This window comes from Sturnira hondurensis, unplaced genomic scaffold (assembly GCF_014824575.4).
Source record: "Sturnira hondurensis isolate 20B ecotype Veracruz unplaced genomic scaffold, ASM1482457v3 Scaffold0019433, whole genome shotgun sequence".
In the NCBI taxonomy this organism is placed as follows: Eukaryota; Metazoa; Chordata; class Mammalia; order Chiroptera; family Phyllostomidae; genus Sturnira; species Sturnira hondurensis.
The window spans coordinates 1470972-1592867 of NW_028092064.1; the positions used below are offsets into that span (position 1 = coordinate 1470972).

The window sequence follows — 121896 nt, forward strand, 5'->3', positions numbered from 1 at the left end:
GCCTGAAAGCACCAACTGGAAAGACTTTCTCGGGGTCCAGGGGCTGGAAGAGGCTCCCAGGCCCACAGACAGTTCATTGGAGAGACCCACAGGGTCCTGGAGAGTACACGGGCCCACACACCCAGGAACCAGCACCAGAGGGGCCCAATTTGCTTGTAGGAAGCCGCAGAGGGGACAGAAATCTGAGAGAGAGTGGAGCGAAGCAAAGCGCCATTTTTCCCCTCTCTGACCCCGCCCCCACATACATCGTCACAACCTAGCAACTGGTCCCCCTGCCCTGGTGAACACCTAAGGCTCTGCCCATCAAACATAACAGGTGCAAACAGACCAAACATTATGACTCAAGAACAGCTCAAAGCCCCAGAGCTTATAATTCTAAGTGACCAAGAAATAGCCAGCCTCTCAGATGTACAGTTTAAAACACTGGTGATCAGGATGCTCACAGAATTGGTTGATTTTAGCCACAAATTAGAGGAACATATGAAGGCTAAACTAATTGAAATGAAGGGAAATGCATAGGAAATCAATAGTGATGGAAAGGAAACTGGGACTCAAATCAAGGGAGTGGACCAGAAGGAAGAAAGAAACAACCAAACAGAAAAGAAGGAAGAAACAAGAATTCAAAAAAATGAGAGGCTTAGGAACCTCCAGGACATTTTTAAACATCCCAACATCCAAATTATAGGGGTACCAGAAGGGGAAGAGGAACAGCCAAAAGTGGAAAATTTATTTGAACAAATAATAAAGAAGTTCCCCAGTCTGGCAAAAGAAATAGACTTCCAGGAAGTCTAGGAAGCTCAGAGAGTCCCAAAGAAGTTGGACCCAAGAAGAAACTCACCAAGGCACATCATCATTACATTAGCCACGATTAAAATGAAGAAGAGAATTCTAGAAGCAGCAAGAGATAAGGGGACAGTCACCTCCAAAGGAGTTCCCATCAGACTGTCAGCAGATTTCTCAAAAGAGACTTTACAGGCAAGAAGGGGCTGGAAAGAAGTATTCCAAATCATGAAATCCAAAGACCTACAGCCAACATTGCTCTATACAGCAAAGCTTTCATTTAGAATGGAAGGGCAGATAAAGTGCTTTTCAGATAAGGTCAAATTCAAGGAATTCATCATCACCAAGCCCTTATTATATGAAATGTTAAAGGGACTTATCTAAGAAAAAGAAGATAAAAATATGAACAGTGAAAGGACAGCAAACTCACAGTTATTAACAACCACACCTAAAACAAAAGCAAACCAAGAGGACAGCTAGATCAGGAGCGGAAACATAGAAATGGAGATCACATGGAAGGTTAGCAACAGGGGAGTGGGAGGAGGAGAAGGGGGGAGAATAAGTAGCATAGACGGTAGGTAGAAAATAGACAGAGGGAAGGGCAGGAATACTATGGGAAATACAGAATCTAAAGAACTTGTGACACATGGACATGAACGAAAGGGGGGGAATGGTGGGGGAGGGGGGTGCAGGGTGGAGGGGAGTGAAGGGGGAGTGGGACAACTGTAATGGCAGAATCAATAAAATATATTTTAAAAAAAAAACCCACAATGAGATATCCCCTCACACCTGTCAGAATGGCTACCATCAATAAGTCAACAAATAACAAGTGTTGGCGAGGATGTGGAGAAACGGGAACCTTTTTGCACTGTTGGTGGGAATGCAGACTGGTGCAGCCACTGTGGAAAGCAGTATGGAGTTTACTCAAAAAATTAAAAATGAATCTGTGTTCTGACCCAGCGATCCCACTTCTGGGAATATACCCGAAGGAACCCAAAGCATAATTCGAAAGAACATAAGCACGCCTACGTTCATTGCAGCATTGTTTACAGTCGCCACGATACGGAGGCAGCCCACGTGTCCATCAGTAGATGAGCGGATAAAACAACTACGGGACAGTCACCTAATGGTATTCAACTTGGCTGTAAAAAAGAAGAAAATTTTACCCTTTGAGACAATATGGATGGGAGAGCACTGTGCTAAGTGAAATAAGCCAGTCAGAAAAAGTAAAATACCATGTGATTTTATTCATATGTGGAACCTAATGGACAAACTGGACGAACAAGGAAAACAGAGACAGACGCAGAGACGGAGAGGAGATGACAGCTAAGGTGGGGGAGGTTAGGGAGCGGAGGGATTAAGCCAAGAGGAAAAAGGACTCATGGACATGGACAATGATGTGGGGATTATAGGGGGACCATGGGTGAAAAACACAAAAGAGAAAGACTGGCACAGCCTGTGTGAGTGGTGGGTGGGGGAAGGTAGGCAGCACAGGGGAACTCTGTACTGTCTGTTCAATTATCTGTAAATGTAAAACTGTTCTCCAAATGAATTCCAGCAATTTTTTTTTAAAGACGCAGATACTGAGATCGTAATAAAATCTGCATTGCTGTGTGGTTCTAATTGCTGGCCCCCGGGTCGTGGCTGAAAGAGTTTGAACGTGATAATGAAGAACTCCAGGAAGAAGGTGAAGTCGAGCAGGAGGCCTGGCACGCCCGGGAGTGACCCTTCTTTGATGTGACCCCCGCACGCTGCCAGGACGGGCGCAGACGGCAGGCGCTGCTTGTGAGGGGTATAGAGTGTCTGTTCACGGAAGATCACGCACTTGGCCAATCAATGGGAACAACTGGTTAGAGAGAAAGAATTTTAATCACTGGGTTTAAAAACTTACATAACCGCGTGGAACACAATATATGCAACACCAAATCCTGGGTAATACATGGGCCATTTTCCGTATGTGGGAACACCTGGCCCTGAGCAAGCCCGGGACCCCACCGTCTGACTGGCCCTGCTCCACTAGGCAGGTCTGACACAGACGTTCTGAACACAGCACACCGCCAGAATATGTTTGAAACAGAATGTGATCTTTTAAAATTGATTTGCACATAATTTTAGAGAGAATATCTATTGGCTAATATGAGGTATATCTGTGCTATGTAGTTCCATAAGCACATATTCAACTTCTGACAAAGGTTTTTAATTCATTATCACGGAACTCCATTTTGTGAAAAATAATTTAATGCCCAAGGCATGAGTCTTGAAAGTTTGCACACAGTGGGCGCGCACAGTGGTGGGTCGGTGCACAGGAACACACCACACAGCGCACCACGATGAGAGTGCCTACCGGCCACAACACTCCCCTCATCACAAGATGTGTCCAACCCAAAACGTGCCGAGGCAGCACCGGGGGCGTGGGCGAGGCGCCTACGGGTACGTGCACACGTGCAAGGACGGGTACACCACCATCGTGGCGCGGCCTCTCTTTGTGGCAAGAAACCTGTCCCGGAGCCACTTCGACGTTGCATCTGGGGCGGGCTCTCGGCTGTTGTTTGTGCTTCTCTTCGGAGAGCATGACACTGTATGTCCTGGATTTTCTCTCTGTGCAAACGAGATATAAAGTTGAGCTCACTTTGCGTTGCCATTTGTAAAGTCGGAGTAAGGGTTCGGGTGGTTTTACAAGGACTCAGTGAGAAGTTGTTGCTTCCTGCAAAACCAGAGCCATCGCTGGAGGCCGGGGGAAACCAAACGCGTGCCCAGTCCCTCGGAGCGCCAGTGGTCTGTGGGCACCGTTTCGACTGCTCTGAGAAGTTCGGGGACTGCACTTAGTAAGCTCTCTGGAAGTCAAAGGCCTACATCTCTGTTAGAGAAATGCGGGTTTGGATGTAATCGACCCTGTACACTGGGCTTAACTGGACCCCTAGTTACACATCACAGCTTAAGCTTTAACTAGCATGTTTCGGTTATGGGATATGGTTTTAGCCCCCAAAGACTTCTTGTAATGTGGGTTGAATAAGGAAAAAGGACAAGTTCATCACTTTTTGGTCTGCCAGGAGAGAAGCCCTCTCTGATTTGACTTTATTTGAACCTCTCTTTTCATTGCTCTTCAGCTTCTGCTCCACCAGGTGGTTGAACTACCAGCCACCCCTTTGCAGAGGATCATTGCCTGAGGGAGCACAGGTCTTACTGTTCTCGAAGGGCCCCGCACCTGGCGGGCTCTCCCTAAGATACTGCTGGGTGAATGAGCATCAGCCTGACAATTTTCAAGCAACAAGTTGCAGAAGACAGAGCATCAGCCTGACAATTTTCAAGCAACAAGTTGCAGAAGATAGCAGGGACCACACCTCGGGAGAACTGTGGGTCCCAGTACACAGCTAGCACACCTGCATGGCCCGGGGGTGTCCAGTCTCTGCCTACACACAGGTGCGCAGCATTCCTACCCCCCACAGAGGCACCGGCGCCACCTGAAAGGACAGCTCCCTCACTGAGTGTCCACCTCCATTTCTTCCCTTTAAGGAAAGAACACGCAAGTCCCAGTGAGCAGGAGCCATGTTGTAGGGGTAAAGATGAACTCCTGCTCACTCACTCTCCTGAAAAAGCAAACCACACACCGAGCTCAGTAGGGAACAGTCGCTGTGCCAGGCCACACTCGAGCCGCCCCCCAGCTGACTGAGGGGCCCCAGCTGTCGTTAAAGTCTGGGCGGGCGGGCTTTTGCCTCTTTCAGCACCTGTGCCTTGGGTGGTGTGCAGCCTGAGGCTGCAAATTACTTTGGGTGTTCACCAGAGGAGAACAAACCCGAGACGGTGAAACTGTGGACTGTGAAGCACCACCTTCCACAAGACAGAATACATTTCAAAACCAGAAAAAGTGCGTGCTCACTGTGCCTGCGCTCCTCTCTCGGGCGTGTACTGGAAAAAAGAAAAAACTCTGGGGGCCCCCATGGGACGGGCACCGGAGGGACAGTGGCAGCAGGACTCTGGCACGTGTCTCCCAGGCCCCTCTCCTCTGACTTCCCAGTGAGCTGACGGCAGCCCCCCTGGGCCCCCTTCGTCCCCTTGACGTCTGTCCGGAGTCGAAGCAGCCCTGCCCCGGCTTTCCTTCTGCTGCTTCTCTCCGAGCCTGTCCTCGTTTCTCTATCCCGGCTTTCACAAATGTATTCTCAAAACAACAACAAAAAACCCCAAGTAAGGTAAATCACTGGCATAGGTGTGTGAGTACATGTATTACGTGAAATACCTGCATTCTTTCTTTATTCTTAGTCAGAACCAGGGCTGTTGTTTCTGATGGGTCCAGGGAGAGGCCTTGGTCTCTTCCATTGAACTGTGACTAAAACACATAGACGCATCCTCATTAACATTTCCACTCGGACAAGTGTGACTATGTAAAACATACATCGTCGGAACGTTTCTATTCATCGTGATACTCTGACACCAAGAGAGAGGCAGGGCACAAATAGGTCAAAGAAAAGAAGGAAACTAATATTTATTGAATGCCTACCATACGCTAGGCACTTTACACACAGTTCCATATCTAATTTTCTCAGCCAACCTTGTGATGTAGATATCATTTCCCAATATTTTAGATGTGAAAACGGGTCCCAAGGTGGCTAAGTAGCTCATGGAAGATTAATAGTAGGGGTGGCATTAAAAAAATATTTTATAGTCGCAGTTCGATTCCCAGTCTTGGCACATGCCTGGGTTGCAGGCCAGTTCCCTGCAGGCCAACTCCCAGCAGGGGATGCACGAAAGGCAACCATACATTGATGTTTCTCTCCCTCTCTCCTTCCCCTCTAAAGACAAATAAATAAATAAAATCTAAAAAGTAAAGAGAAACAGGTGAAATTTATATAAATAAATAAATACATACATATTTTATTTATTCATTTTTAGAAAGTGGGGAAGGCAGGGAGAAAGAGAGGGAAAGAAACATCGATGTGTGGTTGCCTCTTGTGCACCTGCTACTGGGGCCTGGCCAGCAACCCAGGCATGTGCCCCGACTGGGAGTCGAACCTGCAACCCTTTGGTTCGCAGGCTGGTGCTCAGTCCACTGAGCCACACCAGCCCGGGAAGGAGTGTCATTTTAATTCAAGACAGACCTCAGAGCACATGGCCTTTACAGTAGACCCCGATGTTCCTCAACACTGAACAAAGATGGCTGTGCCCTGTGAGGATTCCTCGGCTAATGTGGTGGGACCTCGTTGCGTCACTGTCATTCACAGGGCAGCCTTTCGCCTGAGGAGGGCCAATTGTGCACCCTATTGGTGGAGAATTAGCTATGTACCCAGACCTATTTTCACACATAAAAGAATCAAGGATTTCATAGCCACAAAGCTCCAGAGCACTAATGGTTGGTGAGGTGCTCTCCTCTGCGTTTCCTGCACCCTGTTCTGCTATGTCGCTGGCTGTTGAACTCGCCAGCCCAGCCTCTAAGGTCCCTGAGGCAGGGTCAGCGTTTTGCTCCACATCGTAGTCCCAACACCCAGTGGAGGGCCCAGCACACGGCGGCGAGCTGCACAATCCGTTGAATGAATGGTGGGTGGAGAGGGAAGCAGCCCGTCCTTACGTCTGGGTACAGAATCACGAATGGCCAATATGTGACATCAGACTTCAGTGGTGTCGAACCCAAGACAGAGCCAGTCTCCCCACCCACTTAATGCAGCCCAGCGGCGCTGACAGGGTGACACGGAGGGCTCTCGTGTCCTTCGCTCTGTGGGGAGACGTGCCAATTGGAAAATCAGGGTCTGTGTGACGGGGGGTCACGGGTGGAACAGAATCTAGGGCCCATAGGAAACTCATGCACAAATGGTCATTTAATTTCCAACAAAGGAGCCAAGAATATACAATGAGGGAAAGCCCGTTTCTTCAATAAATGATATTGGAAAACTACGCACCCACGTGCAGAAGAACAAAACCACACCCTCTCCTGCACCATTCACAGTGTTCAACTGAAATGGACGGAAACCTAAGTTTAAGACCCGAGGCTGTAAAACTCCTAGAAGAAAATGCAGGAAGTAGGCTCCTCGACATAAGTCTTGGCAATGATTGTTTGATTTGACACAAAATGCAAAGACAGCAAAAGAGAACATAAACAAGCGGACCACATCAAACTGAAATGCTTCTGCACAGCGAAGAAAATCAACGGCGAAATGAAAAGGCAGCCCACTGGATGGGAGAAGATGTCTGCAAACAGTAAGTTATTTAGCCAGAAGAAAGAAGGAAATTCTGCTGTCCATGACAGCACGGGTGAACTTGGAGGACGTCACACAAAGGAAATAAGCCAGACACAGAAAGACAAATACTATGTGGTGCCACCTATATCGTGGAACCTAGAAATGTCAAACTTGCCTAAGCAGAGAGCAGAGTGGTGGCTTGCCGGGGCTGGGAGGTGGGGCACAGGGGGAGGATGGTGACAGAGCACAAACCGTCTGCGACACGCCAAGGCCTGAGGTTCTAATGGACACCATGGTGACTGCAGTTAGTGACCCTGGGCTGCGTAGTTGACATTTGTTAAGAGTAGGTCTGAACATGTTCTCACCCAAAGAAAAAAGAAGGTAAATATGTGAGGTGAGGGGTGTGATAATTAACTCAATGGTGGGAATCCTTCCATAATGATACACGTATCACATCATCACACTGTACACTTTAAATATATTTCCAAAAAGTTTTAACAAGTTTCCCACGAGTGTGTTTAAAAAGTCCAGCGAATGTATTACCTCACTCAGCCTTGGTTTTTCACTTTGGATTGTTGAAGAGCTGGCATGCCCTGAGTCTTTGGGAAGGGTAGACCGCTTCTGCACTGCAGACGCAAATCCTGCCCTCTCCTAGAAGGATGGAGCGCAGAGAGAATGCTTTTCAACTGACCCATCGCAATTACTCCACTCAGAACTGACCCGATTCACCCCACAGTAAAACTGCCACCTCTGGAAGCAATTCCGGAGTTCGAAAGCAGAGGGTACGATGTGGGTGCAGCAGCTGGGAGACAGCCTAGAAAGGAGCTACCCAGGGGTCTTGACCCTGGACCAGGCCTGACCCCTCAGCATCCAGCAACCCTGGACCAGCTCCAGCCACTGCTTATCCAGCCCGTTCCACCTCTTCCTTCTGGAAACCCAGACTCGGTCGAAACCCAGGCTGGCTGTTCCAGAGCACAGAAGATTGGTGGGCCAAGGCCAAAAGCCCTGGAAAGAGACGTCCACAGGGCCGGGGAAGAGCTCTGAACTCAAGACCGAAAGACCCACCCCCACAAGTTCCCTTTCTGGCTTGGAGTGAACCTAACGCCCAGCCACGGGAGGCCCTTTCACCAGGCGGCAGATGTAGGCAGCACAGCTTTCTTACCAGGGCATCTTCCGTGGACTTTAACTCCCGTATCAAATTATTTTTGTGATACTGTTCATTTCGCTGTTTCCTTGTCTGAGGTGGCTTCTTTTTTTTCTTCTTATCCATCCTCTTCTTCTGATTCAACTATTCCAGAAAGCACAGAGAACCAGTCACTGAGGATCCCAGAGGACTCTGCACACAACACTCAGGACACAACGGCTAACCCAGGGCGTGGCCCTCACAGCATTAAACTGTTGTTGGCTTGAAGAAGGGACGGCCCGGTCGCCTCCCTGCCGGAGGCTGTGCCCCACGCAACACCTCCCAAATCCCACCCCGTACATTTGCTGCCACAGGGGCTCCCGTGCCCATAACCAAGCACCCGTGCTTCGTAACGTGCAACCCGACTCCTCACGGCAATAATGTCAGGTACAGACAATACTGATCATCAGTCACGTGGTTAAAGATTCAACTTGGTTGTTACTGCAAGGCGGCTTTAGTAATTGAGCAAATGAAGCTCAGGACTAATTTCCTAGGCACCTCTGGGGTAGTGAAGCTTAATCTGATGTTGCAGTAAACCCAGATGAAGACACTGCAGGGTCCCGTCTGTTTGGCTGGCTGCTCCCGACCCGTCATCTCACCCTACCGCTGAGACATGTCTTAATGCAAGTGGGAAGGCATGCGCACAATAAGCTACAAGGAATATCTTGTTTCTAAATATCACCTTACACATTATCTATGTAAGAGAAAGTCTGCGAACAGATGAAGCAACAAAGTTGCTTACATGAAAGCATAAAAAACTACCTAAGACTACACGAATAAAGAAACAGTTTCTTTAAAAAATATGGATCATTTTTTTTAAATAAAAAAACTTTAACTACGGTTTACACACAATATTATTTTGTGTTGTTTTCAGGTGTATGGCATCGTAGTTAGACAACCATATGCTTTACAAAGGGCTCCTCTAACATTCCCAGCGCCCACCTGGCACCACACATAGTTGTTACAACGTCACTGACTGTGTTTCCTATGCGGCACCTTCCATCCCTGTGACTCTTCAGCAACCACCCACCTGTGCTTCTCCAGCCCTTCACCCTTTTCACCCAGCCCGCTAATTACCCTCCCCTCTGGCAAACAAGCATGGCTCATTTTTAACAACCTCTATCTTTTACTATGGTTTTCACTTTTAGTTAAACTTTTTTTTTGTTTTTTATTTAACTTTGGAATAAATACGAGTCTTCACATTTTCCCCCCTAGATTTTTAAAACAAAAGTTATAAAAGACCAAGCAAAAGCTTCCATAACCAGTTAAAATACTATTGCTCTATTTTCTGCAGATCTTAGGATAGTTGGAAAACCCCAGCAAATTGCCCAGCGGTGTCATGGTGTTTTAAGGCTGCTACTGCCCGGGTACAAGCTTCTGTCTACTCTCACCTCGTCTGCTATGTTCAGGAGGTGAACAGGGAGGCCGTCTGAGAGGGAACTGTCAGAACCACTGGTGCTGTTTTCAAAAGGAGAGAAGAAAGGGAAACGCCTGTTACTGGTGCCGGAGCAGGCCATTTACCAGACCGGGTGCACGGGGCTGAGACATCCAGTCTGCTACTTGCCCGCACTGTCTGTGTTTCCATGACCAAGAATCCTTGGCAAGCATATTCATTCATTCATTCATTCATTCATTCATTCTGAATGCCTACTGTGTGCCAGGTAGTGCATTAAGCACAGGAAACAGATGGACACAGCAGAGTCCCTGCCCCAAAGAGTTTGCATTCCGTGTGGCAAAAAACAAACAAAAAACCAAACCATCAAACCGAAAAAACCAACCAACCAGCCAGGTGGGCAAAGCTGCCCGTGGCAGCAACAGTGAGAGGCTGCAGGCCTGTTGATGGGTGGCCTTGGAGAACACCAGGGGCCGTGATCTGTTTGAAAGCGGGGGCTCTGTCGCAGTTGTTCCTGTCCGGCTAGTATCCGTTCAGAGCAAGGACCCTACCAGGTCCTCTTTAAAATAATGTGCTCAATATACAAATACATACATTTAATACAAAGAATCTACAGGTCAGAGACAAGAAATACTACTTTTATTAACCCAGAATCTCCCTTCAAAAGTTTTGGACGGGCCGCCCTGCCCGTGGTGGAATAGTTGCTTCCACCCCGCCCTGCTCTCTGTTTCGCTGCTTCATGAATAAAGTCCCTTTCACTTTAAACTCTAAAAAAAGTTTTGGCTACACTGTAGACTGATCTAAAGTCTTCTCCCACCAACCGTGCCCACCCCCTTTTCTTCAAGGGCCAGGATACAAGAGGTCTCAGATAACCGGTTCTTTCTTCCCCGGGATCTCACCCCGTCTTAAAGTTTAAATGTCCATCCAGCGATGACGATGACGCCGTTAGACCTGTCCACTGAACTCCAGACTCGTCAGCCAACTGCCTACTCACCACCTCTGTTTATACGTCTCACAGACATCTCAAGCTGAACATGCCCAGCGCCAGGTTCCTGGTCTCCACCACCCCACTGACCTCCTCTGTCCCAGTTAGAGGCAACCCCACCCAGCCAACCGTGGAGTCATTCTCTCTTTCTCTTCTGCCTCATACCCAATCCGTAAGCAAATCCTGTTTGAAACTCCAAAATATACCTCAAACCTCCCAACCCACACACCACCAACCACTACCCCTCTGGTCTAAGCCACCTTCACCTTGCACTTGTATCACTGAAAGAGCCTCCCAGAGAGCGTCCCTGCTCAGACAGGTCCTCTTCACCACCCACGTCCACACAGCGGCCAGAGTACCGCTGCCGGAGCTAAAACCTGGGCAGATCAGGGCACTTCTCTACTTAAAATCTTCCAAAGGCCTTCCATCCCGCATGGGATAAAACACAAAAGCACTTACAACTGCCTACAAGGCTCCGTACCGACCGCCTCCCGCCTCACCAACCCCTTCTAGTGCCTGTAATGGGGTCAATGAACAGGCAACCGACACAGAGTTGTCAAAGGAGCGAAGTGCACTCCTATGTGCCATGATTTACTCAGTCTTTTGCATCTGAGGTTCTAAACCAACAAAACAACAAACAAACACATTAAAAAAAAATAGAACTTGGCCCTGGCTGGTGGAGCTCAGTGGATTGAGCGCGGGCCTGCGAACCAGAGGATCGCGGTTCGATTCCCAGTCAGGGCACATGTCTGGGTTGCAGGCTGGTTCCTTGCAGGCCAACTACCAGCAGGGGACGCATGAAAGGCAACCATACATTGATGTTTCTCTCCCTCTCTCCTTCCCCTCTAAATATAAATAAGTAAATAAAATCTTTAAAAAAAAAAAAGAACTTCTCTGGTTCTTCTTTGAAGTGAAGTTTGTTACCTGGATTCAATGTCAGACAAAGAGATGTCATTCCAACTTTCTCCTAAATCCACATCTTGTCCAAGTTCATTGAATTTCTTATGGATTTCCTGTTGTAAGAGCTCCTTCAGCTCTGCTAGACACTGCATGAACTGTGGAAATAAAACAAGAACTGTTCTGATTATTCATTTACTTATACCAAATACTAAGTATATGCTAAAAGGCACTTTACTGCCAAGGACTCGGGGAGAGGAAGCTGTAATGTCTGCCACTAAGGACATGTTACCAGATAAACTACGTGAGCTGTGGGAACACACAGAAGTGTTTTTAGGCCAGAATGCCCACAATCACTGCTTTAGCCACGTTTCCTTGGCTGTAGCCAGTAATACACTTCTTGGCTATAAATGCAAAGGTCTGGTCTCTTTGTTTGTTTGTTTGTTTTGGAATAATAAGGAAGGAAAAGTTAGAACAGTATTACTCAGATTTTGGCCTATGGCAAATACGATTTAACGGGCTATGCTGTGGCCAAATTCTCCCTTAAACACTTTTTATCACACAGCTGCACCCAGGGGGCGTGCCCATCACATGTTCCCAGGGCTGACATTTCAGAGGGGCTCTGAGAGATGAGTTGGAGACCCTGAGTACAGACTCCTTTTTTAAGAAGCTGAGCGATGCAGGAAAACAAATAAACCACAGAGGAAATGAGGCTGTGACTTGGGATTGAAGCAACTTGAGAACATTTGCAGTTGAAGAGGAAAACACCGAGGACACGGAAAAAAGGGGAGGTTATTAATGAGCCACGATCTCAGGGGGCCGTAGGGGAGGCTCGCAAGTGCACTAAATTCGGAGTTCGTTTTGGAGAAGACAAGTGACAGCTGGTTGTCCGAAACAGGAGAAAGGGAAGTAAGAACGGGAGCTGCCGCGGGTGCAGAGGCGAGGGAGAGGTGCGCCGGAGGGGCTGGCGGGACGGCTTCCATCCGCCTGGGGAATGGGAGTCTTCCCATTTGCTGAGAGAGGACAGGCTGGGCCTTTCTCTTTCCCTTTCATTATAAAGATTTCAGAAAGGTGTTAAGAAGAAATAAAGGTCACCTGAAAGCCCACTGAGCGGAACTGGGACCCATGTGAACCTGATCACAGTAGCTGCATCAGCACATTTTCTTGCTTTCTTTCCTTTTCGCTTTTTGACCTGATCAGAAATCAAACCCCTGTGGGTCCACGGCACGACGCTCCAACCAACTGGGCTGCACCGGCCAGGGCCCTGCATTGGCGGAAACTCCAGTTTACCTTGGCTCGGTCAGGGTCACAGAGATCCAGGAGGGTGTCACAGACGAGGTGGCCCAGGGACTTCAGATCCTCAGTGGTAAAATGAGTGTCCCTTTTATCGCCTGGAACAAAATCCATAAGCATTTCTTATTAAATCTTAACGAGCAATCATAAATCTAATTTACAAGTATCTCCTTAAAAATATCAGCTCTGATTCTAGTTTTAGTTTGATTCCGAAGAATCTTTAACAATGGGAAAGTTTACAGTCAGGAAGGCTAGAATGATGAAGTTATAATAACCATGATGATAAAGTTTTATCTCGTGGTAGGCACTATGCCAAGTGCTTTGCACACACTATCTCATTCAGTAGCACCTATAACGCAGGTGCTCTGCTGACAGTTAAAGAAAAACGAGGTTCAAAGAGTTACGTCACTCACCCGGGTAATGCGACTTGGAAGCCAAGCTCAAATTCAAACCCAGATCTGCCTGACTCTACGTCCTCAGCAACCACTATGCTATAGGCTCCACCAAATATTCTGTTTCACTCTCGTGTTTTGGATACTCGAATTTGGCATGAGGCACAGACAAGAAAATTCTTTAGATCAATTCTCCCCCCAACATTTAAAGGGAACGACTCTCCCCAGGGCTCTGCAGAGCTCCCCTGGCCACGCTGGCCCAGGGCGCACAGAAGGGGGCTCACCCAGGGTGGACCCGCCAAAGGTAGACTCCAGGGTGTAGCTGTTCAGGATTCCCATCCGCCACATCACAACGCGTCCTGTTCCTTCTTTGCACTTTTGGACCTTAAAGTTACAACTATGAAAAGAGAACTAAACAGAAATCCAAGTCCTCTGTTAATCGTAAGCTGGCAAATGATTAAGCCGATTCATTAATATGACACAGGAATGGTTACCTTGGGATTTGTGTGTTGTTTCTTAAAGTATGTTCCATAAAATACTAATTCGAAGGGATGTTAATAGCTATTACGGAGGAAAGCATGAGTTCTGTGGTCATGTTCCTCAGGGAGAGAAAGGGTTAACACACCGAACAGGTTTCCTCCGCAGCACCTCTCAGAATAGCTAAGGTTACTGTGGACTGTGATCCTCCAAAGGGGAGGGAGTGTATCGTTTCGGATTGGCCATGAACCCTTCCTTCCCGTCCCTACCTTCCTCAGGGACATTTTGCAGGACTAGGGTTCCTTGAATGCCTGTTTGGGAACACTGGCCAAATTTGGCATTCAAGGCAATGGGCAGCCTTTGTAAGACTTTTCTTTTTTAAAAAGTATTTTATTTAAAAATCCACTGAGCCACACCTGGTTGGTGTGGCTCAGTGGATTGAACGCCAGCCTGCGAACCAAAAGGTCACTGGTTCGATTCCCAGTCAGGGCACACACCTGGGTTTCGGGCCAGGTCCCCAGTTGGGGGCGTGTGAGAGGCAGTGGGTATCACTCGCATACGATGTATCTCTCCCTCTTCCCCCCTCCCTTCCGAAAGGGAGGGAGAGAAACATCAATGTGTGAGAAAAACACACCCCAACCAGGGACCGCCCCCTCTAGCACTCCCCAGTTAGAGCCCTCGGATCCAGCTGGGTTTATCCTCTATACATGGTTTGTGTCTGCCTCAGCCTGACAGTCTCTGCCTTCAACTCTCTTGCTCCCTTTTGCCAGTGTTCTCTGCTCAGAGTTCAATGTCCTCCAATGTCTTTCGTGACTACCCCAACGCTCTCTCCTCTCTCGGAAGCTGTAACGTACCCTTGGCACCTACCCCAACCTACCCTAGCCATCCTGCTGAAGATGCTTTACATCTGGGAGACCCCTCACTACCTGGTGGTCTCTAGTCTGTGCTCTCTAGAGGCCAGGGGCTCTGCTGAGGAGCCTGGGGGCCCTGCTGCCCAAGGGCTGGAGGGCGAGGCAGAAGGGCGCGGTCTGAAGCCTTCTGCCCCTCTTCACCCATGCAGCTCTGCTTTTCACTGTTTTAGATATTGGGTTCTGGGAGTGATTTCACTGGAAGAAAGAGACCCCTGGCAAAAATGGGCAAGGATATTAACAAAGAAAAAAGAAAGGAATGAAGGATGGGAGGAAGGGAAGAAGAAAGGAAGAAAAGCTTCCTTTTTTCTTTTTTACAATAAGAGCAGCAGACACAACATATTTGTCTTAAACACCTTATATGAGAAAATTTGTCCTATCATTCAAACACTTCCCTAAATCCAACCTAATTTCTTCTAATGCCAGTTACACCGTGTGGGTGTGTTTACGGTGCCGGACCAACTGTCCCAGAGCCGGTGTGCAGCCCACTATTAGACTCCTGTTGTTTGCGCTAGCTCCTTAGCATCTTCGTTATCTGTGATCTTGTATCACAGGAACTTTTCTGTGGAGGCTCATGTGACGTTCACATTTTGTGTGCCCTTCAGTCCCTGCTTCCACTGCAAATCACAGGATTCAAGATGATCGATAACTCCATTCATAAGAGTTTGAACTGTGCCCAGGCAAAGCAGCCAGAGCAATTCTTAAAAATCACCTTTATTGAGATAGAAGTCACATACCATAAAATCCACACATTTCAAGTACACGGTTCAATGGTTTAAGTGTATTGCCAGGGATGCAATATAAGTCTGGAACGTTTTCAAAACCCCCAAAGAAACCCAGGGCCCTTGAGCAGGCACTGCCCACGCCACCCTGCCTGCAGCCCTGGGCCACCGCTGAACTGCTTTCTGACTCTACAGCATTTCATAGAATGGAACCATGCAACGTGGCCTTTCTGTCTTGTTTTTCACTTAGCATCATGCTTTCAAGTTCCTTCCATGTCCCAGCTCATCAGTAGTTAAGGCTTTTTGCTGCCAAACAACATCCCATTGTGTGGATGTGCTGTCTTTTACTTAGCTGTTCACCCGCCGATGGACACAGAATAAATTCGTGAAGTCAGGCCTCTGGGATTTACCCAAGATGATAAAGAGATACAAAGTGCCAACTCAAACACTACATATAAGAAGCAGAGAGCTCCCTTCTCCCTTAGTCGATGGACAGAAAATGACCTCACAAGCTTACCTTTTCTGGTGCGTTTTTGCTTAACATTAAAGGGAAGACTCGCTCATGAAGCCAGTACTTGCGATCACTGTTGTTACAGCCATACAGGAAGATATTGTTCTTACGGCTGTGGCCGTGGAAATCACAGTACAAGAGAACCTCCCTTTCTTCAAGAAGTCTATTGAGGGGGGCAAACAAAGGACTCAGTGGACGCCCAAGTGCACGCAGATAACCAAGGATTATCTGGAGTCTCTTCTTTAAGTGTGTCTGTTGACACCTTCTCTTCTAAGAACATTTCAGCTCCTGATGGCCTTCAAAGGACCTACCTCCATCCTCAGCCACTCCTGATGGGGAAAGGGGTAGGGGGTGGGCCTTGTGTAAGTTGACAAGGAAGTGGAGAAAATCTGTGGAAACCCCACCCTGGTGTAGGCCAGTGGAATGTGGGGAGAGGCAGAGAGGCTGTGATTGCAGGGATAAAAAGAACCAAAGAAAGCCTTGGTTCCTCACTTTCTGGGGCCGGTTGTGATAAGTAAGGCTCAGATCTTCTTGGTTTCCTACTCCATCTTCCAAACAAGGTCCCCTTCCCCATAATGAGAGGATGAAGAGTATGATAACACGCCACCCACTAACAATGTGCTGGGTACCATGCTAAACAGATTGCACAGGTCACTTCATGCAGTCCTCCCGGTAACCACCCAAGGCAGGTGTGATTATCCCCATTGTACAGACGAGAGAGCTGAGGTGGAGAGCTGAAGTGGCTTCCAAGGTCACAGGACCAGCTATAATGAAGCCAGGTCTCAGAAACAGGCTTGTCTGACTCCCTAACACAGGCCCATCGCCACTTTGCTACCAGCCCCGCACTACTCCAGCCTTTCACACAGGTAGGGTTAGAAGGTCTGTGCATTGACAGATTCTCACACTGGAGTTTCATTTCCAATGAAATGGAAGCTCGTTTAAGCTAGGTGCTATTATATCATAGCCTTCAACGGCTTTTATACAGGCTTGAAAAATGTTAACTGATTTATTATTCCTTCTTCTATGACAGGCAATATAAGATCGTAATAAGAAACTCAGACTCCAGTCCTGGCCAGGTAGCTCAGTTGGTTAGAGCATCATCCCAATACAGCAAGTTTGTGGGTTTGATCCCCGGTCAGGGCACACACGAGGATCAACCAATGAATGCTTAAATAAGTGGAACAGAAATTGATGTTTCTCTACTCTCCCTCTCAAATCAATCCAAAGGGGGAAAAAAAGCACAGACTCTGGAATCGGAGAGCCTGTGTTTAAATATCTACTCAGTCACTTATTATGCTAGGCCTTGGGCAAGTTACTTAGCCTTTCTGGGCCTCAATTTCCTCACCATATAAAAAAGGGGGGATACTGACTGTGCTTACCCCAGGGCATTAGTGTGAAGATTAAATGGGTCGAAGATTAAATGGGTCGTAAGTATAAAGCACTGTTAATACTGCCTGTCACCTCATACGAAGGTACTATTGTTATCTACTATTTCACACAACTCTCACCATGAAGACCTGTGAATTCCTCTGACATCTGACCTTTTCCAATCATTTCACTTCTAAGTGAAATATCTCTGGCTAAAATGTTGCACATTCAGTTTTCACGCAAAGATAAGACCTGTTTTAAAAGTTGGAAAATGAACAAACCCATGTGACTACAAAGAGAATGGCAAAGACTGTCTACAAAGCCATTTCCACTTCTGACATTAGAAGAGACCTCACCCCTCCCAGCCCCCACCATTAGGCAGTAATCAGAGGAGGTGCAACAGAGAGGGACTCTCACCTCTTGACCATGTTCCTGGTGTACCAGATGCACGGGAAAGACTCCTTCAGAACGGTTTTATAGTGCCTGTTCAGGTCCCTTCCAGCCAGCGAACACCGGTAATTCCCCACAATCACCCCATCTGGGTTTAACATGGGGACCACCTTGAAGACAAAGATATCTCTGAGGAGCTCAGCATCTGGGGAGTTGCCAAGAATGAAGTCCAAAAACCCTTTCATGACCCAGGAGCCGTTGCTCTCCCCAGGGTGGGCCCGGGCGCTCAAGACCACGCCTTTCTTTGCAGCAGCCTCTTGAGGGGTCCGGGATGGGTTGGTGATGGTGAGCAGGTAGACGGCATTTCCTGCTAGACTCCTGCATAAAGTCCGAAGTTTGCAGAACCGAGACTGGAGGGGGTTGTTTGCCACCGACAGGAGGTAGTACTGCAAATCAGTGTATGTATATGGGTAGAAGTGTGCAAAGAAGCAAGTGTCCTGGTCGTGCGGAAACTGAACGGTCCACGTCAGACAGTAGAAGGGCTGCTGCCCATCATCCATGTTGTTCTTGTAGTACCTGATCTCGCTTCCTTCTCTCCTCCAGCCAATGTTGCGGGTACTGGCATCCAACTGGGAGTACACGAGCGGCTTCATCCCCACTGTGTACAGGCTCTTGGGTTTCAGCAGGTTGACAATGGTGAAGCGATAGGTGGCATCTTTCCTGGTGTTCTGAACTCGAAAATAAAACCACTGAGTGTGTTTGTTCGTGTAGAGGTCAGTTCGCAAGGTCAGCTCATACTCGTAGGTGTCTCTGTAACGAAGAATACAGAATATCTCTGTAACACGTCCCTCAAAACACTGCTATTCCTTGGTAGAAACAGACCTTGTTCCAACAGAATGCCTGCTGCATCAAACATTTATTTTCTCATTTACCCAGTTCTCCAGCTCATGTATTGGGCTGACAGAAACTTGGGGAAAGAAAGGGGATTTGGGGTGGGACGGAAGAGTCTCAAAATTCACACTGTTGCACAGGATTCTGGGCAGCTCTGAGCTTCTTGGTGTCTGTCTAGAACAGCCAGTAGCAGTTTCTAAGCACTGCAATCCATTGCTCTGAAACACACTGAAAAGCAATGAAGCTGGAGTCCTTGGTGTTGGCTGCCAGCTACATCCTGGACATCGCCAGTACGGACCAGATCCTTAAGCTTTCTGTGCTATTTTTATCTCTGATCACCAATTGTTTGAAGATAAAGGAGCTTTGCTGGAATGCATGCACCTTGTTTAAAAGAAACAGGACTAGCTTGCAGAAGAGGAAATACAAATGCCAAAAACATGTGAAGATACTCATCCACATGCATCATTAAAGACATACAGACTAAAACGGGATGTTTTCTCCACCCTCTCATCAACGTTTCAACGTTGGGAAACAGGTACTCTCACACTGCTGATGGGAACCGAAATCACACCGGAGGGCGATGTGGCCAAAACTCGCAATACTCGCACTCTTTGACCCACCAAGTTTATGTCAGAATTTACTCCATAAAAATACATGCACAAGGGTGCTATTACGTTCATTTGTTTAACAAAAAGTTGTAAATATCTTAATTTCTCATCAGTCAGGAATAGGGTAAATAATGTATGGAATATCCGTAAAATAGAATAATATAAACCATTAAAAGTGAGGAGATTTAACTATGGTATTGCCATAGAAAAACACCTATAATGTATCGAGTGGAAAAAACAATTTGCAAAACTGTATGCACACCATTATCCTATTTTTAAAAATACATAAAATATGTGAGCATTACACATACAGAGAGAAAAAATTAATGCATATGAGTATACATCAAACTGTTATCAATTGTTGCACCTGGGAGGCATGATTATAGGACTCAAAAAATTTTTTAAAACTTTTAAAAGATTTAAGCATGGGCCTGCGAACCACAAGATCACGGTTCGATTCCCAGTCAGGGCACATGCCTGGGTTGCAGGCCAGTTCCCAGCAGGGGACTCACGAGAGGCAACCATACATTGATATTTCTCTCCTTCTCTTCCTCTCTAAAAATAAATAAATAAAATATTAAAAAAAAAGATATACTTAATTATAGAGAGGGGAAAGGAAGGAGAAAGAGAGGGAGAGAAACACGATGTGTGAGAGAAACAGTGATCCGTTGCCTCTCTCAGGCTCCCTACCGGGGACCTGGCCCACAACCCAGGAAATTGAACTGGCAACCATTAGGTCCGCACGCCAGCGCCCAATCCACTGAGCTACACCAGCCAGGGCAAAATTTTATGTTATGTATTTTTATTAATACAAATTTCAAATGAACACTAATTTCTTTTATAAGCAGAAAAAGCAATTTAGATAAATGTTTCTTCTGGGAAAAAATAGGAGGCACAATCTTTCCATTTTTTATCATCCTCATAACCATTTCCCATCACCTCTACTTTTCAGAAACATTCCTGACTCCTAAGGCGATTCTCAGGACTCTCTCAGTCACGTCAGGCACCCTCCCTTCGGGCAAACCCTCTTTGTTACTCACACTCTGACAGCTTTTTGCAGATTCCCACTCTCGAACCTGGATTCAAACAGGAGAGTGTTATCTTCCGGTCCCTGCAACGTGACAGCGGGTTCCTTGATAGTTCCTCGCTTGCCTCCCACTCTGGAACTGGTGAAACAGGAACCTTTGGTGGGCACTGTAGATGGGACAGACACATTCCTCTCAGGATCCATCCACCCAGCAATATTCACTGTGCCCTCGAATGTGTTCAGCAGTGCTGTTCTAGGTTAACAACAATGAATATTCAAATTTTCAACTGTCCTTGCTGAGACTTTTAATTTGAAAGTGTATTTCTTTGAAGGCTGTTTAGAGCACTTCCTTTTGCTACAGGCTGCCCCTGTCATCAGAGATACTGCTTGTGCCCAGTTAAGCCCTAATTTAAAAGGATGCTGGCAAAAGATAATGTTCTAAATGGGGCATCTGAAAACACTTGCAATCTTATTTAAAAACACACAACAAATAGCACCTATTTATTCATTTTAAAAATATGAAGGGAAAAACAAAAAAAGAGAACATAGTACACTCCATCAAATTTTTTGTTATATCCTTCTAGATTTAAATATAACAAAAATAGAAATTTGAGAATTGGCATGAGTGAATTTCCCTAAGAAACCAAACTATCATAGTTATTAGTAAAAAGTTTACAATTAAAATAATTTTAACTTTGTAATTTGATTTTTTTATTATGGTTCAGTTACAGTTGTCCCAATTTTCCTTCCATTGCGCTCTCCTGCCCTGCCCACATAAAATTTTAACTTTAAAATGAAGTTAAAACAAAAAAGTGATGAACCTTATCTTACTTAACAAAATTAGATTGTAATAATAATCTTTAATACTTGGAATCATAATCAATTGTTAATTTTTATTTTATTCTATTTTTTTTGTTAATTTTTATTTTAAAGTGGGGCTGCAACTTTTCAGACAAATTCAGTAAGAATGCCATATAACATCTTTGGTTTTTGCAAAACTTTTTCTCAGGCTTCAGTTTTCCCAAGGACTTTTGTTTGTACCACAATATTCTCATCATTGTGTCTGGAAGAACCTATTTTAGTCATCGTTTGTTGATTTTCTGTTTAATTGTTAACTGATAAAAAATTTCTAGGTTTTCATTTGTCATTTGTCTTATTTTGGAAATGAGTCAAGCAATTCTGTAACATTACCAACATAAAATCCTGCACCTCTTGTTAAGAACCATCATTTCATTTTGCACTTATTTATTCTATGTGCATCATATTATCAGATGTTAACAACATCCACCAATCAGCAAGCGATGGACACCAGCAAAGATGCTGACTATGGAGCACTGACCAAACAGTAGTGTGCAAGGGGCCTGATTATACGAGTAGCCAGTCCACTAGGAAATAGAGTAATACTCTAACTTTTGCTCCTATGCAACTACGTGTCAGTACGGAGGCTTTATAATAAGCACTTGGGTAATAGATGAGAGCAAAGGACAAACTGATCATGTAAAGAAGTGAGTGAAAGAAGAAACTGAGCAGAGGAAGGAGCCGAAGCAGCAGCCAAATCACATGTAATCCAAGTACAAGCTGGGGACCCACGTGGTTGTCTCTCCATGAAACTAGTCAGAGTACAACCAGCAACCAGATGCCACTAATAAAGAAATTTCAGTATTTTGTTGAGCCTCTTAGGTAACATTAAAGATCTAATTCATAGCCCAGAGTAATATTTCTCAAAGAAATATCAAACCAATTTTCTCCCCTCCCCCCACCCCCGATATTATCAGATGTAGTTGCTGCGGGGCCCCCAAACCGATGAACTCCCAGGTTCCCTCTGCAGCCCCATCTTCCCAGTTTTCCGTTTCTTTATTCCTCCAGTAGATGGGCTCAACTCTCCTTGATGGATCTAAAAGAGGAGATCAAGGCAGCTGCCACAACTGTGTGTTTACGGGACAGCAAGGATGATGCGGCACCGAGGCTGCCGGATCAGGAGAAAGCGCTCCCTGCCTCAGGGTTCCCTCCGGGGTAGGACGCGCAGAAGCATCTGACCGGAACAGAGGAGAAGCGGTGAGGATTCGTGGGCATCTGGTTTACTGGAAATGACTCCAACCCTGTAAAATAGGCTTATAATCCTAAGAGTTGCTTAAGGTTGTAGAAAAACTACATCCCCTGTTATTCGAAACCCAAGTCTACCCACTTACATCTGCCTTTTCAGCGCCGCCCAAACCCCTCCTCAGACATTCCACGAGGTGGAGCCCAGCAGCCGTGAGTGGTTCCACCTGTCACTTCATCGCTCAGACCTTACTTCTGCCATGTAGAATGTGCACCTACATTCGTTCTTTCCCCCAACCTTTGGGAAAAAACCTTTCATTTTATCTTTTTAACTCGATTTTTATTTATTTAGATACTTGTTTTTTGTATCAAATGGAATTTTAGCATTTATGTTTTAACGTATTATGGTACAAGAAATTTTATGTAACAAATAATTACAAAACACAAGAACAGATACAGGCGTTTCCGGTACTACCCCTATATAATGTGCATCCTTATCCTTCCCTCAAAAATCTGGGCAAAAAGTATGCATCATACATGGCAAGGTACAGTAGCTTTTCTCACCGAATTACTGTTACCACGAGGAGAGCCCATAATTGAGGCACCAGGGGCAGAGCAATTACATCAGAGCTGAGCCCTCTGGTGTGACCGCAGCTCTGCCAGTTGCAGGGACGTAAACCCAGCGTGGACCCTCCCTCCTTTTTCTGGTTGTTTCTCCAAAAGCCTCCCCTCACGTCATGTCCTTAACACATTCTACTTCTCCTAACTACACTCAGTACATGTTCCTCTTCCAACAAAACAGATTTCCTTTCTGATAATTATCTAGCAGGGGTGATTTCTTGAATACAGCATTTCCCCAACTGCAGAGAATTCCTTGTAAGAAGTTCTAACGGGCTCTGGTAGCTGTGTGTGCAGTGAGCTTCAGAGGGGTTTTTGCTGATGACAGAGGATCCCTTACCTCACGTCCCTCCCTATTACTAAGTTGGCAGCCTGACATTACGAATTCAACACTTAACTCCCTTTGTCTTCTGTCGTAAATGTTAGTATTACCGTCTGCTCCACACCCTCCCCAGCACTGTCCGTGTTTTTATTATAGCTACTCTAGTGGGTGTGAAGTCGTTCATTTTTCCCATAAATACCCTTTATTGAGTTGAGAGAATTCTCTTCAATTTCTAGTTTCCTGAATCTTATCATGAAAAGCTGGATTTTGTCAAATACTTTTTCTGTACTTAGATGGTTGTTTTCTTCACCCACTTTGTTCTACTAATGGGGCTCCACTGTCTTTCTTATGGTGAACGACCCTTGCACTCCTGGGAGAGACGCCTCGGTCCTGGTGTATAGTCCTTTAACATGCAGGTGTTCTGTTGAAAGTTTTCGCACTTACATTCATGAGGAATATTGATCTGTAGTTTTCTGGTGATGTCTTTGTCTGGCTTTAGTATCAGGACAATACTGGTTAATGTTCCCTCCATTTCCTCTGTTTTCAGAGTTTATAAGGAATTAGTGCTATTTCATGGTTAAATGTTTCATATGGTTCAAACAAACCCTGTCGAGCCATCTGGGCCAGGGATGTCTTTGTAGGAAGACTTTAAATTACTAATTCAATTTCTTTGTGGTAATCTATTCACTTTTAATTTCTTCCTGGGTCAGCTTTGGTCATTTGTCTTTCTAGCCACTGGTCCTGTTCATCCGTGTTCTCCCATCTGTTGGCACGTTGTTGCTAGCATGACCTTGAAATCCTTTTGATTTCTGAAGAGCTGATGTTTGTTTCCCTTCATTGCTGATTTCGATAATTTGTGTCTCTCCTTTTTTTCTTGGTTCGGTTAGTCAAGGTTTGTCAATTTTGTTTATTTTCCCAAAGATCCCACTTTTGGTTTGCTTTTCCCTACTACTTTTCTGATTTCTGTTTTACTGATTTCATTATCATCTCTGATTTCCTTCCTTCTGCTTGCTTTGGATTTATTTTGCCCTGATTTTTCGAACTTATTAAGGTGGAAGCTTAGGTAATTGATTGAGATCTTTCTTATGCTCCCCCCGCACATTTTGACTGTCTTAAATTGTTCACTAGGTAAGAATTTTACAAACATTACTTATATTAGCGCTAGTGGTGGAGCTGGGAGTACTGCACCCTCTCCAAGCTGCACGGTGAGAACCACCGATAGTGTGGGGGGACTGTGACTCTCCCCGACACCAGGCTCTTGCTGCCGGCAGGCGTCACACCTCCCTGTGCTTATGGGCTGGTGTGGTGATCCGGTCCACACTGGGTGTCAGGATTCCTTCTGATGGCCTTATGGAATGGATCAATGAGGAAAACCCCAAAGAATTTGTATGTGGAACTGTCACCAACCCAGTTAAGAATTCAGGACTCTCTTGAGCCCCAGTCACATCCAGCTCACCCTTTGGCAACAGACTGAAGGCTTTGAGCAAACATGTGCTGGTTACCACCACGACGGACAGGCTCGCCGTAGGTTACACTCTTAGAAACTGGGCCTTTGTGGCCCCATGGTGCACATGAATCCGATACACGGGTGTGATACAACCTTGCCTGACCCTGTATCACAGTCTGCTGTACTTTACTGGGCCTGTGGAACACAGGGAGGAGGCGGTACTGCCCGCAGGGCGCCCTGAGAAGGAAGCACACTGTGTCCAACTGCTCTGTCCTCCACAGATCCTGGATGCACCTCTAAGCGCACCTGATGGTGTCTGCCAGACGGAAAGGAAGAGACTTTCCCCCACAATCCTTTCTGGGCTCTTCCTCTTCCTTTCCAATACATGCATTTAAAGCCATCAATTTACCTTGCAGTGCTTTCAGCTGCACACAAACTCTGATTTTTTTTATAGTATGTTTTTTAAGATTTTATTTATTTATCTTTAGAGGGGAAGGGAAGGAGAGAAGGAGAGGAATATCAATGTATGGTTGCCTCTCAAGCATCCCCCACTGGGAACTGGCCTGCAACCCAGGCATGTGCCCTGACTGGGAATCGAACTGCGATTGTGTGGTTCGCAGGCCCGTGCTCAATCCACTGAGATACACCAGCCAGGGCTGATGTTTTATTTTCACTCCAAAATATTTTTTAACTCTCCTTGGGATATCTTTAATGTGTTGCTCAATTTCCAAATATTTACAGATTTCCCAAATGTCATTTGGTTGTTGATTTCTAATTTCATTTTGTTGTGGCCACAAATACCATTTCAATTCTTTCAAATAATAGGTATTAAGACTTGCTTTACAACTTAGCATATGGTGCATTCTGGGGAATCTACTGTGCGCCTTTGAAAAGAAAGTGTATTTTGTTGCTCTTGTTGGGTGCAATGTTCTGCGCACTTTAATAATAAAGACCTGGAGTCTTCCCCTAGGAAGCCTGCAATTTCATGCAGGAAGCCACACAGTAAATGACAGTCATATACACATACTATAGAAGTACTCCCCAAAGTATATATAGGAGGTGGAGAAAAGAAGAGCAAGTTCCCCAAAGATCCAACATCTGAATTTCAGGAAGAGGAATAACAAGGGAGAAGCTATAAAAATGAACTTGGAACTATTAAGAAAAAGGTACTATCATTAAGAAAAAAAAAGATTGCAATTTTAAAGCTGACTGGTCAGGATTAGCCAGCCTCCCATTCTGGTTGGTTCGGAAAAGCCAATTCATCACTGAAGTATACATTTTTAAAAATCACGATTACAGAAAATATTTATAACCCTGTCGTGATTACTCACTGTTCAGTGTAATGACAGTACCTGAATCTAACTGGTAGACGACTGTGCCTTTGTCCTCGCCTACGACTTCTGGCGCCTTTTCGTGTCCTGTAGGTTGATAAAAATACTCCGGTTGAGGTGGAACTCTCTCTGAAAGAAGACATTTAAAAAATGCAAAATGAGAAAAGATATAAAAAAGCACTTTAGCAGAACCTAAATTTCTAGTGTGTTTATAAGTTGTCTTGCTTCTTCCCATTAGACTATGAGGAGACTTTCAGTAAAAAACATAAGGTATAAATAGAAGATTTAAAAGTAAGCCAGAAAGGTCAACACAGTTGCTGCAATAACTCTCCAAAATTTGGTCCCGGGCTTCCTTTTACAATCAGGAAAATAGGATCAACTACATACATTTTATTACCACATAGGAACAAGCATATCGATTGTTTCAGAGAAAACAAGGCTTTTTCATTAACACTCAGTTCTAAGAGATTTCTTGCATGCAACTTGGGCAAATTTTCAATATCATTTTAAGTACTGAATCCATTGATGAAAGCCTCTATTTTGCTTCATCTCTCATCTTTCATCCTCAATGCTCCACAGTTGCCCAAACTCGACATGCTCTTTCTCCATTTCCTCTAACTGCGATACTTTTCCTGGACTCAATCGGATCAGGTCTGGCGGCTCCTTCAGACCTCACCTTAGGTTTCAACTCCCCTTGGAAACCCTCACCGATCTTCCAGGCTGGGGTTAAGTGTTCCCAAAGGCACCGAGCTCTATGCAATTGCCTGGTTGTATCTCTTAACTCCCCCACCGGTGTGAGAGCTCTGGGTGTCTCCACCTTGTTCATGACTGACTCTCTAACACTAAGCACTGTACTTAGCGTACGGTAGATGCTTGCTTAATATTTACTGAATGCATATTATATGAGGAAAGTGAGAAAATAAGAAACATCCCGTTGTTTATTTAGCAGTCTAAAGTGGAGACAAGATGTCTGCTAGACATAAGTGTCCTGGCAATTAGAAAAGTCCCCACTTTTCAATGTAACGCACTTCAGGAAATGCTTCATCAGCGGAGTGCTGAAGCTTTCGGCATAGATTATATTTGTACCAAGAGCTCAAAGATATGACCAGCAATGCCATAAAAAAATGCCTCCACCACTTCCATAAAAACCCCAATAAAAAATACAATGGAAAATAGTAAAATCGATGCTCTGGCATTCCTCTAAACTCAGAAACACTCCAGTCTACAGACTGGTGTGACCTTTGTGTTTGGCGAGTGTGTATCAGTTTCCCAGAGCTTAATCATTTCAGGGTGAGACGATAGGTGTTGAACCGGTCCTGCCCCGCACTTCAGGACCCAGGACTTAAAACCGGGAGGCCTCGGAATCGAGTCTGTTGGCACGGCAAGACCATGACGTGGAAGCCACATTACCAATGTGATGGATGTTCTCCTTGATGACCTCACACTCTACTGGCCATCTGGGGGCCTGCAGTGGCTCGCTGCCAGAGAAAAAGGCAAAGAGATCTCGGGGCTCTCGAAGACGCGGGTTTGCTTCACCAAACTCCTCGCGAAGCAGCTGTCTCCTCTTGAGAAGCGGGGAACTCAGCACAGAAGAATCTGCCAAAGGACAAGGGGATGAGTGAGCGGGTTCCTCTTCCTCCAGGGAACTTCACTACTCAACTGTAACAACTAAGCAACTGAGCGCACTGTATTAAAATATGGGCACAGATGTATAATCTTATGACATATTTCTCCTTCAAGAAGATGTATTCGGGGATGACAGCACTGAAATGAAAAATCAAATTAAAATTCTTCACAGTCTATTAAATATTTCAGAGTAAGTTAGAAGAAGCTTTTTTAAAAAATCAGAGCTAATGAGTCTAAGACCTTTTAACAGTGGGTTGCAAATGAGTAAAAAGTTACTCGATGTGTTTTGTTACTTTTGTTTAGAATGAGGCAAGAGAGGGACCTTTCATGTCATCCATTAGCATTTTAGAAAAGTGTACCTAAAACTTTATTTAAAACAATCTGCAAATTAAATTTCTACTTCATCATGTAACCATTCAAAGCACAGAGAGACTTCTCAAACACAGAATGATAAGGGAGTGGCAAAGTACTGCGCATGGTCAGGAGGGACAGAAAAAAGAGCTCTTGGGAAACAGAGAATGAGAAAAAAGGGAGGAAAAGAAAGACTTTCAGGGAGAAAGAGAAAGAAAGGAAAGGAGAGGAAACAGGAACAGAAAGAAACTGCCAGGGGAAGTCAGGAGGCCCCCGGGTGTGGCAGCTCCCGGCTCCGGTGGTGAGAGCAGCGTGGGGAGGCCTGTTCCCACCGAGGGATCTGAGTTGTGCGGTTGGAGGGGCATGAAGTACCTCTGCTCACAGCTTCTGTCTGTCTGTGCACAGCTGAGGAAGAGAGACAGGGAGGCCCTAGAAAGAGGAGGGAGAAGGCGGCCTTGTCTCAGGGATCTTTGTCTTTCTTCTCTCTGCCCCCGTTCCCCAGTCCCTTTCCATTCCCCACACCCACTTTGGGACCCAGTATTTCTACCTCTAAATCTTTTCCCTAATGTTTAATTGGGGGTGGGGGGGAGGAACAATAAACATTTTAAAATATGGTAAAGCCTGGCTGGTGTGGTTAAAGTGGACTGAGCGCCGGCCTGTGAACCAAAGTCACCAGTTCGAATCCCAGTCAGGGCATGTACCTGGGTTGCTGGCCAGGTTCCCCGGAGTGGGGTGTGTGAGAGGCAACCACGCATTGATGTTTCTCTCCCCCTCTTTCTCCCTCCATTCCCTTCTCTCTAAAAAGATAAATAAGTACAGTCTTAAAAAAAGAAAATAAAATATAGACACACGAGGATTTTTTCCCCAAAAAAGAATGGTCACAGCAGTGCCTACACTGGGGGGTTGTTGAGTAAGGAGGGATTTTAGTTCCTTTTGTGCTTTTTTTTTACTGCTTACATGTAACTTTCCTTTTTACCTTTGTACTCTTTTGGTTAAAAAAAAAAGATGATAAATGCTTTGCTATAAAGAAAGAAGAAAAAAAATATCTTCCTTGCTCCAACAATCAAAGCAGGGAAAAAGGCATCAGGCCATTGATTCCACTCGGAACTGAAACCCACTGTCCTGTTACTTCTACCAGCTGATTTCGGCACTTTGTCTTTTTGCCCAAATCTCGTATTTAAAAAATGGCACTTTGATATTTTGGTTTGTATCTTAATTAAAGATAAAATTGGTAAAATTGAGCATCTTTTCATAAAGCTTATGACCATCTGTGTTCATTTTTCTAGAAACTATGTGCCCAGTTTTCTATTTGGTTATCTTTTATATACTGATTTATAAGAGCTGTTTTGTTAAAAAAAATTAATCCGGACTTCCAGCCAAAATGGAGGCATACATAGACACACTGTGCCTCCTTATACAACCAAAAGAAGGACAACAACAAATTTAAAGACTAAAAACAACCAGACTGACAGAAAATCAAACTATATGGAAGTCTGACAACCGTGGAGTTAAAGAAGACACATCCATCCAGACCAGTAGGAGGGGTGGAATCAGGCAGCTGAGGTAGAGCGGACTTGGGCAAGGCAGAAGCTGGCGGACCCTGTGGGTGGCGGATGGCAGACTGGGTGGTTCCACACTCGAGTGCAGATAAACCAGGAGGAACAACTAGGGAGCAAGACAGACCATGCAACCCAGAGTTCCAGTGCAGGGAAATAAAGCCTCAAACCTCTGATTGAAAACACCTGTGGGGGTTGAGGCAGCAGCAGGAGAAACCCCCAGCCTCACATAAGAGTTTGTTGGAAAGACCCACAGGGTCCTAGAATGTACACAAGCCCACCCACCCGGGGAATCAGCACCACAAGGGCCCAATTTGCTTGTGGGAAGCAGGGGAAGTGACTGCAATCTGGCAGAGAACAGAGCAACAGCCATTGTTCCCTCTTAGACCCCTCCCCACATAAAGCGTCACAACCCAGCCACCTGGGTTGCCCCGCCCTGGTTAACACCTAAGGCTCTGCCTCTTACTACATAACAGGTGTGCCAAGACAAAAAAAAAATGGCCCAAATGAAAGAACAGATCAAAGCTCCAGAAAAAAATACAACTAAGTGATGAAGAAATAGCCAACCTATCATATGCACAGTTCAAAACATTAGGATCCTTGTAGAATTGGTTGAATTTGGTTGCAAATTAAAGGAAAAATGAAGGCTATGCTAAGTGAAATTAAGGAAAATTTACAGGGAACCAACAATGATGGGTAGAAAACCAGGTCTCAGATCAACAGTGTGGACCAGAAGAAAGAAAGAAACATTCAACCAGAACAGAATGAAGAAACAAGAACTCAGAAAAATGAGGAGAGGCTTAGGAACCTCCAAAACACCTTTAAACATTCCCACATCCAAATTATAGGGGTGCCAGAAGGAGTAGGGGAAGAGCAACAAATTGGAAACTTATCTGAACAAATAATGAAGAACTTCCCCAATCTGGCAAAGGAAATAGACTTCCAGGAAGTCCAGGAAGCTCAGCGAGTCCCAAAGAAGTTGGACCCAAGGAGGAATACACCAAGGCACATCGTAAGGCACACCAAGGCACATTCCATTAGCCAAGATTAAAGATAAGGAGAGAATCTTAAAAGCAGCAAGAGAAAAGGAGACCATTACCTACAAAAGAGTTCCCATCAGACTGTCAACTGATTTCTCAAAGAGACCTTACAAGCAAGAAGGGGCTGGAAGGGAGTATTCAAAGTCATGAAAGGCAAGAACCTCCATCCAAGATTGCTCTAACCAGCAAAGCTATCATTTGGAATGGAAGGGCAGATCAAGTGCTTCCCAGATAAGGTCAAGTTAAATGAGTTCATCATCACCAAGCCCTTGTTATATGAAATGTTAAAGGAACTTATCTAGGAAAAAGAAGATCCAAAATATGAGCAGTAAAATGACAACAAACTCATAGTTATTAAAAACCAAACCTAAAACAAAAGCCAAAACAAACTAAGCAAACAACTAGCACAAGAACAGAATCACAGACATGGGAAGCACATGGAGGGTTATCAGTGGGGCAGAGAGTGGGAAAAGGTACAGAGAATTAGTGGCATAAATGGTAGGTAGAAGATAGACAGGGGGAGGTTAAGAACAGTATAAAAAATGTAGAATCCAAAGGACTTATATGTACGCCCCATGGACATGAACCAAAAGGAGGGAGTGCAGGTAGGAGGGGGTGTGCAGGGTGGAGGGGAGTAAAGGGGGGAAGTGGGACAACGGTTGTATCGAAACCAATAACACATATTTTAAAAATTAATCTCTTAATGTGTTTGTCACAAATATATATTTCTTTCATTTTCTGACTTTCCTTTATTGGTGGTACTTCTTTCAATACAGAAGTTTAACTTTCTGTAAAAGTTATCAATGTTTTAGTTTATGGCTTTGGGTCTTGAGTCACTCAAAGGTTTTAACTAGAAAAGGGGCCTGATGGAACAGGAGAAGCCAGGGGACCAATTAGGAAGCTTTTCAACAGTGAGAAATGATGGTGGCTTGGGCTGGGGACAGGGAGGGTACCGAGTACAGAGAAGTGAACTGATGTTTGGGTGAATACGTATGGGGTAGAAATTCAGCTGAATTCCTGCCTTGGATTCTGGAATAAACCTGTAGAATACCTGCAGAAAATTATTTTTTGCTTAAGCTAGCTGGAAGTAGTTTCCACCACTCTTATGCAAAGAGCCTTCACAAATATATCCAACAAAACTGTGTGAAAGGTCAATGTTTTAGTGCTGACCAGTGTGGCTCAGTTGGTTGGGTCCCTTCCGCAAAGCAAAAGTTTGCTGGTTCAATTCCTGGTCAGGGCACATGCCTGTGTTGCTCTCACAAAGATGTTTCTTTCCCTTCCCTTCTTTCTCTCTCTAAAAATGAATAAATAAAACCTTAAGAAAAAAAAAGTGAATGTTTTACTCTTGAACAAAGAGCCTTAACCAATCTGCCAACAATTGAGGAAGACAACCCAGAATGTACAGTGTTTTAATTTAAACCTACTATCCAAAGTAGATCTAGAGAGAACTTAAAAAAAAACCACCTCATCTGAGGATATTTCTTCACTGCTTTTAGAAAGAGATGAAGGGAGAGAAAGAAAGAGGGAGGGAGGGAGGGAGGGAGAGAACCATCCACGAGAGAGATACGCATCGACTGGTTGCCTCCTGTAGGCTCCCAGCCTGGGGACTGAACCTAGGTATGTGCTTTGACTGGGAATCAAAACTGAAACTTTTTGGTTATAGGATGATGCTCCAATCAACTGAGCCACACTAGCCAGGGCTAGAGAGAACATTTTTGAGTGATGTCAGAACAGTGGCCAAGTCTGCTTCTCTGGCTTCTCCTACACTGGGCCATGTACTCCCGAATACCCAGAGCAGTCGCTCCAGGCAGTGAGGGTTCCGGGATGCCGCACACTGATCATTACTCACACAGACGCTTCTCCTTGTGCAGGGGTCTGGTATCAAGTCATCTCTTTCCCTAAAGGAGCCACCCAAGACGAATCTAATTGGGGACTATTTTTCCAAACACGCTGGTGTCGGGCAGAGTCTGGTAAACTCCCTTTCTGAACTAAGAAAAGAGGGTTTAATGAAAGGTGCTGGAAGACTGGTTCGGCACCTCCAACACCGAGGTCCGTGCCAAAACCACCACTACCAAACCCCGCGGCCACAGGCCTTTACAACGAATACATCTCATTTCCCAAAGAGCTTCCACATCCCAATTTACTCGAGTTAAACATCATTCCCCCCATTTCACAGTAAGCAGAAGACCTGAGAAGCAGCATGGACAGTGGCCGCTCTAAGAGTGGCCGAGAGCCGCCGCCGCTGCCGCCAAGTGAGGGCTGGTACTCAGAGTGGGGGCGGGGCCCTGTCGCCAGAGCCGCTTTTTCCCGAGGGCTCTGCTGAATCTGGCAAACTGGATATGCGGTTTTCAACAAATCAGTCGTCAGTTTAAAAGTGAAATAGCTACTAAGAAAGTTTAACAAGGTTGAAAGCAATAAAGTTAATATAAAAACTTTATTTCTAAATAACAGGAATAAAGTTAGAAAACCAGAATTAAAAAGATATAATTTACAACAGCATAAAATATGAAGTTTTATGAAAAAAGTTATAAAACTTAATAGGGAAAGATTAAGGAAGACCTAAGTAAATGGGGAATTAGACTACATTCATAGATTGGAGAACCCGGTATCAGCAAATTCTCAGTTCTTGTGAAATTAGAGTCTATAGATTCAGTGCAATCCCAATATATTTTTTTAAATATCACAAGTCAATTCTAAAATTATATAAAAAGGCAAGAATAACCAAGACACTTTTGAAGATCTGGAAGATGTACCTTTCCAGATATTAAGACTGTATTAACAAAAGTTAATAATAATGTCTCATGTCACAATCCAGCATATTGAAGTTTTTTTTTTAATAAAGATTTTATTTATTTACCTTTAGAGGGGAAGGAGAGAGGGAGAGAAACATCAATGTATGGTTGCCTTTTGTGCGTCCCCTGCTGGGAGTTGGCCTGCAGGGAACCGGCCTGCAACCCAGGCATGTGCCCTGACTGGGAATAGAACCACGATTGTGTGGTTCGCAGGCCTGTGCTCAATCCACTGAGCTACACCAGCCAGGGCATGAAGTTTTAAGGCAAAAAAAAAAAAAAGACTTTCAATGTCACATAGTGTAATTAACAAAGGGTGTTAGTGTAAGGGAAGACAAACAGACAATGGGGACATGGTACTTGAAAAATTCATCATTAGTTGACCCAAGCATAACTCTCTCAGTTAATGAAACATTTTCGGGAAAGGTAATGCTAGACGGGAACAAGATACTGAAGCAGGATGGTAAGAATCCAGGAAATTTCCTGGGCTAGCAGAATGGGAAAACTGATACCAGATAATTAAACCAGGCCACACAATTTGAACAGCTTCCAGCCAGATAGTGAATCGTGGGACCCTGGTTAGGGGACACCTGAGAGCAAATGGTTTCACTGCTCCTCACTAACCAGAGAATAAATACATAGTTTATGTCACCCTGGTCAGGGACATAAGGAGACAGGGACCTGATTAATGCTATTTATGCCAGCTAAACCCAAGTAAGAATGAAGTTGGGGGAACAAATAATAACACAAACTCAATTAGAGTGTGACAGAGTCTGACAGAGGAGGTAGATTTTGGAATATGGTAAGACAATGGAGACATCAACATAGTGGCTCTGGCTACACCAACGGACAGATCAACGAGTAATCCCAGACTCCCCTGTACGCTCATTTGGATGCATCATCATATGAAAAACACATCTAGAAAGCTAAGGAACATCCTGCTGAAACCCTCCCCTCGGATTCTCCTCACAACCTCCAAGAAAGAAAAAAACCCTTAAGACAAAGACCCAGTGCGGCTTGCTCTAGAGCCACGCCCCATCTCCAACTCCAACGTGAACTTTTTCCTTCCTCCTAAACTCCAGGGGTCCCTAACAGACTTGCAACCAGGGGTGCACTGAGCACCAGCAGCTCGTTCCAGGCTAACCCCCTGATCCTGTCTTCAAGGCCCCTTGGATCTTTCCTGTTGCTTCTTCTACCCTAAGCCCTTCCTTTGTTTCACTGTCGCAGCTTTTAATAAACGTACTCTCAAATTCACCTGGACTCTTGTGGTGAACTCTGTCCTGCATGAAGTCAAGAACCCACACACTACCGACTCTGGGCCGGGGCCCCATCCGGTAAAATATTACCTTTATAGTAGCCATAGTACTGGAGGTGGCGGTACATAAAGTCTTCATAAGGATCAGGATGAGTCTGTGAAAGGAAAGGCCATTTAAATCAGGAAAGTCCTTTCAAATAATACTGAACTCTTAACAAAAGGTACACAAGCATTGTTGCAGAGAGTATGCCTGAGGACTTCCATCAACAAGCCAACTGAAAGACATTCACACAAATCACTGTCCTGGGGATGAAGATCTCCAGCTCGAAAAAGGTACACCTTCCGATTGTACTGGGTTTCCGTGGAGTTCCTGGAGAGAGGCGTGTACCCACCTCCTGCTTTAAGTCTGTTTCCAGCGCTGGGAACATGTTACTGCTGTATGGCACACTGAAGATCAGTCACATAGGCATCCAGCCACAGCCGCTGCTCGAGTTCCAAAAGGGCAGTTGATTACACAGAAGATAAATAACAACAGGACAACTGAAAAGCTTGCCCATATTCACCACTTTGCTCCCGCAGCTCCCACGCGATTTTAGGACGCCCTGCCACATAGCTCCCTCTTCCCTGCCGACTCAGCCTCTGTTCAGACAGAGTCCCCGCCGGTGGGTCCCTCTGCAGCACAGAGGCGCACCTGAGGAATCAGGAAGGGCGACGGGTGTTCCAGCCTTCTCCTCCCGAGGGGCCGTCGTTTGCAGGCCGCAGGCTTCCCTCTCCCTGAGCAGGATGCCCGCCACCAGGAGCCGCAGGTGGAAAAAAACGAGAACGGGAGGATACAGCAAGTTAGTTTGCGGTAGATGGAAAAGGTCAGAGGCTCGGAGAGTGGGCTCTGAAAAGAGGTGCAGTGGTTCAGGGCTTCCTGGTCGGGGGCGGGGGGGGGGAAGGTGGTGAAGGGAAGTTACCCGCAAGGTGGGCGGCGGACTGGGTTTCTTAGAAGCACAGAGGGAAGTCACCGCCTCCGCGCTCAAGCTCCGGGCGCAGGGGCTGGCGGGGCGCCTGCGGTGGCAGGAACGCCTGAGCGAGGCGGGAGGTAGAGGCCCCGCTGCGCACTGGGCGGACCGAGAGGCAAGCTCTCCGCCCGAGAAGCAAGCTCACCCGCCGGCTGTGGCTGGGGCCCGCGTAACCTAGCAACCACAAAGCGGAAGCGGGGAGGGCAGGCGGCTGGGCACTTCCGGGAAGTGAGGCCCCGCCTAATGAGGAAAGGTTGCTGTTTAAAAAAAAAATTTAGAGGGAAGAGAGACTTCGAAGGGTGAAAGAAAACATCTATCGGCTGCCTCGTGCACACCCCCTCCCTGGACCTGGTCCGCAACCAAGGCCCGAGCGCCGACCTACTGGGAATCAGCCGGCGACCTTCCGGATCGCCGGCTGGCGCTCGTTTGCAGAGCCACCAGCCAGGTTTGGCAAGATCGCGGTTTCAGTCCTTCTCATACCCCATTGCAGCGCCACTTCTGGGTTGTCCGAGGAATACGGAGCCTGTAGTCCTCAATATACCCCAAACTCATTTGCTGTCCCTCAGCTTCCGCTGACGAGCGTTGCTGAAAGGGTGCCACTCTCACAGTAATGTTTCTCTCCCTGTCCCCCCCCCCCATCTGAAAAGCAACAAAAAATGTCCTCTGGTGAAGATTTAAAAAAAAAAAAAAGATCGACTTAAAATAAGGCTTGGTTACGTAATCACGGAGTTAAATGTACAAGAGCAAAAGGACAGACCATCAAAAGTATTTAAAAAAGTGGCTTTATTAGAGCATATATACAAATTTACAAGGTCAGAAACTGGATAAATACAAACAGCTTTAAAACACAATTTGACTTTTCTTCAGTTTAAAGTGACTTTTACCTGATTGTGGTACAATAGAAAATACAAAACAGTAAACTGCTTTTTAAATACTGGAATTTTATGGAAATAGTTCACACATAGAAGGGAGGTGGATTTTGGAATATGGTAAGACAATGGAGACAACATAGTGGCTCTGGCTACACCAACAGACAGATTTAAGGGGGGGATCCTCAAAGTCAAAGGCAAGAACACGTGCTGCTGCTGGTACTGAAATGAAGTATTTCATCTTGTGCATGAAATGACAGCTTCTGATTCCAGAGTGTGCGAGATTAACAGTTTTAGAGGCCACCTGTCAGCACAAGGCAAACAGCAGCCTGACCAACTCCACACTTCAGGGGTCGCCAAGCAGAGGAAGAGTTCAGGGAGATTGTGACACCCCAGGGAAGCGAGGCAGAGGCCAGAGCTGCCTCCTAATTGCACTTGTTCTGGAGCGGGGTGGGAGCGCTCCACACTGGGGTGCCTCATGGGCCTCCATCAGGAAGGGAAATTGCTCACTTTCTGTCAGGGTCCTCTACAGAGGTGTCACCCTGATGAGCCACACTGTCCAGGCGGATGAGGTGATGTACCTAGCACTCTGAGTTTGCCAGTGTGACAATAAAGGCAGCCAGGCCAAAGTGTTCAGTCACTCCACCCTTCGGCAAAAGAAACTGCATCTCACAAATGTGAAACCCTACGTGTATGTCTTTGCCCAGAAAATTCATTTGCTCCCCCCCATAGCATTTAGTTCATTGACAACAGTAAAACAGGTTAAGACTTTGAACACACACACAATAAGAACTGAAAACAAAACAGAACAAAAAACTATGTGTTTGGAGTCATTTTCCTTCGCTTCAGTCTTGCTCGCCAATCCTCAGGAAGGGCTTCAAAATTAGCATTTCTTTCTGCCATGCCACTGTGGAAACAACATGTAGATTACTTCACCAGGAAAAAAAAGCATAAAACCGTTCATTGCCTTCCAAAAATATCTAACATGTAAAACATGTTACAGTTTCTGAAACATGTGAAAGTTTCAAGATGTTCAAATGCTTCAAGCTTCTGAGCTAAGTGCCAGAAAATTCTTTATCAAATTTCTTTTCATGGGTCAATGAAAGACATACACATACTTTATACAGCTTTTATATGGATGTTAGTGCATATATTTACTTATCTTTAGCAACCACTAAAGCCACATTAAAGGAATAAAACACATTCTTATCAAAGTTTTTAGTGGCCTCCGGAGTTATGCTTCTTTGAAGATATGTTTAACCTTCAATAGACCATCAGGAACCTTTGGACCTAAAGGTTTTGAGATTCTCTTTTGACCAGTTCTATTCATAAAGATTGGTATCTCATGGCTTATCCAGTCATTAAAAAACAAAAAACAAAAAAACCAAACAAACAAAACAGATCAGCCCTGGCTGGTGTGGCNCTTTTATATGGATGTTAGTGCATATATTTACTTATCTTTAGCAACCACTAAAGCCACATTAAAGGAATAAAACATATTCTTATCAAAGTTTTTAGTGGCCTCCGGAGTTATGCTTCTTTGAAGATATGTTTAACCTTCAATAGACCATCAGGAATCTTTGGACCTAAAGGTTTTGAGATTCTCTTTTGACCAGTTCTATTCATAAAGATTGGTATCTCATGGCTTATCCAGTCATTAAAAAACAAAAAACAAAAAAACCAAACAAACAAAACAGATCAGCCCTGGCTGGTGTGGCTCTGGGGAATGAGCGCCAGCCTGTGAACCAAAGGGTTGCTGGTTTGATTCCCAGTCAGGGCACATGCCTGGATTGTAGGCCAGGTCTGCAGTAGGGTGGGGGGGGTGTACGAGAGGTAACCATGCATTTATGTTTCTCTTCCTCTCCTTCTTCCCTTCCACTCTCTAAAAATAAAAAAATTTAAAGCTCTCAGATTCTATCTTGCAATTATTAGAATGGATGTAGTAGAGTCTTTTCAAAATCTAAAATAATCTAAGATAAAATTACAGGATTGTGGCATTTACCTCCATCATTTTGCTATTTCATCATTGTAGGAATTAATCATTACTGAATTCCCAGCAATACTAAAAATAAAAAAAAAGACTAAAACAATAAAAAACCACCCAACCCTGATAATAATGCAATCATCTATAAGGATAATGCAAAAGTGAAATAAATTGTCACTAATACCATCCCTCAGTTTTCTAATTATATTGCCCAAAATAGTGTATTAAGTCTGGAGAAGACATCTGCAGGTTTTTTTTTCTTTTACAAATACAAAACAAAGCGACAGAGTGGCATTGTAGATTCTAATTATGATAAAACTGACCACATAAGTAAAATCTCAGATTATGTGTTAAGAAGACCATATTCTTTTTTAAAAAACATATTTTTAACTTATTTTTAGAGAGGGAGAAAGAGGTAGAGAAACATCAATGTGTGGATGCCTCTCATGTACCCCCTGCCAGGGCTGGCTCACACCCAGGCATGTGCCCTGACTGGAAATTCAATCAGCGACACTGATTTGCAGAATAGCACTCAATCCATGGAGCCACACTAGCCAGGCATATCTCTTTTAAAAAAGATTTTATGTATTTATTTTTAGAGAGAGTGGAAGGGAGGGAGAGAAACATCCATGTGTGGTTGCCTCATGCACACCCTCTACAGCTGACCTAGCCTAAAGCCCAGGCATTGTGCCCTGACTGGAAACTGAATTGGTGACAATTTGGTTTGCAGGCCTGTGCTCAATCCATTGAGCTATACCAGCCAGGGCCGGAAGACCATATTCTAAATGAATTTTCTCAAATTCAAGACTGGTGAGTAAACAGTATTTCCTAAGGACAAAAAGGAAATAAAGTATTCTCATTCAAAAGGAACAATTTCATCACCCAGTATGTTGTAACAAGAACCTGGACCAGCTAGCTCATTGTCCTAAGAAGATGTGTGACAGGAATCTTTCTGGTTTTATGATGCTGCATGCTAAAATTTATTTGATAGGGTCCTCAAGTGGAAAAATGCTAAAAGCAGATAGGTAGTGATTGGTGAGAAATAGACATTTTAGAAACAAATAAATTCAATTGGAGGTGTAGTGGAAACACTATGCCTCCTTGCACAACCAAGTCTAAAGACAATGAAGTTTTAGTAACAAAAATGCAACCAAAATACAGAAAATTGAACTGTATGGAAGTCTGACAATGGACCATTCAGCCAGACTGGTAAGAGGGGTGGAGTCAGCAGCTGGCAGAGTGGGGTCATGCAGGAAAAGGTGGCCAGACTGACCCAGGAGTACAGGCGGTGGTTGACAGATCCCAGGTGTGGGGTGGCAACGGGCGGACCCAGTGACTCCCAGTGAGGGTGAAAGGTGGCTGGCTGGCCATGGTCACAGATAAACCAAGTGAAGGAGCGATAAGTGAGACAGACTGCTCAGGCTAGGACCCCAGCGACGGGAATTAGAGCCTGAAAGCACCAACTGGAAAGACTTTTGGAGTCGAGGTGCGGGAGAGGCTCCCAGGCACACAGAGAGTTTGTTGGAGAGACCCACAGGGTCCTGGAGGGTGCACAAACCCACACACCCCGGAGCCAGCACCAGTGGGGCCAGGTTTGCTTGTGGGAAGCAGCAGAGGGGACAGAAATCTGAGTAAGAGGGGAACAAATGCCACTGCCCCTCTCTGACCCCGCCCCCACATACAGCATCACAACCCAGCAACTGGGTCACCCCACCCTTGTGAATACCTAAGGCTTTGCCACTCATATGTAACAGGTGCGAACAGACCAAAACATTATGGCTGAAGAACAGCTCAAAGTCCCAGAGCCAATAATTCTAAGCGACCAAGAGATAGCCAACCTATCAGATGCACACAGTTCAAAACACTGGTGATCAGGATGCTCACAGAATTGATTGATTTTAGTCACAAATTAGAGGAACATATGAAGGCTAAACTAATTGAAATGAAGGGAAATGTACAGGAAACCAATAGTGATGGAAAGGAAACTAGGACTCAAATCAATGGAATGGACCAGAAGAAAGAACGAAACATCCAACCAGAAAAGAAGGAAGAAACAAGAATTCAAAAAAATGAGGAGAGGCTTAGGAACCTCCAGGACATCTTTAAACGTTCCAACATCCGGATTATAGGGGTACCAGAAGGGGAAAAGAAACAGCCATGAGTGGAAAACTTATTTGAACAAATAATAAAGGAGAACTTCCCCAGTCTGGCAAAGGAAATAGACTTCCAGGAAATCCAGGAAGCTCAGAGAGTGCCAAAGAAGTTGGACCCAAGAAGGAACACACCAAGGCACATCATAATTACATTAGCCAAGACCAAAATGAAGGAGAGAATCCTAGAAGCATCAAGGGATAAGGGGACAGTCACCTACAAAGGAGTACCCATCAGACTGTCAGCGGATTTCTCAAAAGAGACCTTACAGGCAAGAAGGGGCTGGAAAGAAGTATTCCAAGTCATGAAATCCAAAGACCTACAGCCAAGATTGCTTTATCCAGCAAAGCTTTCATTTAGAATGGAAGGACAGGTAAAGTGCTTCTCAGATAAGGTCAAGTTCAAGGAGTTCATCATCACCAAGCCCTTATTATATGAAATGCTAAAGGGACTTATACAAGAAAAAGAAGATGAAAAATATGAACAGTGAAAGGACAGCAAACTCACAGTTATTAACAACCACGCCTAAAACAAAAGCAAACCAAGACGACAGCTAGATCAGGAGTGGAACCACAGAAATGAAGAACACATGGAGGGTTAGCAACGGGAGTGGGAGGAGGAGAAGGGGGGAGAAGGTACAGAAAATAGCATAGACAGTAGGTAGAAAATAGATAGGGGGGAGGGCAAGAATAGTAGGGGAAATATAGAATCTAAAGAACTTGTGACACATAGACAGAAATGGAAGGGGGGGTGGTGGGGGAGGGGTATGCAGGGTGGAGGGGAATGAATAGGACAACTGTAATGGCATAATCAATAAAATATATTTAAAAAATAATAAAAATTTCAATTGGTGTTTATGTGTCTGAAAATTAAAATATTTTGGTTTCCGAAGCAAAGAGCGGCTATTTTCTACCAAATGTTTTTCTAAGTACTATGTTTATGGATACTGCTAGTTCAAAAACCAGAATAATAAACTAGACCCATCAGAGATGAATTTGAAATCTGGCACACTATGAGATGAATACAGTCCAGGTTATGCACGACAATTCAGCAACATCAGAAGAATGTTGCTCATTTCAATATGTTTACCTTCAAACTAGGAAAATAAAAAATAAAAATTTGAGTTAGCTTTGTTTAAATTCTTAAAATTTCTAATACATTGCTTTCACCCCTTTTCTTTATTTTTAACTTCTGTAAATTATATATAAAATAAATTTTAGAAAAGTATATAAAAGGGTCTATTAGATTTAGAAGCAAAGGGGGTTGTTATTTTTCCCGGTATCTTGAGTTACAGGTTACACACAGCCCTTTGCATAAGCTGAGCAACTGGTAGGAGCTAGTACTGTAGCTCTGGTAGTTCTGATTTTAAAAGAGGCTAAACCATAGCGTTTATGGATAAATATTTCTATGAATTCACCATAACCCACCCCATCTGTGTTCTCTTTACCTGACCAGCTGCTGCTGTTTCCACTCTTCAATTCGCTTCTGTGCTGTTGACTCCCGGTCCTCCTCGCTGGAACTAGAGTTCTCCTCTTCATCTAACTCACGCTGGATACTCTGCCACTTCTTCACCAGAGAGGGCATTTTGGTTTTACTCTTCTTTGCCTATAACAAAGGTCAAAGGTCAGAAGGAATGTAATACATAAAGTAAGGAAACGAATCCTCCACATGTGTCATCAGGATCTTTTCCTAGTGCTAAAAAATAAGTAAACTAAAATCAAAAGAACAGAAACATAAAATAAATACCATTCTAAGTTCTTGCCAAAAATTTCTACCAACTATAAACTGAATGCTTGGCTAAAAATTTTAAAAAGGTAAACATGGCTGAATTATCAAATCAGGTCAGAAAAATTTTTTTTAGCTTGCTTGTTCTATGCAAGTCAGAACTGTTGCCCTTACCTCATCTCCAGAGAATTATGGTGTTCCCCTTCACAAATTCTAAATAGATGCAGTGTTAACATCAAGTGAAAAATAGAGGTGAGAAACAAATGACCAGCATTTCTGGGAAGAGCAACAAAGTCCATGGCAATTATTAAATGTGAAAAAAACAAGGAGATATATCAAAACATAAATAATGACATTTTTAAAAGTTTTATTTATTTATTTTCAGAGAAAGGGAGGGAGGGAGAGAAGGACAGAAACATCAATGTGTGGTTGTCTCTTGCATGCCCCTAACTGGGGTGGAACTGGCAACCCTTTGGTTTGCAGGCTGGCACTCAATCCACTGAACCACAGCAGCCAGGGCAATTTTAAGAGGGTACTGATAAATTTACTTTTCTTCTTTAGGCTTGTACCTTTATTTTCTAAATTTCCTACAATAAACACATACTTTTCTAATAAAAAAATACTTGTGATATCTGCAAATGCAGAACCACCTATGTCCAGCATGGATTACTCCATCAGGACCTTCAGGCTTCCAATCAATGGCACTCCAGCAGAAAGGCCTTCCTGTACTGCCCTCTCTGAAATAGTACCACCTCCTAAAGACTACTCTGTCCTCTTACACTGCTTATTTTTTTCACTGCATTTTATCTTTTAAAAACACACTGTTTCTTTTTAGAGAGAGGGAAATGGAGGTATAAGGAAAGGGACAGAAACACTGATGGGTGAGAAAAACACCAACTGGCTGCCCCCTGAACCCCCCCAACTGGAGACCCAGGAGTGGCCAAGTGAGAATGGAAGCAGCAACCCCTTTGTTCGCGGGATGATGCCCAACGCACTTAGTCACACCATTCAGAACTTTCCACTGCATTTTTAAATGCTGAACATTTATTTGCTTATCTGTCTCACTACTTCTGTTTCTACTTCTCCCCTAGCTGACCCAAAAGAGGCTGTACCAAAGCAGAGATTTTATTCATTTGATTTACTATCAAATCCCAAGTTCCTACGGAGAACGCCTGACAAGTAGTATGCACTGGAAATATACGTGACGTGTGATTAGTTATGTGAAACTGAGAGTGCCACTGTATTAGAAATTGACAAAACAAATGCGCATCACTGTTTTTGAAAAGGAGCAGAGCTGTGTGCTTGAAGAGCTGACCAGGTTACAATCTAGGCATGACACGCAGGCACTTGAGTGGCAACTGTGACTGCATGCTACTCATCCTGCCAGGACTGGTTACAAGCATCCTTACTGTTTTTCCTGCTCACACTTGGCACCAACACATTTTTTAAGTCCCAAAGATCTGTGTCAATATTTTTAGCCTGAAAAAACAAGTACTTGGCTCCCTGCTCCTACCCTATCTTGACTATCACTGACAGTTCTTAAGTGTTTGAGAAAATGGATGCCCATCCTGTGACGCTTTAGACCTGCAGCTCCACATACCTGCCCACATTCTATCCTCCTATTTCACCTGTGGTACAAGAAGACCAACCACACACACACCTTTCCAGAAACCAGAGCCCATCCTGGGTTAGCAGGGAACCAACTGAGCAAAAAGTAACATGGGTAAGTAATGGTCACGTGTGTCTACAGGGCTCACCAGGGTACAGCTGCTCACCGAACACCTGCAAAGTGATTAAAAACCACAGACCCAGATAGAGTCACCACTGTTCCACTTTGACTTTTGTAAGGTTTCCTGAACTTTTGCATTTTTAATCCCTGTATGTCATGGGACAATAAGTTTTATTTTAGAAGTTATCTTTCACACTTGAAATCACAGATACTGAGTTGCACTGGCTATTTGAACACATTTTAAATAGGGCAACACTGCCACCAAAGGAATAAAAATTAAATGGCTATAATTCCTTTTTTATAGTTTATTTTCTATTAAGCTGCACACAAAATGCTTCATCTTGGTGAAAATATATATTGGTCTCAAATATTCTTAAACATTAGAGGAATTAATTATGCATTTTATATTATTTAAAAATGGCTTGTTTTTTTTAAAATAAGGTTGTTTTTTTAAAAAAAGGTTGTTTCTTTACAGATACCAGGTATATAAAAACCATGTACTAATTTGGAATTCTGGGTTTTCAAAACTATTATTACTTATGTAAGATCATAAAAGCACACATGGCTAAAAAATTACTCGTTGAATTGAGAGGAGACAGTAATTAATTACCTCTTTTGGAGGACTGGAGAAAGAATGCTAAGGAAGGCTTCATATAAAAAATGATTCCTGAAGTACTGGTTGTCTAACATTTAATCATGTAAAGAATCAACACTAGTGGGATTCACGGACAAGCTAAGACGAGGGGATAAAGCAGTACCTTGGCTCAGAAGAAGTGTATACGCTATGGTACATAGCTTGAAAACAGTCTATTCAAGACATTGTCCTAATTGTCACTGTTGATTTTTATATTTACTTCATTTCTAGATAATTTCTGGAACCATGGTACCAACTTGGACAAGTGTGGTTCAAATACAGAAGAAATACCTTGTCTATTTTTTGTGAACATAAAACTCATTCAGGAAGGTTCCTTGAACCATTGTAAGGCAAATAAATTTGCCGTGGTGATCCGTGGAGCAAAAGATTACAGTTGAGGTTGAGGCAGACAACAGGACATCAACACTGGGAGAAAACACTACTCAGAAACTTTCTTTGGGTAATTAGGGCATTCAAGTGTCCACAAAGGTGGTATCTGAAAGATGGCAGACAAAAAACCCTGAGCCCTTGTTTCCCACATGGAAACAATATGCAGATATAGGTGGACGAAAACTGGCTTTGTGGGAACCGTGGAAAACAGATATGCAGCGATCAAGAGAATACCTGATCAAGAAAAAGGCCACTTAAGCCTTGCCAGGTTGCAAGTTTAATCCCAGATCAGGACACATGCAAGAATCAACCAATGAATGAATAAAAAAGTAGAACAAATCATTATTTCTCTCTTTCTTGAAACCTATGTTTAAAAAAGCTACTCAGAACAGTAGGAATTATTGTGGTATATTTGCTTATACTTGCACAATCCCTTCCCCAGTGCTATTGGGATAAAATAACCCAATTCTCAGTTCCCTCCCCCCCCCCTTAGGAGGGAATAAAAGACAGCAATGTATGTACACCTGGAACTAATACAAAATAATATGGAATGTAAACTGTAATGAGAAAAAAGTGGAATGTATTAAAATATTCTGGCCTATCACTACCTAAGGAACAGGTTTCTGTACTGCCTAAGTTGGAGCAAAGGCAGGTGGCTAGAGCTTCTGAAAACCAAAGGAGGACTGCAGTCATGTGAACACCTGGTGCCAAGAGATATGGGAGAGGAATACAGTACAACAATCCAAGGCTCCTAGAAGCAGCAGACGTGAGACTCTTAGGTTAATTAAAGCTAAATGTACACAGGTAATGGGGGAAAAAAACCCAAAAATCGATATGCCATTTGCAAACAGATAGGTGACAACAAAGAAGCACAAGTCTAGGGAACACAAATGCCCAGAAAAGGTCCTAAGAAAAAATCCTGAGCCTTCATGCTGGGCTTATTAATGAAGGTCTCCCCTCATACACAGCCAGTGTACAGACTGGGAGTTTTGACAAATGCCCAATTTTCAAGAAAAGATCACAAAGCGTACAAAAAATTGAGAAACATGCCCATTCAAAGGAACACAATAAATCTCTGCATACCAACTATAGATCAGCTGAATTGAAAAATTTCTTTAGTTCAAATGCAGACTCCAATAGGCAGAAGAAAAAAATCAGCAAAATTGATAAGTCATTTGAAATTTTTGAGTCTGAAAAGCAAAAAGATACAGCAAAGAGAGTACCAGTCTAAGCACTTTGAACTGTAAGTAGGATTAAACCCAGAAGACCACACTGAGATACATAATCAAATAGCCAAATAGGGAATCTTAAAAGCAGCTAAAGAAAAGTGACTTGTCCAGAGCTCTTCTGGCGTAAAAACTTGCAGGCCACAGGCAGTGGGATGACACATGTACAGCGATCAAAGGAAAAACTATTAACTGAGACAGGTAAAAATGGCCTTCATAAATGAGGGAGAAATTAAGACCTTTCTCGAGAAATGTAAACTGAAGAAGTTCATTATCACTAGACTTGCCCGAGAAGACATGCTAAAGGAGTCCTTTAAGTGGAAGCAAAAATTGTTAGATAATAACTTGTTAAACAAAATTATAAAGTTCTCTGGCAAAGTAAATATAGATAATTACATAGACAAAATTTGTATTATTGTGATTTTAGATGGCAATTCTATTTATTCTACAGAATCTAAAAGATAAAAGCATAAAAAATTATAAATCTATGTTAAAAAGTACACAGTATATAAAGATATAATTTTTAACACCAACAACATAACTTTAGCATATTCTATGAAATTCCTACAGTAGCTATAAATATAGAATGTACATAAAAGAAATGTACATAAAGGGAATATACATAAAGGAAATTTTTCCAGTGTCACTGAAAAAATCAATTAAACACAAAGACAGGGAGAAAACAAGGGACAAAAAAGCTGTTAAAACATATACAAATATTTATTGACATTTTATCACTGACGTTTTTGTTCTTCTTCTTAAAGAAGACCCTTTAATATTTCAAACAAAAAGGACATATATAAAACAAGTAACAAAAATGGCACTATGAAGTCCTTACCTATCAGTAAGCAGACATAGGCAGATTTAAAGTGAAGGGACAGAAAAATGTGTTCCACGCACACAGTAATCAAGAGAAATAGACTGTAAGTCTACAACAGTTACAAAAAGTAGAGAAGGACATTATATAATAAAAGGGTAACTAAATCCAACTTTATTAAAACAATATTACCACTTACAGTAACATCCAAAAAAAATAAAATACCTGAGAATAAATTAAAACCCTAAATATATAAAAAGGTGTCCTGTGCTCACAGACTACAAGATTCGAACAATACTGGTAAGATGGCAATAGGCCCAAACAACCTACAGATTAAATGCAGTCCCTATTAAACGACACCGCCTTTTTTATGAAAAAATGAAAAACAAGACCTTTAAATTCATGTAAAATTATAAGGGTGCGGTGGTGGCATTTTCAAAGGTAATGGAGATTGAAGCACAGACCCACTAGACTGAAGAAGGGTCCAAAATAGCTAATACTGAAAAAGTATTTGAAAAAAATTATTAAAGATTTTATTTCTTTGTCTTTAGAGAGAGGGGAAAGGCAGAAGAGACGTGATGTGCAAGAGAAACAGTGATCGGCTGCCTCTCTCACTCCACCCAACGGGGACCTGGCCCATAACCTAGGCATGTGCCCAGACTGGCAACTGCACTGGCGACCTTTCGGTTGGTAGGTCAGCACTCAATCCATTGAGCTACACCATCTAGGTTGAAAAAGTACTTCTTAATTTCAAAATATACTATAAAGCTATAGCAATCAAAGCATTGTGGTAGTGGCATATAGACCAATGAAACACATTTAAAATTCCAGAAATAAACCCATGTATTCATGGTGAATTGATTTTAGATAATGTCTTTCATTCAATGGAGAAAGAATGGTATTTTCAACAAATGGTGCTGGGACAAAAGAACACCCACATTCAAGAGAATGAAATTTAACCCTTTGCCTAACAACCTAATCTGAGTGCTAAAACTATATAACGGAGCATGTGAGATCTTGCTTCCTGTATGTCATGAATTTGGCTCAAATAAACTCATAAGATTAAAATAACAACTCTTAGAAAATATAGAGGTAAATGTTCATGACATTGGATTTGGCAATGAATTCTCAGCTATGACCCAAAAGCAGAAGCAGAAATGAAAAAACTTACAAGTTGAACTTTATCAAAATTAAAAACTTTGGTGTACACCAAAGGACACTATCAGAATGAAAAGGCAACCTACAAGTTGGATAAAATATTTACAAATCATGTAACTCATAAGGGACCCTAACCTGTAATATATGTTGAACTTTTTTTCTTTTATAATTCAGTAATAAAAGAAAACCCAGTTAAAAAACGGACAAGGGACTTAAATAGACATTTTCCCCAAAATATACAAATGGTTAACAAGCAAATGAAAAGTTGTGTAACAAGATTACTCACCACAGATACAGAAATCAAAACCATGTTAAGGTGCCACTTCATGGACATTAGGACTGGAAAATCACTAAGGGGACCAAAAGGTAATGTTTAAAAAAAAATTACATTTTTTTTAAAAAGAGGAGGGCATGAGGTGCCCAATATAGATCTTCTGTTGAAGAAGTAAGGGTGGACAAGTTTAGGAGTTCAGGCAAGAAGATTAAAGAGGGCACGATCTCAGACCAGTGGAATACAGGCTATTTGCATATAGATAGGTGACAAGTTAACTGGCTACTAGCCTCCAAAGCAATACACACTTTCTTGATAGCCTGGCCAAGAGGGAGGCATAGGAAAACATGCTTTGCCTCTGTGCACAACTACAGAAAAAATTACAAGTATATTACAAAACAAATTTTACCCAGATTCATCAAAAGATCCAGCTGTATAGAAAAGTCTGACAACTCAGGATTTAAAAAAGCCACATTCTTCCAGACAGGCACCTTTTCTATAACAGAACATGCTACTAAAAAAGGAGGTCAAAGTAGCTCTATCTAATACACAGAAATGAACACAGGGAGGCTTGCAAAATGAGACAAAGAAATATGGCCCAAATGAAAGAACAGAACTCCAGGAAAAGAACTTAAGGAAATGGAGATAAGCAACCTATCAAATGCAGAATTCAAAACATTGCTTATCAGGATGCTAAAAAAAAAAAATCACTGGGTACTGCAACAGCACAAAAAAGACCCAGGCAGAAATGAAGGTTGCATTAAGTGAAATAAAGAAAAATCCACAGGGAACCAACAGCAGAGGAGATGAAGCCAAGATTCAAATTGTTTTGGAACACAGGGCAAAAAAAAAGCATTGAATCACAACAGCAAGGAAAAAATAAATAAATAAATAAAAAAGACAAGAACAGAGTAAGGAGCCTCCAGGACATCTCCAAATGTACTAACATCTGATTCATAGGGATGCCAGGAGAAGAAGAGCAAGAAACCAAAAACTTATTTGATAAAATAAATTAAGAAAACTTTCCTAATTTGGTAAAGAAAATAGACATACAACTCTAGAAAGCACAGAGTCCCAAACAACTTGGATCCAAAGAGGACCACACCAAGACACATCATAATTAAAATGCCAAAAGATAACGCTAGAGAATCTTGAAAGCAGCAACAGAAAAGCAGAGTTACCTACAGAGGAGTTTCTGTAAGACTGCCAGCTGATTTCTCTAGACAAAGAAACTTTGTCTAGAAGGGACTGGTAAGAAGTATTCAAAGCAATGAAGGAATTCTGGCCAAGATGGAGGTGTAGGTAGATATACTTCGCCTCCTCTCATAACCAAAAGGAAGACAACAAATTAAAAACAACAACAACAACCCAGAACTGCCAGAAAATTGAACTGTATGGAATTCCAACAACCAAGGAGTTAAACATCCATTCAAACTGGTAGGAGGGACAGAGAAGACACCCAGGAAGGCAGCAGCTGGAGGACCAGGTAGGCAAGGTGGCAGCTAGCGGTCCAACATTTGTGTGCAGATAAACCAGGAGGAAACTGGGGAGTGAGACAGACTGCTCAAGCCAGGGTTCCAGTGTGAGAAAAGAAAGCCTCAAAACCGCTGGCTGTAAAAATTTGTGGGGGTTGCCGAGGTGAGAAACTCCCAGCTTCACAGGAGAGTTTGTTAGAGACCCACACAGAGGGTTCCAGAATATATACAAACCACCCCTCACCCAGAAATCAGCACCAGAAGGGACTATTCTGCTTGCGGGTAGTGGAGAAGTGACTGAAAGCCCGTGAGAGCTGAGCAAGTGGCATTGTTTCCTCTTGAACCACTACCCCACATACAGTGCCACAAGATGGCAATGTGGATCGCCCCACCCTGGTGAATACCTAAGCCCCCACACCTTACTACCCAATAGGCATGCTGAGACAAAGAAATCAGGCCCAAATGAAATAACAGATCAAAGCTCCAAAAATAGACCTAATCAATGAAGAGAGTGCCAACTTATCAGATGCGTAGTTCAAAACACTGGTAATCAGGATGCTCGCAGAAATGGTTGAGTATGGTTGGAAAATAGAGGAAAAAGTAATGGCTGTGCAAAGGGAAATAAAAAAAAAACACCCCACAAAACACATAGGAAACAAACAGTGAAGAGAGAGAAACTGGGACTCAAATCAATGATCTGGAGCAGAAGGAAGAAGTAAACATTTAGCCAGAACAGAATGGAGAAAGAATTCAAAAAAATGAGGAGAGGCTTAGGAACCTCCAGGACAACCTTAAACATTCCAACATCCGAATCACAGGGGTGCCAGAATAAGAGGAAGAGCAAGAAATAAAAGTTACTTGAAAAAATAATGAAGGAAAACTTTCCCAATCTGGAAAGGAACTAGACTTCCAGGAAGTCCAGGAAGCTCAGAGAGTCCCAAAGAAATTGGACCCAAGGAAGCACACACCAAGACACATCATAATTACATTAGCTAAGATTAAAGATAATGAGAGAATCTTAAAAGCAGCAAGAGAAAAGGAGACAATTACCTACAAAGGAGTTCTAGTTAACACTATTAGCTGATTTCTCAAAAGAAACCTTGCAGGCAAGACCAGCCTGGTTAGAAGTATTCAAGGTCATGAAAAGCAAGGACCTACATCCAAGATTGCTCTATCCAGCAAAGCTTTCATTTAGAATGGAAGGGCAGATAAAGTGCTTCCCAGATAAGGTCAAATTAAAGGAGTTCATCTTCACTAACCCTTCTTATATAAAATGTTAAAAAAACTTGTATCTAAGAAAAAGATGATCAAAACGATGAACAGTAAAATGGCAACTCACAACTATCAACAACTGAACCTAAAAAACAAAAACAAACTAAGCAAACAACTAGAATAGGAACAGACTCACAGAAATGGAGATTGCATGGAGGGTTATCAGTGGGGGAGGTGGAGGGGAGAGAATGGGGGAAAAGGTGCAGAGATTAGTAAGCACAATTGGCAGGTACACAACGGACAAGAGAGGATGTTAAGAACAGTACAGGAAATGGGAATAGCTGAGGAACTTATATGCATGACCCATGGACATGAACTGGAATGCTGGGGGGAATGGCAGTACTGGGCAGAGGGGGGCAAAGGAAGAAATTCTGGGACCATTATTACAGCATAATCAATAAAATACATTAAAAAAGAAAAAATAAAAAATATATAACAAAAAAGGGAAAATCACTAATGTCTGTATGTCTGTGTACATTCAGAGATATTGGAACTCTTGTACATTGCTGTGGGGTAATGTAGTATGAGTTCAGTTACTGGGGAAAATTTTGGCAGTTCCTCAAAAAGTTAAGCACAGAATTATCATATGACCTAGCAATTTTACCCTTATGTACCCCAAAGAACAAAAACAAGTACTCAATATGAATATACTCATATGCATATTCATACCAGTACTATTTTTAATAGCCAAATGGATTAAAATACAAATGTCCATCAATGGATGAATGGATAAACAATCTGTGGCATATATAATGAACTATTACTAAGCTATAAAATGAAATTAAATGCTGATACATGCTATAGCATGGATAATAAACTTTGAAGACACTGTGCTAAGTAAAGGAAGCTGGACATAAGTTCACATATTCATGGTTCCAGAATAGGTAAATCCACAGAGACAGAAAGCAGATTTATGGTTCCCAGAATCTGGGGTACGAGGGTGATGGGCAAAGACTGCTTAATGGTCCAAGGCCTTCTGCTGAGCTGACGAGAATGTTATGTAACTAGAGAGGTGGTGGCTGCACACTGTGAATGTACTAAATGCTACAGAGCTGTGTTCCCTAAAATGGTTAATTTTATACATCACTTCAGTAATAATAATAGTAACAATAAAAATGTTTTAAGATAAATTTTTAAAAAATGTTACGGGAGATTGACTATACCTTTTCTTTCTTTCCTTTTTTTGCCTTCTCAGGCGGTGGCATTTTGGGAGCTGGAGGTGGCGTTGGGGGAGCAGGAGGAGGAGGTGGCGGCGGCGGTTCTGTAACAGCAGTGGCAGGCAGAGCACCTCGGGCCTGGACAGGGTGTAGTGTGGGAGCAGTCACTGTCATTGGGACAGAGCACTCAGCATAACTCATAATTGCAGAAGCTGATGCCAGTCCTAGGTAATTTGACTGCAGGCCTATTCCTCTGGCCTGATGACCCATTCCTGTTGCCGGATGGCTAACTGGTATTGCCTGGGGTCCAATCCCTACAGACTGTTGTCCAGTCCCTGTTGTCTGGTGACCTAACACAGAAAACATAAAACGACACTTTATGATAAATTCTAAAACAAGACAGAAAAGGGAATTGAGGAACTTATAGATCACCTACAAAATGATTCTAATATATCTTCCTCAAAAAATATGGCCACATTTTCTAGTAGCAAAATATTTATTTAAAGAAAGATTTTACTTATGTATTTTTAGAGCGAGGAGAAGGGAGGGAGAAGGAGAACGGAGAGAAACATTCATTGGTTGCCTCTAATATGCCCCCAACCTGGGGCCCTGACCCGTAACGCAGTCAGGTTCCCTAACTGGGAATTGAAGCTACCACCTTTTGGTGTGGTTCACAGGCTGGCATTCAATCCACTGAGCCACTCCAGCCAAGGCACACTATATATATATTTAATTTTACTTCTTTATTTTTAGAGCATGAAGAAGGGAGAAAGAAAGGGAGAGAAACCTGCAACCTAGGCATGTGCCTTCACCGGGAACAGAACTGGTGATCTGCAGCTTTATAGGACAATGCCCAACCAACTGAGCCACAATGGTCAGGTCTAGTAGCAAAATACGAATTTCTGAGTACTTTAAAATACTTTAGCATTAAAGTACTTAAACATCAAAACCACTGTTATGTAAATACAATGAAGACAATCTGGAAGGATACGTGCCAAATTGCTAATAGTAACCCAAGTGTTTAGCAAGTGAAAACAAACGTATACAAACTGCCCATGCAATGAGAAGCTTTTAATACTAATTGATGACATATAATTCTGTAAACAAAGATATAGTATATTGAGGTAAACATTTTAATCACAATGCTTACCTGTAGCTATAGGTGACTGGCTGTAGAGGACCGGAGAACTACCAATGGTAGCTGATCTCTGAACTACTGCAGTACTAATTTCTGTAGCTTTTCTCTTTACTGCTTTAGTGGAAGGAGAACTAGAGACGGTAGAATCAACTGAACTCTGAAACACAAAAGAGTCCATGGCTAAAGGACCTGGTTAAACATCCTCTTCTAAAATAAAACATGGTATCAATCATACCCTGGTCCTTTAAAACTCTTTAGGATGCCAAAGAGCCTCTCTCACCTGACTGGTCACAACGGTGGTTTGTGTAGAAGGTTTCAGGGGAGTATCCTCCTCTGTTCCTGGGGCAGGAGGCTCCTCACTTCCCTCATCCTCCATCTCTACCTCCTGGATCTCACCATCTTCCACAGGAGGAGGGGGAGGAGGCGGAGGCGGCGGCGGCGGAGATTCTGGGGGTGGAGGTGGGGGCGGTGGCATTTCCAAAGGTAATGGAGGTTGAAGTACAGGCACATTTGATTGAAGGAGGGTCCAAAATGGAGTAAGTGGCATGAGTGATGAAGATGAAACTTGACCAGAAAAGGACTCTTTACAAAGAGAACCTAAAAAAATGAGCAAGACTCAGATAAAAAGCAATACAAAAACTCCACGGCTTTTATTTACAGAAATGTGCAACTGACTGGAGAGACAAAAATCTGACCCCCAGATCTATTCTACATTGATGCCACTTAAGTACCAAATATTCAGTTCAAAAATGATGCTCACGGAAAGATAAATTTATGAACCTCAAAGTTAGAACTTACATACCCCAGCTGTTAAATACTAATCTTGTTCTTTGTGTCCAGATTTATAAATGAGTGAAACACATTAACCCAATGAGAAATTTAGTCTTCTGAACTTACACTCAGTTTCAAATACACCGACACGGCAAACACTCTGGGGTCTCTTTATTTTCAAAAAGTGATGAGGGCAGTGATGTGCACTTGCAGTGCTGATTCCATGTAGTTTTAGTGAGTTAGACAAGTAACTTGGGGATGACCCAGAGAAGTACTCATTCAAAACAGTCACAAATTCTATCTGTTTCAATTAATTTGGGTCGCTAAGCTTTAAAAACCCACTTGCAAGGTGCTATTGTCACCCTTAACATTTTTGTATGAATTACACTCATTTGCTAAATCACAGAGGGTAATTTTATTTATGGTAAGAAAAGGGTAATTTAGGAGAACAAATCTTCAAGGCAAATAATAACTAAGGCACATACACACAAGAGGTGTTTGAAGATGCACAGGATTTGAAACTGCTGTTGAAGTCTGAGTTAAAGTACAGCTGAAAAGCTGTAGGATCAGCTTTCCTCTAGTTTTCCAAAAATTCACAGTTAATTACTGTCTTTTCTCTAGTGGGAAAAGCTTTAAAGATTAGAGAAAACAGGATATACTTACTTGTAGCCTTCCCCATCCCTCTTTATCGTCAATAGGGAAGTTTCACAATATATGGGACTATTAGATATATATCCCAGGAATGCTGAAGGGTATTTTCTCCCTAAAATTCATAGAATTTAGGAGTAGAAGACACATGAGAAATCATCTAGTTCAACTCTCTTATTTTAAAGGTAATGAAACCCAGGAGGAAATACGTAACTTGCCCAAGATTATACAGCTTAGTGGCCAGGTATGACTCCTAGTCTAGTGCTAGTTTACCAAGATTTCCCTGTGAAGTATCAGGAGTCCAAGAGCTTTAGAAATCTCAGTCAAATAAATCTCACTTCTTATGGAGATTCAGATGTAGTCACCTGTTAAATTTCACTGTCAAAAGCAGTGGATTAGGTAAGGGCTCTATTATAAAAGGCTCTGGGACAAGAATAAGACATTCTACCTTACTTTGCTCAAAATATACCACAATGGCACTCAACAAGGTAAAACCAAAGTGACCATGAACCACTTGGCTTTTGAAATAGCTTTACTTTTCATGACATGGAAAATCGATACATTATGTAAAAGAACCTGATTCACACGATTACTGCAGTTATTTTAAGGAGTTGTTTAGGGACTAAGGAAAAGAGCACTGAAAAATTCACCAGAAAATAGAAACACAATTTTTTAGCAAAGGCTTCAAATGTGTCATTATACTTTTATCTGGTTACACCTACCTATGAATGTACACACTGACTTTTAGACAAACAAAAGATTGGGTATGGCCAAGCAATCTACTACATTACATAAAAGTGTACCAAGCTTACATCAGAACTAAGGCAATAAACATTGAGGCTTAGTATCAAACTAAACTCCCTTCTGATAAACCAACTACAACATATGGTAGGTAAGTGAAAATGTCAGATTTTATGTATTGGCAGATTTTTCATTTAGAAGCATAATGCAATGCCAATAAGTTTTGGTGTGTTCACCAAATGATGGTGATATGCTGCTGTGCAGAGAAAGTCAAGGAAACACAGGTTCCGGATTAATAATGTGGTTTACAACCTCCAACAAAGCGAATCAGAATTAAACTTTGTGTAAATATAAAATGAACCACACTTGATAAATTTAGCAGCAAACAAGGAACACTTTTAGAATATTTGAATCCCAAATGACATTTACCCAAAACAAAAGCTGTGTCTTAATATTTATAATGATCTCCTTAAGCTTAAATATGAAGAATTTCCAAGAAATCCTAGTTTGAATATCCACGGATGTCATACTATATGATGCTTTTCTTCATTTCTAAATTTAACCCAGTTGTTTTATTTTGCCATTAAAGAATACACTTAAGTATGAAGTGCAAGGAGAGATTATAATGGTACATACACAGCTTTCATTATATGCTAACGGATTTAGAAAACTACAAACTTAAAGACAAAATAGTACGGGATGCAAATTTTGAGGGCTTCAAGAGCATGTCTTTTTTTAAAAAAGATTTTATTTTTATTTATTTTTAGAGAGAGAAGGGAGGGAGAAAGATAGGGAGAGAAACATCAATGAGTAGTTGCCTCTCACACACCCCCCACTGGGGACCCGGCCTGCAACCCAGGCACATGCCCTGACTGGGAATCGAACTTGCGACCCCCCAGTTTGCAGCCCATGCTCAATCCACTGAGCCACACCAGCCAGCAAGAGCATGTCTTTTTAACGTATCTTTATTTCTATTTACAAGCAGGCTCCCTTTATTTCCCTATATCCCCACAAAGAGAAAATTGTATAGTATTTTGAGCCAAGAGGCCTGGTTAGAAAATTCAAGCAAGAACTTTTATAAATAATACATCCTCAGAGACTTTTTTTTAAGCAGCTATATTTGAAATAAGTGACACAACCCAGTAACACAGACATACTGGGTATCTTGAAATATCACTCATATTTAGAGACATGTTAAATTCAAACATTAAATAATAAACAAGGGCTAAAAATAAAGAGAACCCGGGACTTCCTTGCCCCCAAAAGTACAGTAATTTTTCTTCTCTGAAAGATTATTTTAACCACTGCTAAACTAACAAAGAGCACACGCTGCGTGCATTATAAACTTTCTTTACAGGCTTAGAATAGTAGTAATCAGTATTGCTTTTAAATCCCAAAGACCTGAGCGCACATTTGGATTTTACTTATATCAAGTTTATCATGTGACTTCAGTGGTTCTCAATAAAGAGGCTGAAAAAATATAGGCTGGTTTAGCAGTGGCTTTTTCCCAAAGCATAATTACTTTTATTTTAATCAGACAGGAGTTTCTCAAGGTCTTCCTGTTACCAGACAGAACCAACAGGGTGTGTCATCTGACCACAGAAAACAGTTGGTAATTCTAGACTCTCCAGCTTTGGAACACACAAAAAGACATCAGACTGGTCAGGAGTGGAACCACCTACCCAGAACCACCATTAAGCCTCTGAAGTTCACTAACTACTACAACATAAATAATAAACCCGATTTACTGGAATACCTATCATGCTACTAAAAGAAAGGGGGGAAAGTAATCAAAAGCAAACCTCTTTGTGAAAATGGTAAGTAAAATACCCTGTAACTTGAGAAAATGTATTTCTGAAAAAGAATGAAACTCCCTTTTGCTATGTTCTAATATGATCACTGCAGTCATATGGGGCTTTTTATTTAGAGTGCTCTGATAATGACTCATAGGCCATTTAAGAAGTTAAAATCATTACCACTTTCATTTGGTGCTGCATCATCAGAACTTTTCTACTGGGACTAGGGAGCCTACAGAGCACAAAGCACCATTTCTGATAAGAAATACAAAAGAATTCAGCTCTTTCCTCCCTATCTTACCAATAGATTCCATGTCTTTTTATCTTCAAAGGTTTACTTCTTTAGAAATGATTCCAGACTCTTACATTCATATGCCATCATTTTAACAAATATTAATATAGCTACCAGTTCTCTTGGATCAAAAGGCTGTAATCAGTTTTGACTATGCTTCATTATTCACTTATTTTTGTCATCCTAAGATGGACTTAGAGGGGAAAAAATGTGTTATCTTTTTCCATTATGAGGAAATCAAGCCACGACTCTTAATAAGAGCTACCAGATTCTCAGAGTAACTGAGGAGTTAGTTATGAACATCCCTCCCCGTGTCCCCTGAACATACAGCAGGTTCTTGCGTAACGTTTTGTTGTAATGTCAGTAAGATGAATGAGATGACACAAGAACCTAACTCCTATTTGTATCAATGAGTCTACAGTAGAATTGGTTTCATTACACATTGTTTTGTGCAGTCACAGATCCTATCGAAGAGGTAAGTGAGAATTTACTGTTTAGAACTAAACTGAAGAGCTCCAAGAGCACTTTAAATGAAGAACCATTCTGCTTTATAGAAAAAACACTGTTGACTATTTGCAGTAGTAAATTACTTTGCCCCTCTGCAACAAGCACAGTCCTAGATTCACAGCACTTCTGTAGATCATCTGATTTGAAACAACCACACTTCTTTTAGGACTTCTTGTAATGAACTTGAAAAACAAGGCTGCACTGGAGTTCTACAGAAAGGTGCAACAAATCTCACATTATTATTACTCCACATAGATTTTCACAATTTAACCATACAGTTCCTTAGCATTAATTACCATTTCTGTTATTAGAAATCCACAGCTTTGTCTGCGATATGAGAGAGTGGTTATAGGACACTCTTTTAAAGTCAAGTCACACTGGCTCATCATTTCATTTTTTCTCAATAGTATGCTAATTTTCAACCCGTTATTGCCTTTGTTTCCTTAAGTATAACTTCTGCATTCATTCTTTAGGTTAAGCCACTTTCTTTCTTTCTTTTTTTAGAACAAAAGGGGGAGGAGAGAGAGTTTTATTTATGCATTCATTGCCTACTTCCTATATGTGCCCCGACCAGGATCCAATCTGCAACCTTGGTGTATTGGGACAATGCTCTAACCACCTGGCCAGGGCTAAAGCCACTATTTTTTAATTAGAAATTTATGTTGTGATTTATGACCTGGCTGGTGTGGCGCTCAGGGATTGAGTGCCAGCCTGCGACTGAAAGGTCACTGGTTCTATTCCCAGTCGGGGTACACGCCTAGGTTGCAGGCCAGGTTACCGGTTGGGGCATGCAAGAGGCAACTGAAAGATTTTCTTTTGCACACTGATGTTTCTCTCTCTTTCTCCCCTCTCTAAAAATAAATAAAATATATAATAGAAAATTATGTTATGATTTAAATTATTTCCTTCTTTTACAATCTCAATACAATTTTTCTCTAAAGTCACTTCTCTCCAATTAATACAGGGTAAATTATCCCACCTGAGGAATTCTCGGAGGATTCTGTAGAATTTGAATCAGTGCCAGTTTTGTCTTTCAATGTCTGTTTAGGAAGATTCTGGTCTCTACTTTCTTGTGCTTGGCTTTCTTCCTCCTCCTCCTCACCATCTGGGAACTCCCACTGAGACTCGCCCGATTGTTCGTTTACATAGAAATATCGTCTATGATCCCTAAATTACAAGAAAGAAAAAACATGTTTTAAGACCCATTCTCCCACAAAGACACTTCCATTTGGTCCTGTCCCAGGACAGCAGTCTGCTCTCACAGGGACGAACCTCTTCTTAACGGACTGCTATTCACAAAGGCAACAAAGAGCTTTGACATTTGAGAATGGAGAACCAGGGATAATTCAAAGCTATTTGCACTGCCAGCAGCTCTGTGAATACAGCCCTGAGCCCTCTCACACCAACAGATGACTTAGAAAACACCTCTCATATATATTTTTTTTTTGCCAATGCTTAACAGGATTTCAAGTGTCATTAACAGAGGGACTCAGTTTCCTAGAACACTAATTTCCCTTCCAAAGAAGAGAACAACGAAGTATGCGGAAGGTGACTCTTCCCCTCTTGGACCGTGGAATTCACATTTCATACTCTTGATACCAAACACAGTGAAAGCTAAAGAGAGGGAGAGGATCTGGGAGCTGAAAAATAAAAGAGCAAAGATTTCAAATAACGAAAAAAAAATCAAGAAAAGTCAAATATAAAAAGAAATGTTTTCATCTGACCTGCTGGCAGAAGATAGTAATCTTGTTCTTCATTCACATCTTCAGCCACGAAGCTTTCCTTAACTTCACCGAGGTTAATCAGGAGTAGTTGCTTCCAGAGGTCCTGTAAAGCGCACAGAGCTCTCGCATGCGCTTAACCCCCAAGCCCGCCCTACTCCGTGCAACACTCTGGAGAGTAAAACCAGCTTTGTCCGATCTTGGAAAAAAATCCGTTACATGGAACACTTTAAACATTGTTTTTTGTTTCTCCAACGCGTGGCTGGCCCAAACTCTGTGAGTGTTTGCGGTGCTTTGCCTGCCCAGCACCGCTGACTGCAGCTGCTCTCAGTCTCCAGACAGGCTGTCATGTTGTCAGGTGGTGGTGATCACAAATCATGTCTGAGATGTCAAAGGTGAAAGGTGAAAAGGGGAGAAGAGTGCGTACCTGTCCCAGTGGCAGGACCAGCCTTTAGGAGTGGCGTTTATTTCATACTGTTTTAGTTGTTCTGCTGCATCCTGAAGTTTTCGTTTAAGGTAGTTTCCATTAAGAGCCCCTTCCCGCCAGTCTGCAATCCGAGTCTAGAATCAACAAACAACAGTAAGTTCTAGAGACTCACTACATCAGGAGGTAGAAGTAAGAAGGATGTAAGTCCTCCAGTCGACGACTGTACTGCTACACTGCAGCAGGAGTGGACCAAAGAGGAACAGAACTCCCATCTCAATTTCATAAAAAATGAGCCTGGACCCCGGTACATTTTACACTGCCAACTCTCCAGTATCTGAAAATGAGCAGCAGTTTTAGTTTCCCCCTTTAGACTATATTATTTCCCTAGTAATTTTGCCTTCCATTTGGGCAGATAGTTCATTCAGGTCAGTAATGTTACTAATCAAAATTAAAAGTTCAGTTCTAAGGAAAACAAGTCAGCTTCCTACAGGAAGCTGGTTACAAACAGGACTCAGAAACTTTCTTAGATTTCTTATAATTGAGCACACATAAAGTACTTTCGACATTATGTGGCCTCATCTGATCATTATGAATAGAATTTTAACTTATTAGGAAAAAAACCCTGTATTAAAATATATGCCTTGCTCTGGCTGGTGTGGCTCAGTGAACTGAGCACTGGCCTGCAAACCAAAAGATTGTCAGTTAGATTCCTAGTCAGGTCCCCAGCTGGGTGGGGTGGGAGAGGCAGCCAAGCAATGTTTCTTTCTCTCACCACCCTTCTCTCTGAAAATAAATAAATAAAATCTTAAAAATATATATGCCTTTTCAGCTGTACACTTGAAATTTAGGTTATTAACCAATGTTACCATATTAAAATAAAATACATATGCCCACTGGAAGTGGTAAGTATAAGTATCATCGTTATACACATATGTATACCTCTCAGTATTTATCTTAATATTTTGCTTTGGCTAATACAGTTTTATTTCCTGGGTAAGCAGTTAAAATATACATCAAGGCTAAACATTTGAATTTAGGATTAAAACATAACAAGACATTCAACATTTCATTTAAACACTGACTATTCCAAAAATGGCTAAATTACCTCAGTCTGTAAAAGCAGCACATGAAAGTTGGAGATGGACAGTCTATTAATGCCTAAAAATTCAAATTTACTTGTCAGGGTATTTGCTAGTTCTCCAATCTGAAACTGAAATGCAGGAAAGAAAAGTTAAAATAAAAATGGAATCAGCAATATTTTCTATATTAAGTAAAATGGACCTGCTTATAAATTATATAACCTTGCCCTGGCTGAACCAAAAGGTCGCTGGTTTGACTCACAGTCCCCAGTAGGGGGCACGTGAGTGGCAACCACACATTGATGTTTCTCTCGCTTTCTTCCTCCCTTTCCATCTGTTTAAAAATAAATAAAATCTTAAAGAGTTATATAATTTTTCTCAAATAGCTGCATCCAGTTATGTAGAATATAAAATCATAACTTATAGCAAAATAATTCATATAAGGTGGAGAAATTAAAGCCTTATCTACTTGAACACAACACATAATCCAACAGTTGAAAGCAGATCCTAAATGATATAACTCCCAACACTGTTCAAAGTATTATTTATCCATTACTATGTATAATAGCCACACTCTAAAAAAAACAAAACAAAACAAAAAAAACACACAAAAAAACCTCCCAGTCCCTTCTACATCGCTGTACACTAGCTAGTGATTGAACAACCTCTTTCAAGACAAAAGAATATGCTAACTGGTTTTCCAACAGACTTCCCTTAAATAGCCACTTACCTTATATGGCTCAATTCTACTCACATGAGAAATAAAAATGAAATTGGAAGCAAATGTGCCTTTGTGTTTAAGGACATGCAGAAATTTTTAACTTTTAGTGTTTTTAGTACTTCCCAACTAGAAGCCTTTTATAAGATATTGCTTTCTAAAGGAGGTTTATTGTGAAAAAGCAAGAATTTATATTTTTAGAAAATTTCTCTACATAAAATCAGTCTTATAATTCTTTACATCAGCTTTAAATATGACATTTCCACCCAACAAAGTAAATGAATTATATTTTGGAGTAAAGACTACTTTTACTACTTGCTAACAGAAAGTAGTTCAATGGTTAGACAATTTAAAAACACATGCCATGCCCTGGATGGTTTGGCTCAGTGGACTGTGCACCAGACAGAACCAAAGGGTCACCAGTTCAATTTCTAGTCAGGGAACACACCTGGGATGCGGGCCAGGTCAGGTGCCCAGTAGGGGGCACTGGAGAGGTAACCCACACATTCATGTTCCTTTCCCTCTCCTTCCCTTCCCCTCTAGAAATAAGTATTTAAAAAAAAAACTGTCATATTTCATTAAGGAGTATGTACACATACTTTTAAATCCTGTTCTTCTTCTACTTTAGGTGCTGTTTGTACTTTCATCTTCTCTGAAGATTCTTCTGTTTCCATCTCTTTGTCTGAATTCTCATCTATTTTTTCTGAATTTTCAGCACCAGTTGCTGCAAAAGAAAACACAAAATTAAATCAAAGGCACTGATACTGATAGAGCACCATAAACATTTTCTTACCCCTATAGCAGAGAACTTTGAAAAAAAAAACGTTAACTTTCTCTGTTGCCTGTGTTTCTTACTTGCTAAAGAAGCCCTAATGATTTATCAACCTGTTGTCTTCATTAAGCCAAAAAACTTTATCCTTTACAATCAGCTTTTTAATATGGGCCTATGAATGAAATTTACTTTGTTTTACTACGTTATTTTATAGTTTCTGCTTTCTCTTTCTACGTTATTAATCTTTTCTTCCAGAATATCATGGCTTCAAATTACTTAGAAAAGCTAAATATCAAACTTAGAATATATGAGAGTTCTTTATCAAGTGAGTTTTGGAAGAAAAAAAAAAAGGCTTTCCAAATCAGAGCAGCATTTTAAGCTATTTGGTAACTTCCTTCCTGATCTGCTTAAGATCTATAGACAATCTGTATTGGCCTAACCTATAACCTAGTCTTTTGGTTGGTGCTGGTGTCTGTTAGCAGTGGGAACCTCCACAAGAGAGTAGGCTTACCACCAACCTGAATGGAATAAAAGATATGAACTCTCTGTTATGTTTGCTTAACACCTGATTAACAAGCTAATCTTTTCCACTTTTTCACTTATTAGTCTGTAACAGACATTTAGTATGTATCAGACATTTTACATCAGGTGGCAGGGACAAGAATTTAATAACTTTAAGCACCATCAGAGATCTACAACTCGGAATATTCTGAAGGACAATTAGGCAGGCTCTATCAAATTAAAATGCACACACCTCCTGACATAGTAATATACCACTAGGAATCCATACAATACCACAAAAAGCTGCATTAAAAGATATATACACGATGGATGTTTATTACAGCATTACTTTTATTGTGAAGTACCATAGCAGATGTTCATAAAACGCCCTAAGATACGTAGGGAAGAATTATAACCCTAAATATACGTAGGTCAAAGATAGAAAATGGACCTTAGGGGTAAGGGAATGAGAAAGATCAAGGAGAACTTTTAGAATTCTACCTCACCATTTTCTGTATTATTGATTGAAAAGAGAAAATTCAAAGTTGTTTGCATTTATTATGTGTTTTTATTTGATTTTTAAACCATAACCTGTCAGGTATCTTCTGCTAGGTACACTCAACTACGGTTTGGTATTTAAATCTTGCTGCTAATTTTCCACTATAGAACTGGGGCCAAATGGACATAAAAACTTTAATTAGGTCTAATAAAAGACTGGAAAAATGCAGCAGGATCTCTTCCATATGACCCTGAACGAAGACATGAGTCCTCACGACAGGATCAAACTGTCTGCACAGCCAAGCGGAGGCTGGGCAGCTTGTACAGAGAGCAGAGGTGGTCTCTGCGTGCCCTGGTTCTTACATGAATCAACACAATTATTGTGGCAAGAGTAAAAAAAAGGGGGGGGGGGGTGAGTGCCAATCTTGTTTTTCTGTGTTTTGAGGAAGAAGTAATCCCCAATCAGTAGTAAATACACAACCCAATGAATGCCAGTTTTTTTTTTCAGAATCTTACTCTCCCACTAAAAGGTGGAACAGAGAAAGCTAGAGAGAAGTGAAAGGAAGCTTCCTCCCCAGCATTTTTCTAAAAAGGTAAAGTGCTGTCCCTGCTTTTTGCTGAAGAGGGAACAACAACAACAAAGGAAAATGAAAGATCTCCCCTCGGCATCTTTCACCTCTAAATCATGAATTACCAGTTTCTCCATTTTCTGGAGTCTCTCGTCCAGTTTTGCTAGAACTTCGGCTGGTAGATTCTGGACTGGTAGCTCGAACAAACATCTTCCACTTCCCCTTTTTAGACATAAGTCTACGCATTCCATCTTGAGATGCTGGCTGGCTGATATCAGAACATGGACTAGACCCTGACACACTACCATCTCCTTCCTCCAAGGCTCGCAACTCTGCCTACAAAAAATATGAAAATAAGGTTAAGAGTGTCATTAACTGTTTATTACACTTAAGTGTCTGTGAATAGCAAGAATGTGTTCTCCAAATTTAAATCCTTAGAGGACAGGAAGCATTTAATACAATTTTCCCATGAGAACTGAGCATTGTGGTCCACATCTAATTATTACTCAATAAATGCTAATTCATGATTATAGTGAACAAATACTGATTTGAAGGAGATAGGTTCTAGAAATCCACTAACAGACAAAATATCCAACAGGTATTAACACAACAGATAAAGCCTAACTTAGCTACTAGTCCCTGGAGAGGAATCAAGGAAATAGGTTCAAGGAAATATTACTGTTATAGCACCTGTTAAGATTTTGCTTCACTCAAGAAGCAGTAGATAAAACTATTCCATGAAAATCAAGGCAGAAAATGAGCAAGAATTAACTTGTTAATCAGGAAAGTTTCCTGTGGACCATCTTTTTAAAAGATGGTGCGTCTTCTCCTTTTTAAAAGAAAAACACGTGCAGTTATGGTTTCCTCATAATTCTTCTGTGATCTTACAAGCCCATTTAACTATCAAAACAATACCATGGCTGATAACTGGAGGTTGACTTGTACTTGAATTGCTGGATTAAGAAACAAGTTATCATAAGAGTTTGTAATGTTTATTTAAGAAGCTAAATATGTTTTATTCACTGTATCTATCCTTAAATCAGAACAATGTCAATCTTTATTGGTTGTCAACTAACAAAAAAGGATCACCAGGAACAAAAAAAAACCAACAACAAAAAACCCCCAAACAAACAACAACCAAAAATTGTAAACAAAACTGCATAGTTCAAAAGCTTAAACATATCTAGATGAAGGGTTAAGAAAAACAAAATCCCAATAACTGTGATGTAAACTGAGCACAGCATACCCAGAATATGATAGTATTGAGAGAAGAAAATGTGCTTTAACTAAAATTTCAAAAACTTACTTTTTTCCTTTCCAAAACGAGCTCCAGTTCAAGGGTATCTTGCTCCTCTTCCTCCTCACTCTCTCCAGATTGAACAACACTGCAAAGATCCTCCTGAGAAGGGTCTTCCATATTGTCCAATACAGTTTCCTGTGGCTTTACTATTGTTGCTGCTTCTTCTGTTGTACTTGTTTCTTTCACTTCTGAAATTGGCTCTACTTCTTTACAAATTACTTTTCTTCGCCATCTCTCCTCTTCTTCTTTTATTCCCTCGGGCAATAAAGGAGCAAGTAGTGATGCTGCCACCCCTTTCTTTTCTTCCTCATTATTTGAGAGAGCCTGAATTCCTTCATTTACTTCCTATAAGGAATAAATCTCACTTAATTTTCAAACAAATCTCACCTGTATATAGTCATGTAGAAAAAGGACTATTTTCTAGTCCCCGAAAACCCAACTCTCAATAGATTACTGTATTTGTTTCATTTCCCTTACATGTGTACAACAGAAACACTGCTACTTTAGGAAGGCAGTCTGACCTAGAACCTAATTGTTGGTGGAACTCAAACATATTCTACCCCCAACCCTGACTGTCAAAAGACAGACTAGTATGAAGCACAGATTTAAATAAGATCAGCCCTGACTGGTGTGTCTTAGTAGTTGGGTATTGTCCTGCAAAGTGAAAGGTCCCTGGTTTGACTCCCGGCTAAGGCACATGCTTGGGCTGTGGGTTTGGTCCTAGGTGGAAGGGCATGTAAGTGGCAACCGAATGATACTTCCTCCTCCTTTCTCCCTCCCTTCCCTTCTCTCTAAAAATAAATAGAAACTTTTTAAAAAGGCATGTGCCCTGACCAGAAGTTGAACCAGGGAACTTTCGCTTTGCAGGCTGACACACTCAACCCACTGAGCTACATAGCCAGAGCTAAAAATAAACAAAATCTTAAAAAATCAAATACATAAGTAAACAAGTAAGACCAAAATTTTGTCAGCTCAGCAGGTTAGAGTGTTGTCTTGACAGGACAAGGTTATGTGTTCAATCCCTGTCAGGGCACATATAAAAAGGAACTAATGAATGTGTAAACTAAGTAAAACAACAAATCAATGTTTTCCTCCCCTCTTCCTCTGTAAGACCAGTAAATTTTAAAAAAGTTTCACAGGTTCAACATATAACTGTTGATAAATCTTCACCTTACTCTTCTGTATGATGAGATAACCTCACATTTATTCTATGGAGGTGATTTAGAGGAAAATGAAATATTTCTAAAATGCAGTGGTGATTATTATTAAAGTATCTATTTCCTCTACTGGGATAATTACTTTACCTCCCTCCTGGTATTGTAAAGATGAAATTATTCTAAAAACACTTTAAAAAAAAATATAACCACCCAGTCCACCATTTAAAGCTCAAGATAAAGCTTAACAAGGGTGAGCCTGGCTTTTATCAGAGCCAATACACAGCAGGTGCTGGCGAGGATGTGAAGGAACCCTTGCGCACCGCTGGGAGGGCAGCAAAGTGGTGCAGCCACTGTGGAAAAGAACATGGAGGTGTGTCCAAAGATTGACACACGAACTACCTACAACCCAGCAATCCTGGTTCTGGGTGTTTATCTGAAGAAAATGGAAATAAAATTCGAAAAGATGTACATGCTCTTATGTTCACAGCTGCCTTATTTACACTAACAAAAAGGAAGGACATCTTGCCACTTGTAACAACATAGATAGCTAAGTGAAATAAGTCAAACAGAGAAAGACAAATACTGTCATATTTCACTTGTGTGAAAAAAAAAAAAAGAATACAGTCCTGGCTGGTGTAGCTCAGTGGATTGAACGTGAGCCTGCGAACCAGAGCATCGTGGTTCGATTCCCAGTCAGGGCAAATGCCTGGGGTGCAGGCCAGTTCCCAGCGGGGGACCCATGAGAAGCAACCATACATCAATATTCTCTTCCTCTCCTCTTCCCTTCCCCTCTAAAGATAAATAAGTAAAATCTTTTATTTAAAAAAAAAAAAAGAACAGACACATATATACAGAAAGCACATGGATGGCTATGGGGGTGCAGAAGGCTGATGGGAGAGTAAGAGATTCACAGTTCAATTATAAGTCAGTCATGGGGATATAGGTACATCGTAAGAAAAAGTCAATAATATCATAACAACTTTGTATAATGACCAATTTTTAACAGATTTATTGTGGTGACCACACTGTGTTGAACCTCTATGTTGAACAGCTGAAACTAATACAATATTGCACTGGCAACTATACTTATGTGGAATCCCCAAATAAAACTGTTTTGAAGCCAGAAGGGGACCTGAAGCCATGCCTACTCGGCTGCTTCCACAGCCTTTACCATGACCCGAGGAGCCTCTTAGGTACCCAAAGCTCTAAAAGAACCACTGAACTTGTCAAACAGCTATAAGTGCTATGTAATAAACAGAAACATATTAAATAAAACTTTAAGAAATGGAATTTATTCTATTTCACATCTGTGTTAGGCTTATTATATACCTGTGCCAGAGTAACATTTAAATTCTTCAGATTTAAAAATAAGCAAATGAGGTAAGTCGTAATACTGACCTTTTTAACTTCTCGCTTGGCTCCAACTGATCCACTTTTACTACTGGAAACAGAAATATTTTTTTCCTTATTATACATGTCTGTATTTACCACAAAACTAGCTTCAGCACCTGTCACAGAACTTAAAAAAAAAAAATCTCAGCAAGAAAAATAGAAGGCAAATATTATCATTAAAAAATTAAGACTCTGGTTTCCTCCTAGGTAATTCAAGTCTATTCCTACCTGGGCTGATAATGTTGTAATCCTTGTACCTGGGTGGCAAGATACTGGGGTAACTCCCAAGTCACTTCATTTGTTTGTGTGTTCCAGTAATAATAGCATCCTGTGTTCTCATCCCACACTTCTTGCCAATCTCCCATCTCAATTTCAACTAGAAGAAAATAAAACAAATGTTAAGTACAAATTCCTCCACAATTCGGACCTTATAGCCCAAGCCATTTCTTAAGCCGTAACAATCTAACGCGGTTTCTCAACCTTAGCCATGTTAGTTAAATTGGGCAAGACAGTTCTTTGCTGTGGTGGTGGTGGGGGGGCAGTCTCACCCAGAGTTGAGCAACATCCTGGCCTCTACCCCTCTGTTGTGACAACCAAAATTATCTCTAGACATTGTCAAATGTCCCCCGAGGGGCAACCCCCATTACCTTTGCATACTTAAAAAAAAAAAGCAGTTTGATAATGCAAAACTCACTTTGAACCTCAAAACACTTTTTAAAATAATGACTTCAATCATTCACTTGGCACAAGCTATTACTGGTTAAAGGAGCAAGCAATTATCTTTCAAATAATAAAAATATTTCCTAGTAATTTTCAGAGGCAACTGTCCCACTTATTATTTTCCCAAATACTGTATTTTAAAAGGCAGAATCAGCCCTGGCCAGTGTGGCTCAGTCGGCTGGAGTGTTGTCCCACATCCAAAGTGTGGAGGGTTTTAACTTCTGGTTAGGGCACGTACCTAAACCTACGGCTGTGGGTTCAGTTTCCTAGTTGGGGTGTGTATGAGAGGCAATTAATTTGATGTTTCTCTCCCTCTCCCTTCCCTGCTCTCTAAAAATGAGTAAGTATGTGCTCGGGTGAGGATTTTTAAATAATAATTAAAAAATTAATAAAAAGGCAGAATCCTACAATCTGGAGCCAAAGCATGCGGGCATTCATCTTTGGAAATCTCAATGCCTAAAACAGCTTTACGGGTTGCACTTTAGATTTCTTTAAAAACCAAAGGATCCAGCTTACCTCCTGCCAGTGAACACTGAGTGTCATACTGCCACCCTGATGTCTGGGTTGAGTCCGTTCCATTTGAAGTAGTGGAAGAAAGGGAAGATGCTGCTGATTCCTTTGGCTCTGGGCGAGGTGGAGTTGGAGGTGGAGCAGAAGCTCCTACAGGAGCTGCAGGCTGAGGAGCTGTTATTGCATCAATCTCCTTTAGAAAGAAAACAGTAAATCCATTAATCACATCCAAACCAGAAAATTGAGAAAATGGCAATCACTTAAAAAAAAAATACTACATGTTCAGTTCTTAGCTTCTCAAATCAAAATCCTTATCTCCTAGTTACACAAGTCCCCCCAGACCTTTCTATTCTCCATCTTTCTCTCTTACACCCTGACAAAAAGGAGAGAGAGAGATGGGGAGGAACTAAGGAAGAAAGGTAAAGGGGGAGAAGGGAGAGTGAGACACAGACTGGTAAGTAGGCCAGTCAATTGAGATCTGGGTTTCCAAGCGGCTTCAATAACTTAGAAACCCAAGCAAAAGTGCTACTAACCGCTAGAAAGTTGGCCAATGTACTATCAATATCGGCTGATTGATTTCCATTTGCCTCTTTAGACTGTGCTGGTTTTTCTGAAATGTCACTCTCTTCATCATCACTATCAGCATATGCACCAAGTAAGCATAAACCTCCTAGAAACAAAAAGGTAAACATTAGTTATAGCAATGCTAACATGTACTAGGTAATACCCAAGGAAAAAATATAACATGGTTCTTTAGCTAAACAGTTTATATTTAGTTTGCTTACAGATTAGAGCAACCCTCAAAACAAACCATCAGTGAATTATCAGAGCTATAAATTACATTACACACTTAGAGCTAATAAAATCAATCTGCATAGCTACTTGACACTCTACTTAAAATACATGCTCAGTCACTCAGCCTTATATTCTGTCAAAATAGCATACAATATATCCTGATTTTAGCATTTGTTAATTTATGTATTTATCTCAAACAAGTAAACCAATTAGGGTTTAGTAGATGAAACAAGAAATGTTCAAAACCAAAAACAAAGTTCTTTAAAAAAATTTTTATGGAGAAAGAAATAGCAATATATTGTTTCACTTATTGATGCATTCATTAGTTGATTCTTGTAAGTGCCCTGAGGGGAATCGAACCCTCAAACTTGTTGTATCAGGATGACATGCACAAATGTTGTCCTGATATAAAGCATATTTATGAAAGCATAAGTAAGTGGAATAGAAGGTACATAAAGTGTTTAATCCTAGCCAGACTTTTCAGCTTTATTAACAAGACTAAATTTCCCAGTGTCTGGCACATTCTATGTTCCCAATAAGTATTTGGTAAACGTCTCATTTACCAAAAGCAAATTCTAGTTTTCTTTGTTGTAATTTCATAAGTGAATTCCTGGGTTAATGTAAAAATAAACGTAACTGCTTCATATTATACAAGAGTTCACATTCAATGCTTTAGTCACCTAAGTGTTTTAGCATATAGGTTAAATTTTTTACACTAAATACTAATTTCTAAAATACTACTTTAAACTGATTAAAATGATCTAAAGTAGGCATTTAACAGTATTACCAAATATTTTATTTCTTGTGGTTTTGGGACAGGCTACCTTTCCTAGCCTGGTAAGGGCAGGGCTACAAAAGGAGACATTTCTGTACGGACAAAGTCTGCACTTTAGCACCTAATGGTTTTTTTGAGGAAAGGAGGAAGATGGAAATATCTGTATTTTTTCATAACAATACCTCTCAGTTTAGAGACAATCATAGATCTAATTGCCCAAATCACTGTCCTTAATGCTACTTACACCCTTTGGTAAAATTCTAACCAAGGGGGCTGTGTGAAATTTTAATTACAAAGTTCCTAAAGCAGAGGTAATTCCCCATGCTCACCAAGGCTCCACTGATTATTTTTTAAAAGATTTTACTTATTTTTAGAGAAGGAAAACAAGGGGGAGAGGGAAATGTCGAGTTGGGAGAGAAACATCAATTGGCTGCATTGTACACGCACTGAACTGGGGACCTGGGCCACAACCCAGGCCTGTGCCTTGACCAGGAACCAGCAACCTTCTGGTTTGCAGGACAACGCCCAGCCCACTGAGCCACTCCAGTCAGGGCTCTACCTATTTCTTTTCTCTGTACCTCAGAGTTTTCTATAGCACACACATCAAACCTCTTCTAAGCTCCTAATAACATAATGACTATTAAATAAGGAAAGTAAATGAAAATTATTAAACTCAGTATTTGGGGGAGGAGGCATACTTAATATCATTAGAGACTGTACATTAAATTGATTCAGTATTTTTCCTTTTAAATTTTTTTCATTGATTTGTGGAAGAGAGGGAGGAAGGGAAGGGGGGGTGGAGAGATGGAAACATGGCTTTGTTGTTCCACTTATTTCCACACTCATTGGTTGTTTCTTGTAGGTGCCCTGACTGGGAAAGGGCTGAACCCAAAAGAACCTGCCAGTTTGTTGTCTGGGGACAATGCTCTAACCAACACACTAGCTGGCCAGGGCAACTCAGTATTTCTTAGTAACAATCTGGTAACAAGTATCAAGAGCTACTTCAAGTCTGTTTTAACTAGATAATCTCATCTTTGAGAATATAACCCCAAGAAATAAAAAAAAATTTTTTTGCACAAGTTTCTAACAGACTTAATCAAATAATTAAAAGCTGTGAATGACTCAAATGCTCTCAAATAGGGGACTGGCAAAGCAACTACAACTCGGTATCAGATACAATATTATTTTATGATTAGTTAGACCGTTATAGTATTACATGAAACAATGCTGAGGGGATAATAAGTTACACTAATGGAATAAAAATAAGATAGCCCTGGCTGGTGTAGCTCAGTGGATTGAGCGTGGGCCTGTGAACCACACGATCGCGGTTCGATTCCCAGTCAGGGCACATGCCTGGGTTGCAGGGCGGTTGGTTCCCTGCAGGCCAACTCCCAGCAGGGGACACACGAAAGGCAACCATACATTGATGTTTCTCTCCCTCTCTCCTTCACCTCTAAAGATAAATAAATAAATAAAATTTAAAAAAGAAGAAAAAGAAAAAACATAGTGAACTCTTGAGTACCTACTCTATTACACTAAGCCATTCAAAGGAAGTAAAATAATATATGTAGTTTACAAATAAAAAATAGTATTTTCTAGTTTCAATTATTTCTCTCACAATGAGGTTTTAGCTTTTCTAACCCACACTGGGTTTCATTCTCTTTCTTTTTAAAAAGATTTTATTTATTTTTGAGGGGGAGGGGCAGATGGAGAAAGGGAAAAGAAACAATGATATGCGAGAGAAACACTGACCAGTTGCCTTTTAGAGGCCCCCATCTGGGGACCCCGCCTGTGGGGGCCCGCCAGGCCATAAGGGGACCAAGGACAGAGTTCTCCACTGTGAGAATGGTGGATGAACTTGGTTTCTGGTCCCTGGAGCCGGTGGGTACCTTGACACTTTCCTAACCTTCTAGTTCCCAGCCTTGAAAGACACAACAAGACCCTGGCACAGGTGTCATGTTCCCAGATGGTTATGAGAACTTCTTGCCCTTTTGATAGCTTAAGGGAGTGCACGAACTTTGAAAAACAACATTGTTTCTAGTTCCCTGCAGTCTTGCTTTAGGCATTAACAGTTTGTATATAAGACAGCTGTTCCTTGAATAAATTTGCCATTTGCCAGCAGAGCACTTGGTCCTCTCCATTTTTCAAGTCCCTCGCCTCACCTCGTGACCACGCTTGCTGCAGCGGGCTGCGGCACCCGCCTGTGCTGTGCACTGACCAGGACCGAACCCATAACCTTTCGGTCCACAGGTGAGGGCTGAATCCACTGAGCCACACAAACCAGGGCTCTTTCTTTTCCCTTTTTTTGGTAAGTGGAAAAAAATGGGAGGAGGAAGAAACGAGTATCTATTATTACAGGTGTCACTAAGTAAAAAAGTATACCAAACTTAAAAGAATTATTGGGTTGGCCAAAAAGTTTTAGTTTTTTTCTATATAATGGTTTTAGTTCAGCTTAGTTATTTTTTAAGATTTTATTTATTTTTAGAGAGAGCGGGGGNGGTCCTCTCCATTTTTTAAGTCCCTCGCCTCACCTCGTGACCACGCTTGCTGCAGCGGGCTGCGGCACCCGCCTGTGCTGTGCACTGACCAGGACCGAACCCATAATCTTTCGGTCCACAGGTGAGGGCTGAATCCACTGAGCCACACAAACCAGGGCTCTTTCTTTTCCCTTTTTTTGGTAAGTGGAAAATGGGAGGAGGAAGAAACAAGTATCTATTATTACAGGTGTCACTAAGTAAAAAAGTATACCAAACTTAAAAGAATTATTGGGTTGGCCAAAAAGTTTTAGTTTTTTTCTATATAATGGTTTTAGTTCAGCTTAGTTATTTTTTAAGATTTTATTTATTTTTAGAGAGAGCGGGGGAGGGAGGGAGAGAGGGAGAGAAGTATCAGTGTGTTGTTGCCTCTCAATGTGGCCCCCACTACAGACCTGGCCTTCAACCCAGGCATATACCCTGACTGGGATTCCAATCGCAGGTCAATGCTGAATCCACTGAGCCACACCAGCCAGGGCTGTGCTTAGTTATCTTTAACTTCATTAAAAACATTAAAACAACAACAACAACAAAACCAAAAAAACAAAATAAAAACCCCACCAAAATTGGTTGTTTTTATACAGCCATTTTAATATTGAAAATATTGAAGTTGGAAGAAAATACAATTTTTGGTGCATTATTATTTCAAAAAAGGTAAAAATGCAACTGAAATGCAAAACAAAAACAAAAACAAACAAAATGATTTGTGCAGTACATGAAGAAGGTGCTGTGATTGATAGAATGTGTCAAAAGAAGTCGAACTACTGACATTTTGGCCAAATAATTCTTTGCTGTGGGGCTGTCTTATGCATTGGAAGATGTGTAGCAGCAGCCCTGACCTCTACTCTCTAGAAGCCCATAGTGGGAGACAGCTGACATACTCAAATTATCCAAATCAATCGTTACTGGTGAAAATGAAAATTGTGTTTTATTTTACGGAAAAAACGTAACATTTTTCTGGCCAACCCAATACTACTAATTACAGAATAGTAAATACCGAAACATATTTTAGCCTTTCAAGATACATATGTATATCACACATTTGGCACTTGCTCTGCACAAAACTTTATATAAATTGTTCAACGTACTCATCAAAAATAACATTTAGGGCTGCCAGATCCATTTTATAGGTGAATATGGTCCTGAGGTCTTAGAATGAACATGAGAGTGAAGATCTGAACCCAAATTTGTCTACAAAATCACTGTTGCAAATACTGTAACCCTTAACGCAGGGGTGTCAAACTCATTTTCATCAGCCTTGTGGTTGCCTTCAAAGGGCCAAACGTAATTTCAACTTCTTAACAGTTAACAAGTAGTTTCCTAAAATTGTTTTGGACCTTTGAAGGCAAAATGAGGCTGATGGGGCCCCCAGTGAAAATGAGTTTCACACCCCTGCCTTGCTTAAGAGCACTTTTCAGCTCCACTAACCTATCAAAGATACCAATCAAAGCGATGAGTTAGAAAAGAAATCGAGAAGACACAGATGGTACCTGAGCTAGAGGGAGAAGCCAGACCATTCACTACAAAATGGCATTAGAATAGTGCAAAGTAATTTGGGTACAGATTATTCAGCAATGCATTTACATTGGCTGAACTGTACATATACCAACAAACTGAGAGATTTAAAATTTCTATTTTGCCATGCCAGGTAGCTCAGTTGATTAGAGTGTACCCCCCTGTTCACCAAGGTTGCAGTCCCATCCCTGGTCAGGGTGTGCACAAGAATCAACCAATGAATGCATAAATAAGTGGAACAATGAATCGTTGTTTCGTTCTCCCCCTTCCTCTCTCTCTAAAATCAACCAATAAAACAAATAAAAATAAATTAAATTTCTACTTTAATGAAACTTAAATTAGCCAACACTGAAGCAGTTAACAAAACACTCCATATATATAACCAGTTTGATCCTAATGAAAGATATTGTAGAAAAAAATGTAAAAAGTTATACCTGTTGCTTTAACGGCTGTAGGCCTGGAGGTCATGACTGGTTTCGGAGGGTTCTGAACAACTCTGGGAGCCTCCACCACCACTTCCTGCTCATCTGGATTTAGAGAACGAACAAAAGAAAACTAGTCAGACAATGGACCAGAGAAACACTACAGGAGACAAAAGCAATCTTTGATTTGACCTTTCAAGTCTAGATCTATTTATTATTTTTTAAAATTTATTTAATTATTATTCAAGTACAGTTTTCCGTCTTTTACTCCCATCCCAGCCCACCCTCCCCACCTTAGTTTTTGTCCATGTGTCCTTTATACTTGTTCCTGTGAGATCTCACTTTTTAAAAGACAGTGTATAATCCATCACTGACCAAAATAACTGAGAGACAAATAAGCAAAACTAGAATCTTCTACTGACTTTAACATTAATGATCTGAACAATATAGCCCTGACTGGTGTGGCTCAGCTGGCTGCGGGTCCTTAGGCAAAGCCAAAGGTCAAGGTTGAAATCTGCCTCAGGGCACATGCCTGGGTTGGGGGTTTGGGTCTCTGGTGGGGGTGAGGCAAGTGATCCGGGTTTCTCTCTTTCTATTCTTCTTCCTCTCTCTAAAAATACGTGAAATCTTTAAAAATTAATCTGAACATTATAAATAAAAATTACATCTGAAATAATCTCACACACAATAAATGTTCCCCAAACTACCACCAAGCCTTTACAGCAAGCACGTTCGCTTCTCAACGTGACTTTTTTAACACCTGAAATGAGTGCAGCTTCTCTGGCGTCTAGTCCCTGGTTTAGGGCTGTCGAGTTACCTTTTTTTTTTAATTAAAAAAGTTTTTTCCGCTGTAGTTTACATTCAACATTATTTTGTGTTAGTTTCAACTGCACAGCACAGTGGTTAGACAATCTTGTAAATTACCTTTAATCCAAGTACCAGTCCGGGAAGAAACACACAAGTATGGTACCTGGGAACCCCCAAACCGCACTTCTTCAAAGATTTTTGGGATAACTGCCAATTTGGGGTTACCGAAGCTTTGGATGGCACATACTGTAAAAAAGCCTTGCTCACTTCTGAAGGGTTTCTCTCGGTTTCAACAAAAACGAAGAGAAAAGCAGATGACGTGTAAAAAAGGCCAGGTTCCACAGTTGCCAAGCCGTGGATGGGTGAACGCATACCCCATTATGGACCCCTTAAGTTATCCAAAACCGAGTGCGGACATTAACGAGGCTCAGCGTGCCAGGCCAACCCCTGCACCAGAGATGGCGCCTCAGGGACCCGCACGCAGGGCTCCGCGCGGCCCCTTCCGTCGCCTTGCGGCCTGCAGCGTCGTCTTCTCAGGCCCCACGCAGCAGGCCTCGATGCGGACCCCGCCCGCCCGCGTTCCTCCTCTTCCCAGAGCCCTGCCCAAGAAACTAGGCCGCAAGCCCCGAGCTGGAGTTTCGGACGCCCCACCTAGAGGCCGGGGCCCTCCGCGCACCCTTACCTTCCGAAGGCGAGTCTTCTGGGGCGGCCGCGGCAGTCACCGCGGTCGGCGGCGGCGGGGCCGCTGGGGCTGGCTGGCTGGGTGCTGACACCGAGGCTGGCTGGCTGGGCGTCGCCGCCGTCGAGTCCGGCTCGGTGTCGAGTTCCGGCTCCGGGTCCCTGCTCGGCGTGCTACTCCGAGGACCCGGCGGAGAGAGCTGCAGAATAGGCCTACGGCCGGGTACCGCCCTGGACTTCTTCCCCATCGCGAGCCCAAGCGCGAGCTGCTCGCGTCAGGAAGCCGAGAAGGGCGGCGCTCGGCGCGGCGCTGCGTAATCAATATTCATACACCGGGACACCGCCTCCTGCAAGAATCCGATTTTTTAACCGCGGAACGCGCGCATGCGCGCGCAAGCGCTCTAGGCCTTGCAGGTTCTTTTGGCTCCTTACCTTCTAGGTGGGGGGAAGGGCGGACTTTACCCATAACGCTACACGATTGGCTATTTTGGCCCATAGAAGGAGCCGGTAGCCAATGGAAAGGAACAAGGAGAGAGTCAAGCCAATAGTTCGGAAGGGCCTGAGTTTACATTTCCCTAGCACCCCGGGCTCCGCCCATGCGTCTTTTGCGAAGTCTTTTCTCTCCCTTCTTGTCCTCCATGTTGTACCTGTTCTCTGCTTACTGTTCGTTGTCATTTGTCCTTTAGGAAGATGTGCTGCTTTCTAGGAGTTTTTAGGGCTTTTCTCAAGTTTGCCCCTCATTATTGTGGATTAATTCGGGTATAGCAATGAACAATAGATATAGTAGAGGGTCTTATGCGTTTCTGAATATTTTTCTTAGATCACAAAGATGATGTCTCATTGTGTTGCTTGTCAGCTAAGAAAAAAATCTAGACGTATTGTATAGGAGGTAGAAGCCCAAATCGTGGCAGTGGGATACAGGAGCCTTCCCAATCGGGCTCACTGGTAGCCTTAATCTGCTTTATTTAGCTTTTTTTTAAGCACCCAACGGCCCCCGCCCCCCGCCCCCATTCTGGAGCCAAAAGCTTGGAACACCATTTCACCTTCAATCCTTCACAGTCCGGAATAACCACCTCACCACATGCGATTTTTTTTTTTTAATTCCTAAGACCCGGCGCAGGCATTAACTTGCCCTAGCACTTAATGTTTATATATAGTTAGTACTCATTTACCCCTTCTAAACTGAACTTACGAAGAAATCCAGTGGTATATATTTTTATACTCCCGGCCGCTCAGTTCTTACTGAGCATGTGATATTTAACATTTACCCAGAACTTAATTATATTGGGAGGACAAGGACTCTCCACTATATGATGTAAATATGGTATTTTGTTAAAAAAATATTGAATTTAGAAGCAGAAACATCAATTTGTTGTTCCACTTATTTATGCATTCATTAGTTGCTTTATGTGCCCTCACCAGGGATCGCACAGGCAACTTGGGGTATCAGGATGATGCTCTAACCTAGGGGTCCCTCCGCCCACCTGGCATGTTAGGAACCCCGCAGCACAGCAGGTGACCAGTGGGCCAGGGAATCTATACTAGCATTTCGGCCTGAGCTCTGCCTCCTGTCTCCACTACCTCCACCCCCTTATTAGGTGGAAAAATTGTCTTCCAGGAAACAGGTTCCTAGCGCCAAAAAGGTTGCGGAACCCTGTTCTAACCAACTGAATGACCCGGTGTTTTTTTTTTTTTTTTAAACACGCAACATCCTTGTATAAGGGTCATGCTAATCTTCTCCGTATTGTTCCAATTTTAGTATATGTGCCACCACCAAAGACAGCACTAAATATGGTGCTGATAATATAAAAATTAAAGTCTTATGTAAACTCAAGGAGCATTCGAGGTCATGCTCTCCAGCATGTATCATCATCAGTTTGGCTCAAGTAAATGCATAAAAATTCTCTGAAACAAACAAACAACTGAAGAAAGGTCAAAGGACACACAAGGAAATAATATACAATTTGTTTCCTTAAAAGATAAATTTTAATATACAGAATAAAATGCAAGATTTTATTTTTCACTTTCCCCAAATTTGTGGGCATGAGTGCTTTTAAATCTGCCAGGAAAGTTTACATTATTAGATTGATGGTATGATCAAGTCCGGCTTGATTATCATAAATCATAGAGGTTAACAGAATTTACTTTGAAAATGTTATTTTTTAAAAAAAGATTTTATTTCTTTCTAGAGAGAGGAGAAGGGAAGGAGAAAGAGGGAGAGAAACTTCAATGTGTGGTTGCCTCTCACCCACCCCCTACTGGGGACCTGGCCAACAACCCAGGCAGGTGCCCTGACTGGGAATCTAACCAGAGACCCTTTGGTTTGCAGGTCAGCGCTCAATCCACTGAGCTAAACCAGCCAAGGCAAAAATCTGTAACTTTTATAGATGATGGATTTCTGATTTTTTTCTTAGCTAAGAGTTCATGTATCTGGTTATTCAGAACCAGATTTAAAATAAGTTATCTTCTTTCTTTAACACCTGTCATTTTTTTAGGCTTAATTTAGGCAAGTTATTTAATAGTTTATTGAAGATCATACAAAAACTCCACAATAAATAATGGAAAGAGTATGTAAAATCATTAGCCTCTGCAATGCAGAAAATACATGTCAATTCTGGACCAAAATAATTCCATTGAATTACAAAACGTGAGAGGGAAAAATGAAAGAATTTACAGTGACCGTGTGTGGTGGTCAGCTACAACAAACCAACAACCATCACCCATTGTGAGAAGTGAAGGTGGGTTTTAATTTGCAGATAAAGAATGTCTTCAGTAGTTTAAAAAAATATAAACTCTAAAAAAGCTTGTGAATCATATACAAAAGCAGCTGTCTGAGACCAAGTTTGAAACCAGAAACTGTGTGTTCGCACCGCCAGCAAGCACAGGTCCTGCGACTCTTCTGCCCTCCTCCTCTTGCGTGGAATGCAGACTCAAATGTTGTACACCTCATTTACAGGTACAAAAATCAGCCTGGAGTACAGGGTTCCTGTAAAGTCTTAAGCCCAAAGAGGCACCAAGCAGTTACAAAGGCTGGGCAACCATCTGGATCACAAGTTCCGACGATATAATAAATCTCGGGTTGCCTTATCAACTTTTTGCTGGTAGTCCTCCAATTTGTCGAGTATTTTCTGAGACAGCTGTAAGAAGGAAATCATTACAGAGTATGTCAGTACTGAAAAAGACTGAGGTTATTAGTCACTTTGACTCCACCAACCAGACTCCCCCTAATAAAAATGTTAGCCACTCTGCTTCATTTCATCATTATTCAGTGTAGGAGTCGGCTTTGTGACATTACTGATAAAACCAGACTTCTCCGATCCTGTTTGCCTAATGAATTTTCTAAATATGCAAATCACAGCATTGGCATATTTAGAAATATTCAAGAAAAGCATTACCAGCTCTCTTCCTAGAACCAGAGGGGCCATATCTGATTTAACAAATCACTTTATGCAAGGATTGGGACAGCAAGTTAAGGGCAGCGCATGACTTCTGCCGCCCCCTTACTCCTTGGGAACTGGAGAGCCAGCTGTCAGCTGTACCTGCTGGCGCAGGCACACAGAGGAAAGGCCCAGCTCACCGCAATGTTGTGACTGTTGGCACTGTTCTCTCCCAGCACCTGGAGAAGCTGATCAATGGAAGAGTACGGGAGCCACACCATTGGAGCAGTTGCAGACAGTGGAAACTGAAAGAAAAAGTATCTTTTAAGGAAAATCAGAAAAGTGGATAGTTCCTTTCACAGGCACTGATCACATAAAATGCTTAGTTTTTTTCACAATGAGAAGCTGTAAGTATGGGTGCGCACACACAGACACACAAATTGAACCCCCTTCTCTTTTTCAACTGGGGAACTTATCCTTTTGTCAATTAAATAACTTTTTTGCTTTCAGTTTTTTAAAAAGTTTTCTTTAAAGATTTTATTTATTTATTTTTAGAGAGAGGAGAAGGGAGGGAGAAAGAGAAGGAGAGAAACACCAGTGTGTGGTTGCCTCTCAAGCCATCCCTACTGGGGATTTGGCCCACAATCCAGGCATGGGCCCTAACTAGGAATTGAACCAGTGACCCTTTGGTTCACAGGCCAGCGCTCAATCCACTGAGCCAGGGCTAAATCAAATGTATTTTTAAATTTATGTCACCTCTTATCTTAAACCCTAAGGCTTCTAAGTTTATCATATTAAAGATAAACACACTCAATAAAACTTCTCCAAATTTTCAAGAAATACTTTTACAGTCTGAAATTTAGATTCAAATTATCTGGGGAAAAAAAAGATTTGGAAAAGGAAAGTTTAACTTTCAAATTTCTGAATACATTCCTGAGAGTTTAGGAGCTTGGCTCTGTAGCTCACTAAGCTGGAATTTCAGACATGGCTCTTCTACCTATATACTGTCGGTGTGAGCTTTGACAGCTTCAAGTTAACCTCTGAGCTTTGTTTCTTAATGGTTTAAAAAAAGGAAAAACGGGATTAAAACACCCCTTACAGTCTGCTGTAAGAGTTAAATGAGAAAGCACTGGTAGTGATGCACACACAAAAAAGCATTTTGTTCTTATTCACCTCCTTCCTCCACATACCAACTAAAGCCCCATTCCTTTGATAGAGAAAAATAAAATGTACTACCATTTTATAAACAGGGAACTGAAGATTCTTAAGAGTGCCAGCCCCTAATGTTGTAGAAAACAAGTTGTATAACCACTAACAGTAAAGGTTAAGTCCACCATTCTAATTTCATTTATTTTTGGATCCTGGTTTTATTTAGTGAGATAATACAGATTTAAATGACACGTGTATACATGCCTACCTCAATTCCAAAGTACTGGTGTCCTTTTCCCAGAACAGCATCCACATATTCTGAAACCAAATCCACAGCTTCTTCCAAAAGGTCATAGTTTAAGTACAGACGGAGCAACTCAGCCGCATCAACCTTCTGTAAAGAGTCGGTGATTATGAACACCCATCCGATTCCACCTTACCCAGGCATAGACCAAAGGTTGTTGAGTGTCTGGTTCCCTGGCATTTATACTTGTCAATATGAATAAACCAGCACCTTGGTTTAAGGTTTGGATTCCCAACAGCCTAGTTACCCTCTGGAACCTTGTGAGGCCCTATCTATTAAGTGGTCTTCCTCCCCTGTTTTGTGATGTAAGATATATTTTAATTTTTTCCTACTGAATTGTGCTTTCTGCATTCTGATTGAATCACAACCAACCTTTACCATCTTAGCTGCCTTCTCTACTTTCTAACTAAAAAAAAAGGGTAAATTTTCCTGACTTTAAGCTTTACATTCTCTTTCTTTATCCTTCCAAGGCATTTCAGATAACTTTAGGAGCTTGTTAAAATATACATCCTGGCTCACAGCTCCAGATAATTTGGTCCTGTAAGTCTGGGATGGAGCCCAGGAATCTCTATTTTGAAGAAGTCCACTACCCACATAATGCTGATGCAGGTTGTCCAAAAATCCAATTTTGACAAAAGCCAAAAGAAACACTGCTGCAGTAATATATAAACTACCCCACCAACTCCTGTGAATTCTCTGAGTAGTGAACAATAAACACTGTGTCATGCGCAGGAGTCGTTGTTCAAAGTGTCCACTTGTCGTTCAGTGAGCAGATGTGCAGGCATTAACTTATTAAGCTGTAAAACTTTAGTCACTCAGTACGCCATGTGGAATTGAAATGAAATTGTTTTCAGCTAAGATTGAGAAGCTGCCCAAAGTATGTAAGTACGTAAGTCAGTATATTTCCATAAATTATCACGCTTTTTAAAATCACCTAAGTTATTCAGAATGATAAAGATCAGCTTCTTACTCTCTCCAAGTGAAGACACTCTTACCTTGTAACTGTTTACGAGCCAGCTGGGCAGGGGCACGCCGTGGGACAGGAGCTTGTTGATCACACAGTGGTGGTGCAGGTTACTCTGGACCTTGTGCCTTTCTAGGTACGTGGACAACAGTCGCCATGCTTCATCTGTGGCACTTGGTAGAAGCAGAAAGGACTACTAAGTTATAGATTCTTAACCACCATGTTCAGTACCATTCCAAGCATGTCATTACAAGGGAAAGCATCTTTAGAAGCTCACAAGTGAATTAGTAATACAGCTACAAGGCACCTAATATTATTAGGGCCAATGTGACTTCAGGGTAGTACTAGAAACTAGATGGCTTGGATTTTTCATTTCACTTCCCACTAACCACGTATTTACTTGACTATGCAATTCACTTAAGTTCTTTGTTTCAAATTTCTAAAATAAGAATAATGGCCTAGATTACTGTTGACAAACCTGATCAAGCACTACAGTCATACAGAAGTGCCGATTTAGAAGGCTAGGGCATTATCTCATAATCTGTATTTTAACAGTGATTCCGGTAGGCTAATTTAGGTATTAAAAGACTTTCAAATTGCAAAATGCTCCAACTGTAAGGCGGTAAGCTGCATAATACAAATTGTAAGTGCATTTCAAGGAAGGGAAGTTTACTGAGGGTTAGGGCTGTCAGGGAAGGACTGTGAGAAACTGAGGTTAACTGGGTGCCCCAGGGAAATAGGAGAAACACTAGGGCTATACCTGGATTCCTTTGTGGTAATGACTGATGAGAGCTGATTGGCTGCTAGCCAGGCCCAGGCTTCTGCTTGTGCTGCCTCTCCTCCAAACTGTAACTTGATGCATCTGCAATGCAAATGGTCCACACACAAAAAACTAACTTGCTGAAAAGCACCACCTTATTTTATTAGGACAGCTAGAGATAAGACAACTTGAGCTTTAGTCTACTGTCGAATTCACTACTGGGATATTGGCTCTTCTCTCTCCTCATGACCACATAACTGAATGACCCACGAGGCCATCAACAAGTGTTAAGAGATCATTTACTTTCAAGAGAAAACTGATGTTGAAAAATTCTGGAAGTTAGTATTTCCAATCTACAAACTACTTGACTAATATTTAGGTATAAGTTAACTTCAATAAGGAGTACTTTTTTATTGATTTATTTTAATTATTTTATTGTTTAGTTACAGTTGTCTGCAGTACTTTCTAATAAGGTTTTCAGGGGCCAGTAGCTGTCCTAAAGGACTGAAGAGGACACATGACCTGCCTCAAATGGACACTGTTCTGAACCCAGGTTGTGGGAATGTGGGTCCAGGAAAGCCAGATCTTCTCAGCAGAAGCTATAAAGCAATATTTAAAAAAAAAATCACAATCAACTAAAAGAAATAAAAAAAAGAACAAACCCTTTGTGAGAACTAAACTAAAATACTGGCTTATGGGTTACTGGCTCGTGTGACCCCCGCTTCACACTAAGCCACGGCACTTTTGCATTAGAACATGAACACTATAAAGACAAGGGCGTACATACTTGAAAGCAAGTCCCTCAAAGACTGGCGTTAAGGGAAGCTTAAACGTCTGGCAGAGTGATATGGCGGTGTCGAAAAGGCCGGCCTGAACCAGGAGAGTGACCATCTCCTCTGCTGACGAGCTTCCTGTGGAAACGGAAAAGCGCCACCCGGTGTGACCAGAGGTGTATGCAAAGGAGCCCCCAACTGTCTGTTGAGAGTATCTCAGAAGAACAGCATGCTTATAGCCATGTAGCGTGGCCCTCCAGTGTGCTGCCGGCACTGACAGAGCGCTGCGTCCCCACCTGCAACCGCAACTGCCGACGGCTCATGCTGAGCCAGCGCCAGGCGAACACGAGCCAGGATGCACTCTTTCTCTAGGTCTTCCAGGTCCAGGATTTCAATCTGCCGATTTGCTATCAGCCAAAGACAAACAAGTTCAATTCTCTAAATGCAAAAGAAGTCCCTACAGACTGTCTCAACCTGTCAATTTCCACTAGGTGTTAGGTAACTGTCCTTTTAATGGCCACGGTGAGAAAGCAGGTGGATTCACTCCAGCTAACTTTAAAGCAGCCTCCTGCTTCACACGTACAGCTGAGTCAAATGAAAGCACAGCCGCAGTGAGGCGGTGCTTACAAGGTGTTTCACATCTTATTCATTTAAATCTTAGAGCCATAAAATACTGTTACCTCTATCAGTAAGAAGGGAACATGCCCAAAGCAGGAGAGGCAGAATTAAAGCCAGGCGTCCCACCCCGGAGCCCAGGCTCTCTAAGGAAGGACACCATGCCTCCGTGGTCATGTCAAAGGAGCCTGACAAAACAAAAGTTTGCTACTAAGCTGATTTAAATGCAAGAAATGAAACACACTTTTAAAGCGCTTTCATTTCTCATAGCCATACAACGTTTTCAAAGTGCCACCAACCAACCTTTAGCAGATTAATATATTGAAAATACACTAAAAAAAGGAACTTTCCAATAGTTCTACAATGTAGCTACTATACATATATAGCATACTACAATGTAAGTACATTGAAATATATATGACTCACCTGGGGCGGCGGTGCACTCTCCATCATGGTTCCTCTTAGGGGACGCACCAGGGCGGTCATACTGAAATGACAAAGTCACTTAACTGTGAAAAATCACTGTTTTAATTTGCATCAAGAGCTTTTCTACTTCAACTCTCGCAACAGGAATTATTTAACTAGCACAGTCTTTTTACAAAGGTACTGTAACTATCAGACAAAAAATGCAATGTCTGCCAAGATGGCTCACTTAGCTCTAACACGTTACTGAGTCCGACAACATGGATTTCTGATCTCCGTATAAACCACCTGACACTCCCTGGTTGCAGATATATTCTCCACTCAGAATTCTGGGAAAACAGCCTACTAAATGTAGGAACTATACAATGCAAGTAGCTGGGCACATATGACTACATCGGCATGACCAAGAAAACTCAAAGTGTACATTCTTTAAAATAGTCACTGTAGATTGAATTAACAAAAATGAATGAAATAACAGCAGCTACTACCACTTAATGAGCACTTTTTGTGGGCCAGCCACTGTTACAATTCTAAGCAATCTGTACATAAATGATCTCATTTGAATACCCTAACAATTCTATAAGGTGGCCGTTAATATTATCATCTTTATTTTATGCCAGAGAATAACTGGATGGCAAAAAAAGTCAGTCAGGTCTCTCCAACTCCAAAACTGCTCTGTAATACTTCTTCCTACAATGATTCTGAGCTTGGGAACTGTAGTAATATATGCCAACCAAATTGCTGCAAAAATAGATTAAATTCCCAAATATCCAAAGAGAAATTTTAAATGACACAAAAGAAGATGAGGTCATAGTTCTGAAAGGACCAAAGCAAATAAATGACAAATTTTATTTATTCCCTAAATTCCAAGACAAAACGTCTCCATACCACTGCCCCAGATGCTGGCTGCACGATCCATGCGTATTCCGGACGAATAAGCCGTAAACAGTTAACAGCAGCCAGGTAGCAGTGGCCTTGCTTCTCAAGTCCCCGGAGGGTTCGGACCTCTCTGCCAAGACGCGTTCCGTACTCAAACATCGCTGTGCCTGCTGTGAGGCAACAATAAATCAGACAGCAGAGTTTCCGAAATGGGTTTCTTTAGAGACACACAGAATTTGCTTTCCTTATCGAATATTAAAATGTAAAACAAAACTGTTTAATTTAAAACCACACGCGCGCGCGCACACACACACACACACAATCACGCATTGGTGAGGACGTAGGAAAACGGGAACCCTTGTGCAGTGCTGGTGGGGTGTCAGTTGGTGCAGCCACCGTGGAAGACAATACGGCTGTTCTCAAAAAATTAAAAACATAATCACCTCACGATCCAGCAGTTCCACTTTTTTGAGAATATACCCCTCAAAATTGAAAGCAAGAGATATCTGTCCACCCTTGTTCATTACGCACAATAGACAAAAAAGGAAGCAATTCAAGCGTCCATCAATGGATAAATAAAATGTGACATATATATACAGTATTATTCACTCTTAAAAAAACCTACAATTCTGACATGACACAACATGGAAGAACCTTGAAGACATCACATACACTGAGTGAAACAAGCCGGTCACAAAAAGAAAAATAATGTATGACCCTAACGGTGACATTCAGAGGCAGAAGGCAGGATGGGGGTGGTTGTCCAAGGTTGGGGGACGAGGGCACATGGACTTGTTTAATGGGCAGAGTTTTGGTTCTGTGAGATGAGAAGGCCTTGGTGGATCATGGCACAGTCACGTGAGGGTACTCAGTACTGCTGAGCTGCACACTTAAAAATGGCTAAGGTGGTAAATGTTAAATGGATTTTACTACACTTTAAAAAAATTGGTTTCTCGCCCTGGCTGGTATAGCTCAGTGGATTGAGCGCGGGCCTGCGAACCAGAGAATCGAGGTTCGATTCCCAGTCAGGGCACATGCCTGGGTTGCAGGCAGGTTCCCTGCAGGCCAACTCCCAGCAGGGGATGCACAAAAGGCAACCATACATCGATGTTTCTCTCCCTCTCTCCTTCCTCTCTAAAGATAAATAAATAAATTTAAAAAAATTGGTTTCTCAATGCTAATGACTCTTGTTTAGGAAAGTAGAATGCTAATTATTTCAAGTAATAAACCACCAACTTGTGTTTTAACACAAGATGAAAACAAATGGGAAGTTGTTTAATGAGCACAGAGTGTTTGTGTTGCAAGACTGAAAAGAGGTCTGAAGACTGGCCACGCAGCGATGAGGACACACTCAACGAGACCTAAAAAGGGTTAACACTGCACAGTTCATGGGTGCTTCGCCCTGGTTAAAAAGGCTCCCCCAGCTATCACGTAAAATGCTACTTCTGACTATTAGAGCCTACATTCCCAGGTAGGACAGCTTAGGGAGCTTGTCTCAGCCAAACAGTCACCTACCTCCACCCAGGATTCTGAGACCAAGAAATGTGTGGACGCTCTGTTTAAGAACACAGACTCTTACAGTATTAAAAATTTTTCTTTCAGTTTTTGAATGAAACTATTCTTCATTCTAACAAATTAAAAAAGCTTTTAAAAAATTTATTGATTTTACAGAGAGAAAGAGGGGAGTATCAATTTGTTGTTTCAATTATTTATGCATTTATTGGTTGACTCTTGCATGTGCCCTGACTGGTATTAAACCCGCAACCTTGGTGAATCAGGACAATGCTCTAACCAACGGAGCTCCCCAGACAGGGTCCATCCAAACATATTTTTGAGTGCCTGTAATATGTAGGACATTTTGTTAGAACAAAAGCCTTGCTCCAGAAAAACCTAAACATTTACCTGGTTAAGCTGGTTTTAATCAGGTCAATTAGGGATGTTATTATTGTGAAATCAAACAATGGGAGATTTTCAACCCTTCCTGTATGATTCAAGACAATAAAAGAATATGCAGACATGTTTTTATGCAAACAGATTCATGGATATGGAGAGTGTTTGGATGGTTGCCAGGTGGGAGGGGAGGTATGGAGGAATGGGCGAAGAGGTGACGTGAAGGTGTTAAGAAGAAGTACAAACAGGTAGTTACAGAGTATCATGGGGACATAAAGTACAGTACAGGAAATGGTGTAGCCAAAGAACTTACATGCACAACCCATGGACATGAACAATGGTATGGGCACTCCCTGAGGGAGTGGGGAGCGCTGGGTGGAGAGGGGAAAGGGGGGAAAAATTGGGACAACTGTAATAGTATAATCAATAAAATAGAACTAAAAATAAAATGAGGTAGAAGACACACATAGAAGGTCATCTTACTGGAAATGCATCAAAAACGTTCTAGAATTGGAGTGCTTATCTTCAAGGCTAACAGGTAGTCTTCAAAAGGGCAAAGCTAGTCCTGCCCCTAAACACAATATGCCCAAATGCTTGTAGAGAACATTTGTCCAGTAGTAAAAATAAGGTAAAAATCATACAGGTCAAATACGTAATATATTTAGAAAACATAGTTAAACTGGTAAGGCCGCCTCCAACACAGGCCGTCAGCCCCAGTGCTCACCCTTCCGGTAATTGTGGCGGTAGATGTGAAAGGCATAGAGAAGCTCGTAGTAATTATGCGTCATGAGGTCCACAGCCCTGGCACGTGATTCAATTATTCCCACAACCTGAGGACGGGGAAGCGATCAGACATCAAAGTTAGTGGCCATCACGACAACCAACAGTTGTGCCCAGTCATCGGGGGAGAAACAGAATTACCTCGTTATGCAGATTGACATAGGGAAACTCTACAAGATCCTGTAGCTGCGAGCGCTCACAAAGAACCACCACCAGCTGCCGTAAACAGTCTAACTGCCTAAGGAAAGGAAAGGGAGATGAGGGTACACTGTCTTTGTGGGTTAAACGGTGTTAGTAAGTGACCTCAAAAACAGACTGAGACTGACTACCTGCTGGAGTCAGGAATTTGGGTTAAGGCTTCGTACGCTTGGTTGTTGTGACCCAAATCCAAATGATGTTTGAAGATGCATGTCCTTAAAGTGGCCTAAGTATCAAATATAGGGGTAAAAGATTAATACAAATTAAATCATCACATTCACGACAAACCTCAAGGGAAATGACTAGGTTATATTCAGTTCTTACCTGACTCTTCCAGTCATCACCTGCTTCAGTTACTGCTGACGTAGCCAACTGAATAACCAGTTCGGGCAAACCAACAACGTCGAGTAGACGCAAAACCTACAGAGAAGACACTTCCATTAAAATTAATATGCTAATTAAACTGAGATATGACTTTAAGTCCATCAAATAACGGGGTAACATAAAGATGAAATCAAAGCTGCTGACAAGATAAGCGCGAGGATCATCTGGGATCTTCGTTTAGATTCTGCTGTTAAATAACAGCCTTGGTGTAGAACTTGCTGTTGGTCTTTTTTGTTCACGGCTCTGGTCTCAGTATTGAGCACATAGTAAGCTCTCAATATTTGCTGAGTGAAGGAACAAATATAATTTCACTAACTTTTTGCACTGCTTAGGTCATAGATTAATTTGAAGCCTGATAAATAATACTAATACCATAGCCTTATAAAAACCCTAAACAGATTACATTAATGTTTGCCATAACCCGTTTCCAATACAAGAACAGCACTCTTCAAACTGTTTAAATCGTCCGCCCTGTTAACAGTGTCTGTGCGCACTCCACACAGGTGCGCACGTGCTTACCTACACACACCCACTTCTCTAAGACACGTGTATGAAACACTCAAATAAACTTACAAAGACAGATAAAAATAGTATAAAATTATTTTTACTTATTACTATTTATTATTAGCTTTCTTTTCTTCATTAACAGTATAAAACGTCTTTTTGTTCTGGATACGTGGTGTAAGGTTATACTTTTCACCCAAGTGTAGCGTGTTTAACAATGTGCCCAAATGCTAAGGACACCGCTGGCTGGCTGTTCACAAAGTAAACATGTCTGTGCCACCAGCACCCAAATTAAAAACAGTAACATATCAGTACTCCAACTCTCCGGTGTCACTCCTTCCAGCCACTACAGACTTCTTTTTTTAATCCTGACCCGAGGACATGATTTTAGAGACAGAGCGAAGGACAGAGAGAAGGAGAGAAACAATGATTGGCTGCCTCCTGCATGTGCCCCCAACCTAGGCAGGTGCCCTGGGTGGGAATCAAACCCATGACTTTTCGATTTACAGGATGACATTCCAACCAACTGAACCATACCAGTCAGGGAGCCACTACTGACTTTTAACAGTTGTTTTTAATTTCATGGAAACAGAATCTCATGATATTATATTTTTTGTGTATCTGACTTCTTTTGCTTAACATGTTAGTAAGACTGATGTGTTATTACATGCAGCAATTAATTTCATATGAAAGAATATACATAATTCACTGACCCATTCTGCTAATGAACACTTGAGTTGTTTCTAGTATGACCTTTATGACTATGCTTGGAACATAAATTATACAAATCTCTTTCGGTAAATACATGCGTCTGTCTGGACCTATTTAGAACTGCGATCACTCGGCCCTAACATGTCAATGACTGGAGCTACTAGATACTGACAGTTGCCCAAAGTGGCTATAACCAGTCTACACCCCATACCACAGATAATTAAGATGCCTGACACCTTGATAGTTTTCACACTATCTTGAACTGACATTTGAATTCAAGGTACACTTATTCAAAATAGCATCCCTGAAAAGTCCGATCATTTTTGGCTGACTTGTCAGACCTGATTATAGGCGGTCACTGTTCTCGCCTTGCAGTGTGGCTGAGGAAGAGCCTGAATCACAGGTAGAAGTATTAGCCCTAAATCTTCCTCGCTTGCTTGTGCTTTGTTAGTATCTCCAATCTGGTTTCTTTGCAGGAGTTTTTAAAAGTCATGTCCTTATTCTAAAGGTGATTTTCATTAAAATTAAGGAATATAATGTATAAATCATTTTAAACAGGCACACCTAACCTGAAGTGAAGTGGACGAGGGCACCACTATGTGCCCCTGCCCTTCACTGAGATACTCACTCTTCCCTCAGATGCCTGCCTACCTTGAGACTAAGTGACAAATGACCACTTGGTAAATGGGCCAAATAAAGGCATCAGAGTCAATCCTTATGACACACATTAGCACATCTTGGTCTATTTCTCTGTGAGTGAGAGTTCTAGTACTTTCTTTCCGAGTCCCACTTTGGGGTTCACTGGAGCAGTGATTCTTAATGTTTTTTTAATCAATAAGTTTCTCCTAACAAAAGCTATGGAGCTTCTCCACAGAAAAACAAACAAACAACATTTTATACCTAATTTCAGGGGATTTATTAATGCCTTAAATTCATCTGGCTTCAGATTAAAAATTCTTACTTAAAATTCAATATAATTTTCTCATTAGTAAGATAGTAGAGGGTTATTAATAGATATAAATCTATTTCAGTATAAATTAATGTATCTCTTAAAAGAACAAGCAACGAACAGAACGGTGGAGTCTGCCTTGTTGCATTTCCTGTTTGGTGAGAAGGCCGAATAACAACACACAGGTATCTGGGACAGAGCACGTTGTAAAGAAGTGATACAAAGAAAAACGAAGCAGGGCCGGGAGAATGCCCACCGTGCCCGTCTGCACCTGTGCACGTGCGGGGGCGGGTGCAGGCAGGCAGGACAGCACAGCACGCGTTCCTCTTCGTAGGTGAGGCAGGGAGGTGACACCTGAGCAGAAACCTGAATGCCACAAGGGCGTGAGAAAGCTGACTAAGGGAAAGGCAGGCAGAAAGGCTCTGAAAAGAACAGAGGATGTGGTCAGCTTGCAGGAGAGGTAAGAAGGCCACCATAGTAACAGCCGAGTGACCAGAGGGAACAGTGGTAGGAGAAAAGCTCAGGGGCCAAATCACAAACTAAGGCTAAACACTTCAGGCCAATTATCTGAGTTACCGGCAAAACTGTTAAGTAATAGAATTCTAATGATAACTGGGCTAATAAAATGATATAACTTAAGTTATAAACATTTATCAAATTTAATTTAAAAATTTCAATTTTTCTAGGCAAATTCATTTTCCCTTTACTTGGAAATTCAGTGAATAATTCTTCTTTCTTTTAGATTTTATTTATTTATTTTTAGAGAGAGGAGAAGGAATGGAAAGAAACATCAACATGTGGTTGCCTCTTGTGTGCCCCTTACTGGGGACCTGTCCGCAACCCAGCCATGTGCCCTGACTGGGAATCAAACCAGCGACCCTTTGGTTTGCAGGCTGGCCCTCAATTCACCGAGCCACACCAGCCAAAGAGTAATAATTAATTTGTATACTGTTTTTATCCAAAAATACCAAAGCAATGTATTTCAGATAAATTTCTATAGAGGGTGAAAGAGCCAAAACATGACATAATGTACCTTGTCATAATACTGCAGCCTGGGGGTGGAAACTATCTCCCCATCCTCTGACCGGATCAAGCGGTCCAAGAATTCCTCTTTGCCCACTTCAGACGCTGCCTGGCAGAAACATTCCAGAGCCTGGAGAAATAAAACACTAAGTGACTCATAATGGATTGTTCCACTTCTAGGTGCTCATGACTAAAGAAAGTAAAAAAAAAACCTAACACTGTTTAATACTTCTGACTACATTTGTAATTTCTGCCATCTAAACTCTGATACATTATTAGTATTTTTTAAAAGATTTTATTTATTTATCTTTAGAGAAGGGAAGGAGAGAGGGAGAGAAATATCAATGTGTGGTTGCCTCTCATGCGTCCCCTGCTGGGAACTGGCCTGCAACCCAGGCATGTACCCTGACTGGGAATCGAACTGCGATCGTCTGGTTTGCAGGCCCATGCTCAATCCACTGAGCTACACCAGCCAGGGCTACATTATTAGTATTTTTATCTTACTTTTTCACTTAAATGCTACTAATTAAAAATGTAAACTTTAATGATCATAGATAAATACATAATGAAATAGCTGTAGCTACACATTAACATTTGTAGAATTTGGGTGGCGAATATATATGACTTTATTATAAAAGCTTTTAAACTTTTCTGAATGTTTAGAAATTTATATAACAGGATGTCAGGGAAAAATGGACATTACCATAGTAGGAAAAGAAGCTGCCTTAAAAAAATAATATATCACCCAGTGACTGATGAATAAACAAAATATATATCCATACAATGGAATATAATTTGGCCATTAAAAGAAATGACAAACGACATGGGTGAACCTTGAACATATATGCTAAATGAACGAAATCAGTCACAAAATCCCCCCACAGTGTACTATTTCATTAATATGAAATACCCAGAACAGGTAAATTTACTTATTTATTCTCTCTGTGGAGAAATAAAGTAGACTGGTAGTTGACTAAGGGCTTAAGAAGAATAGGAGAATTGGGGAGTGATGGTTAATAAGTTGGGGTTTCTTTTTGGAGTGATGAAAATGTTCTAAAAATTAACTGTGATATTTGCATAACTGTGTACATCTTAAAAATGTTGACATGTTATATTAAATTGTATACTCCAAATGGGTGAGGTATAATGATATATAAATTTTATCTCAAATTGTTATAGAAAATGTTTTCAAAAGCCCTAGGAAGTTATAATAGTTAAAATTAAATGTTTTGTTGGAAACAAAACACCCCTCCATAAGATATAATGGAAACAATGAAATTGAAAAATACATTTCATTTACTAAATGCATCCCTAAAACACCCGTAGAGGGACAGGAGCGTTTCACTCCTTTCTTTTCCTGTGCCCTAACCAATCTGCAAAGTACCAGCGGCCGAACTTCTCCATGGCACTAGTAGTCTCCTGTATCCTAATTCAGAGGAGTCTATGCTTCTCACCCCAACTTAGTTCGATGGAAACTAAGAGTCCTCGTTGTGATCAATTTTGTTCACCACTCAAAGGCAGTTTACCTTCTGGCCCTCTCCTGTAACCAGGTAACATCGACCCAGCATAAATCGGCGGGAACCAACGTTGACTTGACACCAGGGATGTAGCAGTTGAATATAATCCTGAAAGGCATAAAAGGCACTTTCTGATTAAGGAAATACTCATTTCCACGTTCTTCACAGAGGGAGAGCAGATGTGGTCAATCAGCAAACGTTGTATTTCCTGACATCACCTGGAGAGCACAACCTAACGCTGTTCACCGATTCTTATATGAGGCTATTAGACACTTTACGAAAACAAACTGGACTCCAATTACACGAACACACATCTGCTTTCCGTCTTAGCCATTTCTCCACTTCTGGTATTTACTGGTTCAATCACTAGATTCCAGAAAAGGATTTAAGTGAACAGAATGGTATGCTGTTTTACCTAATAGACAGAATTTAAAAAAGGAAGAAAGGATCCTAGAAAAAGTTTTATTAGGAATGATACTATCAAGAGGGAAGTAGAGAAAATCTAGAGTATGTTTTGGTGCAGTTAAATATAAATTATTATGGCTCTTATTATCAGGCCAATTAAAATGCAGACAACATTTACAAAGAAAAAATTTCAGAAATCCCATTCTTTACAAGAAAAATTAAACCTGAAATATTCAACAGTACTCACCTGCAATTGTACATACTGACAATTTCCCATCAAACATTCTAGAAAAAGGCAACTGGGATTGCTAGGCCACCTAATTATTGGTTAAGAAGATTTTTTTTTTACGTTTTTTGGCAAAACTTAAACACATACATTGGGTAGTTGAGCTCCATAAAATGGCTTAATTGAGCTATTCAATAAATGTTTGATGAATGTATAACACTTTAAAAGAGATCTAGGTACGCCCTGGTTGGCGTAGCTCAGTGGACTGAGCGCGGGCCTGTGAACCAAACGATCACGGTTCGATTCCCAGTCAGGGCACATGCCTGGGTTGCAGGCCAGTTTCCAGCAGGGGACACAAGAGAGACAACCATACATTGATGTTTCTCTCCCTCTCTCCTTCTCTTCCCCTCTAAAAATAAATAAGTAAAATCTTAAAAAAAAATAAATAAAAGAGATCTAGGTATTACACATGTATGTATCAGTAAAATCTGGCTGAACTCCTGAGCAAAAAACCAAAGCAAAATAAAATCAAAACTGGGATCATATCTGAAAATAAGTACTATCATCTTTTGTAGATGGAAAAGCACCCAAACTCATTTAAAAATCTTCATTACAAGACAGAACGAGCCTTATATTCTTTAACTAGAAGAAACCTTTTGCCCTGGCTGGTATGGGTCAGCTGGTTGGAGCGTGATCCCATGACTGAAAGGTTATGGCCTGTTCGGGACGCTTACGAATCCCCGGTCTGGGTGTGGAGGATGCTGGGTCCTGGGGTGTGTGGGAGGCAACTGATGGGTGCTTGTCTCTCACATCGATGTTTCTCTCTCCCCCTCCCTCTCTCTCTAAAGGCAATGAAACAATGTCCTTGGGTGAGGATTAAATAAAAAGAAAAAAAATCTTTCAAATGGCTTTAAAATAAAAGGATACAAGAGCTGCAATAAATAACTGGTAATTGCAGTAATCATCTCAGGCCAATTCAACCCAGTCTGGCTCAGAGGTGCCTTTGGTTGAGAGAAGAGATGAGATATAATGTGTTTTCTTGCAACTTCTTGGAAGAATAATTCCACAATTGTCTGAGGGCTAGATACTTAAAAAAGAAAAAGAAATGATAATCACCAACTTGTGATAGCGGTATCAATTTTCAATTAAGACATTCTACCAATTCATTTTATGCCTGTAACAAAGGACACTTACTATTTTGAAATATAAAATGCACCATTGGGCCCTGGCTGGTGTGGCTCAGTGGACTGAGTGCCAGCCTGCAAACCAAAAGACTGCCAATTTGATTCCCTGTTGGGGCACACGCCTAGGTTGCAGGCTAGGTTCCCAGCTGGGGGCAACCGATCGATGTTTCTCTCACACACTGATGTTTCTCTCCTTCTTTCTCCTTCCCTCCCCCTCTCTAAAAGTAAATAAATAAAATCTAAAGAAATGTTTAAAAAACGCACCATTGAGATTATCAATGGCCATATAAATAAAAACAATTTGTAAACTGTGAAGTACTATACAAATGCAATTTAAAAAGCCAGTTAAATCAACACTGTAGTCACTGTTTTCTACTGGTCTCATTAAACCTAAGTGTCTCCCCTAGAAAAGTATTTACAATAAAAATAGTTTGAAAATTTCAAGGTTTATACCAAAAAACCCACACAAAATAAACTCCCCAGAATGGTTCTCAAGCATGAGAGAGGGGCTCCTTTGGAACATATACTGACTAAGGTCACAAAAGTTACCTTGAACTTAGTAAACCTAAAAAGTGACTTTAAACTAATCGCTGGAGTATCATTATACAGTGGGAAAGCGGCAACGCCCTCCATTTACGCCTCGTCTGGGACTACGGTGTCCACAGGACCCGCTGTCACAACCAGAGGTCAGGCCACAGCTTGCTCACACCCTCTCCAAGTGAAAGCAGAGCCTCACCAAATTTTCTATAGTAAAGGCGGCGAGAGACCACTTTAATGAATATAAAATAACTGCCAAACTTGTAATCAAACGCATACACCGTCCAGTCCTTACCAAATTTGCTTGCCATTAAAGCACTAGAGTCAGTCAGCTCCAGGACTGACAGGTGTTGGAGATTAGACTCCCTGTGAAAATAGGGGGGAAATCAGCTCGTAAATTCTGTGATGCCCAACACGACTTCAACAAGTTATTCTATCAAGAATTAGACTCAATGCCATTAACAAACCACACATGAGAGCTCCACTGAAAGCATGAAAAAAATCTGGAAAACACGCCATGGTTTAGACTTGCCCATGACACCACTCAGTGACCCCGCAGTGAGAAGCCACAGTGGAAATTTCTCAGAGACCTCCACGCGACGAAAAGCCTCACCTTGCCAGAGAAAATGGAATGGTTTATCTTACTGAAAATGGGAATCTTCTCATTGTTAGATTTTCTTTCTTCTTTGAGCTATAAAAAATCTCAGCCTACCTTTAATAACTAACACAATGTTTCAGTGTGTGGCTTAACTTTCCCACTGACCTCATCTTATTTTCCTTTCAACAGGATTTACCTTTGCATTACACACCCATGTATGATAACACATAATAAACATGCTTATTGTTTTAATTCTTATAAGTTGCCTTTAGCCTTAAAAAATGAAGAATCTAAAAGCTCTTCGAATTTTACAGGCAAAATACATTACAGCATAATATTTTTTTTCTTGTAAGACAATGAAAAAATAATTACACCCACAATTTATTTTAATAATAATTAGAATCATACACTCACAGTGTGTCCACTGGCACGTCAGTTGCCAAGCACTGACTCCCCCACTTAACGAGGTGGTAGGATAAGAGCAGGGGGGCTGTCCGGTGCAGCAGGTCTTGCTGCGCCTGAAAGAGCTGGCCGGCTCCCAGAATCACCTGTGCAAGACGGTGGTGGGGGAGAGCAAACAGCAAGTAGCGATTGTAACTCTTAACATTCTCAGGTGGAGGTAAAATACAGTAACAAACACGGTTACAAAGGGCATACAAAAGTAACATATATGTAGCCCTGGCTGGGTAGCTCAGATGGTTAGAGCATTGTCCCAATATGCCAAGGTCGTGGGTTCCAGTCAGGGCACATACAAGAATCAATCAACGAATGCATAAATAAGTGAAACAAGAAATTGATGTTTCTCTCCCTTCCCCCTCTCTAAACATCAATAAATACATTTTAAAAGGAAAGTAACAGGTATACATAAATAAAAGCAACACACTTATTATATTTTGGGATAGCAGAGGGCAAAAATATCTACCCAAATATGTACAATAATCAAAAACAGCTCACCAAGTCTTGGGAGCTGCTGATGAAAAAGAAAACAACATTGAAAAGCTTAACTTCCATTAAATCTGTGGATTCAGAATTCTAGAAGAGGAACAGGGAAATCTAAGACCATTGTTATATTTCTGGTCTTGGGTAAAAAAAGAGTAGAGGAAAATTTGGTGATACAGCCAGAAGCTTTAAAAATGCGTGCACCCTATTATCAATCCAGTCTAGCTGTTGGACTTTATCCTAGAGATACAATCAAAGGTGTACAGAAAATTACAGCTAGAAGGAAAAACTGGCAGCAACGTGGGGGGCCGCGAATGGGATTGATTAAATAAATTAAAACTATACTAGATAATAAAAACGTTGAAGAGTATTTAATAATGTGAAAATGCTGATGAAATTTGTAAGTAGAAAACCACGGGTCTACAAAAAAATACTACGTAATGTAGTCTAATATTATAAATAATATAAAAAAACAAATGCATAGAAAAAAGGGTGTGTGTCAAAATGTAGAATAGTGTTTATCACTGTGCAGAAGATTACAGGTGAATTTTTATTTTCTTTCTGTTTGCATATAAAGGCTCTACAATAACCATCCATTACTCCTATGTTTAGGGGAAAACAATGAAGTTTATAACAAAAACCCCCTCAAAACCCCCAAACCCCTAAAGAAACGGGAAACTGGATCAGGACTAAAGAGAACTTAACAAGGGCCGCGGCAAGTGACCCACTCCTGGTAGGGCCCTGCTCCCTCTTGGTGGGCCCAAACAAATCGTCTTTCCAGATGTGTTTCCTTATTTTTAGCCAAAATTCTACCATTGGCAATGTATTTGAGTAAATTCTGATTTAAAACATATTAAAATCTCTGGGAACCCACAAAGGCCTTTCAGTTGCTTTGTACTCGTTAACATAAATCAGTTTAATCAGAATGCATCCAGTCAGGCTCATCAGAAATTACTGACAGAGGGCCCTAAGGGACTTCTGACCGTGGGTGATTTCTGAACACGGAAGGCTCAGTAGGGAGGGTGAAGAGGATCGGTCGTCTGTAGAGTCTGGTGGCTGAAGAACAGGATGGAGAGGAAGCACAGAATGGAGTTGGGAGAGCCCTAAAGACAGACTGTGATCTCAAGACCGTGCTTCGGGTGAATCCTGTGCTGCAGGCAGCAAGAGTTCCTTTTCTTCTCTTCCTCTCAACTCCCACTAAACCCAGTTATCACATCCAAAGTAGGACTAATGACACTCAATTTTGGAAGAGCCAACCTGAGAAAACTTCCTACCACTATGTAGGCAAAGGGTAATTGTGAAACTTTCTGCTCTCTTGTATGTTCTTGATCTGTCATTTTAGATTTCGATGCTTACTCTTTTCTGATTCAACAACTATTTACACAGCACCTGCTAAGGGCCAAGCAGGGGCGATAGAGCAGAGAATAACGACAAAGGTCTCTGTGCTTGTAGAGCTGACATTCCACTAAATGCCTGCAGGTGTACACAAGGTTTCAGATTTTAGATTTTACAAGTTTCCTCTCAAACGGTACTTACTGCATCTCCCAGCCTCATTAATAGCTGCTGTAGGATCAGAAGGTCTCGGCAGATGAGGAAGCGAGTAGTGGCAATTTTGTACACACCTCTGCACACGATATACCCTGCCATTCTACTACCATAGAGCTGGGAAAGATTCATTCGAACATTCAAGGGCTGAGCTGCAATGAAAAAAAGGGGGGGTTAGATGCATCATTGTTTTCTCTACGTTAAAAGGACACGCTTATTGTTCTGTCATCTACCTGGATCGAATGCCTTCTCCACCTCCACCTCTGTTTCATAGTCCATTTCCCGTATAAGAAGCCCGATGGCATGGACTGGGTTCCTAATCTCTTGCAGTTTACTGCAAATGTCCTCCATGACATTTTCTCTGTAAGGACAATTAGAAAACTCCTATTACCACCAAGAGCACACAAGACAAACTCTGTATAAGTCCTGAAAGCTTCAACATGCTATGAAACAGGAAAACCAGCCACATAACAAAGGAATGGAGGTAATTTGCTCCATGAAGCAAATTTCCCCTCATTTTTTCACACATGACAGACAATATGAATTTAAGAAAACACTCTTGCTTCAGAATTTATAGGCCAGTTAATAGTTAATAATTTAAGCCACTACTTTGTACATACTTGAATGTACATTAAAATCCTGACTTTGGCACTAAAAATTGCTAAATTTCCACCAGGAAGTGCACTTTACCCTAAATTCTCCTTACACATCAATAGTGATCAAATCTTCCAAAATCTGTTCTGCAGCCTTTTCTGGAGATTGTAGGTTGAAACAACTCATTTCCATCATTACTGACATATCCATAGTCACTGACTCTCCAATCAGACGAAGGCATTTTATAAGACAGATGACATCCCGAGCAACATCCACATCTATGAGTAAGAGAAAATTAACATTCGTGTCTCAAGCCAATGAAGAGCTACTAATTAGTATTATATGAAAATATTAATAGTTAAATGCTGAGGATCCATCTGAGGTCTTAGAGATGCTTAGGCCTCTTCAGCTTGCCATAAAATATCTACAACGTGATAAAATGACCAGGAAAGGTCACAGTGACAATCAACAGGCTTTGCCTCCATGTGAAACAAAGCATGGCGTTCATGTAGGAAGGAGATTGAGTATGGGCAGCACAATCACTATTACCATCAGATATGGTCGTCTCATCCTCTGTCAAGAGGTTCTCATCAGGCAGTAGATACAAATGATCCACTAAGGAGGAAGGCATTAGGAAAGACAGGTACCCCTGGAAATACAAATCCAGTTACATTCATTTCAGTGAATGTGTAAAAGTATAAAATGATTGATACCTAATCTTATCACGAGGAAGCAGCGGACAAAGCCACACTAAGGGACACTCTACAGACAACAGATGCAGGCTTCTAAACATACGCAAGATCTTGGACTGGACTGTGCATCAAGAAGAAAACTCACAGGCACACCTGGTGAAATCTGAGTACAGACTGTACAGTGTTACATCAGTATCAAATTGACTGATCTCCAAATTGTGCTGTGGTTACAGAAGAATACCCTTGATCTCAGATACATGGTAACCTGTACAGGTAATTGGGTATGAAGTCCTCAACTAACTCTCAGGTGGCTCAGGAAAACAAATTATAGAAGGCAAAAAGCAAACGGAAGCTTATAAATGGTAAACCTGGGTGAAGAGTACACAGAAGTTCTTTGTGCTATTCCTGTAAGTTTTAAATTAAGTTTGAAATCACTTCAATATTGAGGTAAATAAAAAGTAAAATGCCAAAACGTGTAAGTAATGCAGAAGACCATCTAAATACAAATGAATTATAATTTTAAGAAAAAACAAACGAATGAATAAACCAACCCCAAAGTCCTAAGAGCCAACTGCAACATGCAGCAGACGAGCATTCTGCAGGACACACTGACTGTCCGAAGGACTTCCCTGCGCGTCAGTGCCCTTACCTTTTTCAGCAGGCACACCATGTTCATGTGCGGATTCAAGTGTAGGGCGAGCGGATGAGAGAGGGCTACTTGATACTGAACACAGCAGCCATAGAACTTGCACCAGAATTCCTGCTGTAAATTCCGAAACTGCTCCTGAGAAAACTCATACTCTGTTACACTTCCTTGTAGCTGGTAAAGAGGGGGAAAAAAAGAAACTCTTGATACCATTCAGGAGCTTTCTCCCCCTAAAACATAACTATCTGATATTATTTTACTAAGCTATAGCTAAATGAATATTCATTATAGCTTACACACCATTGACTACACAAATACATAATTCCCCGCATAAAAGATTTACACGTTTTTACCTCCTACCAACAAGGTTCAGTGAACGATTTGAACAATTCCGCAGTACCAACCTGCCAATCCACATCAAAATGGAAGAATATACTTATTCTTTCTTTATCCAGACCTCACCTCACTTTCAACAGCTAAAGTAACTTCTTTCTTTAGTTCACTCCAGGAAAGATCTAAATTCCTCTCAGTTCCTTGACAGAAAATCTAAAATTAAGAGACATATGAGAAGATTATATAATACCTAAAACTCAATGAAAAATACTCTAGTTTAGACGGTACTGAGGCAATACATGACATCACATTGAGACCAGACACGCCCAGAATACCCCTTTACCCCTAACACCATGCAAGTAATTTCTGTAACTGAAATCAGAGCATGTTTGAAATAGTTTAGACCAGAATAAACTATAAAAACCCATGAATTGGAAAGAATCATAACAGGGCACACTTGGATTATTACAGCGAGCAGAACCGTGAATTTTCAGCCCGAAGGAAGACAAGGGATGGAGCTCAACACACACGTGCTGAGACCAGCCCACAGCTAAACTGCCGGAGCAAAGGGGCGGTGGCTGCCTCCCTACTGGGACGCAAGAGGTATCCTGGGAAATACCGTCGGACGTTTGACCGTTGTTCACAAGGAAAACGTGCTGCAGAGGTGAAAGAGGAGAAAGGGGCCGTGGCATTCTCAAGTTTTATCTGATCTCTCAAACCAGAAAACAAGCAGCAGCCAGATATCCAACGGCGTACCTAGAAGGAATGTCAAGGGTCTGGAAACTATACCATGTGAGAGCAAGTTAAAGAACAAGGAAAGATTCTTAAAATAACTGAAACCTGCTTCACAGGAGAGAAGCAAGTTCTATGACATTCCAAAAGAAAGAAGCCACCAAAAGAATGGGGGTTGACTCTGATCCGATACTGGGAAGAGCTTCTAAATGACACCATCTGGGAGCAGCAACTCACACAAGTGCCAGTGAGGAACATGTCACCAGGGAGGCGGAGGCAACTAGAAGCAGAGCAGCTGTCCTGCCCTGTGTGGTCGGTCAGAGCAGGAGACTCTGGGGACCTTTCCATTCTATGAGCGATGTCCTGTTTTCAAGTCACCAAGTACGGCAATTTAAGGAAGCCTAAGTGACTTTAAAGTAGAGAATCCTTTTGCAAAACTTCAAGCATCTCCTAAACCACGTGATCTTTGAAACTTAGATTTTATTTTATTTTTTTTAGATTTTAATTGTTTTTAGAGAGAGGGGAAGGGAGGGAGAAAGAGAGGGAGAGAAACATCAGTGTGTGAGAGACACATCAATTGGTGCCTCCTGCAACCCCCCAACCAAGGACCCAGCTTGAAACCCAGGCTCATGCCCTGATCAGGAATCAAACCAGTGACCCCTCAGTTTGCCGGCATTCAGTCCACTGAGCCACACCAGCCAGGGCATCAGATTTAGATTTTAGACTGAACCTGAACCAAGTCAGATCTTCACTGTACGACCAAGAGGGTAAAAACAGTACCACCAAAATTAACCAAGAAAATACTTTAGATTTCTCTTAAGTATAGAAATTACACGTAGTGTAGTAATGTATCTTTTGTAACAGGGTAGCACAAACTTCTCTTTGTGCTACCGCCATGCTTAATTTTTCACTGGGAAAGACATCCCACCTGCCGGCTGGGAGTCCCACTTCATGGGCAGACCATTTATAAAAATTACAAAGGCACTTATAAGCTTGTACTTATACAACACAGTCTGACACAATTGCAAAAACACAACAAAAATGAATAGCAATAATTTATTATATAATGAGTGGTAATAAAATAAAGAGGTGGCCTTAAACAAACATGAAGTATTTTTTCACTGACCTGTAAAGCTTTACATAAAGCTGCATTTATGAATTGTCCTGGTGTAAACAGACTCTGCAAATACATCTCCTGTGAGAACACGAAAGCAAAGATTAGTATCATTCTAAAAAGATACAAACTAGACAAATCTGAAGAAGAATTCAAGAGCTTTTGGTTTGCAACAAAGCTGGCTTTCTGTTACACGTGCCCTTCTACATTTGAGCAACAACAGGTAGCAGAGCAGTTCTCCATTCCCCCCCGAAAGTGAAGAGCGTGGTGTCTCTGAGTCAATGAGGTGTCCTGTCCTGAAGGGCATGCTCCTCGCGCAGACGCACTGGGCTCCCCCGGAAAACACACCCTGTCAAGTGCCCCACTTAAATGGGAGAGGCGAACCTAATTCACTGGTGATATACAAGTGTACTAGTAAGAACAATTAAACTGGTTTCTACACCACCCACAAAATACTCATTTTATGGCTCTAATACATATTAACGAAAAGGAGCCAAGAATAATTAAGTGTTACATATGAAAAACAAACAAAAAAAAAACGCAATAAGCTCTCACAAGTGGAGAAATGACGGAATAAACTGAAAAATCTCAAACTGCCTAATTATTTTGACCAAATTTCATAATCCAGGTCTGTCAGTGAGGAGTAAACCTGACTGACCTTCTTTCAAGTTCCTTCCTTCCACTGAACTTCTGAGGGATGATAAAGTGACCAAAGTGAAGGAGAGAGAAAAGGATTTTAATAATTAGCAGGTGACTGGCGTTTAGTCGAAAGTCAAGTGCCAATAACCTCTCGGGATTAAAAACATGGCAACAGGTGTTCAAAGTGGGGTTTCCGCTCCTGCAAACAGTCGCCATAACGTTTAAATCTCGTTTCAATATTAAGGCACCAANTGAGGAGTAAACCTGACTGACCTTTCAAGTTCCTTCCTTCCACTGAACTTCTGAGGGATGATAAAGTGACCAAAGTGAAGGAGAGAGAAAAGGATTTTAATAACTAGCAGGTGACTGGCGTTTAGTCGAAAGTCAAGTGCCAATAACCTCTCGGGATTAAAAACATGGCAACAGGTGTTCAAAGTGGGGTTTCCGCTCCTGCAAACAGTCGCCATAACGTTTAAATCTCGTTTCAATATTAAGGCACCAACCGAAAGCTCCTTCTGCCACTTACTCCGAGGGCGCCCGGAAGACGGCGAGGCTGGCCAGCTTTGCTCTCCACTGCGTTACCTTTCAGAGCCGTTTTCCTCTCAGCATACAGCACATTTACCTTACGTCTAGTTCACACGCATGTGCCACAGCGGTTAGTATAGAGGACACCTAGGTGTGTGCCCGGCCAGAATCCATTTCCCCTCTTCTACTAACAAATCCCTTGTCTTCCCCTGGGGAGCCATTCCTGCACTACCCACACTCAACTTACTTCACAGCCTTCCCCAAGAGCAAGGCCCAGCTTGGATATGTTTCTTAAGCCAATCCAGAGTGTTCTATCCCTCTGGTCAAAGTGACTGTGTCAGGAATACCACCCGACTCAAGCCAGGCAAGGAGTGTCTACCCAGGACCTGGGACAGAGGTGCTCTCTCCTCTGGGGCTGCTTCATTCACAGAACGCACAGGCTCTGCCCGACAATGAACCCAACAAGGAGGAGAGCAGATCAGAGACCAAGGAGATGCGGCTGCTGCAGGCACTCCCCCAGCCACGGGTGAAGCCAGCGAACTCAGCTCCTCAGCCGCACAAGCCAATGCAGTCTCCTCTTAAACCCCAGTCAGGCTGAGGTGGGCTTCTTTCACCTGCCGCTGGGAGAGTTCTGACACACCTGGCTCTTCTGCGACTAATGACCGGGGAACACATCCCCTTACAGAAGACCTTAGCGTTGCTTACTCTGGGGTCTTGATCGTCTCTGATAATGATCTGTTCCTCTGGCCGAGGCTGCATAAAAACTGGATTCCACTGACCTGCAACATTACTACAAAGAAACACAGTCCATCAGTCTAAAGAAAAATGATGATTAAAAAACCAAAGTTTATGTTGTTGGCAGTATCCGGGCAGGGAGGGCCCCCTCACCGAATCTCTGCAATGACTTCATCAACCGTTAAAAAAGTTTCAGCCCTGGCCGGGTAGCTCAGTTGGTTAGAGCATCCTCCTGATATGCCAAGATTGTAGGTTTGATCCCTGGTCAGGGCACACACAAGAATCAACCACTGAATGAATGTATGAATTAGTGGACCAACAAATCTATGTTTCTCTCTCGCTCTCAAATCAATAAATTAAAAAAGATTAAAAAAAAAAAGCCCTGACTAGTGTGGCTTGGTGGACTGGGCATTGTCCTGCAAAATGAAGATCACTGGTTTGATTCCCAGTCAGGGCACATGCCTGGACTGTGTGCCAGGTCCCCGGTTGGGGGTGTGTCACAGGCAACTGATCAATGTTTCCTCCTTCTCTTTCCTCCTTCCTCTCTCTCTAAAAATAAATAAACAAAATCTTAAACAACAACAACAAAACAAAACAAACAAAAAATGTTTCAGAAAGAAGAAGCTTATTCTGGTTTTACAGTTGCACTCTAACCAGTTTTAACAGGCTTCCTATAATTAAACCTCTAAACACAAATCTAACAGCTAACTCACTCGGCATTTACTCCATGCTAGACATTACGCCAGGTGCAGCTGTAGTGTAACTTTGAAAGCTGTCTTAACCCCATTTTGCAGATGTGGAAAGTGAGGCTCAGGGCATCTGATAGCTAGCAAGTTGCACAATCAGGATTTAAACTCTCATCTGACTTGTCTTTGCTTCTTTCCCACTTTGCTGGAACACCATCTACAAGGACTCTCTCACACATTTTCTGAGATATGGCGGCAACTATTTCTAGAATTCTATTCTCCAGTATAAAGGTCATGAGGGACCCTAAAGTTCAATCAGCTTAGTTCCAGGGATGTCAAGATGTTCCAGGGAATCCTGCGTGTTTCAGGGGATACATAAATGTTTATATTTTGTATCCCTAGCTGGTGTAGCTCAGTGGATTGAGCTTGGGCCTACGAACCACATGATCGCGGTTTGATTCCCTGTCAGGGCACATGCCTGGGTTGCAGGCCAGTTCCCTGCAGGGGACTCACGAGAAGAAACCATACATTGATATTTCTCTCCTTCTCTCCTTCCCTTCCCCTCTAAAGATAAATAAATAAAATCTTTTTAAAAATAAATAAATAAAATATATTTTGTAACTGTTAAACATTCATAACTCATGGTATGTACATTAAAGTATAAGATACCAAATATATACTAGAAGTTGTCAACATGTTGAATTGTGTTATAACCTTATACTCACAAAATTCTAGTTTTGTTATATATTGGAGTTCATTATCTCTCGACAAAAAGAGTGCCCTGTTTTAAAAAAGGTTCAAGAAGCACCACACTCGTGCAACCTGAGAACCCAAAGGGGCTGTAGTGTCTCCTGGAAGTTGTGGGCACCAGAACTAGTCTTTGCTTAGATGCAAAAATCCCCTTCCAGATTAGCAGTATTCTGGGTATGTGCTATCTCTCCCAAGAAACATGGTATTTTCATCTCATTCCAACAATGAAGAATCCTCATTTCATCTTAAAACCAATGATAAAAAATAACATAAGTATAAAAGAAGGTTTTTTCAGAAAATAGTCAACAACATGCATACCCAGGACTGAATCCTTTAAACGCAAACACTTGACTTTGGTACTACCTAAAAAGCGCACTTGTTTTCTTTTTTTTTTTTAAATATTTTATTTATTTATTTTTAGAGGGGAAGGGAAGGAGACAAGGAGAGAAATATCAATGTATTGGTTGCCTCTTGTGAGTCCCCTGCTGGGAACTGGCCTGCAAACCAGGCATGTGCCCTGACTGGGAATCAAACCACGATCGTGTGGTTTGCAGGCCTAAGCTCAATCCACTGAGCTACACCAGCCAGGGCATGTTTTCTTAGTATGAAACTGCTTGGGGTGAGGTAGGATGACAAAGGTAAGTGTTAAGCCCTGGCTGGTGTAGCTCAATGGATTGAGCATGCGGGCTGCAAACCAAAGGGTCGCTGGTTTGATTCCCAGTCAGGGCACATGCCTGGGTTGTGGGCCAGGTCCCTAGTGGGGGGCCACATGACAGGCAACCACACACTGATTTTTCTCTCCCTCGCTGATTTTAAAAAAAAAAAGGTAAGTGTCACATACTGTTCAAAGTTGATGTACTTCACAACCGTTCGGTTCTCAGCATCATGCCACAGGGCCCAGATATCCGTCGAGGTTAAAGCAAAGTCGATTAGTGTCTCCTAGGAGGAAATGGGGACAGGGAAGAGGGGGAGTTAAAATAACAAAGGGTAATGACCTAAATTTGTATCACTGGGACAGGTAAAAATCATAAAAACAAAAGATAATATGCGAACTTGGTGAAACCCAAATGACATTTTGTTCGCACACATGAAATACTGCGTTTTAAGATTGCAACCCCACTGCAGTCGAGCCGAAGTAGCTAACACTTCTTTCCAGTGTGTGTGGCACGCGGAGGGCGGACCAACCCACCTGAGAGGTGAACAGGGAGGAAATGTGATCCAGACTGTAGCGGTTATTCTCAGCGCCCACCAGTTGGAAAACGCAAAACTGTTAAAACACAAGTTGACAATTTATTACTTGAAATAATCAACATGCTACTTTTCTAAATAAGAGTTATTAGCATACAGAAACCAAATTTTTTTTAAAGTATGGCCAAATACACAACATTTACCATCAAGAGTGTTAAGTACATTCACATTGCTGTGCGGCTGATCCCTCAGACTCTTTCCATCCCACGAAACTGAAACTCTGCAGTCATTCAACACCCCCATTCCCCTCTCCCCTCGGCCATTGCACTTTGTCAGTACCACCGACTGCTCAGCATTTTAAGTGGAGTCCCAACAGGGTTTGTCTCTTTGCGACTGGCTTATTTTACTTAGTTCATCCACACTGTAACATTTATCACAACCTCGTTCTTTCTATGGCTAAATAATTTTGTTTTATGCACATACCATACTTTGTCTATCGTCCGTTGATGAATAACTGGGTTGCTTCCAGCTTTTGGCTGTTGTGAATGATACTGCTATAAACATGGGTATACAAATATCCCTGAGATCCTACTTTAAATTATTATTTTAAAAATTCTATTGCGTATATTCCCAGAAGTGGAAATGCTGGATCACAGGGTAATCCTATGACTGATGTTTCTGAGGAACTGCCGCACTGTTTTCCAAGTGGCTGCAGCATTTCATGTCCCCACCACCAGTGCATAAGAGTTCCAGTTTCTCCATTTCCTCACTAACGCTTGTTATTCACTTAATTTTTGATAGTAGCCATCCTGCCGAATGTGAGGTGGTATCTCAGTGTAGTTGGAAACCCATTTTTAAGTTTATGTTCTTACCAAAGTACCTAAGACAATTTAAAACATACACAGCAATACAAATCAATACTCATCAGTTAATCTTTATTAAAAATAGAACCCTATAAAATAATTCACGTTTAGTATTTAACTCCACAGCCAAAACAAAAATTTTCAAACTTGAAATAATATTTTTGATGAGTGTTTTAAATAATTTTTTGATAAAGAAAATTCACCGATAAGAGCAACAATAATTGTGTCCTTGCAACATAAGCAATTGCCCAGAAGGCAGCACTAACACAATTTCGGTGAGAGCCCCTTCCGAACAAGAGAAGGACTGCATGAAAACACATGCAGTGCTGGTCAGTCCCGGCTGCAGCTGTATTTCATAAGCCACAGATCTCCACTCAGCAGAGGAATATAAATCAACTTAGCAGGTCGCAACCAGCATTAAAGAACAAAAAAAAACCAAACATAAAGTAACAGAGTTCATCAGTTCATCACTCACGGTAAGAGCAAATATTTGATAAAAATGTTTTGGTTATATGTCAACTGCGCATGTGCACAGGAGGCAGCAGCGCACAATATTTCTCATCGTAGACTCTGGCTGGTCTAGTGTAATGGTCTCTGGCTCTAATGTTGCTTAAGCTACCTGTGGAAAAGCACTGGTTTGTTTTTTTATTTAATTTCCAATCCGCTGCAGACTGATTACTTCTACAAAATGTGGGTGCTATGGCAACGTCAAATCACTACAGGTTTCCCAGTGCTTTCTCTCACCCCTGTACTTATCTTACTGCAACTAGTAAAGACTTCCTGGCCCGTGGGCCAGACCATCTTACATGGAAATACGGATGGCATGCTCAATACATCAGTGACCATCCATGTACTGGATTAATATACTTATTGAGAGTCCCCTGCTCTACCGACTGAGCTAGCCAGGCGCCTTAGAGTAATACATTTATTAACAAAATTAAAATCCAAAGGACCCAAAGAAAAACAAGGAACAAATGAAATGAATAGACATGGATATAAACTGCCACAGAGATTTAAAAAACAAAACTTCAACTTTACAGATTAGGGAGAAAATACCCTGTATGGAATACTTTTTGTGAAGAAAAAAAAAAAAGACGCAAACTTATTACAATCTGACTAGGCATACGTGTTATATGGCTGCCAAAAAGGCCTTCCCAGTTTTAGGCTCCAGTGACAGACCCCGCAATGCTCAAAACAGAGGAGGCTGAACGCTGTTCAATCTGACCCCGCGTCTAGAATACCGCCTTCAACTCCGGATGCGGCTTTCAGAGGTCCTCAAAACGAGGCCTCTGCGAATGCTTCAGCGGGCAGTGAGGTCAAAACTCTCTTCATTGTAACACTACGACATTACATGCCCATTTCACCGTGTGGTTATGTGTACCAGTGACGAAAAAGCACTGATGTCTCAACACGAATTAGGATGACGGCACGAAACTGAACACCCTTTCATGATAAAAACTCTCAACGAATTAGGAAGAGAGAAGCTTCCCACCTGATAAATGGCATTTATGAAAAAGTCATAGCTGACATCATACTAAATGGTGAAACACTAAGAGCTTTCATCCTTAGATGGAACGTAACAAGCATGCCACCTGTTAGTGTCTCCATCTGAGACACTAAGGATGTCAGCGCTCGCCACCTCTGTTCGACCACTTATGACGCCTATATCCCTCTTCATAATTCCACCATTTCACCCAGGCTTCCAAATTTGTTTGCTTCTTTGGTTTTGGTTAACTTTTCCTTAAATATTCCTTTACACTCTCTATTCCCTTTCACCCTGACTTGTCCTACACGATCTTTTAATTCACACATGAGCACAAACCCCTCCATTCTTGGTGAAGACAACACACGAGACATCCAGGTCACCAGGCAGAACTGACAGATTCCAGTGTGCAGCCACCTCCCCCCACACAGAGTAACTCGATGCGTTCCACGTGTGTCCCACCTGTCCTCGTTTTGGTGCATGCATGTAAACCCCCAGGTACATTCCCATGGAAGGGGAGTAAGCAAGTCGTAACTTGTGTCCAGTCCCGGCAGTGAGCTGAAGGTCCTTTTTCACAGGGACATACTCCAGTATGTTGGCCACCATCAGGCACATCTGGTCCTGCCCAAGAGAAGAATTACTCTCATCAAAGAATATTTAGGTTAGAAAACAAGTACCCTCCCCTTTAAAAGACGTACATCCATTATATAATTAGCACTCTGCCTAGTTTGTGTGCTAAAGGACCCAACAGTTTCTTTTTGAGGGCTAAGATGCAATTATCTTAATCTGACAGATAAAATTATCAACTGTTTTGTGATATTTATTTTTAGAGAGAGGAAGGGAAGGAGAGGAAGAGAAACATCAATTGATGCAAGAGAAACATCGATCAGTTGCCTCTCGCATGGCCCCAACTGGGGAGCTGGCCCATAAACCAGGCATGTGCTCTGACTGGGAATCGAACCAGTAACCTTTCATTTTGCAGGCTGGCACTCAATCCACTGAGCCACACCAGCCAGAGCTGTTCCTCTTAAGAAAAGGATATATTCTGTACTATTATTTTAACTTTTCTACAGGACTCAAAATTTTCAAAATACAGACAAAAACTTCAGGGAGAAGTGTATGAAAAATGAAACTGCCTGAATCTGGAAGTGGCCTGTAATTTTCAAACTAAGTGATGGGAAAATCTAAGAGGAGCAGCAAGATTTGCTTTACTTCTCTAACAATTCACAATCCCTTTTCAACTTATTCTAGATAAAAACATGGCAGTCACCTTATACGACCACATGCGCAGCTTATGATCCTGGCACAGAGCAAAGATGAAGGCATCATTCTCAACACAGTGAACGGCAAGACTGAGGGGACGATCTGAAGGCCCCTGATCTCCCCTAAAAACATAAGGCCAAGTTTTAGCATTGAAAATCATCTGGTCATTATAATTTGTAAATTAAGAGATAATGTACACTGTTAATCAACAGGAGCAAGAGTTTGCATGTTGGTATAATCACTACATTTTTCTATTTGCTTTATAACCAATTACTATGATCAGCTTTAAAAAGCTTTACATAACAACGGAATGCTTTTCTAACCATCAGAAACTTTCTATTTCTCATATTATTCAAAATTGGGTTTGATAGGTCAGGGCTGAAGTAGACACTGAGAGGATATACACAGAAAGCCAGTTTCTGTGGCCAAGGTGTCCAATCCCAGAGGAAGTGGGCTCCGGAATGTGGCTCTGCTCAGATGGAATGTGATGTTGGGCAGACTCTTCTGCTTTCCAGTATGATTTTTTATCTGCCTTGGAGTAAGAATGGAAGCAGGCTGACTAGCACAAAAAGATCAAATTCTTAGGCCCTTTGATTTACCTGCCAGACAGCACTTACCTGATAGCTGTTGGCATCCAGCCCACAAGCAATCGCTGCATCACTGAACTCTGCTTCAGTTCCACAACTGACACCATCCCTACAAGATTGAAAACAGACCCGTGATACACCCACGCCACCTTCTGATGAGACTTAGTGAAGCTCAAAGGCGAGGATACAACCATGAAGCAGGTCTCTATGACAGGTGACGGGCTTACACATTTCTGTCTAGGGAATTCTTCTTTTTAACATTTTATTTTTTGAGAGAGGAGGAAAGAGGGAAGGAGAGAACATCAATGTGAGAAAGAAACATTGATCAGTTGCCTCTCATACGTCCCCCAGCTGGCGACCTGGCTGGCCCACAACCCAAGCATGTACCCCAACCAGGAATCAAACTGGTGACCTTTTGGTTTACAGGCCAGTGCTCGTCCCACTGAGCCTCACCAGCCGGGCCCAGGCAATTCTTAGGACACGCCTTTCCACATACACGACATCTAAAATCTTTTGAAGCACTACTAGATCAATAAAAACAGCATTTTTAGATTCCTAGGGAAAATTTTTGCCATTTATAAATAGTATGTCGTATTGCTCAGAAGAATACTTCATTCTTTCCAAATAATCACTGTGTACCTTTCACGTGTTGGGCAGTGCCAAGTGCTAGGAGATGGGGCAGTAAACATGATTAAAAAACTCCTGCCCCTCTGGAACTCACATTCCACTGGGAGGTAAGAGAAGCCAGGGAGTTAACACATTGAGTAAGAGAAAACGCAGAATGGATATAGTGAATGCTAGAGACAGATGTGCATGCAACTCTGAAGAGTGTGATCAGGGAAGGCGTCACCGAGGGGGATACTGAGCAAAAGACCTAAAGGAGCCGAGGGAAGGAACCATGCTGGTAGCTGGGGAAAGACTACCCCTGACAAAAACCCTGAAAATGTGTGTGTGGTACGCTCAAGGAATCAGAAGGCGTGTGGCCGGTGTTAAGAAGGTGAGGGGGAAATGAGACGCAAGGTGAAGCCGCAGGGGTTGCTGTAGACCAATGTAAGGACTTTGGGTTTCTTCTTAGTGAGACAAACAACTCTCATTTAAATGCTCTGAGCAGATTAGTGACACGACTCAACTGAGATTTCAAGTGCATGAGTCTGCCGGGGAATTCTCTGTAGAGGGTAAGGATAGGTCTGGGGAGATAGCTAGGAAACTAAAGCAATAATTCAGGCAGGAGAGGGCGGTGACTTGGAGTAGGACACCAGCAACCCAACTTCCTTGTGTCAATTATTTTGGTTACACGACCCCAACTTGAAGGCAGACAACATATCCCTACTAGAGGCCCTAGAATAGGCTGTCTGATAGGTATCTTTCCCACATTCCAATAAACCTTACAGTTCTTCATCCACTGTGTAAAGTCTTCCTTTTGGGGTGGAAAAACCACCAGTACACCATTAGGGGCTTAGCAGGGAAGTGATACTGAACAACCACTTCAGGGGGGTAGGGGGCAATTCCTGAGTTGGACGTGGGTTTGGACTTCTAAGGTCCGTTTTAATGCCAGCCTTCCTGGTGGAATTCCCAATCTTACCAGGTATGTCATACGGAGGTAGTTTAAGGATAAAGATTCCTCCAGCAGCAGACGGTAGAGCAAACAGGGCCTCCCCTTCACTGCTAAGCCAGGCTGCCGAGGTGGTGGAATTAGGGGGGAGTCCAGGGACGGCTGGAATTAACTGATAGTTGCAAGGGTCCCTGAAGTCAACTTTTCCAATGTCAGTGAATACTGATTGCATCTGACCTTCCACCGCCAACTCCTGTGAAGTAATTGAAAAGACAAATCTGTTACATCAAAATAAGATGACTTTCCCACAGTTCCTTTCAATTGCCACGAGAGTTTTTTAAAAGTAAAACAGTTTCGAGCTTAAAAGAAAGCCATTCTTTTTCATAAAAACGATTTCTTCCACTTAAAATGTGTCTGATCATTTCAGATACTAACTATCGAAGTGTGCTTGGTACCAATGGAGGGCTAACACGGAGCCCAAATCTCCCCCAGTCCCAGAGGACATTCCCCTAGCACTGAGTCTGGACAGCCAGGGGAACCTGGGGAATAAAGGTCTCGACCGACTTACACTCCTGTACATCCGGGAAGGGTGAGGCAAAAGCAGCCTGTGCACTGTCTGACTGGTTAATATCAGGACGGTGACGTGAGTCTGAGTCTCACAGACATGGACCCCTCCGGGCAAGGGGCTGCAATTCTGAAACCTGAGGCGAACGGCGTTATTCAACAGGTTTATGTCCAGTGACTCTTCCACAAGCTCCAGTGCATCTCCAGAGGTCTTCCTGTTAAAAAAAAAAAAAAGACAATTGTTTCAGAAGTTTATGCTTTTCTAACTTATTGTTGCACTGAAATATATGAAAATAATTTATGGGTAAACTCTCCCAATTTGAAAATTTTTAAAAAATATTTTATTTATTTATCTTTAGAGGGGAAGGGAAGGAGAGAGGAAGGAAACATCAATGAATGGCTGCTTCTGGTGCATCCCCTGCAGGGAACTGGCCCCTGCCGGAAACTGGCCTGCAACCCAAGCATGTGCCCTGACTGGGAATCGAACCGCAATCGTCTGGTTCGCAGGCCCCCAATTTGAAAATTTTTGACCAACAAATTCAGACCAATGTTTATGTTCCAAACCACCAGATTATATAGACTTACAAAATAACATAATATAAAACTCAAGTCTTGTTATATGACTGTTAAATGGCAGTGTTTCCAAATTTGACAGTCAGAATATTCAATGTAGTTAAACTCCACTATTAGGAAACTCATGCCCCTGCCCATCACTTGTGGAGGACAACTGCAGCCTCAACCTCCGGGACCCTACCACATACGGGTATTTCTCCTATGACTTCTGTTACCTCTGCTGCTGGGGTGGAGGGCGGACTCTTCTTCGAGCGCCACTCTACTGTGCTCAGCCCATCACCTCATCGACCATAATACCCACACCCTTCCGTCAAGAGCAGGTCTCCTTCCAGCAAGTAAAGACCAATCTCTGACTCTCTCAAGTATCTCCCTCCTCTCTCCTTCTTCCAGAGCCTTCCATAAACATTCAAATCCGCTCTCCCCAGACCTCTCCCCTTCCGGCCCCCACCCAGCCACCACGTTTTCTCCGTTCTCCTCTACGGCCGTGCTTTCTCTATTTCCTCACTGGTCTTGTACTCTTCAACCTACCCTCTTCTTACCAAGTCACCAGACCAACCCCAAAGGACTCCTGTCTTCTAACTTGACTTCTTCACAGCAGTCATCCACAAACTTGACCATGCTGTCCTTCTCAAACCAGTCTCTTCTACTGACTTCCATAGCACCCTCTCCTGGTTTTACTCCCACGTCTCTCGGCTTTGCCTCTCCTTCACCTGACCCCCATGTTAGCTCCTGAACCTTGACTCTGGGTCATCTTCTGTGCTCACAGTACACATTCTGCAAAGCACACCTTATCTACTCACAGAGCAGTGAGCATCACAGGAGGTCTGATGATTCCCAGAGCTACTTCGTTCTTGCAACTCATGCTGTGTCACCAGCACAATCTTCTGGACCCTCAACTTCACCTCTGAATGGTGCTTCCTTCCTGCCTCCTGGTTAAAGTTGGGTTCTGGACCTTCCCGGAGGACAGCATGCCCCAGAGTCCTCTCTAACGGTGGTAGCTTTCTCAACCACGCTCCCTGTAGTGGGGCCTCAGGGTAGGGCATGGACGTCCTGCTTGTTCCCCATTGCCACTCTAGGTCATTGTTCCCGCCTCTGTGCCCAAACCACTCAGCACTGAAGGTCATGCGGTCGGATACCACCTGCTACCCTGTTCGTTGCAGACCTCTCTCATTTGCTGAAGCCTAGCTCCTGAGTCACTCTCACTTCTCTTGCCATAATTCTAAATGATTTCAATACGCATATTGCTTTCTAATACCTCACTTTCTCAGCTTCTTCAAGCCTCTCCTCTAGTGGTTACCCTTGACTGCATACAAACATGCTATTATCTTCCCCCATGTTGCTCCACTGTCCTCCGTTCAATTTCTCTGCTTCCCTTATAGCAATACTCCTTGGGAGAGTCGTTTCACGCCCACAATTCCTCGCCTCCCCTTCTCTCTTGAACCTGCCCCACTGGGGCTTTTGCATCACTACTGCTGCAGTTCCTGACAAGGCCACCAACGACCCCCACGGGGCAAGGCCAATTTTCATTTCTCTGACTTACGTGTGGTCCTTCTCAGTTTTTTCACTCTCCTCTTTCTTGAAATAACTCCCTCAGCTTCTGGAACACCACTCTGTCTTTGTTCAACTCTTACCTCACAAGCTGTTCCTTCTCGGTCTCCTCCTCTGGTTGCTCACCTTCCTAAACATTGGTGTGCCCCAGGGTTCAGTCCTCAGACTGCTTCTCTTCCCTCATCTACCCAGTAGTTTCCAAGTGGGGGCTATTTCTACCTGACTTGCCCAGGACAGACAGCAATATCCAGAGAGATGTTTTCACTTGTCACGACTAAATGAGTGTATGGGTACATGCGTGTGTGCACGTGTACACTACTGGCATGTAGTGAGGAGAGGCCAGGGATGCTGCTTAACGCCCTACAATGTAGAGGAGATTTATCTGGCTCCAAATGCCAACAGTGCAGAGGTTGAGAAACCCTGATTTCTATTCATTCTCTGGGCAATCTCACTCAGCATAGCAGCTTTAAATGCCATCAAATGCCAACAATTCCCAAATCTGTACCTTCAGCCCAAAGTCTCCACTGAACTCATGACCCCTGCCAACACTTCCACTTGGATACCAAACAGGGATCTCAAACTAAACCCATCCAAAATAAAATTTCCAAACCCAGCAAACCTGAAAAACAAAGAAACAAAAACATACGCTTTATCTGCACTCTTTTCCAACTCAATGAATGGCACCTATATAACTTCGAGTTGTTCAAGTCAGAAATTTGGAGATCACCAGATCACCCTTGATTCCCCTCTTTCTGTATGCCCTACACCTGTGCCAACAGTAAATTCTAATAAAACTCACCTTCAAAGTATACCCATAGTCAGAACTTTTCTCACTGCCACCAGGACCAGCTTGGTCAAAGTCCCCGTCATCTCTTGTCTGGACTGTGGCACCAGCCTCCTAATTGGTCTCTCTGCTGTCACCCTTTCCCTACTAGACTCTGCCCTGCAACCTACACCCACAGCAATCCTTTAAAAACACATGTAGATCGTGCTGCTCCTTCACTGAAAACCTTCAAACAGCTTCTTCCTACACCACTCAGAGTAAAAGCCAAAGCCCTAAAATAGCCAACAAAGCCCAGATGCGGCCCTCAGCGGCCTTTCTTATTACTCTACCCTTTGTTCACTCAGCTGCAGATGCATGGCCTCCTGTCACTGTCTGAGCATAGCATACAAGCTCCTGTCTCAAATTCCATGCACTTTTCTTAAAAAAATATTTTATTGATTTTTACAGGGGAAGGCAGGGAGAAAGAGAGGGAAGATAACATCAGTGTGTGATTGCCTCTCACATGCTCCCTACAGGGGACCTGGCCTGCAACCCAGGCATGTGTCTCGACTGGGACTTGCAACCCTTTGGTTCGCAGGCCAGCAGTCAGTCCACTGAGCTACCCCAGCTGGGGGATATGTGCACTTTTTTCTTGGGAAAGGATGTAACATTACCAAAGGTCTGCTACACACATACTTTGTTTAGTACATCTAAAACAGGGGTGTCAAACTCATTTCCGTCGGGGGCCACAACAGCCTCAGAAAGGGGCGTGGGCAAACACAGCACTTACCAATGAATGAACCTGTTTCTGGTGAGGGATAACAACTTGCCACTTTCCGCATAGTAGAAGCCTCCCGCGCTCTCACTGTATTTCACGGTTCCGGCCAAGACATTTGCAGTCCCTGCAAAAGGAGAGTGATCAGCCTGCACACATGGTTGTCTGGGGATGACAGGGACTGATGGCGCGGAGGAGGCAGAGGATGAGGGACTGACAACCTATACAAAGAGAAGGGAAAAAAGAGAAGGAAGAAGTAGGACACTAAGGAAGCTCTGATCCCGGGTCTATAGCCATGTGGACTTAGAGGATGAATTGGGGATCAGAGATGTAGGGACCCATGGGAGAAGCCTGAGGGGAAGAATAGGATCGCTCCCTCCTTGGCTGCTCCCGTACCAACGCAGCAAACTGTGAATTCCCGAAAGTGCCTCGGCCTTTCGCGCTCAGCACCACTGAGCTCCATGAAGCTCCGTTCCAGGGCTCCCGCCGCCGCCATCTTCCCGCCGCTGCCGCGGAGACCGACGGGATACCAACAGGACCTGGAGGCTGTCGTCACTTCCGGGGCCGGGACTGGCGGGGGCGCGGACAGGTGAAAAATCCCGGGGAAGAGAAAGGCGGTTCCTACCCTAAATTGCGGAGATCCCACCTAGTTGACTGGAGGCAAGGGTGGGTGGGTGGGCGGGCAAGGGGGAATCTACTCTGCTGCGGAACCTTGGCGCGGGTGGTTAGGACACCTCCGGGCTGCGGTTCCCTTTTCCCGGCGGCCCCAGGAAAGGGGGGCGGGGGCCGGGTTTGTTTTCATTTTTAAAAAGCCGGCGCGGGCTACGGATCTGAATTCCCTGGAGAGCGAGGTCGGGGGGGGCGGGGGCGGGCAGATTAACGCCCTCTTCCGGATTCCGAGTTTGCCGTCCCCGCTTCCTGCGTCTGGGTGTAGCTGTGAATCTCCACCTGGTCTCGTTTCTTCACCCTTCCCTGACACTTGGGAACGGGACGAGGGGAAGTGAGGGGCAGAGGGTCCTTTTGTATTGCAAATTTTTTCCAGGGGATTATTTTATATAGTAAGACATAATGGATTCAATAAAACATCGATGTCGAGCAACCTGCTGAGATTACTTAAATTCTGCTCACATGTATGTATGCGTGAAAGGAATGTGCTTTTCTTTCTACCCTGATGTGAAGGTTTGGAAGATACTGCGGCTTTATCCGTATCTAGAGCTGTGTAGATGCACAATATTGAGGAATATACTAATTTTGATGGGAAAAGTTTTTTTATGCTTGGTAGAAAATGTTTGTTAAGCACTTTTGTTACTACTACTTGTTATTACTGGTGACCACAACCTTTCTTTGCCTTTCTCTGTTTCATCCTATTCTGACCACATTTTTCTCTCTGCGGCTCACTACAGGACACCAGCTCTAGCAATGCGATCCCTCCATTCTTCGTACAATCCATTGTTCTACCACGTTTTCGCTGTGCTTCACTTCCTTGATGTTTCCTTCTTACTCTGCTTAAATTCTGTTAAATTACTCCTATGTCCCTGCAAAAGGAGAGTGATGAGCCTGCACACATGGTTGTCTGGGGATGTTCAACATCCCCAACTTTGATAAAGACTACAACTGTGAGTCCTGGCTGGTGTGGCTCAGTGAATTGAGTGCCAGCCTGCAAACCAAAGGCTGGCCGGTTTGATTCCCAGTCAGGGTGGTGGGAGTCAGGGTTGTGGGCCGGGTCCCCAGTGGGGGGCGCCGAGAGACAACCACACATTGATGTTTCCCTCCCTTTTTCTCCCTCCCTTTCCCTCTCCAACTGTGATTAAGTATTGCGTCAACAGTGCTTCCTGCTTTTTATATCCTCCCCACCCCCTTCTACTGGCACAAAAGAGGCATTCAGAAAGTATTTGATGAATGAATAAGTGAGTGAATGAATGAATAGTCCAGCAAGAATTGAAGCCCCAGTAGCATGGAAAAAACAAGAGTAAATTTGGAGGAATATTTAGGAGGTAAGGTCAGTAGGATCTGCTGTGGGCATGAAAGGAAGAGAGAAGGTCAAATCTAGGATGGTTCCTATGTTTTTCTCTTGGCAACCAGGTGGGTGGTAGATAACTGGTGGGACAGATGCCGTTCAACCCGGCGAATGGTGGGAACAGTAGGGGAAGAGCAGATCTGGAGAACAGGGGAGAAAGCTGGGTCGTGTTTCCTTGCAGGAACAATTAGTACTGGTGGTAAAGGTTCTAATGTTGCTGAATGCAAATGCTGCATTATTGAAAAGAACTACCACTTAAAATATTTTTCCTGAGTCAGGATTTCAAGCTCCTGAGATTCCACCCAGATGATACAGAATAATCCCATCTTTAGATCCTTAAACTTAATCATATTTGCAAAGTTCCTTTTGCTATGTAAGGTAACATACTCATAGGTCCCAGGGATTGGGACATGGACATCTTTCTTTTGGGAGGGGTTACTTTTTCTACCTACCATACTTATGATTTACTAAATATGTCATATTCTAATTTCATTCTCTAACTTCCTTATAAGGTAGTAGTATTCCTGTAAGATAGATAACTTTTCTCAAGCACTTGTTAAAAATATAGTTTCCATCTGTTGTCAACCCAGAGTTCAACGTTACCATTTCCCACTAATAAGGACAATCAGATATGAAGTACCTCCTGGTGTGATACAGCACCAGGAAGAATACAGCACCATCTATATGGCATTTTCGAAACTTTGTTATGGTAATATTCACATACCATAAAATTCACCTTTCTGAAGTCAACCATTTTTGTCTATTCACATAGATGTGTGACCATCACCATAATCTAATTTTGGGACGTTTTTATCGCCCCAAAAGAAATCCCATCGTCATTAGCTGTCACTGCCCATCTGATGTGGTCACCGGTAAGCAGTGTCCGTGGCATAGTGGATGAGACAAACAAATTCACATGGACTACTGAGTCCTGGGGAGGAAAAGGGACAGCATGGCTACTCTCTCAAGGGGAGAGTGCGCTGATCCTTGCCTTGATAAACTTTTATTGCTTTTCTAGGCATATTATATTGAGGACAGTCCTCATTTACAATGCACAGGTTTGCTTTAGGTGATTACCTTTTACAGAAAACAAAGGAGAGGATGTTGCTACTTACATCACAGAAGAAGGATATTTGCAAATGCAAAGGGAAAAGTGGCTGAACTAATTACACTGTTTTTTGGAAGGTTTAGCATAGATTTTAGGAAGTTACTTTAAAGATATGCAGTAAATGTTTGCTGCCTCAATTCAGGGCGAGAGAGTTTTAGCAAAAAGCAAGTCTCAAAGCAGCCTAGGTACAATGCAGGCCTGATTCACCAGGAGAACCTATCCGTAGGCCTGGGTTCCCGTGTACCAGACCTCACTTTCCACTGGCCTTTCCAAGGGGGAGCTGGGCCCACGCCACACAGAACGGTCTCCTATACCCATCCTCTCTCGTCCTCAGCCAAAATTACTAATCTACTTTGTATTTCTACAGATTTGCCTATTCTGGACATTTCATATAAATGGAATCATACACATTTGTGACCAGCTTCTTTAACTTAGCATAATGTTTTCAAAGTGTCAGCACTTCATTCCTTTTAATGACTGACAATAGTCCACTGTATGTATGTGCAACGTTGTACTT

General features: G+C 42.2%; 3 protein-coding genes and 1 pseudogene across 5 annotated transcripts; all 4 read right to left on the reverse strand.

Moving 5' to 3' along the window:
- Positions 1 to 2322: 2322 nt before the first annotated feature.
- AGBL2 (AGBL carboxypeptidase 2) lies at positions 2323 to 35527 on the reverse strand. Of its 3 annotated transcripts, none has more exons than XM_037028005.1 (17): positions 35327 to 35527; positions 34760 to 35141; positions 34459 to 34522; positions 28100 to 28156; positions 27161 to 27346; positions 25772 to 25879; positions 20006 to 20159; positions 17494 to 18276; positions 15715 to 15871; positions 13375 to 13501; positions 12696 to 12796; positions 11433 to 11563; positions 9522 to 9588; positions 8110 to 8235; positions 7491 to 7598; positions 5015 to 5104; positions 2323 to 3378 (listed from the first exon to the last, which is right to left on the reverse strand). In XM_037028005.1, exons 2-17 carry the CDS (start codon positions 34793 to 34795, stop codon positions 3205 to 3207), a joined length of 2469 nt encoding a protein of 822 aa, XP_036883900.1. In that variant the 5' UTR covers positions 34796 to 35141; positions 35327 to 35527; the 3' UTR covers positions 2323 to 3204. The 3 variants fall into 3 exon arrangements, with proteins under 3 accessions (XP_036883900.1, XP_036883901.1, XP_036883902.1); XM_037028006.1 differs by having other exon boundaries at positions 34760 to 34850; positions 35059 to 35527; XM_037028007.1 differs by lacking the exon at positions 28100 to 28156 and having other exon boundaries at positions 34760 to 35527.
- Positions 35528 to 36136: 609 nt separating this feature from the next.
- Positions 36137 to 77320, reverse strand: FNBP4 (formin binding protein 4). Its single transcript, XM_037028004.1, has 17 exons — positions 77020 to 77320; positions 75543 to 75635; positions 70023 to 70159; positions 69496 to 69682; positions 68488 to 68635; positions 68266 to 68386; positions 65717 to 66055; positions 64536 to 64746; positions 62670 to 62794; positions 61379 to 61483; positions 60274 to 60407; positions 59105 to 59292; positions 53651 to 53967; positions 53383 to 53527; positions 52239 to 52582; positions 41826 to 41983; positions 36137 to 37150 (listed from the first exon to the last, which is right to left on the reverse strand). Exons 1-17 carry the CDS (start codon positions 77261 to 77263, stop codon positions 37060 to 37062), a joined length of 3087 nt encoding a protein of 1028 aa, XP_036883899.1. The 5' UTR covers positions 77264 to 77320; the 3' UTR covers positions 36137 to 37059.
- A 1365-nt stretch (positions 77321 to 78685) lies between these two features.
- On the reverse strand, positions 78686 to 78801 carry LOC118974569 (uncharacterized; annotated as a pseudogene).
- A 599-nt stretch (positions 78802 to 79400) lies between these two features.
- Positions 79401 to 118785, reverse strand: NUP160 (nucleoporin 160). The gene is made up of 36 exons (XM_037027934.1): positions 118651 to 118785; positions 118270 to 118381; positions 114600 to 114810; positions 114062 to 114284; positions 112510 to 112588; positions 111900 to 112014; positions 111092 to 111250; positions 108285 to 108362; positions 107937 to 108034; positions 105630 to 105714; positions 103773 to 103841; positions 102044 to 102127; positions 101585 to 101755; positions 100793 to 100892; positions 100356 to 100521; positions 99883 to 100010; positions 99641 to 99801; positions 97580 to 97713; positions 96863 to 96933; positions 95774 to 95933; positions 94868 to 94937; positions 94225 to 94323; positions 92709 to 92828; positions 89452 to 89547; positions 89259 to 89353; positions 89071 to 89167; positions 88874 to 88979; positions 86269 to 86429; positions 85384 to 85444; positions 84639 to 84749; positions 84357 to 84480; positions 83570 to 83671; positions 82841 to 82982; positions 81810 to 81935; positions 80593 to 80697; positions 79401 to 80152 (listed from the first exon to the last, which is right to left on the reverse strand). Exons 1-36 carry the CDS (start codon positions 118748 to 118750, stop codon positions 80063 to 80065), a joined length of 4209 nt encoding a protein of 1402 aa, XP_036883829.1. The 5' UTR covers positions 118751 to 118785; the 3' UTR covers positions 79401 to 80062.
- Between the last annotated feature and the right edge of the window lie 3111 nt (positions 118786 to 121896).

Excerpts from the sequence above, each read along its gene's own strand:
- NUP160 (XM_037027934.1), bottom strand. The coding sequence starts at position 118,750 with ATGGCGGCGGCGGGAGCCCTGGAACGGAGCTTCATGGAGCTCAGTGGT. Across the intron at positions 118,382-118,650 it reads ATTCACAGTTTGCTGCGTTG|GGACTGCAAATGTCTTGGCC; the intron begins GTACGGGAGCAG and ends CTCCTTTTGCAG. Across the intron at positions 89,354-89,451 it reads GTGATGACTGGAAGAGTCAG|GCCACTTTAAGGACATGCAT; the intron begins GTAAGAACTGAA and ends TTTGATACTTAG.
- AGBL2 (XM_037028005.1), bottom strand. The coding sequence starts at position 34,795 with ATGTTCCCAGCGCTGGAAACAGACTTAAAGCAGGAG. Across the intron at positions 25,880-27,160 it reads GGAGAACATCCATCACATTG|AGAGAGTTCCACCTCAACCG; the intron begins GTAATGTGGCTT and ends GTCTTCTTTCAG. Across the intron at positions 20,160-25,771 it reads CGTCTACCAGTTAGATTCAG|TGCCCACCAAAGGTTCCTGT; the intron begins GTACTGTCATTA and ends TCCCATCTACAG.
- FNBP4 (XM_037028004.1), bottom strand. The coding sequence starts at position 77,263 with ATGGGGAAGAAGTCCAGGGCGGTACCCGGCCGTAGGCCTATTCTGCAG. Across the intron at positions 75,636-77,019 it reads AGAAGACTCGCCTTCGGAAG|ATGAGCAGGAAGTGGTGGTG; the intron begins GTAAGGGTGCGC and ends CTCTAAATCCAG. Across the intron at positions 68,387-68,487 it reads TTACAACATTATCAGCCCAG|TTCTGTGACAGGTGCTGAAG; the intron begins GTAGGAATAGAC and ends TTTTTTTTTAAG.